The sequence below is a fragment of the Scatophagus argus genome, chromosome 20 (assembly GCF_020382885.2).
Source record: "Scatophagus argus isolate fScaArg1 chromosome 20, fScaArg1.pri, whole genome shotgun sequence".
Classification (NCBI taxonomy): domain Eukaryota; kingdom Metazoa; phylum Chordata; class Actinopteri; family Scatophagidae; genus Scatophagus; species Scatophagus argus.
Window position 1 is genome coordinate 8,323,167 of NC_058512.1, and position 143,180 is coordinate 8,466,346.

Consider the following 143,180-nt stretch of genomic DNA (forward strand, 5'->3'; position numbering starts at 1 on the left):
GCTAAAAGTGTTTATGATACCCAGTGCTGTTTATACAACTGTTGCTAGTTGTCAGTAGTGATAACGAATTAAGCAAACACTATCAGAAATGCGAACAGGAATAGGAACACTTATTTTAAACTTGTTTACATCAACTAAATAATACAATAATACAAATGTGTTACTCTGGAAGGTAAATACAGGAAATAACACTGAACATCAAGAGTAAAGCGTCTAATAAAAGAACTGTGTTGTTTGTTTATTCTTGTTCTTACAGGTATGCCTTAAAAAAAAAAGCCTCTCATGTTTGTGTTAAACAGGCTTTTCTGCCCACATTCAGACACCAAGCCAGTGAACCAATAGAAAGCAGCACAGCTAAATCCAGAGGGGCTAATGACTTGTGTGCACCATCTGGTTTTACCACATGGTTGGTGTCAGTTGTAGGAACAAAACTGAGCCACTCCCCTTATCTGACCTAGTATGTGTTTGCATACATGCCTTCAGGCCGGTAGGCGTGGGTCGAGGCCTCTCAGGTGTCTCTGAGCTCTTGAATCATCTGCCAATCATAGTGTTCCATTCCTTCCTCTTTGTTGTCACTCAGCAGCTTTCTCCTTCTATTCGTCCTCTAAAATCTTCCCTTTCTTTCCCCAGCCATATCTGCTGGAAGTCGAACAGAAACGGAGGGATATGGAAGGCTGATCCCAGTCGAATCCAAAATGGACAAGAAGCGAGAGGAAGAAGGAGGAGGACTTGGTCCAGACTTGGACTTTTGAGTTACATGCATCTTTATGCAACACCACAGACTAAAACTGTGCTTGCTTTAAAGAGAGCGGATGTGAGGCTTGTTTGTTGTGCGCAGCAGATTCAGATCTAATGAACTGAGGGTTATTTGTATGCTTGTGTGCCTGTGTGTGTGTGTGTGCGTGTGTGTGTGTGTGTGCGTGCGTGTGTCTGAAGGCGCAGCTCTTTGACAGCAGTATAAACCCAGCATAACACAGTGGTGTGTCTTTCCTTCCCACAAGACTTGACTACAAACCTCACAAGCCTGCTGGTCTTATGATGCTGCTTTAAAGAGTCTGGAGGGGGTAAGTCATGTTTCACAGTTGAAAAGATTCCTCCTATTGAGACACTTTTTTTTAGTTTTTGGAGGTTCGAAGATGTTATGTCTCTGTCATGTACACTGGTGATTATGTATGACTTAGTAGGTGGTATTTATTCTATTATATATAGAAATGTTGATTAGTCATTTCACAACTCTCATTTTACCATGTTCCTCTTTTTATTTCATCCTCTCCGGTATGATTTTTTCTGGTATTTGTACTTCTCCTTTGGTAATGTGGTAACTATTCTCTCCATGTCATGTGCTGTATAAAATTTCCATGGACTGAATGCAACTTTTGCCTCCGTCTTCCACTTAGATTGCAGTTTATTTGAGGAGTATTGTGTCTGGGTGAAAGTATCCTGATTTATTCTTGATTTCTCTTTCTGTCATTCTGTCATTTCCTCTACTGTTTCTATCAACAACAGTGCTGCCAGAGATAGCAACACACACACAGAACTAACTGTGTTATTGTATGGTGAACTCAGTATTTTATTAAAGAGCAGCCAGACATTGTGCTCAGTACTTGATAATATTAGAATGGGCCAAATAATTTTAAAATCCAGTTTATCAAACTGTCAGATTCTCACTTATGAACCTCAAGGGAGACATTGCTGCTTTTAAAACGTTTAAGTTTTGGGATCTCCACATTTTCTGTCCTATGCTGATTTTGATTCACTTACACTTTTTTGACAAATGTTCTTAACATTTTCAAATGCACCCTAGCACTTGCACACTGACAGGAACTGAGAAGTGAGCACCCACACAGGAAATGTGGTCAAGGTCGATGCCGGATGTTAAGTTGCATGACGTGAACAGAATAATGATAGATAGACAGAGAAGTACCGACAAATTAGACAGAGGAAGGAAGAAAAAATGAAGATGAGGAAAAAGTTGGCAGAAAATAAGCTGGAATTTGTGATATCTGGACTGTGCACATCATTGATGTTTTGTTGTTGATGTTCAGTTGTCTGTTGGCCTTGTTTCTGCTGCTGTGAGAGATGCCCTCGGATTTTACTGACAACATGTGGTTCAGATTTTGATTCTTTCACAGTTTTATCATTTGTCTGTTGTCACAGGACAGCATTGTGATAAAATGATAAAGCCAGGACGCAGACTGTTAAACTGCTCTCCAGAAACAACCCCACCCACTGCCTCTCTCTTGATCCACGCCGTACACCTCTAGCTCTTTTTCTCTTTTGCTCACTTGCTTGGCTGATTTTCTGTCTGTGGTCAGGAAGTAGAAGCACGCTTTTGTGACAATAAAAGTCGATTGCACTGCATTGCATGTCTGCAATGCAACACAACAAAACTAAAAAAAATTGACACAAATCTCCTTCATACTGGATTATGTATGTAAGTATGTTTATGCTTTCGGGGCTGTGAATAATGTGGAGTTTCATTCTTGTTTGGAGTGCTTTATTTAATCTGAAAAATATGAAGTCACTGTAAAGACATCAATATTAGACTACAGCCAAATATAGTCGAGTCAAATGAATGACCTCTTTGTCTATCAGCTACTCAGACGCTCCTGGAGGTTTTTTAGAATGTTTTTTTTTTCAGTGTGGCATTCATAGTTCTATTTTGAAGATCTATTTCGCCTGTTTACATGATATCAGCCATGTTCAGATGGACTTAAATGCATTTTTTTCCTTTGGTCACAGATCGGTGAATGGCGCCATCGAAGGTTGTAACATCCTTCAGGATTTCACACGTATGGGATTTTACAAAATGACCATTGTTCACACAGCAGACGAGGACATTTTGTAGCAAGACATCATTTACTGCCACAACATCTTTCACCTGTTTCAAACACAACAGCAACTGAACTGACTGAGATACATGCTCATGGAGGAGGAAAACGTTTTCTCCTCTTTGCCAGATGTCCCAGATTCAGTCCTTCAGCAGCCTCAACAAGACCCATTGATCTCTCTAGACCACCAGTACGTCAATGGAGAACAGCAGACCAACGTGTGGGGCGAGTCAGAGGTACAGATAAACCAAGTACATGGGACAGATGAGCTCAGTCTGTCCTCGAAGGCAGGACAAGACACTACTGAAGAGGCAGAACAGTGGGAACAAGTAATATGGTCGGTGCGGCCCTTGAGCTGTGCCAGTCCCCCGCTTTCATTTGCCACAGTGCAGTGGGACATGCCTGACCCCGCCACCGAGACGCCTTCACTCATAACTGACAGCAGCGTGGCCAATGAGCTGGACTCTGATGGTGTGATGACTGTAGACACCATTTCCTCATCACCACTTCACCAGTCTCAAGACATTAATGCAGAGCTTTTCACACAGGAGGTCTGGGAGGAAGAAGATAGGTTTCATTCTCAGCCTCTGAACTCAAATCTAGAGGGGACAGGAAATGACTCCGAGGTATGTACTGTATGCGTGGACATAGAGTGCTCGATGTGATGTTGTTAGGCTGCCATTATTTCAGTTTTAGTTTGTTTTGTGTTTTCTGTTTACAGATAGAGTTTCCCTGTGTCCTTAACCCTTTGATTTTCCGCACCACTTCGATCTTTACTTCTTTAGAGACACGTGTTTGGTTTAGTGCAGTGGGTTGAGCAGAGGTGGGAGGAACAGAGTGGATGTAATGTTGGTCAGATGAGAATTAGTGCCTATACATGAACCCACTGGCAATCACAAGCTTTCTTGCTTAACTCACGTTCATGATCGTTGGCCTGTGTTGCAATTTCCAGCCATGTGATGCTGCAGATGTGCAAGAGCCTACAGCACAGGAAGAGGAAGATTCAACACATGAGCTGTTAGACAACAATAACGGTATGTGTCACTTGGAGCAGCACTTTTAATTATGTGTTAAATAGATAGAATAGACTGAAAATGATGAAAAGTGAATATGTTTGAACTGGTGTGTGTAACGGTTCTTTGTTTGTTTAATGATTGTGGTCTGTTCATATCTTTGAGAAATAAGTGTGACTTTAACTGTAAAACTATAATGTTCACCGTGTTTTTACTGTTTTTTCCCAGAAATCCCACTGACAACAGAGTCAGAGGAAGAAGAGGAACAATCTGCAACTGCAGGTCTTGTCGAAACTGTAGACTTAATTGATATTCTTGAAGACACTGAAGGTTCAGAAGATGAGGCAAAGAGTTTAGTAGATTTAAACCAAGAAGAGGAACAAGATGAGCCCGGCGCTCTGCTGACTTTACGAGGAAACTCAGAGGAAGAGCAGACGTCACTGAATGGTGTTGAGATTGAAGAGGAGAACGAGAAGGAAGGCGAGGCAGAAGAAGAGCAGACTGTGACAGACTTGTGCTGTACAGAAGAAAGTGAAGATGCAAAAAGTGTCAGCAGTGTGACTGATGTGTGAGTATAATGGACTTAATTTAAGAAAGGGGAAGGGGACGTGCGTGTTAACACCAAATTCTTTCATTATGTGACTCATGTATCAGCGTTATATGCCGTCTTAACAATATGTTGCACATTTTATTCACCCTTTGCAGAGAGGTTCCTGTAGAGCAACTACTACCTGACAATAGTGAACCAGCTGTAAACCCAGACAAGCTAACTGAGCTGCCACAGTCAGAGCTTGTAGGGGAAAAGACAAACTCGGGGAGTGAGGAGGACATAGAGATACTGGAAGGCTTACATGAAGATCCCACAGGACAGAGTGAAGAGCCAGAAATGTGCAAAAATATAGACCAGAACTTGGACCCTCAAGACTCAGAGGCCATGTGTGACAACGAAGACCCATCGATACAGATGGCAGATAATGTAGAAAGGATAGAAAATTCACAGGAGACACTGGAACTGACTGGAAAACTGGAGGAGACGAATTGTCCGCAGCATCAGGATTGTGACCAACCTACTTCACAGGAATTGTTGCCAGAGTTGGAACACCCAGAGTCCGAGCAACTTGAGATGACCAGCATTCAAGAGCAGATCCAAGCAGAAGTGCAAGCACAGGAGCAACAGTCTGAAGACCAGTTAGGAAAAGCGCAGCATGCGGAGCAGTCACTGCAGATGGAACTGACAGAAGAGTCAGCTCAATCTGAAAATGCAGGGGAGTGTACTCTGTCAGAGCAGGCAGTTTGTCCCGAAGATGAAGACCCTGGAGTGGCAGAGCAGCAACAACAGACGGAGCCATCAGAGCAGAATGAGCAAACGGCCGTATCGTCTCAGTCGACGCTCTCTGAGCAGCTCGTGCGACCAGAGGAAGCAGACGTTTCTGAAATAACGGAGCAGCTGTCCGCTGAGACTGAGCTTACACAGCAGACAGCAGAGGCCGAGTTCAGTCAGGTGGACGAACAGCCTGAGACGTCACATCAGAATGCAGGTAGCGAGGATGGATCTGTGCAGACAGTTGTAGCCAACGGAGAGCAACCCAAACTCCCCGAGACAGCAGTAACCCTTATGAACGGAGGTGCTGTGGACAGAGAGATGGCCCGTCGCCTTGCTGAACAGCTGTATAAGTTGGATGGGATCCAGCGTGTGGACGTGGTGAAGCACTTAGATAAAGAGTAAGCACATATTATGCATATGTGTATTTTACTTTCTGTTCTTTTCTCAAATGTGGAGTGATCGTGTCATGAGCACACACTAGTGGTCAGTGAAGCTGCAGGAGGTTTGGATATGGATACAGTGTTTTCATACAACTTACAAGACACCATAAATTTGAAGTGCTTCTTATACATTTTTAAATGATTAATCTTCAGACCCTCATTGTCTACAGCAAAATTCATATTTACTATATTGTATATTATAGTATAGCAAACTTAAGTATATCAAAATTAAACAACCCTTATAATCTTTGATCGTCTGTACACCAGAATATTTCACACCGCTCAGACAATTCAGTTTTCCTCTTGAAAATCTTTGGCTTCTGTACAAACGAGATGTAACATATAATTCAGGGAGAGGGTTTTATTTAGATGAACTGTATGTTTTGACAAAACATTTGGACTTTTAGTAGAGACAGCATTCAAATCAGTCCTGTAGATATACAGCAAATCCACCTCTTCAAACAGTGAGTGTAGCCCAGAGAGTCATGTGTGATTTATTCCACACAAACAGCTCCTTGTATTTTCTATCCCTTGACATGTAACATTAAAGGGGCAGTCAGCAGATTTTCCACATTAGGATTAGTTAACTTGCCATAGGAAGGGCTGCTGAGCTGGTGAAAACAGATGTGTAAATGTCTTCTGTGGTTTAAATAAATCCAGTGATGTCATTAAGGGTTTCCTGGCAACCAGTTAATAACAGTCTTTGCAGTCTTTGCAACAAACTGGAGGCGTTGTGGTTAAAAGCATTTACCAGACATGGAGTGCATGATGAGCAGTGTAGGATCAAGTGCTTATTGTCATCATAATATCAAGACTTAGCTAAAGTATAGTCCTGTAGTTCTACATTTGATTAATACTCTTTAGACAGTCTGAGCTCAGTCAGTTCCTCTGTCTGCTTTCTCATCATGTTTAGGAGTCACATGATTTTTTTTTTACATGCCACATCATCCTCATTTGCCTCCTGTTTGTGTTGAATGGCGAACCAGCGATCAGCCCGTTATTCATATCAAGATACTGAGTTAAAGATTCTTTTTGACAAAGTGACGCTGACACCGAATGTGTTTTGTTTCTGTTCAGTAATGACTTCAGTCGTGCTGTTGGGGAGGAATACCTGAAATTCTTTGACTTCACCGGGCAGACTGTCGATCATGCCCTGAGGTGAGATTTGGCGAAGGCAGAGCTTGGCTTGCATGCGCTGACGTCTCTCATTAAACGTGCTCGTAAAACGTGGTTGTAAAAGTTTTTTAAAAAAATCTTCCTCTCTCTCGCTCAGATCTTTCCTAAAGGTGGTGGTGTTGATAGGAGAGACCCAGGAGAGGGAGCGAGTCCTGCAGCATTTCGCCTGCCACTTCCATCAGTGCAACCCGGACTCCTTCTCCTCTTCAGGTGAGCCTCGGTCGTAGTTCATATGACCCGCTCAGAAATACGGCAGTGAACACTCATGTGTGACAGATGTGTCTGTTTTTATATCCTCAGGGTCTGTGCTGGCTCTTACATGTGCTGTGATGCTTCTCAACACTGACTTGCATGGACAGGTTGGACACCTTTTTGACTGTGAAAGACATAATAACATCTTAAATTTTGTTTTGACACAATCACTGCCAATCTTATGCTTTGTGTGTGTGTTGACAGAATGTGGGAAAATCCATGTCCTCTTCTAAGTTTGTGTCCAACCTGGATGGGATGAATGAGGGAGGAAACTTCAGCAAGGACCTCTTGAAAGTAATACTTTTGCTGATTTATTTTTAAAAATCTTTGTTCAGACAGCAAAGTCGTACCTTTGTTGGTGAAAATTATTTAACCTTTTCCTCTCCGTCTTCATTTCAGAGCCTTTACAATTCCATAAAGAGTGAACCGCTGGAGTGGGCCGTGTAAGTGGACTGAGGAAAACACTGTCCTCAAACATCATCATATTCTTTACGTATACAGTTATATAATCTGTCTTTGCACGTTACAGTGATGAGGAGGAACTGAAGACCTCCGTGCTGGTGGACGAACACGCGGCAGATGATGTGCCGCTGCGGTCAAAAGCCAACCCCTTCCTGAACGTTCCTCATGACAAAAGGGCGACCGTGGTCAAAGAGGGATTCCTCCGGAGAAAACTCCACGCCGACATCGACGGCAAACGCAGTAAGTGAGACTCAAACGTAAATGGAGTGTCGTGTACGTCTTTTTAGTTTATTCTGTCTGTGAGGATAGTCAGGATTTAAAGGCACAATCTGTGATTTTGTCTGTTTGACTTGAAATAATCTACAGTTTTAGATCTTATGTCAGAAGGGATTTGCTGTCGGGTGTTGAACACACTGAACGTGTTTGGCTTTGCTGTGGTGTCTGAAATGGCAGATTTGTGTTGTCGTCACACTGTAAAAATAAGGGCGGCTGGCAACAGGAAATGACAAGAATGTGTCATTCTAAAACAGTTTTCATTTTGATGGCAAACACTTAGTTTGGAAAGTATGTGAAATTATTTGGAATATTAAAGATATTTCATAGACTTTTGGCTTTACTGCAAGACAAAATCAGTGGTAGTGAGATATAATCTTTAATTACATTTTGATATCGATTTATTATTAATTTCAAAAAATATTTGTATTCATATTTTGTATTATTTTACTTATTGGTGGATTTTATATTTGTTCTGTTTGCGTTTTTTAGTTATTCGCTGATGTTTTAAATACAACCTCACAAAAATTGGGATGCTGTGTAAGACACACGTAAAGAAGGTGTGATGAATTGCTCTTTGACATAAACTCAACTTAAAATAGTACAAAGACAATGTTCTTAATGTTTAATAAGCTTCCTTTGTAAATATAAGCTTATTCTGAACTTGATGCCAGCAACCCTTTTCAAACAAGTTGGCACAGGAGAGACAAAGGATTAGGAAAATTGTGCAGTGCTCAAAAGAAGCAGGGATGGGGGACGTTCAGCACTTTGTGAAACACATGATTGTATAAGGCATATTAGTACATGGGCTCAGGAACACTTTGCATAACCATTGGCCGTAATTACAGTTTGCTGCAAACGATTGCATCGTGTTTTAATTTGCCTCATACGCAGCGTCCCAACTGCATTGCATTTATAATATTTTAGATACGTTGAATTTGAGCATAACACATGTTAAGTGTTTGGGTTTTTTTTTTTTTTTTTAGTGGTGGTGGTGTCTGAAATGGAAGCGGTACTCAGTCTTAAAAAGATATGCAGTGGATTAGTGCTCTTGTGTAAAATTTCAACTGTTAATATATATTTGAGGAACGTCTTGGACATGTTGATAACGCAATAGACAGCTTCAGTTTCTCACAATTATGGAAGAAGCCTGCTTTTTGCTTTGATATCCCTGCTGGGTAATCTCATAATTACTTTTTATGTGGCAGCTCCATGGGGGAAGAGAGGCTGGAAGACTTTCTACGGAGTGTTCAGGGGAATGGTCCTTTACCTACAAAAGGTTAGCAGTTCATTGTTATTAAACCTTTGTTTCCTGACAGTATGAATACATAGAATCTAGTGTCTTGAATGATTAGAAGTGCTGTATTTCCCATCACTCTGTTTGTGTGTCAGAATGATTATAGGAGGGATCAGCCGACTAACGAGGAGGTGGTGAGCGTGCATCACTCACTGGCCGAGCAGGCAGCTGATTACACCAAGAAGCCACACGTCTTCCGTTTGCAGACAGCTGACTGGAGGGTCTTCCTCTTTCAGGCCTCGTAAGTCCACAGCTGGAGAGCACGTGTCTTTATTGTGTGTGTGTGTGAAAGAGTCCAGGACTTGGTGTTAGAGCGCCATTTGTTCTCCTCTCAGATCCAAGGTGGAGATGAATTCATGGATCAGCCGCATCAACCTCGTTTCGGCCCTTCACTCCTCGCCTCCATTTCCTGCGGCCGTCAGCTCTCAGAGGAGGTTCTTCAGGCCGATCCTGCCTGCCTCGCAGTCCGCACACACTCTGGTACATACCCCAGTAATTTATATGTAGTAATTTATTTTGAGTGTTTTTAAAATGCTTTGGCTCAGTGGTTGACCGGCAGCAGATGATGGACAAAAGTACTTCAATCCGATATTGTAGACCTCAGCGAAATTCAATCATTGTCATTGTACTGCAGCCATCAATTTATAAATAGCTTACCTTTAAAAGAGATGCAGTCATTGTCTTGATTCAAAGCTGCAAAAGCATTTGCCATTGAGACTAGAAAAACCTGAAAAGCATAGTGGGTGAGATGGGAAGAAGAGATGAAAATTCTTGACTGATTTGATCCTTTCTTTATTGCCTTGAAAGCATTTCATGCAAGTGTGCAGTTATATCTGCAGACAGGCGGGCCGGGTCATTAAACTGACATTTTGATTAATAGCCGATGAGTTTAAATAACACATTATTGAAGAGGAAAGTAACATATAAATTACATTACCGGCAGCAAAAAAACAGCAGCATAAACGCATTAATCTCCCCGTTAAGAGATACACTGAGTAACCTAACTGATAATTTAAATCTCCTTTAAATCACCTTTAAATTCATGACACATCCAAAAGGTCACACACACGCACACACACACACACACACACTGACTGATCCGAGTCCAGGTTGGAAACTGGAGTAAACCAGGTGTCAGCCTCATAAATCCTTCATCAGAGCTGTCTAAAAATATTCCTTACAGAAGCTAAAATTTCTGTTTTCTGTTTCCTCTGACCTGTCAGTTTTAGAACTGCAATTTTTACCACAACAAAAAATTTAGCTGTAGCTGTTTAGCTTGTGTTGCTCATCATCATTTTAAAGTCAGTATAGCCCATAGGGACCAGCAGAGGTGCAGTGAAATGCCCAGGTGGGTGCGGGTCTTAAATCAGAGAATAATAATTCACTCTTGTAACTCAGCAGTTGATCTCTCTCTCTCTCTCTCTCTCTCTCTCTCTCTCTCTCTCTCTCTCTCTCTCTCTCGCATGCCATGAAATCATCTTAAACAAATAATAAACCAGCCAGATCATCCAAACAAGATGGTGTTTTCCTAAACAGAATTAAAATGTCAGTCTTATAAATAAACATGGATTAACTGGTCTACAGAATGTTTTTCATTTTGCCACAATTTGACCCCACGTGTGCCTAATAAACATGAACTGTTGCTGTTAAAAAATCACATTATTTACCCGCAACGGTTTGAAAGTTCTTGAGAATCACATTATGAAAATGTTTTATAAAAATATTCAGAAAGAGTCATAATGAACCAGACACGCAGGTTGTTTTCCACAGCGTGATGTGTCAGTCACTTCTGTTTCAGTGAGACTAATTGGAAAGCTTCAAAGGAGGGAGAACACTATTAACTCCTGTAATTAAAACGCCCAGCCAAAATTACTTTGGTCCATCCAGAACTGAAATTCTGGCGCTGTGCCTGGAGCCAAGGTGCATTTAATTGCTCATACATTCAGACTTGCATTTGCAAAAGAAATCCTGTCATTTAAAAGTTGCACTTTAAGATCAAACTGTCTTTATGTGTTTGGATGAAACCATTCTGAAATGTTTCTGTTTCCGTAACGTATAACATATGTTCAAATGAAGTTGCTGCTTCAAAAGCTCAGCAAGTGACAAACTGATGCAATGATTTTCCTAAGCGGTGCCCAAACTTTTGCATACCACTGTAAATAAAGGAAGGAAAATGATCTTATCTTTCAAAATGTTTTTGGTTTTGCTCTCCAGCAGGATTTGCATGAAGTAGCTTTGCAATAAATCTTTTGTTCTTTGCTCCTCCCTGTGCAGGAACATCAGCTGCAGGCGCATTCAGGAATGCTGACGTCCTTCAAAGCGGATCTGTCGTACCTGCAGCAAAACCCACCAGAGGGGAAAAAAGCCAAAGCCAAGGAGCTGGAGGAGCATCGCGTCAGAGCGGAGTACCTGCATTACGAGGTGATCAAAGCGTTGTGAACGACAGTGTATGAATACAGCCGTGAAAAGACTCATAAGTGACGCCATGTCTTTTGCTCAAACCCTGCAGATGTGCCGCTATGAGATCTACATCCAGGTGCTGGAAGCCTGGAAGAGAGCGAAGAAAACAGATGACGACATATTCGGCGTCACAGGCCTGAACCTGTTTGATAAAGCCATGTGTGCAGACTCTGTGGTGGATGAAGAGGAGGAAGAGGGGCTGAAGAAGTCCCACTCCAGCCCCTCTCTGGAGCTGGAGATGCCTCGTCCGACTGTGATCAAAGTCAGGCGTAACATCTCTGAAAGACGGACTTACCGCAGGACCGTCGTTCCCCGATGGAACAAAGAGGCCTGAAAGGAGTTTTACTGTGAGAAAATACAAGCAGTTAACGGCCTTTAGAAAATGCAGATTTACACATTTCTGCTGTGAGCTGACAGGACTTTAGTCTTTTAGTTTGTTGAAGTGCACATCAGAAATCTGCCTAAGCAAGTTGTTTTAGGGTTTTTCTGCGTTTTTATTTTGTGCACTTTACAAAAATAAATCTCAGGGAATCCCTAACCCTGTTTTCCCTCATTCATTTGTCGAGGGGCTCAACATCTCTGGACCTAATTTATATGGTTTTGTTGTGTGAACTTTGATCTGTAGAAGTACCTGAAGTAGTACCTGAAGTTCAGTGAAATCTGATTTTCATTTATTTTTCTTTGGGCAGAAATCTGTCTTAAAATTATAACCACTAGAGGGTGCTGTTGTACAGTACATCTCTGTGTGAATGGAGGGGGACAGGATGTGCTGTCAGGTTGACTTAAACATATTTTTAAAAAAAAAAAAAATTCCTAACTGCACTTTTGTTGTTTTAAATATTATGTATGAAATGTTTCTTTTCTGTGAATATTCATGAAGTTTGTGTTAATGTTACATGTGTTTTTTTCCAAATGAAGGGTTTATTTCCAAAATGTTCTGTATTGTTTTTCTCTTTGGGGAAAAATAAACTTTTGTTTATCATTCGTTATTAGTGAGACTTTTTATGGGTGCTAACACTTTTAGTTTGTTTCAATTGTTGTCTTAAAATTTCGATGTCAGTAATGCAAACGTGTTGAAGGCAACAGAGCTTTTATGTCGCATAGAAACCTGTTTCCTGTTACAGAAAGGAAGATGAAACAACAATGATAATAATGAAGGATGCAGAAGTTCAGTTTTGGTTCATCTGTTTTTGTCACATTGGTGAACCAACTCAGTTCAAAAAAGGGCAGCATGTGTATGTTGCAAATATCTTTTTTTTTTGCTTGTTGAAAAAATTCACCGTTTAATCACAAAATATATCCTTTTTTGGTATAAAATTCTCAGGGTTTGCCACGCAGATCTGAGTTCAATGAAGAAGAAAGCTTTTAAAATATTAACACCAGCGAGTGTGATTCACAGCGAGTGTCGCAGACTGATCAAATTGATCGAATAACTCAGAGTCAAATGATCTGAAGATCCAGTGGTCTGTGAAATTGTTCATTCAAATGATGGGGTTACTTTTTTCTTTTAATGCTGCACTTCTAAATGTGGAGTGATTCTCCCTGCACATCACCTCAACTACTGTAGTGTGTGTGTGTGTGTGTGTGTGTGTGTGTGTGTGTGTGTGATCGCCCTCAGTGGCACGGGTCCCATTTTGTTCTCTTTCAGCCTGACATGTTGAGCAGCAGTCGACCTGAGGCGGACGACAATAAGAGCAGGATGTCTGGAATCAACCCCCCACCCGACTCATCACCGCCACCTCCAAACACACACACAAAACCAAGACACACATTCCTCACACAGGAATGCAATGTGACAATAGGAAACGCAATGAAGAGCACAGACAAAACAGACAGGCAAATTCTGTCCTGTTTGGGTGTCTGAATCGGATCACGGCGCTGGACAAAGTGGACATTTTGGTCCTGTGGATTCATTGGAGAATTTTCCCTCCTGGATTAACGTCAGGTGAAACCCAGGAGCCTCTGACTGATCGTCTTTGGGGCTTAATTAATATGATAAAACTCATCTTCTTCTCCTGTGAATGGAAGCAGTCTCCATTCATTCACAGGAACAACAACAGCTCATTAAGATAAAGTCAGATTTTGCAGATGAAGGTGATTGATGGGCCACATGAGTGACAGGGGGCCCCCGAGGCCATCATAGCACCTTCGGAGGGCGGCTCATCTCAGGTCCGTTCCAGCTAACCTACATGCTCTCAGGCCTGTGACGAAATGTTACAGCGAGCGACAGCCATTAGTGCCCCTTGTTTTTCGGATCAAATTGAAATGTTTAATCTGTGCTAAAGATGCCGGTTGTGTGCTGGCGTCGCAGAGGAGCTCTCCACCAAAAGCTCTCCTCACATGGCCTGTGGACCATGACTTCAGCGGTGGTGGTGGCCTTGTTTTGGAGTGCCATCTCTCTCCTCCTCTCCAACAACAACAATGGCCCTGCTGGAGCAGCAGGGGTTGCAGTGGCTGCTGGGTTCAGAGGGCATCCTTCCCAAGGAGTTGGCCTGTTTTTGTTCCATCTGCGCCACTCCATTCTCGTGCTTTGTGTGACTCAGTCAGGCCTGGGTGGGTAATTAAAAAGGCAAGAGCTCAAGTTGTGATCATTAGGGGCTTGACCAGCACAGGCTGCAAAAAAAGAGACAAGTTAAGGTCACCTCTACCCTCTTTTTTCCCCACTTTTTTCCTCCCACCGTCACTCCCACAGTGTTGCTTTGAACATTGCCCAACATCCACGACGCTTCTGAAATACTCAGTAAATATAAGCCACAAACACCTGCACAGGCTGCCAACCAACATAAACTGTACTGTAAACACTCACAGCCAAGCCTGCCCTCAATGCTCCTCCTGATGCGCATTCTCCATCTGCTGCCGACGCCTCGCACGCTCTACTTGTTACTTGTTATCTTTTATCCACACTAGCACTTGATTTGTCTCACTCGGGCTTTAGGAAAAACATTTTTTTGGTCTCCCCTTTTGATGTCCTCTCCCTCCTCTGATTCTCTGTCCCCGTCCTTCGCTCCTCAATGCTGTGATTCTCCGTCCAGGGCCCTCGAAGTCTCTCTGTGGTCGTTTAAGGGGTTTTGTTTTGTTCTGCTCCATTCTCCTCTTAAGACATTAAACAAGAACCGTCTCTTGTTCAGTGTCCACTCGTACCAGACATGATTTCCTGCTCTTTCCGACTGCACAGAGCCAAACACAGTGGATCTATTCGGCGTCCACATGAGTGTAATTTTCAGAGGGAAGTGATATTCTTTTATCGCAGTGCCCTGATTTGAAAGAAATGGGAGTCACTGAAGAAAAACAACTTCTCTGCCCTCTTCCCTCCGAGACTGCACTCATTAGTGTCGCTTTTTCTCATGGCCAGACATTTTCATTTTATTTGCCAATCAGACCCAGCGCAAACATGAATCTGTCTTTAGATTTCATCAGAGCAGAGCCTTCAAAAGGCCGGCTTACTGTGGCAAAAGAGGCACTTATTGAGGGACTTAAAGCAAGTGCCTTGCTTAAGGGCATTTCAACGCATGACCTCTTTTTGCCCTCTGCTCTTAAAAACACACACGCTCCTGCCTCCGAACACACTCCTCGGGCGCAGACTCTGTGGCTTTTCAGACGCAGGACAAACATGATCTTAAAGTCGGGCACTTAACATATAGAGTGGCGCAAGAATGTTTGTGAACTAATCTTCTCCATCTTATCTCATTTCATCTTTCAACTGATACAAGAGTTTTAACTGTATTCAATCCAAATCCAAATCAATTTGCCTCTGTGCCTGTCTCTTGTTGATAATCTTTAATCCAAAGTGCAATTCGAGGATCAAACAGCATTATTGAGAAATGTATGTGACTTTGAATGAGCTATTTGTCAGCTGAGAGTTTGACTCCCCCGGCCTCCACAGGTCAGGCCTCTCCCTCAGGGCAGTACCTGATACCTGGCAGATTTTATCCATCTCGGTATGTGTGTGTGTGTGTGTGTGTGTAGTGTTGAATGTGAGTGTGCTTTGAAAGGCGTGTTTTTCTTGATGTCTTCAAGTCAATAGCAGCTTCCTGCCTTCAGGGCCTGTTCGTTGTTTGATAGGGACACAGGGCACCTGTGTTTCCTCCCTCCGCCTGCTCCGACACAGGAACACCCTCTGTTTGACCACTTTGCTCTGTTTGACTGGCACATTTGTTCCAGGTGCATTATGGTTAAAGGTGGAGGAGATTAGATAGCTTCTTGAAATTTGAGGAAGGTGTTGCAATTTGAAGTCTGCTCAGGTGTTCTCAGGTCATTTCTCTGGCAAAAATGTCCTTGGTACCAACATTTGGATGAGCCATCATTTTGTCAGTTGGTTCAGACTGAAATGTTGGATGGGTTGCCATGACGTTTGAACAGACATTTATGTTTCCCAGAGGATGAATCCTACTGACTTTGGTGATCCCCTGACCTTACCTCTCGTGCAACCATGAGTTTGACACTTCACGGCTATTGAATGTTTAGCTTGAAGGTTACTTTTTGACCTTGGAGCCAGGATGCTAACGATGCTTTCAACAACATCCGGTGGCTTCTCAAGATTTTCTGCTGGCTTGAATGTTACGAGATGTAGTTGATAACAGGAATGTTGGAACTGGTGTTTAGAATATGTTTTCGGATTTGGATGAAACTTGGTTCAGATGTTCATGTCCGCCCTGCAGATGGATTTTAATAGCTTTGGTGATCATTGAACTTTTCATCAAATGCAATCATCAGGACAAAATCATATCAAAGAAGAACAGCATGTGTTTTGTTGCATGATATATGACCAAAAACCTGCACAACTGACCCTTCCTTCAGCTTCAATTAAGGTTTGTGTTAATAGCTTTTAGCATGAATGCGCACATGGATAATCACTGTGTAAAGTGGATGTGATTATCAGATTAACGGTTTCAGAAAGTTCCAAAAATTGTTGAACGCAGCTTGGAGTCAAAAACGAGTGTGGGCAGGGGTTTTTCAGCAACTCCTGAAGTACACTGACCCTTCAGTCTTGCTTTAAGTATGTGAAAAACGAGAAGTTGCTCTGACACAACACAATAAGAATCTCACACTATCAAAGGACCACAAAGAACGGACAAAACGAATGAAAGGTTCATCAGCATGGCATGGTCCAAAAACAATTAATAAACAAAGTGATGAGTTCACTCACACAATCTGGGTTTTCCCGAGGGCCACATAAAGCCTGAGCCGGGCGGGGCCCACAAAGCAGCACTGCCATTCACAGTTTAAAACAACAGCGTGTTCTGCAACTCATTTGGACGGACAAATTCTGTCAGCCCACATAATACCTATTTGCTGGGCTGAATTGGTTGGCCAGTGTCTCGGGCCCAGAGATAAGTGGAGGACTTTCCAGATGACTGGCCTGGGACAACCCCGACCCGTCATCCCACTGATTGCCACACACTCCTCTGCTGCCTTTTTGGCAGCAATTTCTCCAGGGGCCCACATTCTGTCTTTGAGTTTGTCCCCATAATGGTAATAGGACACATGCCTTCTCGTTCACACACACACAGTGTTATATATCACACACAGAGATACACATTCCTGCTCTGACTCTCCATAACACACGCCCACACGCACACATAGACAGTGTTAGTATGGCTCTGTGTTAAATGTAGTAAGTCCCAGTCGCCCCGTCCTGCCAGCTTTGTCTGCCCTCAGCTGTTCCGGCCCGGTGCCTGTATTGTGCTGCCGGGCTCATTACCAGACCAGAAGCACTGTGGCCCAAAACCTCCTCGCTAATAGGCCCGGAGAGAGAGAGAGAGGGCGAGAGAGGAGTTATTTCTGCAGTGGACTGTGTGTAGCACTATAATGCTTTGTTTATTGGCACCGAGACTGTTAATGTTTAACGTTTGCTGCCGTTATTTCTCTGGCCGGCCGTCAGCTGGCTGAGGAATTTGCAATTGGGTTTCAGCGAAAAGGTTTGCCTCGTCCCCGTGAGGCACATTGACTTGAAAGCTCCTCTGTATGTATGAGTGTATGTGGATGTGTGTGTTTCTGCATGCCTGAGCAGGGAACTGGAAAGAATGAGTGTCCACTCAGTTGATGGGCTGTCTGGAGTGGGCCAGGCCACTTGGACAACAATGGGATGAAGTGCAGCTATTGTTTAAAGTTTACAGGGCGGTACGCGGCGTGTACAGTAGAGCGGCTGCAGGAGAGGGATACAAACAGAGGGGGTGTAAAGAGGTGAGTCAGGAAAATGGCGAAATGCGGAGTGAGTGAAAGAGGAGTGCATAGTGTAAACAGAAAGACATCAGGGCTGATCTTCGTCAGCGGACAGATACGGCTCTGACTGAACTGATATCGAGGACTTTAAGTGATTGTCTCAGAAGTCTGACAAAAGCCTTCATACAGTCTCATTCCAGAGTTATGTAATTAGGCTTGAGGGTTTCTTTAACGGTGAATTAGGCCGCGAACCTCTTAGAAGTTCATGAACTGAACATCACTGCAGAGGTTGTAATGGTCTAATGAGACTAAACAGCAGCCTCCACAAAACAGGAAAAGGTTGGGGGAAACGGAAGCACGTTCAAGTTCACAATCCGTTTTCCCCCACTGATAAAACCTAATTTTTTTTTTTTAAACGTACATGGAAATAAAACCTATAAAGCAAACATTGGAGATTATGTTATCTGTAAATAAATAGTAAATAAGTAAGAAAACAAAATAAACAGATAATAAAATAAGAAAGGAATTGACCAAATACACAAATAATTGCAAAATATCCATATATTTACCCATATAGATAGTATTTATATAATTTACAGTTTACCACATTACAACTGGGCAACTTCCCTTGCTGATTATGATGGAAAGCTCCAGAACAGCTACAAAATGAACTTATAATATTATTCATATCACTGATATATTACAGTAAAAATCTGTGGATGTGTACACGCAGTATGAAGTACGAAGGTCTCTTTAATCTTATTTAGGTAGAGTTGACGAACAGTTTTGGGCTTATTTTCCCTCCCTGCACATCACCTGAGATCACATAATGTCGCTGCCTCGTGCCCGCTTTACTCACAGCTATCACTACTAACACGTGCAGCGCGTGTGAAGCCCCAGCGTCTGAGCGCGAGCCCAAACGGCTCAGCTTCAACATGGAGCGAGCGGCCTTCCTCCTCCCCCTCCTCCTCCTCCTCCTCCTCCGTCATCCTCGCGCCGTCCCACGCGGCGGCGGCGGCACCAGGTGGGCCGCGGCACAGCCGAACCGTGGCGTCGTTAACGCGCTGCAATTATGAGGCCGCAACGAGGGACGAAATAATTGCAAATAAAACTACATGATGCAGAAAATAAAAAAAGGAATTAAACAGATGCGCGTGTTTGCAGGATCATTGCTTTCGTCCTTTCAAAACGCTGAGAGCTGCAGCATTTCGGGCTGTGCAGGTGAACTTTAGCGTTATTACAAATAATAATAATAATAATAATAATAATAATAATAATAATAATAATAATAATAATAATAATAATAATCTATATTTAAAATCAAATGGCTATCCTTACAAACGAAGCTGCCTGAGACACGCAACATATCAAAACGCATTACTGTCAGCTCTACACTTATAATAATAATTTACATGATTCGTTATTATTATTGGCTTGTAGCTTGTAAAATCAGAACCACCTTTATTTATTTATGTTTTTTTTTTTTTTTTTAAAAAAGACACCAGTATAAACAAAAGTAAATTTGTCATGCTTTAATTAAAATAATTCTTTAGAAATTCATTATTTACATCTGCAATAATATTAATAACTGTATAAGAAAAAATAGTCACAGTTCTTACCAAACATCAGAACATCAGCATGACAGCAAACTAAACTCGATGCAAAACAAAATGTATTTCAAGCCTTGTTGGTATTTAGTAGCCAAATCACCGCCATCCCCCTCCCTCATTAGCCGTTCTCTGAGTAAAACTGCATCACTTCCCCATAAGCAATTCATCATTTACAATATGTACATATTGCTAGACAAATACATTAATTGTCTTTGAGGGGCATACGAATGTGGCCATTTTGTTGCCACTGTGTTTCAATGTGTCAAATATTAGTCTGTGTTTCACTACAGGAAAGCTCTTATGAATTTACAGTGAAAACAAGTCACAAAATAAACTGGCAAGCAGACACAGATCAGGAAAAGGAACAGATTTATGATGACAGGACAAAAAAAAACAAAACAAAAAAAAGCTTTGTAAACAAGAGCAGGCATAGTTCAGTAGAAAGGAGTTGCATATCCGTATTCACTGGATCAGTGGTGTCGAGTTGTAGATGTGCGAGAAAGAAAGTCTTTGGCCAAAAACTAAGCTCTGGATACTGAAAATATGCACCTTGACGTGAGATGTCGGGCTGAGTCTCTGAAATCAGGCCCTGGGAGGAGTCCAGTCTTAGCAATGTGTAAACGTGCGTGAGTCAGTTACCCTGGGCGATGGCGACAAATAAATAGCATATGAGTTGGGTGTTGTAGGCCGGAGTCTCAAGTTCACATCCAGGTTTGACTTTCACACCTTGGCCCGTGATCAGATGCATCAGCTGATGTGAAGGTCTCCGGCCTGCAGTTTGGGGTCAAGTCAGGTCCATCGGCGTCGAGTTCGCCTCGTGTAGCATGGACTAGAGGTGGTCGTAGGCGGCTGCAGAAGGTGGAGCGGTACGGGAGGCCGAGCTGTAGTAATAGGGCGAACCTGCGGGGGGGAACACAGATGGAGGGCCTTCAGAAGTGGAATGTGGTGGATCAGTCCGAGCGGCTTGGACTGTTTGTCTTAATCCCTGACATGACTCTTAAAGAATAAAGAAAATGCTAAGAAAAATGCAGGAGTCTCCATTTCTAATCAGGTTGATTGGTGATGCAGCAGGGCAGGGACTTCTGAGAAGGTCTGACCTGACTGAACTAAAGGTTTCTGCTTGATCTGCTGTGGCTTGGATTGTACCACATTAGTATGATGCCAAATGAATAAATGTAAGACATAATGATGCATGAACAGAGATGGGAAAGAACAGCCTCCTATTTCCTGGAATAGTCTGTAAAACTATTTTAAACTGATGTATGTAACTGTAAATTTGTTATGTGACTCCTATCGACTCCCTTCTTCGTTTAGTCCAGGCTTTTTTTAATCATAACCTTTTTGCCCGTTGAGTGATTCTATATTGTTTTGTCAGAGGTTTCTCACCCAGTATGCTGGAGTTGGTGAACCTCCAGGCTTCACTGTAGGAGGTGTAGGGCGAGTGGCTGTAGGTCTGACCCGAGTAGTCTGCACCTGCTGCACGGAAGAAAAAAAAGAAAAAAAAAAATCTTCATCAAACGCTCACATCCAGATAAAACACTTTGACACAACAAAGAAAACATTCTTTATTAAGCTGCAATGCTAAGACGTCGCCAGGAGCTCTACAGGGCGCCGTTGTTTGTGTGTGTGCCAGCGACTGCTCGGCCTTAGCTCATCATTCACCAACAGTTAGCGCAGCCTGTAAACCATTAATCTGTGGTGCAGGTGGACGGCTGAGGGTAAAATCCCTCAGCCCAGTGGTGCGTGCATGCAGCTAGCCTCTACGCCCTCTCTTCTCAGCTCTCGGCCCCTCGCATCGTTCAGCCTCTGCCCTCTGAAATGCCCTCCTCCTCCTCCTCCTCCTCCTCCTCCTCCTGTGCTCTCCATCCTACACTTCCTGCTTTAGCTTCTTTGGCACTCCTCTTTCTTTCTTCCCTCTCTTTTTTTTAACATTCCAATATCTAATTGGTAATTACGGTGGCTGGAATGAATCCCTGAGCTCCCCATCACCTCCTCCTCCTCCTCCTCCTCCTCCTCCTCCTGCCCTAACCCCCCTCCTCCTTTCACTCAGTAATTGTGTAGCAACGCTTCCTCACAGCGAGCCCACCAGAAAAATAATAAATCAGACCCTCTCATTTCGCGCTTCGGAGGGCAGACTTCAAATAAAAAAAGGCACATCACACACACACACACACACACTCACTCTCTCTCTCTCTGGTTGTATGCAGGCATCCTGACATAGACACACACACACACCAAGACACACACGGACGTACATGCACGCACCACAAAGGCCTCCTCTTCGCTCATACCCAGACTTTACACCCCCTCTGCCCACCCTGCGTCTCCCTCCTGGGCCCCCTGGTTCCCATGGCGATGTGTGGTCAGAGGTGTCTGGGTGGGGGGGGTGTGGGCAACAGGGCGGAACCCCCCAGCCTGCTTCCTGTACCCCCTGGGCCCATGTGCACCCCGCACACACAAACACACATGCATGCACACCAGACTCACACACACACACAAACACAACACAGTTCACCACCCTGGCAAGTCTACTCATTGACTCAGCCTGTTAATCTACAAGCCTCCATTCCTGCCCCTCTTTCTTTTCTTTTTTCTTCTTTTTCTTCCTGTCACCGTCACCCTCCCTCCTCTTTCTTTCTACCTGTCGGACTCATTTGGCGCTTTTTACTCTCGACCTGATTCTCCATTCCACTTCTGTATATGACTTACCTGTGACCATGCCTGTGATGGCAGAGGGGGAGTATCCTGTCTGAGCAGAGGAGGGGATGTGAGGTGGGTAGCCTGGTAAGGTGGAGCTCACCATGTCACGCCCTAAAAACATATCAGAACACACACTTCAACATCAGGATGGAAGTTTCTATACTTTTCTGTCAGAAAATTAACTGCTTCAATTTTAATTAAAAGTTAATAGTAATAGTATTTTTTTTAAGGATAGTTAAAAATACTAAAATACTAAAAATGTACTGCTCAGGTGCGAGTATTCACTGGTTTTCTTTGTCTTGAATGATTGTAAATTGAGTGCTCTAGACTAACAAGACATTTGAGAAGGATTTAATGAGCTGTTTATCATTTTTCCACTTTTATCGGACAATTCATAGACCAAACTTTTAATATAAAACTAGATCGGCAGATTAATCGACATGGAAAATAACATTTACTTGCAACCTGATACAAAAAGCCTGTTGTGAGAAGTTGCACAGCACATATGAGCATGAATGAGATGGATGCCTGCGTTACCTGACATGATAGACTGACTGCTGAACTGCCCGTACACTGGTGCATGATGGGAGAATGAGTTGAAGGTGTTGGGAAAATGGTTGGAATTGCCACAGCTGCTGCTGACAGAAAGAGGCTTCTGCAGCGCCTGCAGCTCCACGAACGCCAGATTGCACGCTGCCATGTTTGGGGAGGGGCTTGTGCTGGTTACTTCTGGGGACATTTCCTGTTTCAGACAGAGCGGCAGGGACTGCGGGGACTCTGAGGTGGTGACAGCCAGAGGGCAGGTGGGTGAGAAAATGAAAACAAACGGTGGAACATGAGTGGAACTGCAAACTTAGAATGAGTGAGATGTCAGAAACAAACAAAAGAGTGAGTGGCTTCAGGACACGGGCCAAAGGGCATCATCTAACATTATGAGACTCACCAGTCACCATGGTGTAACTCTGGTGCGCTGACAGATTCCGTCCAATGGCAGAGCTGGATGTTGAGAGGTTGGTCTTGGCCTCGTCGAGGCTGCCATTGATGAGGGACAGCGGGTACAAAGTCTGGGGATGATGAACAGGGATTAGCTATTGGTGTTAAGTCAGCGAATTTATGAAAAGGAACAAATAAAAGTCAAAAAACATTATCTTTTAATTTATGGCTCTAAAACGTCCAGAGGAAAATCCAAAATGGAAAGAAACTACATCTAGAAATGACTGTGTTCACTTTGGAGCCACACTGAGACTCCTTCTAACACCCCGAGTGCATACTGAACACAAAACTTGTTTTTACCTGCTCGGTCTTGCTGCTGGAGACGGAGCCGAACGAGTCCGGGGGGTAGTGGTGACGATCAAACCCACAATCCAGCTGTTGTGCGGCCACGGCAAAGTGATCCAGCCTCATCTGTTTCCTCGGGACGCCTCCGCTGCCCTGAGAGTCCACGCTGTGCCGACAACTTTCCTGATCACCTGAGGAGAACGAGAGTGAGGAAGATGAAAAAAACATAAGAAATTACTACAAAATTATTACATTACTTAAATGGGATACTTAAATGATTCTGGACCATTTAACTTACAGTCATACTATGATGTGCCCCAACATAATGCGCCTCACTTCTGTTAGGGGCTAACGTTTATTTTTTTAGTGTGAATGCATTCTTTATATGTTTTATAAAGCTTGCAACACCAGCATGCATTGAGAGACGAATTAAGTATTCTGAAATCAATTAAAGAGGATTTTTCTGAAACACTTCAGTGCTCTTTGTTTGCCGCCTCTTGGCCTGTTCTCCCTTGTGACAGAAAAACTTGGTCTTAATGAATTTCAGATTGAGTTAAGTTATTAAACAAAAGCTTCGGTTTTTTCATCACGTGATACTTTCGAGTGAACCGCTTCAGGCAGGAAGCCGACACCGTATGCAACAGATCTCGTCAGAAACTAAACATTAACTTGAGAAAGTTGCTGAATGTGTGTTCTTGTATCTGTGTTTATGGGCTGTTTTCCATGCCCCACCACAATAAAACAAAATCATGCCCATGTGTGGTGTCTCGGTTGTGTGATCTAACTCTTACTGTCATCATGGCTCCTCTTGCCCTCTGTAGCAGGTTGGGGGATACCCAACAAGCCACTGATGGAGTAGGTGGATCCCAGAGAGTCTGATTGTGGAGACTCGGGAGGGGTGACTGCTGAACTGGGGACTGAGAGAGCAAGAGACAGAGACAGACAAAGGCAGACAGATTTGAGACACAGAGAGGAAGTGATACTGTACATCTCAATGGTCCTGTTACCCCAAGGTTGCACGCTTAATCCTACACAACAATGAGCACGTTCTCTAATCTTTAACCTTAATCCTTCGCCATCACACGATAATGCTTGCTGATATGGACGGTGACACACTCTCTGTTGTGCATGTGTGTAAGACTTACTTAAAGTTTGTCCTGGACTCAGGCCTTTTCCATCCAGAGGCAGATTGAACGGCTGCTGGACCTTGGTTCGAATAATTCTGAAACAAAAACAACGATGTTACATTCAGCACTCTTTTAAGTGTGTTTACAGCATATTAGTGTTGAAAGAAGAGGCAAATATCAGGAATATGCGCTCAGTCTTCTAACTGAGAAGCCGCATATCCGCCTGCTGCTGAGCTGCAGTGGCACATTAGCACCTCTAACACGATTTCATTCATAATTCAGTTTGTCACCTGTTAATGGAGCTCACGCTGGGCACGGTGTCACTGTCACACACTCCCTCTGCCAGCAGTCTGTCCCTGATCTCCCAGGCGAACATGGTGGGATTCTGCCGCTTGTATTCTGCGATTTTGTCCACAACCTTTGGGGTGGCCACTTTGGGCTTGGAGCCGCCAATCACACCAGGCTTGATGCTCCCTGTCTCGTAGTAACTGAAAGACAGATGGAAGAGCAGGAAGAGGAGGGGGGTGTTAAGGATGATTGTGTATTAAGTAGCAAAGCAAGTAAAGATTCCGGCTTGGCTGTCACCAAACGTCCCGGATAAGTGAACAGACTTTCAGAGGTCAAAGAACAGGCCGATTAACAGCAACAGGAAGTTGAGCAAGGCGCTTGTTGGCAAGTTGGCTCACCGTCCCAGGATCTTGCTGACACAGCCGTGGCTGACTCGGAGCTGCCGGGAGATGTCACAGGGCCGGACCCCCTGGTGGGCCATGTCCACAATGCGTTGCCGGATCACCTCCGGAAGTGGGCGTCCATTAACAAACATTCCACCTAGTTGGTTAAGACCCCCATGACCTGGGGGAGGAGGGGGGATGAACACTTATAAATGTCAAGGAACCTGAGACATGCCAACGTCACCTCACTATAATCATAAAACTCAAACATACCTGAACACACACACACACACGCACACTTTGAAAACGGAAACATTTTTTGCAGTGAAACTAATCCATTTCACACAAACTCAGGTTAGTTTCTGTCTGTATGAAAAGTCATTAACTCATTTAATGTGGCAAGTGATAATTAAAAACTAGCTGTCAAAAAAAAACAAACAACACAAAACACAAAACAAAGAAAGAAAACTTTAGGAGATGCTACTGTGCTGTTACACACTGTAGCCTCAGGTGTGAGAAAGCTAAAGTATACAAAAGTAAATTATCTCATTTCCCCAAACAGAATATTATGTTGTCCCTGAAAACTGACAATTCATATTAATAAACTGTAATGACTGTGAGGAGTGTAATGAAATTTTACTATGAAAAATTTGATGACATGCAAGACAATGAAACAAGCAAGAAGGCTGTGAGTAACGGAGGAGATGGATTTATTTACTCGCATCTAAAAAAGGAGAGCTGTAAGGAGAATTGGCCAATGAAAGTTGGTTTTAGTTTAAGTCTGTCTTCCCTCTCGCTGTTCAGTGGATTCCAGTTTTCTGAAAATTACATGTACTCAATATGGTCTGAAGCTGACTGAAAACAATATAATATTAAACTATCAGACGGTTGGATCGAGTCCCTGTTTAATTTAACAAGACAGCAAAAGCTCGTACTTTTAAACTGATGATTATTTGATTATTCACAGGCTAATCGCCTCATTATGAACAATACCTGCAGGCTGACTCTCACAAGTCTCATTTAGATGCCACTGATTTTTAACAGGAGTCTCAGTGGGCTTCAGTGAAGGTGAATGGTGTTTTTTTTGGGCTTGGAAAATGATAGGAAACACGTTGCAAGGAAGCCTGTCTGTCTGTGTGGCGATTCTCCTCATTTGAACACACTATCATATTGTTGTTGTTATTAAGAGTTCACTTTTGTAATTTATTTAAGTACAGGTGCAGTAAATATGATTTTCATCTTTTTTATATAGAAGGATGCCAAAGTAGCTTCTTTTTATACATATTTAAACATATTCGTACTGCAAATGACATTTTAATGTGTATGAAGCGGATCATTTATTGCTGCTAATGTCATCTGTTTGATATCTTTGGTGTATTCGCACACATACTGAAAATATTCTGCATGATAAAAACCGACACTACCGACAACGGCTGCACACGTAAAACAACCCACAAAACCACGAAAACCCAGCGTGTTTTCCCGGGTAAACAGACGGAGCGCAGCGGCCTGCATCATCTTCTCTATGGACTGTGACGCTGTGAGAACACCACTGCTTTTAATTTAACCCATTGAGACGCGTCTTTTTCTCAGCCTTTCCTCAGCTTTCATTTCCACATCAAACAGACGGACGAGGCCGAAGGGGGGAGGGAGGGAGGGCAGGAGGCAGGAGGAGAGGGAAGGAGGGAGGGCAGCTTCTATTAACGCTGCCAGCGGAGTGTGGAAAAAAATCTCCCCGCCAAGCTTCATCAACCTGCAGGATATTAAAGCGGAGAGGACCCGGGAGTGTATGGAAGGAGGGGGGGGAGGATGCATGCGTGCATGCGCATTGTGGGGGGGCACAGACACCGCGTGCACGTCAAAAAACAAAGCATAGATAGATAGATAGATAGATGGAAGCCGTTAGCCTCCTGCTGCTCCATCACTGACCCATCTGTAGTGGCTCTGACCAGGAGAGGAGGATTGTTCTAAATTTATATTTGACAGCTTTAAGCGCCATCCAATTAACGCCCTTAATATCCCGCACAACAACCAGAGGGAAACAACAATTCAGCCCTTCAGACAACTCGGTGCATCCCACTGTGCCCCCCCCACCCCCACCCCCGACAGTGTTTCATAGCTAATATTTGGCTGAATGTGACAGATCTTTGCAGTCTCCTGCTGCTCAGCCAAACGTCGTTCAGTCCCACAGCATTTTATTTTGGTCCAAAGTTTAAAAAGACGTTGGTCCAGTGTGTATAAGAAGATGGAAGTTCAGCCATGAAAAACATGGAGGCATTTTTAAAGAAAAAAAAATCTGGCCTGCATTAAAAATCATGTTACAAAACAGTTAACTTCAAGTACCCATATTTAGCATTTATTTAGTATTTGAACATATAATAAAAGGCATCAGGACATTTTCATGTTAATGCACAGCAATTGTCAACAATTATAACTTATCCTATAATGACATATTCTATATCATTACAACAGTGTTTTATGTCATTATAGACCTGCCTTAACTTATGGGAGTTATAGTTGTTGACAAATACATTAATAAACACTTATTACATTATGTGTGTCTGTCAGAAACCATTTATTAAATGTACTTCTCAAATATACTATCATTATTTTTTCCAAACAATGTATGTATGTTGCACAGTGTTGACTTGTAAATTGTTAATTTATTATCTCTATATTTTTTGTAACTGTTTTTGCACACTTTTTGCTTTTCTGTTCTTGTGAGCTGCCACGACAAGTGTATTTCCCCACTGTGGGGGCAATAAAGTTCATCTTATCTTAAGTAGGGGAGGCCGTGTTAAGAGTTGTCTTCAGGACTTTTATTTTTGCATCCTGTTAACGACAGGAAAGGCCAAATGTTCCCAGCTGAAGTGTTCAGTCAGCAGCGGGAGAAGAAGAGCCTGAGAGATGCAGGCCAGCTGCTGTTGTGTATTTACCTCTTCCAGTGTTGCTGGACATTTCCCTGAGTTTTTGGTCTTTGCTCGTCCAGCTGAACGTGATGCTGTCCTCGTCCACGCTGTCCCAGTTAAAGTGTGTCGACTCCCCGTGCTGCCTCGTCTGGCATGAGTGTGTCTCTGAGCTCGCTGTTGACGGCGCGCTGCAGGAGGACAGTGCTTTATGAAATGTGCTGTTGGACATATGGGATGACTCTGAGCTCATACAGAACAAATACTCAGCTGGTATTTTGAACATTGTCTTCAAATCACCTGCACATGTCTGTCTTTCTTTCCAGCTGTGGACAACAGAGAACTTTATTTAACTTTAAGACTACAGATCAACCCTGAAGTTCAGTGTTTGTGTAAATAAAAACAAAAAAAGAAAAAAACATGCTATGACATCAGTATTTGTAAAACATAAAATACCTTGTTCCACTTCAGCCAACACAAATGGCTGCTCTTATTTGCTTTGTATTTAGTTTTGTTAAACTTTATCATCATAATTATTACAACTTTAGAACCAGAGAGTGGATTTTGTTTGGGATCTTGAATAGAGGAAAAGCGATGTTTGCAATGTGTGAAGTAGATTTGGTTTTAAGCGAGAAAAAGTTTGAGGAGGGAGAAACACTCCACAGGTCTGTGTTTAAAATGCTGATGTTGTTAACTTTCAAAGAAAAAAAACAGTAAATGACATGAGATCAAATATCATGAGCTCGAGTAAATATTACAAGAAGGAAATGAAATTGAAAGGACGTAAAAGCTAAGATGAATTATTAGGATGTCTTCATTAAAAGCTGCTAAATATGATAGCTGTCGGTTGTTACTGTCCACAAGTAAGCTTTGTTTACGGGCTTCATCTGCTTCTCAGCTGCGCTGGGCAAACTTCACAGCAATAAGAGTGAAACATTATGAGACATTACAAAACAAGACAGCAGAGGCTCCTTCATACCCAGAGATTGGCCTGCTGTTCATTTACATCAGCCACAGTCTTTGGAATAATGTGATGTTTCTTTGTTTGTTTGTTTGTTTTAAAAAATATAATAATTCAGGACACACTTGGAAAAACACAGAACGATTCATTTTGCTGAGTGGAGCTGCTTCAGGCTGAAGTGGGAGCTGCCACTGAAGCTGCCAGGTGTTGTCATGTCCTGCAGGGTGGACATTTTAAAAATGAACTGAATAATTAGCAGACTGTCACATTGTGGCAGATTGAGTTAAGATGAAATTATTATGTCGGTTTCCTAACAGTTACATTGTGGCTGCTAGACATTAAGTTCACTGTGCATTGGCAGGTTTGATTAACTCTTGCCTTTTGCTGTTTTTTTTTTTTTTTTACTTTTTATTTTTTAACTTGAATCATTTTATTTATTTGAAAGTATGGTGTAACTTTTTGTAAAATAAATTTCTGTAGTTTTTTTTTTTCTGTTTGCAAGTTGCCTTCCAAAAGCTTAAATGTTTTCCTTTCAAACTTCACTGATGTAATTCTAGCAGCACTTTGGAAACATACTGTGCGAAGCAAAATTATTTTACATTTTGATTTGCTGAAATTAAAAAAAATGTTCAAAAATTCTAGATCCTAATTATTCTAACAACAATTGAATCAATTTCTGAATAATAATTGCGATCTGATTTTATAGAAATTAAAACCAAGTCAGGGTTGGAAACAAATTTTGACATTTTTAAATGTAAGTGTGGCACTTAGTCCTACGGAGCTCTTAGCCTCCTTACTGTTATTAAGTGTTCCTTTTAATGGTGACGATCAATATGCTTCTTATTTATCCTGATTTTTGTACTTCGGTTTGCATTTTTCATTTACCAACAATTAACATCTCGCGTTCACTCATTCAGCCATTTTATATTTTTGAAGTGACGTTATGCATTTTAAGATCCGACTTCATGTCTTGTATTTTCTATTTTGACGGCTAATTTTACTTTGTGCTAATCATGTTGATAACAGTGGACACTTCTTATAAAGAAAGACACTACTGATTCGGTTACTAGCTTTAATAAATTTTCGCATTAAAGGCACAGTTTTTTTTTCTTCTTGTTATTTTACAGAAGATAAGATCCGTGGTATATATATTTGTATATATATGAAAATACAACTCATATTAGATTTATTTTATATGAAGCTGCAGCGGTGGAAATGAAAGCATTCGCGCTTGAATTAATTTGTCACAGCTGTTCATCTCTTTTCTAACCATGACTTTGGATGATTATAATGTTCTTCAAATAACTTTCTGCTTAAATGGACCCGGGTCACATCTTCCTTCACTCTCATTACGATAAACTGCTCTCATTATTAAGCCTGCGGTTCTGCATCGAGTCTTTTCCTTATGATTCAAGCCTCTTGTGTTCCGCTGTGCTGTCGGGACCGCGGATCTCTAATTGCGCCTTAATAAACGCACACATCACATCACACAGAGATGCTGAAATGAGACCTTACCTTCCAACGACGCAGCTCAAAATACAAAACGTCCCCCCCCCGAGCAGATGTTCTGATATTATCCAAATGACGGGACTCTGGTGGTGTAACACTGTGAGTGTGCGGGGCGGCTCTCCTGTGTTGTGTTGTGTTGTGTTGTGCGCTGCCAACACTCAGCCAGGTTTTATCCAACCGGGTCTGCGCAGAGGACGGAGCCCTGCAGCCATTGGAGGAGGAGGAAGAGAGAGAGAGGGAGGAAGGTGGGTAGAGGGGCGGGGGATTCATGGAAAAGAGAGGAGCAAAAGCACCCCCCTCGTAGTGAAAAAGAAAAAAAAAAGAAAAACTGACCCTGTGTTTTGATGTCATTACACCCACTGAGCGACTGTACGGAAACACTTGTCAGGGAGACGGCTTGTTTCCATTCACCTCCAGCGACAGCGCCGCTTTAATTAGACGCCGTGCAGGCTTGTGGCTGCGATTCAGACGGTCCGAGCGCCGCGTTCGCACACAATTTAGTGCCTGATTTGCTGCAATCCGTCACAGTTTCTCCCCGACAGGTGGACTGCACACCTGACTGGGGAACAGACCGAAAATTTAGCACGCAAAGGTGAATTGCTGACCCTGAAGTATGTTTTCAAACTTTTTACTGAACACTGTTGACCTTCATTTCTATTACTGGGATTCTTACGCCAAATGACTGTTGTTTCCAAGCTCAGACGGTGGATTAAAAACCTCCACATTTAATTCCTTAACCTTATTTGTCCTGTAATAACGCGCGTTTTGTTGAAATAAAACAAGGTCTGGGATCATGAAACAAATCTCAAGTCAGGTGACCTTTCTCTTAAGGCCCAGGTGCACCTCTGAGTGCTCCAGGACTGCGTTTTTTCCCTTCTTGTAAAGCCTGGGTTTGATTTTACTGGATCTGATGACACCGTAACTGTGCAGCCTTTAAGATAACAACACAAAAGTGTACAGATTTAATTTTACCGGGGCTGCTCCATAGCTAATCCAACTCTTTCCCCTGAAATTCCTCTGAGAAATCAAAACGAGATTGCGCTCAACTTCCAGGCGAAAAGTAAACAAACGAACAAAAAAATAAATAAACAAAACGAGTTATTTATTAGAGGATATACATGCGACAATGAGATAAGTACAAAAGGTTTTGGAGATGACTTCTTTGTGAGGCTTGGAAGATGTGAACGTGTCACCATGTTAGAGGGGATTTCTGTGCTGTTTGCGGCGTTCTTGCACGCAAGCAAACGACTCGAAGCTTCTTGGTTTTACTTCGTGCGCGCTGCGTGAAACCGCACTCGTATACGCGTGATGTCACACCGGGGTGTCAGGATCCCCCTGAGTTAAAACGTTGTTAATGTTGTTCTCACGAGCCTGTAAAACAAACACAACACCTCTAATGACGCACACTCATGGCACCGCGTCGTCTGTCTGATTTAAAACCAAACCACGTTTAGTTTGCAGCCATATGGACTTTTTTTCTTTTATTGTGGGAGCTGATCCACTTCTCGTGAGAGAAAATGAGAATTTTAGACCATGATTAATTAATTCTCTCGGATTAGCACACTAATTTTAAACAAATTTATTGAGTTTTCCAGCAAGAATAAAGGAACCAAAATGCTGGTACAGGTAACCAGTCCTTATCTGGTCAGCCCTTCATTCTTCTGCCAATGCAGCTGCAGGACAAAGGGGCGACTGTTTTTAAATAAATAAAACTGCCCAAGAGACTAAAGGGAATCATAACATTAGCTGGAAACAGACAGTCCTCTGTAAAGTGACCAGAGCGCAGAGAAAAGGACAAGTGCCCGAAGGGAGAAGTGACAGAAGAAGGAGAGAGAGGTTACAGAGAGTTTAACAAGGGATTAAAACTCGCAGATTGCTATCTATCACGATGATACAGTGAATTAAAATAGCGCTTAATTATATGGGTCCACACTGCCAAGGGGCAGGACTCATACACGCCCTAAATCCTGACTCTCATAACGCATAAAGGCCGAAATTTAGAAAATATCCCACTAGAAGCATCTTTGTGTTTCCCTCAAGCTTAATAACAAGTCGTTTTCATACACTGACATGAGGCTGTCAAATATCACGAAGGCTTATTTGTTCTACAAACAAAATCTTCTTAAAGTCAATCCAGTTCTTTACTGACGTATAAGGAGGAAACAGTTGTAGTGTTTATTATCTGCATTATCAAAGATTATCACTGCCAGCAAAATTCAAGACGATTTACACACACACAAAAGTGTTTTCGTTAAACTTACTGCCACCTTTGGCTTCTTAGCTGGAAAAATATTTTTCAAACGAAACAAAGGCCTGGCAGCCTACCCTGTAGCCTGCTTGTTTAAAAATGATATAGTAGAAAGACAACGCACAGTTTCGTAAAACAAACAAATAAACACGCAATTCTATTGTTAATACGAACTTTCCAGTGAGGCCTTTTTCTTCACTAACAGGTAATTTTTTTATGTTTTTGTGCGTAGGCCTGCAGGCCAGCTGCTGGCAGGTGAGGGACGGGAACAACTGCTGACAAGGTAAAAAATACTCAAAAAGGCGAAGTGGGAAAATTCTTTCTTAATATGTATATATTTGCAAAAAGACAGGTCGTCACATTTTATTTATCAACCACCCCCTTATTATGTCTTTAACGCACTCCTTGACTTGTTAATGTGCACTTCATTTCCACGTTCTCAGCTCTGCAGCACTTGGCTTCCAGTTTTCCTCTTGAGCATCTTGCTGAATTTGCATCGAGCTGTTCGCACTTTATAAACTGTGCAGGCCTACAAAATGGTGAAAACTGTCGAGAATGCAGTTAGAGTTTGCTTCCTCATTTGGATGTTTAATAAGCTGCCGTATTAAAGAACTAAACGTGAAGGCCGTATTTGCTCATAATTAAATACACAAGGTTTATTCCCCTTCTTTCCTGTCTCCGGGTGGGTCGTGTGTATCTCCGGATTTACTTCCCCCAGCAAAGTTTGTGTCCCCTCTGAAAAAAGGCACCTCTTGTTGCCACCTGTCGCCGCAGGTGAGGGCAAAAGGTCAGAGCAGTCACTTCCGACTGCAGAGATAAGGAAACTATTTTACCGTCTCTTGGCGAGATTTTCAAACTCGACTCTAAAAGCAATTGGCTGGAAGTTAAAAAAAGAAATAACAAGCACAAATAAGAAGCACAAATTAAACTGAAAACTTCTCGATTTTCTCAATATTTTCAAGTAGTTTCATCTCACATGTCAAGATTAAATTTGACGAGTTAAAAGTTATCCCATCCGTAGAATTCTGCACTTTTAACAGGAATGTGAGATTGTTACTAAATTTCATACGAAATAAAACACCACGGAGAATCCAACAATTGTGCTAACGGGATATAAAAAGAATATAAGCCTTGAACAGGGATACTGTAATCATCCTTCCATCCCTCACTCCAAATCAGCGGAGGTGTGCCTGCCTGACTCGCAGTGCGCGCTCCCGCGGACAGAAACACACCTCGGCGCGCTCCCCGCTAAGACAAATGCTCCCCGGGGGGAAAAAAAAACACTCACTTAATGACAACTTCTATAAATCTAGCCGAGCGAGCGCATGTCTCTCTGTGGTCAGCGAGTCGAGATGAGCCACATAATTAGGCCATAATAGCTGGAGAAACAACCCACTATTGATGACCCCATTAGGACGATGATTTCCACAGCTCACAAGTGCTGAAACTTGGATTTTGCGCCCTGTTCATGGCTAAGAGAGTTTCTCACATTGACATTCATATGGAAAAATGTTTTACTATATATAAACAGAATGCCTGTCATAATATCTGGAAATTTACTTTTCATCTCCTGTCTCTAGACTTTATTTGTGGGTTAAAGTAATTCTGTTTCAGGCTTCTTTGAGGACCACTGAAGTATCCCCGTGGGTCACCATGAAGCACAACATAACATCCTTAAGATGGAGTGAAATCCACAGCAGTGCGCCTTTACAGTTGATATGAAGAGTTTTGCCTGTGCAGAAATCTGCGAGCATCTGCATGTAAGTTATTTGTTGCCGTGTTCAGTCATGTTTAGGTGTTAGGTGTCCTCCTCTCTGCTACTGTCACGATGCAAGCGTTGCCAGTATCTTTTCAGCCTCCCCTTCATCCTTTCAGTGCCACCCCTTTTCTCACCGGCCAGCCTTTACCATCTGTTTTGGCTCCCCTCCATTCTATCCCCTCATCTTTTTCTCCTCATCTTCCTGTGTTTTGTGCACTGTCCACCCTCCCTCCAGCTTTGTCTGTCTTAGTCCATCCCCGTCCATTGTTCCCCCTGTGCCTCCCATTTCCGCTTTGGTGTTGCCCTCTGACCCCACACCCAGTCCCCCTCCCCGTCCCTCCTGCTGACGGGGACCCCAAATCTTCTTGTTCTTCTCTTGACTGCTCCCCCTTTAAGTTTTTTTTGGGGGGCTAATAACTGTTGCCAGCAAGCTTCACACAAAATCCCAGCATGATTGCTATTGTGAGGCCTACAATGGCATACAGGCAGTAATGGCCATTAGCAACAGAGGGCCTTGGTCTGTGAGCAGTGTTTAGTTGTGTTTAGCCCACATGCAACTTGGACTGGTGGCCAGATTATCTTCAGTGGCCAGCCACACATTTTTTGTTCTTGTTGGCCTGTTACTGACCTGCTCCCTCACTTTAATATATCTTAAAATAGTGTACAAGTGTACAAATTCATCTGAATGTGCACTCATTACCTTAATGGTTTATGGTGATGCGTTCACTGTGGCCGATACAGGTCAGTAACACACACACACATATGCACCCCCATCGACACACACTAGTAACTGCAGTCGTCTTTGAAGATCAGAGAGGTCCATGAGATTGGACCTCGTCCTCATGCCTGCCAGTCAGACCGCATCTCCACAGAGACGGGCGTCACAAAGTTGGCAGTTGGCTGTGATGTTTTGAGGGGTGTGTGTCCACAAAGGAACTCAGGTGCTCGCAGGCCACACAGTTAACCAAAAGAGCCTCATTATCCATGGAGGAGTATGTGGCTGTAAGGCGGAAAATATCAAAGCTGCTAGCAGGCTGAATGGAAGTCAGCGAGCAAACCAAAACACGTTGTGTCATCTTCTGGATTAGTGTCTTGTTACTCTCAGCTTCCAATTAACTCGCTAAAGAGACTCAGAAGGGGACAAGTTAGGGCCACTTTACACACGAGAGAAATTTTGTTATGCATACCAAGTGTCGCCGAAGAAAAACTGATAGGCTTTAAAGGGTCAGTAACAAATGTTGATCAGACTGCCATGAAATGAAATGTGGTACAGACCATTCATAACATACCTCACGATAACCTGACATCACGTGATTTTTCATCTAGCGCCATCATCAGGCCAAAATTATAATTCGTTCCACACTTGTGTATATGACCAAATTCCCACAGGACTAATGACCTTCCCACCAGCGCAGACTAGAGTCTCGTTCTTGGTGTAACTTGGGCGAATTGGCTGTTTGACGAAAAAGTCTATTCGAAATTCGAAAAAGTTTCAGTTTCCAGTTTATTGTTGGCTTGTGACACCTGATGTTGGAATCTCTTCACTCAGATATCATCACAAACTAAAACTCCGCATTTACATTTCTAACGCAGTGCTAACTCAGACAGGGAGAGGGATACTTAATGGACATGCAAGGAAGAACAGTGACCATTCAGCATATAATTAAAAAAAAGACGTTTATCACTGTATTACAATGTGCTAATGCAGTAGTTGAATTTTCTGCCATGTTTCAATGGACACTTTTTACTGTCCAACTGCACATAGGGAGGTGCGTACGAATATTAGATTAGATTAAATTAGGTGTGCTGCTTCCTCTGCAAGCCATACATTTTCATACAGTCAGTATCATATATATTTATTAGCCCAGTATAACATAAGTGTGACTGACTTCAGTATTTGACTGTCTCAGCTGCCAACAGACGATAAAGTGGCAAGAAATGTTAACACTGTAATGGTAACAGGCATTAAGAGAGACAGAGAGAGCGATTTACTGCCGCGATGTCCCACTGATGCGTCGTGTTTGACGATTATGGACAGCTCAGGGTAATAGCAATGTAATTAGGCCTTTACTGTCGTGTAATTCTCAGTCGAGCACATTGTCAATAGCTTGGCTGATGAGGTTGAAAGCGAGATTGGGATCCAGTGACCCGGGCCAGCCACCATTATTACGGCACACCCACATTCGCACATACACAGGCAGAGTGCTTGTAATGCAGTGTTGATGCTGTGATATTTGCTTTTGTCCCAGTGTTGATCTAAGCTGACATTATGCTGTATGGCCCTGATCGCTGTTTGTCTGACTGTTACATTTGTCATCCGTGGGAGGGCAAACGAGGGATCAGGAGGACTGGAGAGCAAAGTGAGAGAGGGAAGATGGGAGGGATAGCTTGGCAGGTGAAGGAGGGAGGAACAGAGAGTGTGTGTGTGAATGTGTGTGTTGGTGGGGGGTATGTGCTCATCTCTTGTGTGTCAGTTGCAGATCTGCTGGTGCGGAAGCAGATCTTTTCCCTCAGTGACTCTATTAATTTACCTCATTTATCTTAACCACCTCCCCCTCCCCCCAATAAATACTGGAGACCTCAATCTGTGTGTGTGTGTGCACGTCTTAGTGTGTGTGCATGCACGTCAACAACCATATATCTGTGTGTGTGTGTGTGTGTGTGTGCACGTGATGGAATAAAAACACAGCAGCTCCCCTTTCTATTCCCAGAGGACAAATCCGTGGCGGAAAAACTCATTTTCCTGCAAATAGTTTGTCAGCCAAGCTAGGAGGAGTGATAAATTATCACAGACGTTAGGTGAAGGAGGGTGACTGGAGGAAGAGGGAAGCCCTCTCTCTCTCTCTCTCTCTCTCTCTCTCTCAGACACACACACACTGACACACACACTCACACTCCTTTCTCTCATCATCACCACTTTCCCAAACTACTTCTCCCTCTGCTTCCCCCTATCATTTCGATTTACCTCTGATTTCTCTCATCCTGCATTTCACATTTACAAGAAACTCTGATCCAAGCAGCGCACATGGATTTCACGTGCACAGATAAACGCTCACACAGAGTTAGGCACGTACACACACACACACACACACACACACACCAAGTGCAAGTTGGGAAAATGTGGTTGCCTCTACAACTCAAGTGTGACTCCCCATTCGGAATGATAAATTGATGGCCAGAAAAATGGATTTGTTTTCAACTAGTAACACATCAAAGAAATAATAATTCTGTGCGGGGGAGAGTGGCGAGATGATGAATGGGGTGGACAGCTGGATCACAACGGAGCGATGGAGTGAGTGAGTGAGTGAGTGAGTGAGAGAGAGTAGAGGGAGAAAGAGGGAGAAGGAGAGAGGGAGGGAGAGGGAGAGAGATATGAAGAGGTAGGATGTGAGTGGAAAAACTGTAATATCAACATGCAAACAAATCACTGTCACGCAGCTGAAATGGTTTTGTATGTTTTGAAATGGGGTAACCGTGAGCGGACAAGTGTGATCTCTGTCTCCATTGGCCGAATCAAAATTTGGTCACCTGAACGCTTACATCCGTATGTGATATATTGGATATGTCCTACCAAAACCATGGGCATTAATGTCCTGATGTACTATCATTTTCTGTACCGGGAAGGCTGGCAAGATTTTCCCACAAGAGCAGTAGTGCAGTCTGCAGGGGGCTGAGTTCAGGACTCAGTACACACCAGTCGAGCTCTTCTACACGAACTGTAAGAAAAAAAAAAAAAAAAAATTGTTGTAGCATGCAGCATGTTGTGTTGAAGAATGAAAGGGAAAGTTCAGAGCACACTGTTCTCTAAAATATCACAGAATATTTGTGTAATATTATATAAATTCATTATATTAACAAAAGTATTCAGATACATCTTTTTATTGTACTGTTTTTCAGGGGTGGGCTCAGCCCCTTACTTCCAGTGAAGGGAAATCTTAATGCCTCAGCATACCAAAATATTTTGAACAATGCTATGCTTCCAACTTTGTGGCAACAGTTTGGTGAAGGACCTTTTCTATTCCAACATGACTGTGCCCCAGTGCACAAAGCAACGTCCATAAAGACAAGGTTGGATGAGTTTGGTTTGGAAGAACTTGACTGGCCCACATAAATCTCTGACCTCAGCCTCATCCAGCACCTTTGGGATGAACTGGAACAGATATTGTGGATCAGGCCTTTTGGTCCAACATCAGTGTTTGACCTCACAAATGCTCTCCTGCATGAATGGGCAAAAATTCCCACAGAAAGACTCCAAAATTGTGTGGAAAGTCTTCCCAGAAGAGTGGAAGCTGTTTTAGCTGCTGCAAAGCTGTCTGTGCGTTTAGAATGTGATGTCCTTAAGGTCCCTGTTGGTGTAATGTCAGGTGAACCGATACTTTGGTCTATATTGTATTAAACATTAATGTTAAACTATTGCAATACCCTCAGCACAGTAATTTAGCACTTAGTATGTTGAACAGGCTCTCTGTATTACTGTGCATTTAGTTGCAGAAAGTTTGTCAGTTGAGCTTGTGAGCCTGCTCATTGAGAGTTTGAGGGGACCTCACTTCCTCTGTGTCTCAGTTTTTACTGTCCTCCCTGTCCACCCCCCACTTCTACTTCAGCACCAGAACATAAAGGCAAATAAAAGAATCCAGATTTTAAAACACACTGGCAAAACAACCTCATCATGAAACTAAGCATTGGACTGCACTGTTTAAGCCTTAGCATTATGTAGATTGAACTGGAGCTTTTGATCAAGCTACAGACCTCCCACTCAACTCTCATCCCACTCAGGTGGTCATCTCGCTCAGATAATAACCGTTAACATAAGCACTAAAATCACATCACACATCACCATAATCATCATGATTATCACCATCGTCTCAGGTCCCATCACATTTGAAATCATAGCCGGGGCCATGTATATCCACATGGTGTTCAGGGAGTCATTTTGGACTGCCACCGTGCACAGAGGATCATTAAATGTAAGAGGTGTTCTTCCCTCCAGGTTTCTAAAACCGACACTGTACGATGTCTATACCCGGTGTGTGTTTTCATCCTGCTCATTTTATCCCAGCCATATATTATTTCTGTTCTTTTTTAACTCCCCACCCACCCACACTCACACCCACACACACACACAGACACACACACACTCCTTTTTTTCCCTTCGCGGTGATTGATGGAGTAAGGCAACAGAGCACAGAGCAACGTGTGGCCAACAGTCCAAGACAGCCTGCATCTGAGGAAGAAAGAGAGAGCTTGGTTTGGTGGTGGTGGTGAAGAAGAAGAAGAGGAGGAGGAGGAGGAGGAGGAGGAGGAGGAGAGCGGGGATTAAACGAAGAGAGAGGTAAAAGAGAGGGAAGGAAAGAGGACGGGAAAAGGGAATCAGAGTGAGAGTGTGTGTGAAAGAGAGGAGGGGAGGGAGGAAGAGGGAGAGTATGAGAGTGAGAGTGAGAGAGAGGGGAGCTCAGCTGAAAGCCACAGACTTAATTCTATGCATCATTAAGCAGTCTCACTCAATGCAACATCCCCTATACATCATCCACGCTCAGTAAACACAACGGTGACATTACATTAGCAACTGCAAATGAATTTTCTTTTTAGAAGGAAATTGAGAATACTCTCTTTCTCTCCCTCTCTTTTACCCTCTCTGGCGCTGGCAAAGCTTGAGCACAGGCCATAAAAGGCAGGAAGACATAAACAAAATAAAAACACAAACAATATTTCCCTTTGCCTCCCTGGCACACACTCTCTCTGTTTGTCAGGCAGAGCGGGGCAGAGATGTGTGCACAAATGCACACCGCTATTACGCACTCTGCTGTAATTTATTTATAATATGAAAGCAACATGATAAACACGAACATTTTATTCATACTGCTGTGGGAAATATTGATTTTTATTTAAAGACGAGTACCTTTGCTTATGTTGTTTACTGTGCTATCTCTCAATTTGTTCTCAGTTTGTTAAACTTCGGCCAGTCCAGGAGCAGGTTGACCCAAGTGCTTATACGTTAACCTACACATCACTATTTAAAAAAAATGTTGCACCAAACAAACTAGTTCTCACATATTGATTAGTTGCTACTAAATATTTACACGATCACACTGGTAGGTGTAACTGCTGCCTGGCTAAGTGAAACAACACCACTAAAGTTAGCTTGCCAATATGTTACCCGTTTAGACTTAGATGTTAAACTCTCTGACCTTATGAGGCAACTCTACCACACATGGGGAAAATATTTAGTCTGTTACACATAATTTAATCTAATGACATTTCAAATGTGAGATAAAAGGCCATTATTTTACTGCTACTGCTCATGTCATATCATATCAAAATATTTGAATTCTTAGCGAAGTGTGTAAGAACTATTAGTAAAAATGTTGTGAACTTACAAATACCTCAATAATAATATTTATTTATTAGTTTTCTAATATTAGCTTAAACAACATTAACCAAAAAGTCAGTCAAACCTAGCTTAATTGATTATTTCATGCTAAACTACATGAATATTACTAACTCCCACACATATTTCTCATTGGATATAAATAAAACAGATGCATAACTACGCTTACCAAGGCATTGTCTGGTATGTTTAAGAATAATACGTCATGTTTAAGTAAATCCACTCATGATGGACGATGCAGATCTGAGGTTTATTAAAAAAAATCACACAAACAACAACAAGTAGACCTAATTAAATACCACAAAAGTCACACATTTTAGCTGGAAAGCCTACAAAACCTGAATAACATAAATTCTCAGACAAGTTAAATGAGTAATTATATTTTTATTCCACAAATTATGCCCTTTCCCCTAAACTAGTCAGGCTTTTAGGCCTGGGAAATCTATTAAGGCTGTGCTATAGATCATCCCATCCACTGTGGTGTATATATAGATCGGTTGGCTCATTTGAGGAATATTGAATCGGTTACAGTAAAGTAAGCCCCTGGATTGGGCCAAATGTAAAAATCCATGCATGTGTGAGGAGCTGTCAGCGTGTGCTGTAATGACGGATGGCGCTGGGTCTCCTTTTCAGTGAGAGGTGATAAAAAGTCAAATTATGAGTGTCAGGGAGGGACAAGAGAGTATGGGGGAGCAAAGACAGAGAAAAGAGAATTGGACCAGATCCGTCAAATGATAAGGGCAATCAGTCAATCTGGGAACATTTCAGACCACGGAAAGTGTTATTTCCTCCCAGTGCAGTTTGGAGTCAAGGGTCGGGGAGGGGTCAAGAGTATGACCCTCTGACCTCAATCTAGCGAATAGTTATTGATTCATGGTCTCCACAGTTTACCCATGTTATTATCTGCTGGACATGATTGGTTTTCAATTGCAATGATTTGCAGTCAAAGTACACAAAGGAGTGATAAGGACTTGATTAGCAAGTAACAATCTTCATCTTCATCCACTGTACACTCATGCACCCAACATTTATTTCTTTCTTGTTGAGAAAACCGACACGACTTTCTCTTTTTATTTTCAGAAAAGGTTTATGAATGGGAAAGAAAACTTTTATTCTTTCTTCGAACGGTAGAAAACTTGCAATGGAGCAGCAGCACCAACAGCTCTGACTCCACACACTTAATAGCACTTTGAAAATATTCAGTGAGTTATGTTGTTTGTAGTTATGTTTGTTGGTTTTAGTGTTATTAAAACACTAAAATCTTGAGTCTTTGGTTATTATGGTCGTTATGAATATTACATTCTAACTGTAGTGAATAATGACAAAAAATTCACTATAACGCCAAATGCAGGAATGTGCACGCAAAATTCAAGTTTGTTCCAAAGTCAGAACATTTGGAAGTTCTCATCACCACAATGGCCAAAACTGGTGTAAAATTATGGAGCCCAAGAACTCATCCAATAGTTTTGTAATAAACTACAGTGAAGTTAACATGGTCACAAACCCCACAAAAGGCCAGAGACAAAATACAGGATATGCATGCAGATCTTGTCTCTCATTCTTAGTGTGAATTTGCTCAGACGGTGTTGCTCTACCTGCTGAATTAACCGAACCACTAAAACTCTCCTGAAAAGTCACTCAAAGTTTCTAGTAGCCTCTTGGTGCATCCTGACCTGACGCCATCGCAGCCTTTCTGTTTTCCGTCTCAGGAGCATCAAACAGGGCCATGGACCCCCTACCAGGTCGACCCCCATGCTGACCCCCCTCTACACTCTGAGACTGACCCGCTCCGAGGTGTGAACTTCTGTCCCCCCAGCTGATAGAGCCTCCTCATTTTTATAGTCCTCATCCCTTGCTTTTTATGACTCTGCAGTTTGATTATAGCATAGGGGGCTTTGGGCAGCAAGAGCCCCGGAGAGGCACGCGCACACACACACACACACACACACACCATCATCAAAGGAGCTATGAGAGGAATGTGGACATTTGCTGTTTGTTTTATCATGCAGTACCAGCACTTATCTGCTTAATCATAAAGATTGGCCAGGGAATGAGGCAACAGGGACAGTGTGCTGCTATTCCCCAGTTGGATTGTTAAATGTTGTTCCTGGGATGAGCCAGGTTCATTTTGGTTGTAGCAGGTACATGGGATTCTTATTTGAAGAGAGGGCATAAAAGGAGTTCACTTTAACATTACAAACTGTTGTGATAAAGACGCATCTCAGTGATTCAGCCACAGCTTGTCCATTATTTATGGACAGTTTAGACATTTTATTTTGTGTTCTCTTGCAAGACATTATTGATACACTCTTAAAAATATGCTTATCCATCATGAACTACTGATTATTTTCATTATTGATTAGTCTGCCTGATTAACCATGTGGTCTGTGAAAATATGCCTCCTGCAATTTCTTAGAGCCTCAGGTGAGCCTAATGATAAACACAAATATATTTAAATTACAGTGAGAAAAAATGCAAGAAATCCTTAAACCTGCTTAGATGGATCGAGATAGTTTTCATTGTATTACGGACATGTTATTTGTGAAATTGTTTTGTTTTCTGGCACGTCAGTCGTTTCTGTTATTCGATTGTGTTTTTACATTCTCGACTTAAAGCTGTGTTAATACATGGTGGATTGATTCCTGTTTAGGGTGTGTTACACAGTTACACGGATATTTCAGTGTATTGTAGATGTCAGCCTTGCAATACATTGGATTTCAGAATCACCTGTGTGGCAATGCTGTGGTAATCATGATCTACCGGTGCCGCTCTGACAGTGGGCTCAACTATATGACAGGCAACATAACACGCATGTGAATGCTCATGGCTATATTCAAAAAAGAGTCTCAGAATATGTAATTCCTTGTCATAGCAGGGAGATCATCTCCTCACTCGGTTCTGTTTCACATGCATATGTTTCTTGGGAATAGGAATACTTTCTTCCACCATCTGAGCCTCAGCACTGCGACTGAGCTGTAGTTACAGTGTGTGAGATACACAACACTTTAATTAAGTCACAGGATCTCACCCCCCCTTGTTTGTTTTTTTCTTCCTTCAGTCCTGTGAGTCAATCAGACTCTCTGCCCTTCGTTTCCCCTGTGTGGGAGGCCAGTGTTCTGGCCTGAGTAGCTGGGAAAGTCCCATGATTTATGGCCCTTTGCAGGCCTGACTGCCTCTCACCTCGCTGATGATAGAGCCAGAGGTAACGAGGACTGGTTGCTCAAATCCACTCCTCTGTTTGCTAAATCCAATTTTATTCATACGGGATTTAAAGGCTCTTCACAGCCGCTGCCTTCTGATGCCACTGGGAGATTCAATTGGAAAGATTTATCAGAGTACTTCTATGTGTAATTGGGTATATTTTTTACAGGTTGGGTGATAATCACATGGATTGGATGTTAATGATTAAGCCCTCCAAAGGTTGAGAGGGTGCATTTTATTTTCAGTCGCACATGGTAGACTTTCATTTCCTTATTCTTAAATTTTTTTTTTTCATTTGATGCATGCCCCATGGATTCTTGTAAAAATGTGTGGTGCTTGTACAAGAGCAAATTGAAAGCAGCTTTAACGGAATAAGAGCCGGTCATCCTTTTTCAGTTTGACCGAGAAAATCTGTTGTGGCTTAATATTTACCGTATAACTCTTTGCCCCAGTCAAATGTTGAACACTGCTGTATCAACAATATTCAAATGTACTGTATAGCAAAAGAACACAATACCACATAAGAGCAAAGCCCATACTGAGGGCTGAATCATTATGAGGTCCATTTTGAGGCTTCCTGCACTTGTTCTGATCCGAGGATCAAGCAGCTCTGACATATTAAAATCAACCAACCTTACATATATAGAGGGACACACACGAACACACACACTGCCAGCAGCAGCAGCAGCAGGGCAGTAACTCAAGGCCAAAGGAGGAGGTTTATTTTTATCATGGGCAAAGGCGCCAAATCATGGTATGAAGGGGGCTATATAAATGCAAATTGTATTGGAGAGCTATTAGTCCTGGAAAAGGTTTGTATGTAAATGCCCTATAGGACCACAGTGGAGCACTCGGCCAGTTCAGATTAGTGCAGTTTGTGGCAAATGTGCTGCAAAAAGACAAAATAGAAAAATAGACAGAAAATGCAATTGCCTTGTGGTAAATCATGGTGAACAAGGTGAGCAGTTGAGTAATTGAATGGCCAAGGTGTTTCTATATGGTTTATTGTGCATGCAAGAGAGATTTACTGAGGTCGGTTCACTGTGTCCATGTGCAACTGCTCATGTTTTATGATCACGATACAGATTTTTTCAATGTGGCCATAAGCAGCTCTGTGAAAGAACAAAATGTTGAAGCATCAATAAATGAATTTCTCTGATTAATGCTTGCCTCGTTTACGGCACTTGAATCTACTGACAATGAACTTTGTTGCTGGCAATACAGCATACTAAACCGGCTGAAGAGAAAAAAAAGAATTGGTGATTATGAAATGAGCAAATCAAATATGGCGCAGGATGCCACATCATTCACGGAAAGTAGCAGATTTAATAACTGGGCATCGGGCTGTGAGTGACAACACAAGCGCAAGGCCGCCCTCTAGCGTCAGGTAGAGAGGCTCACAGTCACATCAGTCACGAATCCACCACACAAAACATTTCATTTTTATTCAGACAGTCAGTGCCTACATAACCTTGCATTCAAAATACCACATGACAAAAAATTGTTTGAATAAAACTGCATAATATATACAGTATATACATTTCAAGATGTGTATTGACAGGGTTAAGAAGTTAAAACATGTGGAATCACTGTATTAACAACATTTAGATATAAAATGTTTTCATACTGTCAAATAAGAACAGAATGACAAATTGATAGTTTTATATATAAAAAAAACTAAAACACATTCTGTCACCTCCTCATCGTGGACATTAAGTGACTCGGTGGGTGAAGTTTAAAGTGCACCTGCAATTCTTCGCTGATCTTTTGTTTCCTTGAATTATTTCTTCCGGAAAGTTATATTTCTGCAAACCCACGTCATGCCATCCTGCGAAGAAACAGACAACGTTGTTCTATGAAAATACACAGTGATGTGAAATCGATGTGTATGTTTAGGATGTCATAGGTTACGGCTGATTTCCAACACCAGCCTTCTGAGGAGGAGATAAAGAACAACACGACTGCATCATAACCTGCAAGCACTCAGGCCAGTGTCATTGGTCCAGTTTTAAAACAATGAAATTAGTCAGGAAATAAAGACAAAAAAAATCCTATAGTGAATGGACTTTTGTTCTTTTTTTAAGAGTGTTATCAATTTATTTATGTATAACATGTTGTTGTAAAAACATTGCCTTACTGTGTTACTGGTTATGACACACTTAAAACCACACTGTGGTTACACAACAGCAAAGCCTCTTTAGTCTTCAAAAAGATGATAACATGCTTAACTTTGGACCTTTAATCTGGACAATCTTATAAATACCATGTATAGTTTGAGAAGGTAGAACTGAAATGATACAGGAACCATGTGCACTTGGTCTATCTGATATAAATTATTTTTCCTTACTGCTGACAAAGCGTGCCCCTTTGTCAGTTTCAGGTGATATGACACTACTCAATGCCAATATTCTGCAAGTTCTCAAACTGCCTGCAAACTGGCTGGAGCCCTCACTATGCATGCATGCTGTGTGTTTGCAGAGTGCGTGTACTGTAATCACCTGCACTCCCTCAGCAGTGACCGCTGAGCAGGCCTGGACCTGCCACATGCGATCCCGGATAGTGTGCAGATTGAGACTTTCTGCCAGCTCAGATGCTGGAATGGCTGTCATCAGATCCTGCTTGTTGGCAAAGATTAGCAGCGGCACACCGGCAAGCTTGTCCTCCTCCAGTAACTCAGCCAGCTCCTGGAGGAGCAGACACATGAGGGTAGTCAGTGACGTATGTGTTCTGGATGAGTCAGAAAACTAAATAATATTTACCTTTGGCTTGAATTACACAATATTTAATTCCTAATGTTTGTGATGAGTGGACAGTCCTACGATGGGAATATTTTAACCCTCAAAATGTTCTCTAGCAGTTAGTTATATCACTAAAACTATTTTATCATTGCAATTTTGAAAGAAAATACAAAATGCATCTCACCAGACTCGTCTCTTCAAATCTTTTCCTGTCTGAGCTGTCAATCACATAAATCTGCAAATAACATGGTCATAGATATTATTAAAATGATTCTTAACATGCATAAAATATCTTAAGGACTACTGTCTGTTTAATGCAGGCTATTGTAACAAGCACATCAAAGTGAGTCTACCAGAACATCTGTGTTCTCAAAATAATTCCTCCAGTATGGGCGGATCTTGCGCTGACCTCCAATGTCCCAAACGTTCAACTTGAAGCCAGATGACTGAACACTCTTAATATTGAATCCCTGTAGTGACAGATAATATAGATCCTTAATTCTTTATTTGATGCTTGCAACATGGTTTGGGAATCTGTTTTGACAGGAATATATTTGTACTTGTGTTGGAGTGATGTGGCTGATATCTTCAGCTGCCAGCTGTTTCAGCAGAGTGGTCTTGCCAGCATTGTCCAAACCAAGCAACAGTAAGCGCACCTCCTGCTCTGGAGACTGCTTCAGCCTCCGAAGAATGGACAAGAGGCCCTGCAGGTGGATCAGTTACAGGTGATGAACTTCAATGAGACAGAAGATTCAAACGTGACATTTCATAGGGGAACCTGCAAACACTCATCATTATATTGTTACAGAGTCATGGCCCAAGCTGCATCTGGGAAAGCAATAACCAACAGCATGGTGTGAGGGGTTGGCAGAGGAACTCGGCACAGCTTGCACAGGAGGTTTAACACTCATGCCGCCCAAAGCAGGAATCATCTGGAGCATGAGGATTTAGCTGTGAGCCGCTTGCGGTGACCTACTCATGTAGCAGGCCAAGAGTTCTCATTGACCAAGATTAGGCATGTGGACGGTGATGGCTTGTGTCCAGAAAGGGTAAGCTATTTACCTTACAGTGTGCTCTGTTAAGATGAAAATGGTGTCACCACACTCAGCATGTTTACTGTGTCAAATATAGATAACATAGCTGATTTTCAGCTGATGCTCTAACACATATAGACATCATTTCAGCACATTTCATTGCGCATCTTTCGTTTTCTTTGGCATTTTTCTGGTTTTGTAGTGTTAAAAGTTGCAGCTTGCCTATTCTTTGTCCAATCAGACATCTGAGTATTGATGAAATACACAAATATTATTTTCAGTGACCATATTTAAACCAAAGTTAGCCTCAGTATTAACATATTGTTGACATTTTTTCAACAGTGACCAATTTCTAAAGTTATCTATCCTACTTGGGTGCGCCATTCACTTGCATGTAACATTCAGCAAGCTGTCTCTAACAATTTTCAGTGCCACACACACCTTGAGACATCAACTATCATTCAGTGAAAATATAAATTAATTGGTTGTGAATGATGATAACTCACCATGTTTTCTTCAGGTGTGTGTTGTGGCCCCTGCTCAGACTGAGGGGATTAGCATCTTCCTAACCACAGAGTTGCGTCCCAATGGGAGGACAGCTGCTCTGCCTGGGAACCTGTGACGTGAGAGGACGGGAGGACCAAAAACGCACCATTCAAAATGTAATACTGAAAATATTTATGACTTCTTCAGAAAAAGATTTTTTCATCAAAATTTTTACTGATTAATCACTCCTTTCTTTCTCTTTCCTTTAAAAGCACTTTAAATGCAGATTTATAAGCGCTGTAAGTAAACTTCAAGCCCAGATATATAATTGCTGAAGGCAAATGACAAATATTATTTTTAAATACCTGTTACAATAAATTTGGCAGTTACCGTAATTTGGAGGCAAATAGTTCCAAACTGAATTAATAACTAACCATTAACTAATACGATGGTTACTTTGTTTTAACTAATTAATTAAATACCGTAATGACTGAACTCGAACTCGCATTCATCCTGTGCTTGCGCTGTAAATCCTGTTTGCACACACGCTTACACAGCGCCCTCTAGAGTTAAATAGTCGACTCCGTTTCATATTACGGCTTCTGCTGTTTCTGTTTCAAGGAACAACAAAAACATGTCCGAATCCGACTGGCTGAGCTCATAACTCGCAACAGCCACCTTCAGTCACTTTAACAAGTGGTCGATTCGACCGACTGCTATATGATTCCCGTCGTGTTAACGGCCGACAACCCAGGAAGATGCCACAGAAAGCACTGGGATCCATTGTAGGTCTTCTTTACACCGGGACCTATCTGGTGCAGGTAAGCTAACGCCAGCGCACCCGGGGTCGGCTGACGCTTCTAGCTGAGGCCGCGGCTCCTGTTGTTGGTGAAGGCCTTCTGCTGATCCTTTTTGTCTCCTCCACAAAGGAAACTGGGCACGGTTCGCTGCTATTACTGTGGATGACGTCAGTTATTCAAAGTTTTCATTTTAATTTCGACATTCAACTTGGTTGAAAATTTACGATGTGTTTCAAACAAGCTACACGGATGTATTATATCTGCGTTTCCTCAAATTTACAGTGTGAATCAAGGTTATCAAGATTAACGTTAGCCGTTGCTAACTGGCACCCGGTGAATTGACGTGTTTATTCACAGTTGTTGATATTGGCTGGAGAAGGCAAACGGCCCCAGTTTGTCGAGTTTACCGTTTTCACTTTGGCCAGAAAAAGTTGATAACGACATGAAGCAACACACTTAAGCAGTTTAGCATTTTTCGACATATTTATTGACTCGCTGACATCGTCCGGCAGAATAACGGAACCATGACATTACCGTCATTCTTTTATTGCTACTGGTCACTCTCATTAAAATTCACGTATTTTGTCATTGCAGTATAGATAAATGTACTGTACTGTTGGCAGCGTTTAGCAGTGGTGTCACATTAAGTTACGGGAAATTAGCGTAGAAATGTGAAACGAAACGAAACGAAACACAATGAGAGAAACTTGAAGTTGCAAATTACATAGCCAGATCCTGGCTATAGTTCGGTCTCTGAAGAGCTCGCTGTGTCACTTGTGTGACTGAGTGTTGACTCACACATTCACTCTGTTTACCTCTTGTGTTTATTCAAGGGAAAGGAGTTCTGTTTTGGGGTAAACAATGAACAGTACCGCTGTGAGATGGGGTACTGCTGTGGAGAGACGGAGTGCTGCACCTACTACTACGAGCTCTGGTGTAAGTTTCAGTTATTATTATTCTTTTAGTTTCTTTTCCGTGTTGTAGATTTTTAAGGTTTGTGTTGATTTGTTTAACGTGTGTTATTTCATCCTCAACTTAGTTTATCACGATGTATATTGAAAATTAAACAACATTAGCCTGAAATTTGAAGTTATTTATTTTGATATTTGGTGCTCAGATGACCGTGGATTTACCACCTTTGCCTTGTTAAATGTCAGGAAAAACGTTGATCAGTTAGTTTCATCAGTTACCTGAAGATGATGATAAGATTACATTCAGTCTGTCTCCCCTCATAGGGTTCTGGTTGGTATGGACCCTGGTCATTATGTTAAGCTGCTGCTGTGCCTACCGACACCGGAGGGTTAAGATGCGTCTTCAGCAGGAGCAGCGTCAGCGTGAGATCAGCCTCATGGCCTACCAGGGAGCTTCCAGTTCCTTCATTTCCCCTCCACCGCTCAATCTAAGTGAGTAATGTTTGAGTTTGTGAATGGGACATTATAGTTAAATTTAATAGCTTTGATGTTTAATTTGGAGCTGAATATATTCTTAATTCCCTATTTTCTTGCAATGACATATTCTGTGTCATCTTGCAGCTCTATGTATTGGCAGCTTCTCAAAATGTTTGACATTTGTTCAGTGCCTACTCCATCAGATGGTGAGGGAACTCGAGGATGGAAATCTGTATTTTTAAAACAAACTAGGACTTGGTAACAGGGTTGTGGTGAGGCCAGCCATTCTACAGGCTTCATGTCTTGTGGTCATTGGCATCATTCTGTTGGACATTACTGAGTTCTGTTGTTCATATGTAAATGTCAGGCAGCAAAGTTGTGGCAACTAAATTTTGGAGCTTTGTACCAAATACAGCCTCCACATGACAACAGCAAACCTTGCTTGCATGTTTGTTACTTGGATCCACAATATACCTGAACTGTCCTTACAGCAGCTGTCTCCTCTGCTTCATAACCTTAGAATTGGAAGGGCTGAACCTCATCCCAGACTTGTCACATTCCGCTGCAGATTGCCCGAGTGTATATTAGAGATCATGGTCTGTCGTTGCCAAAAGGACAGCAGACAAGAGAGATGCCACCCTGATGTCAGTGATCACTCTGAACCTTGGCTTAAACTTGATATCTTGTTCACTAATATCACACACAGGACACGGTGCACACATGTCTGTCTGAGGCCTGCAGTGAACATTCTTGACTTAATTTCAAGAATGTGAGCAAAGCTCCAACTGTGAGTGTACACACATGGTGACACACACAGAAATCTGGCTAACATGTACGCACTAAGGTGTAGCCACAGGATATCATGGAGTATGAAATAAACCATTTCCAAATAGGATACGTTTTAGCTTTCTTAAGCATGCCTCCCAAACCTGTTACCTTGATAGATACAATGACATATTAAACTGTATTAAATTTATTTTCATTTTAATTATATATTATACACAAACAATATTCATATCACACTGAGTTTTGGGAAAATGTATTCTAGTTTTCTGTTTCAGTTTTTTGTTGTGGTTGTCTGTTTTTTTACTGTGGTTGACGTGTGAGTGTGGCGTGGTATTTTGAGCAACGAGTGCTATTAAGGATGGTTAGTTAGGAGGTTAGTTTAGGTTTTGACTTGTAGCAGTTGCTTCTTACTAGGTGCACAGAAATGTAGCCCATGGTGTTATTGATTAGCTGTTCCTGAAGCAGTAGCACCACCAAGAGCACTTGGCTGCAAAACAAAATGATAAGTTGTTGCATGTGGACTACAGAAGGGTCTGACGCACATCGTCTTCTCATAAACTGCAAGGAATTTGTTGTTTGAAAACAGATGCTGTAACAATTGAATTTTTGGCTTTTCAGCTTTGACAATGAAGTGATTGTCAAAGTTGTTCAATTTATTATTTTGACTGACCTAGCACTGTAAAGACGAAGTGTTGCTGGTCTACATGGATGTGCAACTGCCTTCATGGGATGATGCTTTGAAAGGTAAAGCTTTTCTGTTTGCTGACTCTCAGGGTTTTGGAATGACTGCAAGCTTCCTGACTATGAAGAGGTGGTAGGTCACCCCCCAACTCCACCACCTCCTTACTCTGAAAACCCTCCCGAGACTACTTCAGCAGTTTCCCCGCAAGTGAGCCAACCAGAAGCTGCCTCGGTACCACAACAACCGGCTGAGACCGACTCGAGGGTGGACAGTCAGGCCTCAGGCTCTTCATCAGAGCAAGAAGCAGTGTTGATGCCGATCCAAGCGCAGTGTCTGGCGGAGGAGAACGTGCAGGCTCCATTAATGGCGGAGGCAGAGGAGGATGAAGAGCTCATCACTCGTAGACGCCATGTAACCGGAGACTCGGGGATTGAGGTGTGTGTTTGCCAGTTGGATGTAGATGAGGGCTCTGGGCTTGAGGAGGAAAGCGACGAGGAGCACCGGATATGCAAGGTCACTGGTCGGGACTGCTGCTCCGGGCACCAGCAGCAGATCTTCACACAGAAAGAGCACTCCTCTGAGCTGCCCAGCCAGACCGCCAGCACCAGCACTGGGGACCACATGGTGTGATCCACAATTTAACTATCCAGCCAGCCAGTGTGGCTTTCCGCTTCACACAGGGTGACATGAGATTGCTGTTGCCATCATCATCAGCAAAGGAACTGTCTGTGTTTTAATTATTTGAACTAACACTCAGGCATCATGTTAAGATGATGATGATAACTAAAGCTTAATGGTTCCTGATTAGAAAAGACGACAGTGTGTGGACAAAACTCCTTTGCTTTTTCTTTTTTTCCCCGCTTTGCTTCTCCTTTGCAGGGAAACCAGCAAACACATATTGCGCTCCTATTTGATATGTTGATCTTACCATGAAGTGCGAGAACGTGACTGGGTAGTGAGAAGGCGGCAATTGATCCTTAATGAAACCGGACTGTTTCCCTTGCTCCTGCCCTCTCCTTGAGCCCTGCTATCATGTTTCTATTTCTGTCTCGCCACTCTCCTTTGGTCAGAACATTTCCGGCCATCCTTCCATCTGACATTTTACCTCTGGTGGGATGGTCAGCTCGGAGCATACCAGCACGGTCAACAACAGTTTCTCCCCTGTCCCCGTTAAGAAGAGGAGTCAAAAACAAACCCCTGGAACACTTAGGATGATAGTGAATGAATCGACAACAGTTGAAGACGAGTTTTTTTTTCCCCCAAAGCTGTGTGTGTGTGTGTGAGAGAGAGACAGAGAGTTTGCGTGTGTGCTTTTGAAATGTAGGGCACAGCTGCATGGTGATGTCAGCTCTTAGGTCATGGCAGCCAGTTCTGGTGTTGTCAGGTGTGAGTCTATGAGACTGTTCACATCTAGAGTAGGGGAGACTATACACCCACAAATAGAAGTGGAGAGAGTTACAGGAAGGAGTTTGTTGTTTCGTCTCTGACTTTTAAATGTCATACACCCACCCACTCCACTAGCCCTTTTTTCCCCCCTTCCTTTTTTGATATCAATATTATCATCTCCCCAGCTCTGTGGTTACCAATCAGCATGACTGTATGCGTGACCAGCTTTTAATGATTAATTGACTGTGTGCATGTTATCTCCACACTTCAGTTTCTGATTGCATTAAAGGTCATAGTAATAGCCAAAAGAGCTAAGCCACCAATAACCAATAAAAAGTCTTGTGGTGGCTCTGTGTTACTGTGTTTAACGTACTGTGTAATGTCAGAGTGAGTAGTGACAGCATTTGGCTTGTTCTGCACAGGAATATATAGTTTGGATGTTTGTAATGAAGGATGCACTTGCTTTTTTATTTCATAACCAGCTACGGCTCAATAAATACCACAGGTGTAACTATTAATTGCAACAAAGCTCCTGATGGGGGCTGCTAGAGTGTGTACTAGTGAGTGGTTGTTGTAGTGCAGTAGGGAAGGGTTGACTTTTGTGTGTATATATCTTTGCAGTGCTGTAGCATCTGCTTAAAATACTTACTCAGCACTGAGGTGGATTAAGAATTAAAAGCACTGTTATTTTGCATGAGGCATGAATTTCTGTGATTACATTTGACTTCATTAGCATTTTCTAGTCAACATGCTACTTGCTTTTCTCATCTGTTTGTCAAAGTGATGGTGGGCCACAGTGGCTCTACGACTGTATGTCCAGATATTGTGATAAGTAATTGGACTGAGGTTTAAGTTTAGATGCCCTGGATGTGGTTTCATTGTTTTGTTATGACTGTGTGAGCTATGCTATGCTGTTACGCAGTGTTGGTAGCTAGTTAGCTTGTGCTGTCTCGCCGCTCTGTGGCATCCGTAGCTCTTGGCAGCATGAGGGATTTGCAGTGGTATTTTCCATTGGCAGCAGAAGATGGGTGTACTAGGAACTTGAGGTGGATGCAGGCTCTGCAGCCTAGTCAGTGTTGGCACAGCTGCAGAATCTGTTGTGATTAACTGTATGCTTCTTTGCATGTCATGTTGCTTGCCTAATATACTGTAAAATGTGTATGTAACACATAGCAGTCAAACTGGGTGTGTTCAGATAGGTAAAAACAAAATTATTATTTGTTGCAACATTGATTGCGCAACCAGTAACAGATAAGTTAAAAGAGAATAAATTCCCAGGTGGCAAAGTGGTGAGTAAGTGCTAACACTTCATTCTTGTCAGATACATTTATTCATGCATTAACATTAATGGCCAGTCTCTCCTTTTCAACACGGATTGAACTCTGACAAGGACACATTGTGGTAGTTTTCGGCTTCTTTATAAGACATTACATTGGGTTCTGCAGCTCGGCGGTACATCAAAGAGTTTCCTCTTTCCTCCCAACTAGCAGAATCACAAAACTCTGTACTGGCCGTGGTTGCGTTTCTTGTTTTTGTGATCTACCATTTGAGCTGTGCTACATACTAGCGTGACTAAATGGTAGGAAGACTGTACAAGGGGGCCAGTAGAATAGTTCTCTAAGGTTTGAATTTAAAGAATAGTTTATTTCATGTCCATTAAACATGACTAATCAAACATGATGTTAGCCAGTTTTGCAATCCTTGTGTTGCGTAGTCAAGCAGGAACTTAAATATGAAGCCAAACTGATGACAATGACCTTTTCCCAGGAGCTGTTACTCTGTGAGCATGACTGCACACCCATTACCACAAGTAATTTAAGACTTTTTTTGACCAACACACCTCAAGCTGCCTTGCTGCATCTCTAGAGGGCGAATGTCGTGATTATGGAGCTGCACAATAAACTGTTGCCTCTGTGTACCAAAACAGATGTGCTACTGCCTTATTAGAGTAGATGTGCTTAAGTGGTTCTGTTCTGGATTTCTTTTGAATGGTGTTTATCTGTGTTGGTTCATGCATGATAGCATCAGATTGGAGGAGCGCTTTTGTATCAATAGAAAATGGCACCTGAGCTTGTTTCACTTGCTTTTTGAGAAGAGGATGTGGTTTAAAAACATTTAAAAGCCACAAGATTTAACCTGCCACATGTTCCATTGAGCTTTACTTATATTGGTTTTGTGTCTGAGGAGAGGTGTTGATTTTAAAATACTGTGTGTCTAATTCGATGTGGCACTGACAGAATTTGTCCAGACCAGATTTTGAGTTTGTGCTCATTCTGTTTTTGCTCTGTGGATTTGGTTGCAATTAGTTTTTTGAAAAGAACTGACTCATGAGGAAAATTAATATAAAAAAGAAAAAAATTTCTATAGTTTTGTTGTGATTCATTCTTTTTGTGTTTGGAGGACAAAACATAACTCCAACAAGAGATTGCTTTGTAATCTTTTTTCCTAAGGTGCATTTCGTGCTTATTTGTATGCATATGTAGACCAACTAATAGGGGATGTGCAGGGGGTGGGGTGGGGTGGGGTTAGGGAAGGACAGAAGTACTTGTGTGCATGATTAAATCGGAGGTCACTGGTTTTCCCATTGCCAAACAACTCTATGCCTCCCTGGTTTCCACATGTTTACTGAGATTAAGGGCTATATCGGTCATCAGTTTTGGACAAACATCCATCCATCCGTTTTATTGAGTGATTTGTCCGCTCTGCGCTGTTCATTTAAAAGCCGCAGTTGCCGAGGTTCATTATCTGAACATGGTCAGACATCTGTACTGTGACCATGGTTAGTGTTTGGATTTGGCTGTCCTTTTTTTTAATGTTGTGGTGGAACTCATATTTAATAATAACTGATTGTATATGACCATATATGTTTGTTTAATGGGCTTTAACTTTGCCTTTTTGTCCTGTCAGTCTCAACGGAGGTGCGTGATGCGACATCTCCCTACCCCCCCCCCCACACACACAAACACACACTGCCCAATGAGAACCATTCTGTCTTATTTAACCAGCTGCATGTGTGGTCATGACAGCAGTTTATACTTTGCTCTCTTGGCTCTTTTGTCAAGCGAGACTCCACCCTCCACAAGTCTGTTGAACAGAAACCATAGCCAGCATTGTAGCTGCTTTTTTTTCTTCAGCTGCACCATCCTGCATGTTGGCCCTTGAAAACAGGAGGGCACATCTACCCATGCAGAAGTGTCGACAGAATAATCAGCCAAAGTCACTGCCATCTCCATGATATACAGATTGTCACCGGTGTATGCGTGTGTATGTGTGTGTGCGCGTGTGGTTATCATGCTCTGTTTGGTTTCCCACTCTCAGGTTTATCTTTAACAAGCAGTGCTAGAATTTAACACGTTTGACCCACCAGTCTCATAAGGCCAAAGCAGTTGTTTCATGATAATTGTCTCCTCATTGTTGTCTGATGTTATTTCAGCATCACGCATCTCTGTAGTGTATTGTACTTTACTCAACTAGGCTATGCAAAAACATACTGTTATATGCTGCGAGCCCTTTCTCACATTCTCTGTCATTTGTCTGTGGGTAACCGTACAAGCAATATAACTCTCAGTACGTGTGGCACTGCAATGTACTGTAGTCTACTTTGGTTGGTCTGTGTACATGTATTTGTTTAAGAAAACGCATTTTTAAAAAAAAAGTACTTGTAATGCTACTACAACGATGTATGTGTGTTTCAGTGTCAGCTGAGGGGCTTGAGTTAAAAAGCCATTCTAGTTTATATATATTCTTTTTCTTCTTTTTTTTTTTTGATGTTTTCTTGTCTGCCCGTTAACCACTAACACTTTCTATTCCTGGCTTATAAACCATGTTACTGAATTGTGTAAGTTGAAGGAAAAAAGTTGAACTTATTGTTTCTGTTGGATTAATTCATGTTTGGTCTGTTTGCCACTTTTCCCATCCCTTATTTTTGTTGCACTAAGGTGATGCATTGGTTTTCTCAGTTTAAGCAACAGCTCTCTTCTTTTTCCAACCAGATGAATTTTCACTGACTATTAAACTATTGCCTTTTAATCCTCAGTTACTACGCCATCATTTTCAAAATTTTTATATATTATACATATGAAAGACCTCAACATGGAACACAGTCAGCTTACATGAGACCACATTAGTAGAATTTGTAATGCGTAGTGAAAGGAAATTGTCAGTTTGATAGTTTCTGGGGAAACAACTTGTAAACTGTATTATTTCTCAACCATAATCAATAGCAAACAGATGGAGGTGTCATGGTTGAGCTATGTGGATGTTTTTTTTTTTTTTTGCCAAAATCAGAAATATTCGTTTGACGAGGAAGCGGGCACCTACAGAAACAGACGTGAGTCTCGTTACATTTTTCTTTTCTAATAACTTTAAATAAGCCAAAATGAGTGAAGTGGAAAAAGGAAAAAAAAAAAGCATAAAAGCACTGAATGCTAGTTAAAACGCTTCGGTTTTAGAAAGAAGCTTGCTGTGTACTCGTTGGGTCATCATTTGTATTTTATTTTTTTAATAAAACAAACATTGGCACTCAGTTCACTCTGACTCTTGCTGTTTCTTGGCCTTAAATACTTTAGATTTCATCCTTTCAATTTCACGTTTGTATTTTGCAGGATCCTGTTATGCTGTTTTACACGATTCTAAAGCTGGGGAAAAAAGCTTTCTTGAGTGCTTCACCTTGATTAGGATAAAACACAACCTGTCATTGCTCACAAACTGAAAGCTTAAAAAGTTGATGGCTTTCCCATAGTGTGCTGTTTATCAGACCTCAGCTTTCTATCTGTGCCTCAGAAACATTAGGATATCACTTTTTAATGTAGAACTATGGTCAAAAATAGTATTATCTGCATGTTGTTGCCATACACATGAGCCAACACCACACCCAGAGGTCATAATATCAGCGTACGTCTTTTTTGGCCTTGAATGACGCAGTGCAAATAGATCAAGACAGGGAAGCGACATAACAACACCAAATGTAATTTCAGGGTCACTGAATGGATACAGGAGGCACACGATTTTCATACAAAAGGCAACAAGGGAATACAAGTAAGGTAGGGCGGTTATCAAAGTGGCAACAAGAAATGAGAAGGACCTGACACGTTGCGTGATTGAAAACAAAGGACCGCATAAAAGACAAATGATGTAGACGTGAATGCCTGGAAGCATTTCTGGAATATAAACAATAAGTTGGGGTTGAGTCACAGCTGGCCATGAAACAGATGCTGGGGGCGGGGGCCGAGGCCGAGGCCGAATCAGCTCCATGTTTGTTCAGTTCATGCACTTTATAACACAGTCAACATAAATACAGAGACTTTGTTTTTACATAACACAAAAGATAAGTTTAGTATTTGGTATTCAAAGAAAAAGTGTCAGCAAAAGGAAAATTAAATTCCAATAAGTTAGTGGTCATTAAAATTATCTTAAGTCCCTTTGGTGCAAAGTCTGTTTATGACATTAAACTGTATATAAATAAATAAATAAACTGTATATAAATAAAATGTAAAGAATTTGCTCTAAACTGATTAAAAAAAAAAAAAGAAAAAAAACAACTTTCCATTTTCTCAAATATATGTAAAAAATCTGGGGAATAGAACAGTGCCAAATATTAATTAACATTTTGTGAGATTGTTAAAAAAAATAAAATAAATTGAAACATTAAAATCTTTTCATGACATGTTTTACGTAAATGCAGAAAAAAGGTTTGCGATTTGGTGGACAGTTCCCTAAAAAATTCAACTCAATGAATGTCATGCTTACTACAACTACATGATGAGATTATACAGTAGAGCAGTACACCCACAGTCCAAACGATGGCGTACAAAGCACTCAGAAGTCTATTTCTAATGCAAAGAAGAGCACAGATGCATCTTTACTTAGCAAGGGGCTACAGGTGAGATGGCATCACCGGCTTTTCCCGCTGTTTGCTTAGTGTTTCAGGTGTGCAGGTGGATCATGAGTAAGAACAAACGGTATACTTACATATTTATATTTACCACCGCCATGAAAATCAACACCAATTGGACTGAAAATAACGAGAAATATGTTAAAGAATCTCATACAAATGCAGCAAAGAACAAGAAAAAACAAAATGTAGCTGCTCATAAGAAGTGTGACATGTGACACTGCACGTCTGCTGAGGTGGGGATGTTAAGGCCGAGTTCATGTGTGTCAGGCAGGGGGCTGAGGGCAAAGAGTTAAATAAAGTCCTCCTACTGCTTCATGACTACCAAATGGCAAAGGTAGAAAATGGCTTTTCATAGCAGGTGATGCATCTCCTGCCAAACTGGTGTTGTCCACAGGATGAAACAATCTACTGCACCCTGCTGGCTGACAGCAGCGTCTCACTGTCATCTCAGTGCAGATGGGTCCACGGACCTCAGTAGTTACCACAGTCTCCGTCTTTCCATCCCCCGTTCTTTCTCAGTAGAAACGCTTGCGTCGGCTCTCGTTCCAGTGGCTGTAAACCACCAAGTCAATGACGATGAGGAAGACGCAACCCAGCATGGAGAAGAGCACGGTGAAGAAAATAGCTATTCCACTCATCCCTTCTTCAGTTTGGCCCGCTAGAGGACAGAGAGGATGACAGTCAGAGAGTTAAAGAGCAGGCTGGAGGTAGGCAGCAAGATGGAGGGATGACAAGCAGCACAAAGACAGAGAAGGACAGAGTGGTACAGAGCGACAGTGTAAGTGCGTCTTACATCGGAGCAGTTCAATGTTATCCACACTTGGTATGGTTATCTCCTCTTCATCATCTTCCTCCTCCTTTGGACTCCGCAACACCGTCAGTTGGTAAAGTTTCAGGGAAATTATGTCATGGTTATCTGTTAATTTAGAAAAAAAAACACACACACAATGTTGCACTTAAATGCACTATATAGACAAAAGTATTGGGACATCTGACCACAGATGGGGACTTCAATGACATTGCATTCTACATACATAGACAGCTTCCCATAGTTTGTGGAAATTTTTGCTCATTCAAGCAGTAGAGGAATATTAAGGTCAGACACTGATGTTGGACAAAAAGACATGTCTCACAATCTCTGCTCTAATTTATCCCAAAAGTGTTCAATGGATTTTGATGTCAGGACTCTGTGCAGGCCAGTCAAGTTCCTCCACAGTGGGGCACAGTCATGCTGGAATAGAAGAGGGCCTTCCCTCATAGCATTGTCCAAAATGTCTTGGTATGCTGAAGCATTAAGCTTTCCCTTCACTGGAAATAAGGGGCCGAGCCCAAACCCTGAAAAGTGGCCCCATAAAGAGGTGGGTGGATACTTTTGTCTATTTGCAATCACAAATTGGTACATTTTTTTCTTAATTGTGATCATTTATGTATGCCTGAATTATCGGTGGATCTCTCTTTGTTTAAACTGTTAAATTTTAACTCAAGCCAAGTCTATTGAAATGGCATTTGAGATCTGCCAAAGGCTAGAATAGTAGTATGATGTTGATTATTTTACACACACACCTGTTTGAGAAGGTGAAAGCTGTTTACCTGAGAGGTCACCTGTGATGGCTGAAGCTCCAAAATAATATCCTTGGGGAAGCCGCACCCCGGGTATGTCCAGGCAGTCCCTCCACTCATGTTGGCCATCAATGTCTATCATCACCTGGATAATGGAGGTGATCATGAAGCTTCAGTGACTTTTATGGGGTCGCAGAGTATTAAAAAAATGACATTTGATTCTAAATTCTCTTTCCTGAGGCAGGATGATGAATTTGTGAGTAAAACCTGCAATCTCTTTCTGGAATCTCCAAAGTATAAACAAGAAGAAAATTATGCAGGGAATGCACCTCTTGGAACAGACACCACAGACACAAAAGGGGGATATCATTTACAGATATGCTGCTTATACTCTTAGGCCTTTTGTTTTCATTTATTCCAATCTTCGTTCTACTGATAGAAATTATTACACAAGTCAGCCATTCTTTTTCCCCATGCACATATAGAAAAAGAGCCACTTTGTTCAGTGTTCACTTTGTACCAACATTTACCAAAGCCTTCAACTGTTTGCTGTCTACTTCTGTCTGTGTCTGTACTGTACTCAAATTATTTTACTTTGTTAGTACAGCTGTAAACAGGACGCATACTCAGCCAACCTACACTTTAAATAATCATTAGCGACTCAAACCCAGGTAATAACAGGTTGGACAGTCGAGGACATGAGGAAGTGTCTGCGTGTTCAAAGCAGTGTTATTGCTGTGGATAACTGAAGACCGAGAGCGCGTCTCTCACCGTGAGCCTGCGGCGGATGTATCGGATGAAAAGGAAGGTGTCGTGCTTCAGGTTGCGCACCATGGCGTTGCAGCCGCCCAGTTCTGTGGGCCGACCGTCCCGCTCGTGGTCATAGCTGATGCTGCCATTCCCAACCATGGCAAGAACAAAGGGGAAGATCCTCTTGTGGATGCAGGAGAAAACGAGAGGAAGGAGGAAACTGACTTGATTTAAATTAATCCCACATCATACACAGTTCCTGTTCCTGTTTTTTTACTGGTCAGTAAGTAGATTTCTACTGGGCTGCTTGCACTTTGCTGCCAAGCCGTTTTGGGGTTTGTTTTTTTTTAAACATATCTGAAATAAACAAATATCAATCACATCCTGGAATCATGCAGAAACATTTGAACAAGAATCTGTTTCCACAGTCAACAGTGCAGGATCTCTATCTGAAACATAATGTACCTTTCGTCATTTATGACCACCATCATTGCTGCTTATGTCAAAACACATAAAACCGGACTGTAGAAATGCCAACATCATACTAAAACCTGATAAGAAGAATCTTCACTTTTGCTGTTCATTATTTATAAATTTTAATATTGATATTTAAATATTTACAATGACTGTTTCACTTGGGTGTCACATTTATTTATAGGCTTTATGTCTTGAATGGTCGATATTAAAATACTTTGAATGCTACTCTGATTAAGACCACACGGTGATCATGCAGGGACAAGATAAAACAAACAGGCTGTTTCAAAGATGAGGGCGCTTGCAATCAGAGAAGCATGCTTGATGACCAGTGGAGACTGGATGATGAGGTCAGACACAGGGTTTAGCATCAAACATTCCAAAAGCAGGTTACCTGTGTGCGGGGAGTATATCTTTTCTTCTGTGCCTGTCTCCAAACGGTTGCACAAAAGAACACAAAGACAGCTCTTTTACACAAATTTGAAAGGGGACTTCTCATCTCTACGAGATTAAAGCAGTGCATACCTCCAGATGTTTCTCCTCATTGGGATACGTGTCCACAAACACACCCAAGCCAGTGAAGTTGTCCATATTTCCAAATACAGGACCTGTAATGGAATAAAAGGATACAGTGTTATATATAAAAAATGTATTCTCTTATGCAATAGGTTAATAATATGTCCTACAACGTTTACCTTTCTGCATACGCTCCTTAGTGTACCAAATGGCCAAACCATCACCGTTCAGGTTCTTCTTTCCTTGCCCATGAACCTTAAAGTGCACCTGCATCTCCCAGTCCTTCAGATGGCAAGGCTACAAACACACACAGGTGAAATGAAGCCATTCCTTCCCCTTAATCCAACAAATAGGCAATAAATGCATGAGAGAAAAAATAAGAGCAAATCCAACAATTCTGTTATAACTCAAGGTTATAGCAAAATTGTAAGTAGTCTTACACTTAAGTCTGGTTTTGTTTTCACATTGTTTGTTTTTCTTTTGTGAAAATACAACTGCAATACAGTTCAGCAGCATCAGAAACAACAACTTCCAAAGTGACAAAACAGTTTTAACAAAAGCTAGAGTTTATAGGCATTATTTGTTGCAGGGCTTGTTGTGTTATGGCTGCATTAGTGTTACCTTGATGTCTGAAATCCAGCACTGGCATATCACAAGACAGTAAAGCAACAGTCCACCTGTGCATATATGTATACTCACAATGCGGCTCCATACTGCCCCCTGTCTGCTCTGCATGTCAGGTGTGAGGCGCACCTGCTCGGTGGTTACCATAGCATCCCCCATCAGCTCCCAGTGGGAGGAGCCTAAGGAGCCCACGCCTGAGTACACAAATGGTACCATCATCATGAACCAAGCTGACACAGCAGTTAGAGCTCATTGAGCATGTCTGATGACAGAAACTGCACCGATCTGTTACTGAGCAAAACACAAGTGTGACTAAAAAAAGGTGAACAAAGCAGTCGAGCAAAGATCTTTAATCAAGCACAATGTATATGGTATTAAATATGTTATATATGGCTTAAACTTTGGAGCAGCATTTGCAACATCTGAAGAAAGCTAAAAGCCAAATCAAGCCATTTTTTAGGAATAACAAAGCTCAAACAAAGCTATAATGTGGCCAATACATGCTTTTTTTCTGGAAACATCTTTCGCCTGTCCATGGGAATCAATACTACCGTCAGACCCAAAGGGCTGTCCAACGGGGAGCGTTACCTTGGTAAGGCTTGGAAAGGGAATACTCCCGCTTCAGAAACTCTTCCATCTCGTGATCATCGTCCGCAAAACACCGGCTTGTAGATAAAATAAGAAAAGCGAATATACAGTGTGTTTTAAAACCCATTATTTTCCGTTTAACTGGTATTTTGGACTCCCTGTGATGATGATTCCTGCCGACGGCAGCCATCGTAGGTCAAAACTCATCCCACGAAAATCGTCAGCTTCCTTCCCATTGGTTCACTGCAGTGCATGGTCATCACCATTGGTCCGTTTGATTGTCACTCAGCTTGCACGCTTTTTATTGGTTGCGCTTTCCGATCGCGTTTGACATGTCTAAGGCAAGAAAATGAATCAATTAACTTGTAAATTTGGACGTGTGAAACTGTATCAGAGCAATAATGTGCCATATTATGACAATTTTATAATTCCAATCCTGATAGTTAGTAGGTATCCATTCTGTAGATTCATCGAACATTCATATTACACCTACTTTCAAGTATTTTCACGTTATACGAACAACAGATGTGATGTGTATTTCCCTGTGGTGGTCAGGATTTTTGACGTGGAAAAGGATTATACACTGGTACCCCGAGAGAAAGAAAGAGAATGGACGAAATCGCCCTAACAAAAATAACAAAATTAAATTACACTATGTTTGCCAAGGGGGAAATGCGAAAAGAGAAAGGTTACGTGACAACAGAGGGAGAGCGTGTAAAGGGTTGAGGAAAGCAGTCTTTACTTTTTAAGAGCCACACGGTCTCTTCTAGAGTTAAAAGAAATATCGTAAGATGACATACTGTTACACAATGTTGTACGGCAGGTGGCGATATACACCTTTAACTTGTTTGCGATCCGCCAGTAAATCGAGAGAAAAAGTAGAAAGACGCAGAACCAACGTCCTATTGGTCCAATCACGGCCATAGACCACGCCCCCTTCGCTGCCCCTGCATCTGTTGGCTTTCGTACTCTCGGCACTCTGTCCATATACACTTCAGTACAGTACGAGGGGGATGGAGTAAACCAACCAAGTAATGGATTCCATTGAAGAAAAAACAAGCAAAACGGTCGACATTTATCGCGACACCTGGGTCCGTTTCCTAGGTATGTATTGTCATATATTCCAATTGTGCTGGCTCAGTCCTGGTCAGACCGTAACAAATGAACGATAATGTTAACTATAGCATCAGAGACAACGCGGCATGGAAGCTCCTATGACCCTGGAGCTGTATACTTGCTAGCTGAAGGTTAGCGTAGCTGGCCGACAACTCTGTTAAATGCTATTTATAACAAACTTGGGTGTTGAAGGACATTTTGTCACCACGGGACGTTTTCGTTGTTCGTCATTCGTTTCCATAACGTATTTATCCTCCACCTATTGCCTCAACTCAAAGTTCTCTCTGTGACTTATCTCAGCCCTGGTTGTAAAAAGGCAGTTGTTCAGCAAGTTGAGGCAGTGACTCAAAGCCACTGAGAAACGCCCGAGGGCATGTACAGGTTTCATCGGTGTTCTTCTTTGAATGAAACGTCAGGTCCGTTTTTAACACTGGGTGTAACAGTGAGCCTTTAACTGAGAAGGACATGTAGAGGAAGGAAAGATGAAGGGCACGCTTACTGCAGCAGTTCCCACGCTGCGGGCTGTATCCCCCGGGGAATATACTTTAATCTCCTCGTCCACAGCTTACATTGGCCATCAGTGACAGTTTATCACTACTTTAAAATCCTAAGCGTTTTGCTCACAGTAATTTACGATAAAACAACACACTTTACTGTAAATTCATGGTTGCCATGCCCAAGGAATTGCCGTGATATAGCAGTAATTAGCTGTGGACTTACTGTAAACTGTGAAATAAGTAGTAGTAGTAGCAGTAAACTGCTGTGAAAATATTTACATTTGCAATTATTAACCAATAATTTACTGTAAATTTACAATTTAATTAACAACGTAATATATTGTAAAATCCATTTTTAATTGAAATTTTACTGCACCCTCTCGCTTTATGCTCAAAAAAGAAAAACAGAACAAAATGATGATTTGTTTTCACTTTTTAATCAAACTTACGATAAGTGCAAAGTGCAAACATAGGCGGTTTCCTGGGTAAACATGCCCCCAGCATAAACAACATATAAAAGTAGAAAATATCCAACAGCAAAATGGTGCAACTGTCAAAATGTGCAACAGTAAAACCACTCACAGGAAATAGAATTTTTTTTTGGCTCTTACCGTATTTTCACGACTATAAGGCGCATATAAACGTCTTAGATTTTTTTCAAAATGTGCAGCGCGCCCTATCGTCCAGAGCGCCCTATCTGTGTGCGGACGTAGGTGAGAACCATGATTCTGCGGACGTGATAGAGAACATGGGTGCGTGATTTGTGTATAAAAGAACAGGTATGTGCTTTATGCAGAACATTGCTGTCTTAACAACCCTGAAAATGGCAAAGAGACACGCTTACGAAGCTCAGTTTAAGCTGAAGGCTATCAGCTACGCCGAGGAACACGGGAATCGAGCCGCTGCCAGAGAATATAAAATTAACGAATCAATGGTTCGCAAGTGGAGGAAGCTGGAGAACGAGCTGCGACAGGTGAAAAAAACGCAGCTGAGTTTCCGCGGACACAAGGCAAGGTGGCCAGAGCTGGAGGAAAGACTGGAGCAATGGATCGTCGAGCAAAGAGCGGGTGGGAGGAGCGTTTCGACGGTCACCATTCGGCTTAGAGCAGTAAAGTTAGCGGAGGAAATGAAAATTCAACATTTCCACGGAGGTCCGTCTTGGTGCTTCCGGTTCATGAAGCGGTGCCTTTTCTCCATCCGGAGCAGGACGACGGTAGCGCAGCAGCGTCCGGCGGATTATTGTGAGAAGCTGGCGAACTTCCGCTCTTTCTGCAGCAGACACATCGCCGACAAAAACATCCAGCCGAGCCACATCACCAACATGGACGAGGTGCCGCTGACGTTCGACATCCCGGTGAGTCACACGGTGGAAAGGAAGGGAACCAGCACGGTAGCGATACGCACAACGGGGTACGAAAAGGCTTCGTTTACCGTTGTGCTCGGCTGCCATGCCAACGGACAGAAACTGCCGCCGATGGTGATTTTTAAGAGAAAGACTTTGCCTAAAGAGACGTTTCCAGCAGGCGTCATTATTAAGGCAAACGAAAAGGGCTGGATGGACGAGGAAATGATGAAGGATTGGCTGAGGCAGGTGTACGTACGGAGACCGGGTGGTTTTTTCCACACATCACAATCGCTGCTGGTTTGTGATTCCATGCGTGCCCATCTCACCGCCGACGTCAAAAAGCAAGTGAAGCAGATGAACGCTACGCTTGCTGTGATTCCGGGAGGTCTGACGAAGGAACTCCAACCGCTGGACATCGGCGTGAACCGGCCGTTCAAAGTGAGGCTGCGAGCGGCGTGGGAGCGGTGGATGACCGAAGGAGACCACAGTTTCACAAAGACTGGAAGGCAGCGCCGGGCGAGTTACGCCACAGTTTGTGACTGGATTGTAGCTGCTTGGGCTAACGTGTCTGCTGGCACTGTTGTTCGAGCTTTTGCTAAAGCCGGCATCATTTCTGGGGAGCCGCACGGCACGGACTCTGACTCTGAGGAACGTGAACCTGCCATGTGTGATTTAGCGCAGCTGTTCAATTCCGACACAGAGGATGAGGACTTCAATGGGTTTGAGTGACTGTTACCGGTAATGTGCTTGTTTTAGTGTTGTAATTAATACTTAAATAAAGCACAACCAAACTCAGTTTTGCTCCCGATCTATTTTTAAATATGCACGTGTGTGTTGTCAGGCGGGCGTACGTAGTATATGAATACACACAGGGGCGGACGTGTACGGTATATAAAACGTGTATATAAAACCCGCGCCCTATCTTCAGGTGCGCCTTATCTGTGTGTTAAATACAATAATTGCACACATAACTGAGACTGCGCCTTTTCGTACGGTGCGCCTTTTCGTCGTGAAAATACGGTACATGAAATCAAAATGGCTGCAAATGGAATCGAGGGGTCATGACAAATGGGACATCCTTTACAAACTGCTTTAAAAATGTACGATTTAAAATGTGCAAAAATGTACAACAGTACAACCACTACAACTCAGGCATGTATGAATAGTTCAACATTTTGGGATACTCTCAAGTTGTTAAAAAAAAAAATTCCTTCTACATTGCCTGCCACTCAAAATCTACCAGTTTGCGAATTAGAGTGCTTACGGTACATGTGCGTTGATGCCTCCACGCTTCCTCTTTGTCTTGGATCCAGTTTCTGGATTGATACCCAGGAAGCATCTGTAAATCAACAAAAATAGTATTAATATCAGGTGATCTTTTATGTTACTTCAACCCTCTGGACATTTTTGTCCATTGAGGGAAATTTTCACTTGTTTTTTGGCTATATTTTTTACTGAATCACCTTTGGCTGGGAAGTTTAATTTTATGTTACTTGTCAAAATATGGTTTTACAATTCTTCCAAGGTCAAAAATATACTGTGTGCAAAAAATGCATACACTTATACCCTTAAAGGATCTATCACCTGTTGTTTATATCTGTTTTAATAACTGAAAATAGCTGATTTTCAATATAATATGTACTCTGGGGGTAGAGATTTTTTTATCTGGTATCAAAGTCTTGGATAAGTTAAAGATAACAAACAATGTGAACCTTGATGAGGATGAGGACAGTGAGAGGTCAGAGTCTGAGTCACAGACACAGAACCAGAGGAAGAACCAGAGGAAGCAGGTGAAGGTGTTTGATAGTCAGAGAGAGAGAGAGAGAGAGAGAGAGAGAGAGAGAGAGAGAGACTTGGAAAGGGTGTGTGTGTTAGATTTATATTTTTGAGTGAAAAGGGGTGTCAACTGAGGATCCAATAAAATGCTAATTTTGAAATTACTATACTGTACCTCTGAATAAACTCCAAAGTGCAGGAACTGTCTTCAGGGTACTGAAGATTCAGATTGTAGAAACTGGCAAAAAGCGCAGCCAATCCGTTCAAGATGTTGCTGTGTGGTCCCATCACCACTTGTTCCTCAATCGACAACATCCACGCCCTTGGCTTCATCAGGTCACCTGAAATGAGCAGATGTGTGCTGTCATAAAGACGTGGAATGCTGAATGCGTCAGTGAGATTAAGCTTCATTCAGAAAAGTTTAGAATCAGAAGAGATGGAGATTGAAGATTGACACTAAACTGAGCAAAACAATGTTCAAAACACCAGTCAGCCAGTTAAAGTAAGTAAACATATGGAAGGAATTTATAATCATTTAGAAAACATTAACAGTTTTCACATTTTTCATACAAAAACAGTACCTTGTACAATCAAGCAGGGGGTGCTTGGCAGCTCCTGTGTCCTTTGTATATCAGCAGAAGTGGCACATGGCTGTAAAATAAGGTATGTGTATCATACATCTGTTGCAGCATAATTTGTGCTTACTTATGTGATCACAAAATGCTTATTTATCTTTTTAACAACTTACATCAGTCTCAAGCATGATGGAGGTTTGAAGGTCTGCTCTACTCTCAACACCAAGCTCTTCCAACAACTCCAGCAGGGATGTAAGGGATATGTAAGTAAGGGTGTAAGTTTGAGCAGACAGGTCAGGTAGATATGTCAAGATTGCTTCCTTTATGTCTTCGCAATTCATGTTCTTTAAGACAGGAGAGAGTGACAGACAAATTGATTACAGCAATGTACAGGATGGAGCTTGATTTATTATAATAGTGGGGACCCTTAGAGTGCCACCACCAAGACAAACAATTCACATCTTAGTTTGTTTCTAGTTGCAATACTTCTGTTCATTAATCAAGGATAGGAGTCATCTCAATAACTTAAAAATAAATATGCCATTTAACGAGTTTCAACTGTACTATGAAAATAGTGATTTAGCCATACATTTGTTCCACTCCCATGACATTTAGACTCTATACACACTGTGTGTCACACTGGCTTTGGCTCCAATTGTAAGACAGACACTTTGAACTACAGCTCAACAAAGTATGCTTTATATTTCTATTAGGATGGCTGCAAACCAAAGTTTGACCGAGTTTTCAACAGGAGATATCGGTTATTACACTACGTTTATTGCAACGGATTTGGGCTTTGAAAACAGCGCTATGCAAAGAGTAAATTACACCTGTTAACGATTCCTGCTTCGGTCTCCTAACCGTGGTCGGGGGACGTAGGGCCGAAGGTGGCTTTTCCTTCAGGGTTAACCCCCTAAACTTAACTCCACTCTCGTTAAGGTGGTGGCACACAATCAACAGACCGTTTCTGCCGAAGAGTTGGGCTTTATTTTCAGACTGCACGATTACATGTAGCACGTTTCGCTCACTATCTGCCCCGGTCGCCGTCTCTTCCCTCCACCGCAACACACACCTTACTCTTTTTCTCTGCGGGTCGTTTTCAGCAGCGCGCCTCGGCCACGCACACTAGCTCACTCACGTTCACACACTGAGCTGCCTGGACTACACTTTAGAGCTAGACACATCCCACAACAAAAGCCTCAACCCATTTTTTTCCAAAATGGCATTTATCCGTTTTTGTAAATTACACCGCGACACCGTGGTTACAAGCCGTTTATAAAGAAATGCCTACGTGCTACTGAGAATTTTACACATGAAAGGGAAACGTTTTGTACCGTGTTAAACCAACTATCTAACTTGCTAACGTTACCGCAGCCACAGCCTCAAATCAAAATGTGGAGCAAAGATTCACTCTACCGTTACACAAAACGTCCCTTTAGCTCACACAAACAGTTAATGAAACCAACTGACCGTGTTAATCCTCCGTGTGGTTGCCACTTCGGTGAGGTGGTGGGTGTCACTTGGTGTGACTGTGTAGAAACAAAGGGCCAGAGAATAAACAATAATGAATATGACGATCATCACACTTGTTTAAAATGTCAATACGGAGTGAATGCAAAGGTTGAAAACGAGGGGAAATTACCTTCACAATAATTTCTGTCTTGTTCTCCTCCAGGCGGGTAGCTTCAAGTCCGTGTACTGCCAACAGTTAATATTTGAAATAAACGGCGGCAGGTCCCACAATTCAGTGCGGTTCAGGTAATTTGCTGTGTTTTTGCCTGGGACACCACGCAAAGACATCAGGGTCTTGGATCTTTGTAATAATCAAAGTCATTATCTTAGTCTGTCATATAATCTTCAATATTCGTTGCCAAGAATCATGGTCACAACAAAGTCGCCCTAAATCATTTAATTATTCATTGTTTCCCTGATGATGGCCCACTTCCGCATACTTTAAATGGATTGGAGACATAGCTAGTTAGCTAACTAATAGCAGGCAGCTAGCTAAAAAACCGAATGCTTAGATGGCAATCTACGATGGTCTATTAGCCTCGATTACATTCACATCACGTTGAAACAACAATCTGTGTTGATGAACACATTTTTGGTCAACAAGAAACCTTTTAATCGTGTAAATGTTTTCATGCTACTGACTCCACTTATGACCGCCATGATGGTCAGACTTCTGCCTCGCTGTAAAGGAAACGGCCTGTGATACAGTATTTTGCGGTGAATTAACACAATAAAATACTGTGAAATCCTGGTAATAATTAAAACAACAAATAATACAATAGTTTACTGTGATGGCACTGTTTTTATAGTAAACTTTGAAAGTACAGTCTCATACTGTGAACATTAAAGTTAAATCCTGTAAAGTGACAATACGGCAATTTAGTGTGAAATTTTACCGCTGAATATTGTGAAATCATGGTAATTATTTACAGTGTATGTTTAATGTTTTCTATTAATGTAATACTCTGCATGTTGTATTTTCTCACTTCTTACCTTGTGTGAAATTCCCAGTACTGGATTCCCCAGAGCAGGACAATCCAGAAAATGGCCTTTTGTAGAAAAAAATGTATGTTATTGCAGCAATTAGATGTCAGTCATGAGGGCTTCGTCCCTCTCATTTAAGCACTGATCACTTATTTATAGACGCAAACATTTTGACCACCTGAATATGATGTATTAATTGGCCCACCACCCTAAAGTGTCCTGTTTGGACCAGTTATTTGGTAGAGAAGTACAGCAGGCTAGTTGCACATGGACAAGATATAATGGGCTGATGTCCTTGCAGATAGCTGCTTTTTTGAGGTGATGCACTAACCCATCAAGCAGCCATGACAAGCTGAGCCTGGATATGATTGTTATCTTTATTTTTCTCCTTTCCTGTCTGACAGCCATTGTTACTGGACACTTTTGAATTCCTCTTTTATTGCTACTCATCCAAGCCTTCACACCTTGCCCTCACCATGTTCTCTCTTTCATTCCTCATCCCTTCTGTTTCCCTGGCTCTACACATCCTTCATGCCTTGCTGGTTTCCGGGTAAATAATGAATCACGAATGATAAACTGGACCTTCTGCTCACAGGTCAGAAGTCAACACCAGCCTGTCATGCCAGGACATGGCATTTTTTTATTATTAACCAAGTGCTTTGCTCGAAGATAATCTTATCAGGGCGTTCCTTGTTATTATGTTTTATTATACCAGCATCGCTCCTTGTCACATTCTGCTCACAGTGCTTGTGGAGCTTCAGATTCAGCACTACTGTTACTTTGCTGGCATTTTCATTGCTACAGTATTAAACAAAGCAGCCTTGAGCTAAGAACGATTTTCATAAAATGGTCTTGTTCTCTTTGCCAGCCATTTTTCCCAGCAGACATTTTGATTTGTCATAGCAGGAAGGTTTTCATTTTTTAATGAAAACATAAAGAATGCATTGATTTTTTTGGGGTTTTTTTTTTTTTTACTGTACCACTTCACTTTCACTGTTTTATTTATGATGGGTGCAGAATGAGAGACAGGAATCTCAGCAATCGTGACATTTTGTGTTGAGTTTTTTTTAATGTTACTTTAGAAAATTAACTGCTGATAAAGAAAGTTTCAGAGCATTCACATACGTAAAGAGGTTGGGTGTGGTAAGCAGGTGTAGTTTTAATAAAACTACTATGGGAGAATTGAGTCCGAGTCGGGAGTTTATAATCATTGTTGGGGTATTGCTCAGTCCTCCAAGGTGGCTGACGGTTAGTGTTTTAGTTTGAAGGTTTTGATATGCTCTTTGTCTGCTGCTTGGAGACAGCTGGATTTAAAAAAAAAAGCAGACTGTCATATGATTTGCTCTCTTAAGGAAGTTGTTGGAGCATGATTCACTTCTGCATTTTTTACTAAAGGCAGTATTTCAGTGAAACTCATAAAGCAAAATAAGGAAAAACTGCTGCGTCCTGTTTCCAGTAAGCTCCTCCATGAGAGTCCGTTGCACCAAATACTGCATTAAACATTATTTTAATCATTGTAGAGATATAAATACTGTGTCTTTTTCTCTCTCATTACTGATACCTCTCAACTCAGTGCAAACCGGTGCTCTTCTCCCCCCATACATTTCAAAATCTGTGCACCATTAAACGAACATCAGTCCAAGGATTGTGGTGACCTCCTGTGACAGAGGAAACGTAACTTGAAACACAGAACTGAAAAAAACACGGCAAAGTGGGGACTCTGGCTGTTAACCAGTCGAGGGTGAATCATTCAGGCCTTGTGGAACGGGTATTGCACAGTTCTCCAAATATCACTCACCATGTCGAGTTTTATCACCCTCTTGTATGTTTCAGGATACATATGTTGTAATCTGGAGACACTACAGTTTCACATTAAAAACTGCTGCAAAACTGGACTGTGTCAAAACTGAGCTGTTGAATACTTATTGTATTGCTCCATTGCTCAGAATGGCACCAAGTTTCATTTATTTATTTATTTATTTTTTAAATAAATATATTCCTGTTAGTTGGATGGTTAACTAAGAGGTGACTGAGAAGGTTAAAGTCTTATCTGCATGTATGCCCACAGGTTATGCCAATGAGGTTGGGGAGGCTTTTCGCGCTCTGGTGCCAGTGAGTTTGGTGTGGGGCAGCTATGCTGTGGCCACTGCGTACGTTACTGCTGATGCTGTGGACAAAGGGAAGAAAGCAGCTGTGGTGAGATATTACCATTTGGATGTGTTCTGTTATGTTGGTCCATTATTATTATTATTAGGTCAACTTCATCACAGATCTCTGGTTCCTAATGTGGAGATGTGGGGAAACAAGAAATTCAAGTCCAGACTATCAATGAGTGATTCTGTTAATTTGTGAAAACCTGCTGTGACTACCCTAAATTCCTGATCCTCCGTCTGTCCCTCAAGGCCCACGGGGACAACCCAGGGAAGACAACACGGGTAGCGGTTGCAGTGGTAGACACATTTGTGTGGCAGGCCCTGGCGTCTGTGATCATCCCGGGCTTCACCATTAACCGTGTGTGTGCTGCGTCGCTATACCTGCTGGGCAGAACCACCAAATGGCCCCTGCCTGTCCGCAAGTGGACCACCACAGCTATAGGCCTCTCTACAATCCCCTTCATCATTACTCCTATAGACAGGTTGGCATAAGAGTATTTGTTTCTTTTTATACAGGTAGATTATGTGTACGTAAATCATAGATCACTTGTGCTTTTATGAAATGGACTCAGAAATGCTGTATTATGCTCCCAACACCAGTGTTTCCACTTTCTGCACCCCGTAGGTCAGTGGATTTCCTTCTGGACTCGAGCCTTCGGAAGGTCTACAGCAGTGAGGGGGAGAAGCACAAATAAGAAGGGATCATGCAGGATAAATTGTCCCCTCCTGGGTAGAGACCAGTCCAGGCTATGCAGACCTGTGCTGATTATCCACCACTGTGAAGCACAAAAGATGTGTGAAGAAGGGTTTCATGGAGCAAGATTGTAGAGTTAGTAAAAAAAAAGTACATATAATACAAAATTTATATAAGTAAGGTAAGTTATTCAAAGTGAAATCTTTCTTTGAAATATTCCCTTGTGAATCCTTAACTTTATCCTCTCAGGGCAATCTTGGTAGTGACACCAAAAACTTTTCAACAGGAATCTAACAGTATGAAAAATGTTTAAATGTTCAACTTGCCACAGTCAGAGTATTCTGTGGCAGGGATACGGCATGCTGTTGTATTCCTGTGACCTTGCTTACTGAGAAAGCCTCCAAGGTTGCCCTCATGGCTTAGAGTTGTGGGCTGTGGGCCACCTCATGTCCAGATGTCAAGGAGATTCAAATACAAATTCACACTCACTGTGTTTATAAGCCATATTCAGTGGTGCTGTAAAGACAGGCCAAAAGAAGCCAGTTTGTCATGATGACCCTCTTATTCATTACTTATTTAAAATTAGTTTTTGACAGTTTTTTTGTTTGTTTGTTTCTGAAAAACAAATGTGTCTGTTACCTAGAACAAATGTTTTGTTTCACTTTACCTTATTGGTGGCCATGGGAGCCAAGTTTGCACTGGGATAATTTTTTACACCATGGTTACAGTCTCTATTATTCCATATAGTGTAATATATGGTCCTTTTAAACTTAGAATACAACAAGTTGTACCTCACAAGGATTTCAATTATTTCTTGCCAATATCTTAACTGTTTTCAATTAGTGTCAGTATGCAGTACTGTAACGTTAGTCTGGAAATATCAGCTGTACAAACTTCAGACATCTGTAATTAATTTTAAATGGTCTTTCCAGCATCTGGAGTCAAGCTGCTTTGACTCCACCTGGTTCCAGATTAATCCTTGACATCATGGCATGATCAGACTCTGAAATATCATACTCCTAAAAGCAAGCTTTAAACTTTGGGTGTACAGTTTCCCTCCTTGTTGCAGAGGAGTAGAGATTTCTATCTAATCATTAAGTTAAATTTAGTGTTGAACTTATGGGATGCTTGTGGAGGTCAGTGCCATACCTATGCATACAAGAGTTTAAGGGATTATTTCACAACAGATACTGTATATCCATTTATTACACCCAATGTTTTTCTTTGAGGAGCCAACTCCTGTCTCATGCTGAACTATGCAAGGGAAGCTGGCTGTGGGATTGTTCTGCTATTGAACATATGCAGTTACATAATGATAAAATGTTGTAAAATAAGAAGGGAAATCTAATACAAAATGTAGCTTGAAATTTTGGATGAGCTGTCACTAAGACAAAGAGGAACACACTGTATGGGGAATGGCTATTGTTGCCATTTGTTGTGTCCGCATACACCAGTGTACCATTTTAGCAATAATGTTTGTTTAATGTGTCACACCATATTCTCTTTTGCTATGAAGGATGTGGTTAACCATGCTGAATGAAAAGATTGTGTAAACATGGGGTGCACCAATTATCTTGTTACTTCTCGCTGGTACTGGGTAGCGATGTAACACCTTTCAGCAGTACTTAATAATCTGATTAGGTCACAAGGCCATTTTAATTGTTTGACAAAACACGTCTGCTCCAGACTGCCATGTGTGCAGGGTTGGATGTGTTTGCTCACTGAAGCACAGGAGTTTACTTTTACCTTACAGTAAAGTAGGCTCATAGTGCACCTTAAAGTGTGAAGGTTGTTGGCCTTTTCACACAGACCGTCTGACTCATCACAGCAGGAAAAGCACAGCCGTAAGAAGAAAAGGTGTCAGAGTCGACGTGCCAGTGATTAATGGTGCATCATAACATGACAGTTGATGCACACATAATTAATGTTATTAATTATACCTTTGCTTTACCCGCTGTGACACGTGAAATCGTCTACACTGGATTAAAAGCATATTGGTGCATCCAGAGTGAACATTTTTTTCATTTCAATGTTCAATTTTAACTTTTCAGATTGCACACAGAACTTCACTGTATTTTTATTGTTGCATGCTGCAAATGGAAACGGTTTACTTTTTTCTGATGTGTTCTGAAGAGGGTTTAATGAGTCACATTTTCAGCCTTAACTGATAGAAAGAAAAGGTCAAACCTAAAACTTTGTTCTGTCTGCTGTAGTTCATAAGGGGGAGATTATTTTTCAACTCTGAAAACAAGTACTGAAACCAGAAAACAACTTTTGGAACAAAGTGAAATAAATTATGTAATGACAAGCTTGTGTCTTTTTTTTTTTTTTTCTTACAGTCATCACCAATCACACTAGAAAATACTGTTGGACTGTTTCATTGATGAATGGTAGCACAGTTACATGTCAAGTCTTTCTTACATTCTTACATTCCTGCAGTTATCATCCTTTACAATACAAATATTGACTGCAAGTCATGCAGAACCATTTTGCTTTGGAAATTAATGATTAACAGCTCAGTTTTCTGCTAAATATTGCAGCATTTTCTGGATGCGGTCTGCATGAGAAACTAAGAACACATTTCCACAGTGGAATTTCAAGTGGCAGCATAATAGTTTGCTGTTTGTGCAGGCGCAGTCTCTACTTCCTGAGTAACTTACCTTCACTTTCAGGTGAAAGAGATGTAATTCAATGCTTTAACCAATGAAATGGAAGCACTCAAAAGAACATCAGAGCAGGTGATTTAGGAGCTCAGTTGCCATAATTTGTCTTGATTGAGTCATGAGACCACAGCTGATGCCAATACTACAGATGAAGTTCCTACATAAAAGGCTACAGAAACCCAAACACTGCTAGGCAGAGTCATGTTTGTCATTAATCTTTTAGTGGTGCTTTTGGTGGCATCAACTGTTCAGTCAGGTAGGAAGAAAATTGTAATGTTGGCTGATGGTTTGGTTGAATTCTATTTGTGATGGATCTTGCTGAGATTGCTGCACTTGTTCCACTGCCATCCTCTGTGCTCCTGACATATGGGCATTTACAGACATCCCTCGATACATCCAGGGCCAGTGGATTATAGATGATGACAACCCACAGTATGAAGACACCGATGGACTAATGGTGGAGGAGAGCATATGGCCTAGTCCATCAGAAGTTGTTGAAGTGGTTACAGAGCACCAGAACTCTCCGACCACTACAGAGCCATTGGTGATGAAAGAACAAGGTGGGCTGGTAACAGTAGCACAGAAAACTGTCTCAATCATCGTCTATGCCTACTTCAGACTACATCCACCGAGAGCTTTGTGTTTTTGCTCCTGTTAGATCCAGAAGAAGAGGAATCGGCAGTGTGGAAAATCGTGCTGGTAGTGGCCATCCTGCTGGTATCAATAGTGGGATCACTGAGCATGGCCTATTACATGTGTGTCTGGAGGGGAGGCAGGATTCACTATAAGCCTCAGAAAGAGGATTATGCTTAAAATAAAATGAGTGTATCGAGACCATTCTTTAAGTCTCAATTTGAGTTTGTACTTTTTTTTTTTTTTTTTTTTTTTTTTTTTTTTTTTTGAAGTTTATTATGTCAGTGGGCTTGTCTAATATTAGTAATTCAGCTGTCAGCAGCTTCTCTTTGTCTTTGAAATGGTACAGCAAATCCAACCCCTGAAGTGATTACCCTCTACATTAGTAAAATGTGTGGATGCCTTTACAAGTTTACCAGTCAAACTGCTTTATCCAGATGTGGCAGTTATTATTTGGTTTGGACTGTGTGCCACCTGGTGACTACAGATATTGGTTGGTCTGTACCCAGTGGTGGTGCCAGTCAGACACACTCATTTCCTTACTTTCCATACTCTTGGTTCTTCAGCCAAAGCTTATGAAACAATGAATGCTGAAAGCTCAAGTCAAGGGAAAGTTTAAATAGTGTATTTTATGAAAGTGGGGAATAAGATTTTGATTTTCTATAAACCACTGCTCTTTACTTCAGGCAAATCTTTTATTCATTCATCATAATGACCACTAGAGGTCACCACTAACATTGTGTTTGGGCCGTGCGCCTTGGCAGGACTCCATGTATGCTCACTTGAAAACCTGTATTCCACTATACACTAAGGTTATACTTTTTAGTTAGTACCAATAAATTAGCACCCTGGGCTGGCTCACACATCTGTGATTATCACCATAAATTTCATGACACCAACCTCAGTTAAACTTCCTTTATGTATTTATTCATTTTAGACCACAACTTTGAAAAAGATTAGATGTTGAAATATAATAAGCGGTGGATCTCGGGCCAGTTGCCACATTTATTTTTCTATGTTCGTGTAGCTTTTTAGCAATGCACACATTGTTTTAATTAGCTAAACTTACTGTGCGAATTTATATAGATCACTCATTGTGTTAATAGCAATTCACAGTTTCATGCTAATAGGCCTAACGTTGCCTGTATATTCTGAGAAAATATGAACAAAAGTTGAATCCATGCACTATTGATTGAGCTTTTTCATTAAAAGCTTTTATATGAAACATTTACAGGACCTTCATTTTCCTCTGTAACCACCAGCCACCTCGCATAAAAGCTCTCCTCGCTTCGTAAACTCCAGTTTATGTTAGTGTTCGCTGCCTTTGGCAAGCTTTTTACTCTTCATGATAATTAATCTTGATCAGAATTATGGCAGAATTGGCAGGAAGGCTGTTGGCAAAACAAGTGTACTGCTAAGAGTAAAGAGTAATGTTTTAATTCAGTGTCAAACAAGCGGGCCCAGATCAAGTCCACAAACATTTTATAAGCCCCCCTTGAGCAATATCAGGTGGCATTAGGGGGCCCAAGGAGACAAAAAGCTGATGAATTGAATTAATCTCCTCTCCCATGATGGATGGGCCTGTTCACAGGGGGTTGGAAAATGGGAGCATTGTTCATCTGTCACTCAGATTGCCATGTCCCTCTATGATTTGTGCCTGGGTTGTGAAGGCCACAAGTGGCCAAAAGACCTCCCTCTCTCCTTCTCACTCATCTCTCAGCTTTTTTTTCAAGGAATTCCCAGGCTTTCTATTGCCTCCACCCCCACAACCTACACTGATATCCATACAGCCAAATGCAGAAAAGACAAAACAAGCCTTTGCTGAGGACAACCAAACAAATATCTGTCACCCTTGGTTACACTGCAGTTATCAATGTGTACATTTCAGACAAGATTCAGATACAAAATCCATAAACTGTGCACAAGTCATAATTTGCAAAATGTGTGAAATTACATTACGGTGCTTAATATAATTAGAACAATTAAGAATGAGTGATATATTTGCCGCAATATAATAAAATGTAATCAGGTTTTCTTCCTGTAAGCTAACACAAAACTGGATTATGTCTATTACTGAAAATAATGATGGCTCCAATAAAAGGAAAAAAGTCTGTCTAATACATCAAATCAAATATAGACACTGTTTTGTAACAAGGTTATATTGAGATTAATTGTTCAGATACAATCTGTATGCATTATGAGTCTGTTAGATTAAATAACACAAAGAAAGTCATGTCATGCCTTAAAGTCGGTTGTAATCATTTTTTCTTGCTTGAACTTTAAGGTCCATATAAGTACAAAGCGGAGGAGTTTGGCTTTTAACTTTTAAACGGAGGGCAGTTGAATACCTTCCATTCATCTGCAGCTGTTGAATATAAGGTACAGCAATAGCTGTCATTAATACTGCAGGTTAATGGTGGCGTTGGGTGCAGAGGTCCTTGGCCAAGAGAAAAACTGGCAATGGCAGATGTACCAGTAAGTTACCGGGGAATGGAGGGACCTCTTTCCTAGTGCATGCTGGGACAAGTTCTGGCCTCCAGGACCTATCCCACCATGGTCGCAGGGAGCTGAACTGAACCAGCCCTGCACCTGACAGGATAACCAGGTATGAAAAATACATGTGTGGTTGGAGAGAAGATGATAGATTACTCCCCGTCAGAGTTTACACCTGTGCTAGCTGCTGTTTGAGGTGCTTAGGCAAAGGGATACTTTGAGCTAAATCCTAATGTCACAATGCTAACATGCTCACAATGACACTACAATCGTTAGCAGGTAAAACGTTTACCAGCTCAGTTTAACATGTTAACATGCTGCTATTCGACCTGACCTGTTTACCTGATGGTGGCACAAGATGAAAAATGAAGGTTGCACAAAAGTTATTAAGATTCATCCCGAGGGGAGCATGAATGTGTGTGACGAATTTCATAGGATTCCTTCCAGTATTTGCTCAGATACCTCACTCACATCATGGTGCTAGAGATAAATTGAAGGGCCCACTAAAAGATTGCCAGATTCATCCTCTGGGAACAGCAAATGCCAAAATTTAGTGTCATTCCACCCTGTGTTTGTTGAGCTATTTCACAGGGTAAGTGGAAACTTTGACTTCCTGGTGGCAAGAAGATAATAGTCATTATCCTCTGGGCTCTGTGGATATCAGATCTATGCAATAGTTATTGAAATATTTCAGTCTATCCACTGAAATAGCTAAAAATCATTACTCATAGCTCATAAATAGAAGACTCAGTGATTAGATATTATTTTATTTGATGTTTTTCATTAGACAAATAGATGAAGGGCAGAATGAACAGGACCCCTCCTCTTAAAATAACATAACCTAAAATTATAAGACACAATCATTAGTAATATGTAATAGCCATAATTTGATTATGCTACTTTGGTGGTTGCTAAAGGGCTCTTGCTCTCTCTCTCTCTCTCTCTCTCTCTCTCTCTCACACACACACACACACACACACACACAGAGCTGTCAGTGCCCCACTTTAGTGAAGGACTATGTTTGTGGAAAGGCCACTTTAAGGGCACTAACTGAAATGTTTGACGCTCACTGGTCGATTTATTGAGGTCAGCAGAAGGCTACGTTTTGAGAAACAGAGGAGCGGTCTGTGTTTGGATTGATTTTCATGAATGATTTTATGCTGTGAGCAAAAGAAACAAAAGACAATCATGGCACATCAAATCACACCACAAAAGAAATAAGGGAAAGCAACATAAAAAATGAAGGGCAAGGCCAGAGTCGTGTCACTGAACATTAAGCTAATAAATATCAGTTTCAGTCGCTGTAATGTGGAAAACAAAGAGCGTGGAGAATTATACTGTTATGTTGATTTGATCAAGTTCTAAACTCTGGAAGAGGGCGAAATTAGCATGTTATTGGCATTGTAGTTTGTGATTTATTTTCAAATAGTACCTTTTAGAAAATAAAGGCAAGCAAACCACCCATAAAATCAAATAAAACATGTCAAAAGACGATAAATACAATATTTAAGATAAAAGTGCAGCTTCATACGATATATTAAAATACAATCAGTTAAGTTAAATAAAACGACCGCGACTCTGTGTCTTCAAGAGCATTCAGGCAACCGCAAAATGCAGTATACATCAGTAAGTCGAGACCTTTACATTGACAGAATGATACCAGGAATAATTCAGATGCACGTGGATCGATATATATTGGCTTAATAAAAATTCAAGCCAAACAAAAAGCAACATGGCAGCTTTTGTTTCGACAAGAAAACTGTCCGTGGTGAAGAGGTGATTCCTGATTTGTTGGTCTATAGTGTGATACAGGCTGTGTGTTCTGTATGCTGGCAGAGCTCTCTCTCTTTGTGAAATGAATTAGGAGAACATGAAAACTGAGCAGACCTTCAGCAATACATTATGTATGAGGAGTTTGAAGGCTCCTACTGAATTCTGTTCAGGTGGCATCAGAGGGTGCAGCCAAGTGGAAATGCTGGCTGGTCACTTAAAGCACACTATCTGTGGTAATATTTCTACATGAAAGCGCAGCACACAGCTTGGGCTATATTTTTCTTCTTGCAGGTTGAAATATGCAATACAACCAGGTTTCTACAGTGGTCACAGAGGAGCTTTACTGGGGCAACAGGGGATTAAAGGCCTTGCTCTAACCTTCGGGCTATCTCCAGTCCTGCCCAACTCCAAGCGACTATTTCCAATTTTAATTAAAATCTATACTTTGTTTCCTGTCTTGCAGTTGATTTGCCACATCTGCAGCAGTTATTCTTGTCTGTGAAAGGAGCGTTGCAGCACATGTCATCTTTGTATCTGTGTTTATCTGATGGCTTGACACAGTTTCAAAATCAGATAACATACCATATGATTCCTCATCTTCTGTCGTTATGAGATAACATCTAATTTCCCATCTCTCGAGTAATCTCACAAAGACATCGTCTGCTCATTGTGAAATCAATATGCTGCGGAAACACCATTACAGCAGTCTTCACAGCGCTTGAGTGAATCACTCGAGATCACAGATGAACTTGCACACACAGACAGAGATGCATGAACGGAGACACACACACAACACACACACAGGAGCAGGTAAACAAACACACCATCACCTCCACTGTGTCCTTTAATATAAAAAGCTTAGACTAATTAAAAAGCCCAAAAAGCACACGAGTGCTCAGTGTAATTTAATTCTGTGTCAGTGCCTGGAAACTAATTTTTGGCACGTTGAGAAATGTGCATAAAATCACGGAATAGCAAACCAGTATCAGGATGAATTATACTGGGTTTATTGAGCTCACAGGGGAGACGGGATCATGGTCAGTGAAATGCATCCTCTGCCAGGAGACAGACAGTACACCACAGTCATTAGTAGCAAAGTACAAAGAGAGGGAAACAGCATCAAAGGCAGCACAGGCAAAATAAAACAAATTATTAAAATAAAGTCTGCAGCTATGCTAGCCTCTCTGTGAGGCTCCAGACATTGCAATGCCGTAAGCTACTCGCTAACACAAGCATGCTGACATGCTCGCAATGATAATGTTAACATGTTGATCACTGCAAAGCAGTTGTGATATTAATCATGTTCATTATTTTAATTTTGTATGTAGCATGTTAACATGTGCTAATTAGCTGAGGCTGATGGCAATGCCATTAGTTCGGCACGTATCTGATCATAAACCAAGCTACCACACATAATGAAACATCGACTTGATGACATGATGACACTACATGAATAGATTACATGAAAAGACACTACATGAAAAGATTAGAGGAAGTTTTCACAACTCAGTCCATCCAATGGTGGGCAAGACATTCAAATCAAAGCCAAAAATTTCTACCCCATGAGGATGACACTAGATGGGGATGCTAGAGGAAAAAGTCAGGGGAACTCCAAAGTCATTAAGATTCATGCTTTTGGGGAAAATGAAAATCTGTACTGAATCTCAGTCTTCAGCCAAGTGCACTTTGTATCACGGTGGACCAACATTTCCATCCATAGAGCTTTGCCAAAAACAAAATGATTCCAGCTTCTTAGTCAGGATTTGCCCTACTGTTCTGTTTTCTATAATTGTAAACCGAATACCTTTTAGTTTTTGACTGTGATACAAAAGAAGATGTCACCTTAGGCTTTGAGAGCTTGGGAAGGGCATCATATAGACTGACTGATTAACAGCAAACATAATCAACAGACTAGTCAATGACAAAAATAATCTGTGACTGGCACCTCAGAAAATGCAGTCAGAATGTAAAAAGCTAGTAGAGAGACACAAAGCAGGCATATGAAACATATTCAAGGTAACAAGCATGGGGAGAGTTACGGTCGGTGTACAGTAAACTGACAGGGGGACAAACAGCTTTCTTCTGAGAGCAGAATCAAAAGTGGACTGGACAGTTAGAAAACAACAGCAATGAGCTGATGACAGTCTGAGAGGAGTTAGACCTATAGAAAGTCTGTGATTTAAAGTCTTTCTCTCTCTCCGTCTCTCTCTCTCTCTCCCTCTCTGGCACTGCTATAATTTTCCTGGGTGGAATGATGGATGAGGCGGTGTCAGCCAGTGTTCATTATAATGCACACCATCTATTCTTCTCAGCCAGACTCTCCGCGCTCCAGGAAATGCCAGAGAGGTATTGGAAGCCGCGAAGAGAGGAGAAACTCTCATCTGATTTTATGGAGAGAATTTGCTGCTAGGCGTGTGTTAACTTAGTGCACGGTGATCCATCAATCACTAATGAAGATACTGCGAGGCTACTGCTTGTTCTTAAAAGAAACACATTCGTCTCTGGGTATGAATGACAAACAGCCTTTGATGCCCATGCAAGCAAAAACCATTGCAATATGCTCATCCTAAATTAATAATGAGTGTTCTAACAGTCTGCTGCATGCACAACATTTAGAAAAACGTGTAGACGAGCAGCGTTTGTCATCATGATCTATTTGTAATATCTTAAAGGCCCTGAAAACCTATTTTTATCGGCCCCTCGCTTTGAGTGATGGGACCCTTCAAGAACATGTAATTTTCTGCCAAACTGGAACAGTTTTGGTTATTTTAAAGATTTTTGTTTCAGTGAGAAAAAGCTATTTGTGAAACCAAGCTTATGCCTAAATTCTTAGACACAAGCTCCAATTAAGTCCTGTATCATTCCAGCTTGTTTTAGCATTGTTGCAGTTGCACCATTAAAAGTAAAGGAATGTTTTTACCAGTAAACACTTTTGTAATGTATAAATTGAAAATAAAAGGTCCAATCAAAAGCAACCAAGAACACAGGAAGTCATTGTAACATACATGGAATAAATGGGGGAGACAACAGTTCTGCACTGCAGGTTTTACTGCCAATCAGTTGTAAGTCTTGCTTTGTTTTATGCATTTGTGACTACATGGAGAAATACATCTGTCAGAGTTAGTAGCACTCATGTATTTCGGAGTGAATGAAACATATCAAATTATGCTAGCCCAACAGATGTGATTTAGCCTGATGTTGTTGGTCACTTCGTGAACACTTGGCTAAGTTTGAAGTGACGATCAACTTGTGCAACTAACTCCCAATAAAGGAGATTTGCTATGTTTTTAGAGTTAAACTGTTAATGAATAAAATGGAAGGATGTTATTTTGTTGCTTTAATCATATATGTACAATAATTCAGAGAAATGAATACTATTTGTTAACGTTTTCAGTGGCTTTAATGAACTAGCAAGATTGCCAAAAAATTTTCTTTCTTTTGACATTTTTAACAAGGTGAAAAATGTACAGGAGAACTACCTATAGCAATAAATATTATGTTTTACGTACTGTAAAAAACCCCTGAATAAATGACTGCATACGTTCATGTGAACTTATTTTTGGTTTGTAGTTTGCTGCATCTTGTCAGTTTACATGACAGGAGACTTAATGAAACACCCACATATACTTTCACAGAGCCACACATTACACACTGACACACAGAAATCTCTCTCTTCTCCCCCCCAAACAAAGCACGTTGTTTAGACAAACACATTATCTTTAATCAGAGCAGTGTTGTATCTTTTCTTCTCACACACTGATCAAGTCTGTGGGGGCCTGATGAGGGGAAATGCGTGACATATTGAAATAGATTTATTCAAACTGATAGCATCTTATCCCACCAGCTCCACACCAAGCATGCCAAACTGTGCGCGAGAGTCTTTTGAAAGCCTTTAAGGATGTATTGAACAAAAGGAAGGAAAAAAAGTCTCCAAATGAGTCCTGGATCATTCCTGGAGCAAAGGGATCAATAACTGCCAGGCTAAGCTCTCGCTCATCCATCTGATTCATATCTTTCCCCCTCTGCTTTTCAGAGAGAAGAGGAATCACTGGACTAAAGGCTCCCTCTCTGTGGCACTATGTACCAGCGGCAAGCTGTTTTCTCAAATACATAAAGATGTATGATGTGATTAATGTCAGGACTGTACTTACATCACAACGGATTGGATGTGTCGGCGTATGATGATCTTTTCTAGAGATGTATGGCAGCAAAAGGAATATACAGATGCCTATGAATAGTTCTGTTAGATTTTCACAGAGGTAACATCTCTTACATGTACAAATTCAGCCTGGAACAGCCTATAAATTATAAAGCAGAAATCAAACCGCTGCCACTGTGTATTCATTTATACACATCACATGATGTTGGGCTGATTTTCAGTCGTCTCTCTGAGAAAACTCCCAAAGCTGGAAGATAAAAATAACAACCTTGTGTCATGTATTTACCTGACTATAATGCTGTTGGGCTTCAAAAGAGTTTTTCATTCATTTGTGGTTAGCTAAACAGTAACCAGAACTGTTTTACCTTATTTATTTCCTTCCCTGAATAACCTATAGGCTGCATCCTTAGATCAGACGGGAGCCCTGACACGCTGATGACATTTCTTACCTCCACTGCTCCAAAGACCACATCTCACTTCAAGAGAGCGCTGTTAGCATCTGTACAGGGTTGTTGGAAAACCTGACAGGCATGACAAACTTCTCTTGTCACAAGTAATTCAGTCATAAACATAGACTCAGCTGAATCGTCACACCGACATGCAAAATAAATCCCTGGAAAGAGAGCCTGATAATAGGATAAAAGGTTAAGTAATTTTTAGCATGGGCACATAAAAATCATTGCACATTTATGACCGCAAATGAAAAAGCCATTCAATTCAATGTGGTACGTTTGTATTTTTCAATGAGGGACAATGTGATTGAGGGATAAAAGGCTTATTGACTGAATAAACTGATGACTGAATCTTTCTAAAGACCTTGAGGGGGATCCATCTGCAAAGGTCTGTCACTATTGACTATTCATTTTCCTGTTTACTCATGACTAAAATTATACTCGAGATAAACAGTCTGCGCTGTAATATCACAGCCGCTGTAGCATTTCCTTTTTTGATCATCAGAGAATCATGTTAACAAATGTAAGGAAATGAAGGTTTGAAGCTAAAACCAATTACCTTCACAATCCAAACATCAAGAAAATCCAAGTGTGCGCAGTGCATATATATATTATTAATACTAACACAAATATTTGATGCACTGAGTCCTGGATGGCCTCTTCTAGCTACCTCAGGAAACTGTGGCGATATTAATAATCTTTTGTTTTACAGCCTCAAAGGGCACCACCTGCAGTCTTGGAGAACAGAAGAAAAAAACAACCGAAGCACTCTTTTATAGACAATGTAAACAGAACCTCCAACAATAATGTCTACGTAAATATAACAATGCACCACACAAGAGTGGATAGCAGGCAGCATAAAATGATATGTTTGTACTGCATAATTCAAATCAGTATAAAGACAGGATATATATAGCGCCAGAGCTGCAACTGAGGCCACTATGGCCACGTCTTATATTTTCTCTGAGAATTTCAGAGGGTTTAGCAACCTTGTGGTGGAGTTTAAATTCTACAGTTAAGACCTCACACATAATATTTTTTTAAGGCTGATTCCAGTGTTTTTAGACTTGGTACATTTAAAATTCCTTACTTTTGGGCCAACATAATAAATAAATAAATAAACAAAGGATTCAGTATTTATCCACTAGACTTGGGAAAGTGGGGAAATAACTTGGTTTATTTTATAACCTGTAATTTCCTAGTGATTCTGTGGAAACAAATCTGTAATCTGGTGATATAGTTGCAAGTAAAACAGAAGGAAATTCTAGGATGAGTTAGATGTAGGTTGGTTGAGCAATTGCAGTTGACAGAACTGCTCCATTTAAACCTGTGGAAGATTGTTTTTGGTCATCTGGGGGCAGCACACAAAGCTGTATACACATCAATGAAATATTTTACCGTCTAAAGTTGTTAAATGTGTTAAACAGTTGCCCATTTCCACACCAAGCAGATACAGAGCAACATTAGCATTTCATTTACTCTTATTTTTCTGAAAGTAGGCCCAATATTCTCTCTCCTTTTATAGCTCTGTTTTTGGTCTCCACCAACTTGTAACAAAAATATCTGGTTAAAGCAGTCAAATGATCCACATTTTTGCCAGCTAGTCACTAGCTTTGTTTGTTTGTAGGTAGCACACAGTCAGTTTTTAGAGCTTTACTGTAGTAAAACTGCAGGCTGTAAAAAAACAAACTGAAACACTGAAGTGTGCTCCATAGAGCTGAGAAGAACAAGATGTTCTGTGGGTTCATCACCATAATATGGGTGATGCCTTTCACATTACAACTATCAATTTTGTCCACATAAAAATATTAATCTTAAACTGAACATCCACTGAAATACATAAAATCTTCGCTAAAGATCTTCTATTTGGTGTATTGTGGAGAGAATTCACCACATCAAGACCTCAGTATCTCTAAAATCTCAGGAACGGCCCTGGATATAACCAATTTTGATAACTGCAAAGGCCAAATGATTTAAATGATTGGTGTTTTAAAGTAACAAAGACCACAAAGTGCACCGGTTTGATGCATTTGTTGATTGTAAGACTAACCTACATAGACGCCTCTTATGAAACGCAGTATGAGCTCAGTAAGTCACTCTGACCTCTATTCTGTCACATCCTCTGTTGTGAGAACACAGCTACATTATGTAACAGATGCATCAGAGAGGGAGAGCACAGAAACAATAATAATAAAAATAAATAAAACATCATGTAAAATAGTCTTCAAATGCTTCTGACAGACACATGACCAGGAACAGTAAAGATACAATTTCACAACCAAAAAGTCTTAACAACAAAGGAATCCCTGACTGCCAGCGTGCACGACGGCACGGCGTCTCCAGCGTCGCATCCAGCCTTTTATCAAAGATACTAAACACTACTGTAATCCCAGACTTTGATCACGTGAGCACAAACTTGGCCAAATAGGAAGGCGAGTCTCGGTAGTTCGCTTCCGACCGCCATTACATTACAATGCGTAGTGGGCTGGACGATCGTGTGCGAAAAAAAAAAGGAAAACGCCACAGCGGCGTTTCGCGTAAAGCAAAACAGACACAGAGGGTGAGAATGACACAGTCAGGCTACACGCACACTTATTTACCAATATAATAACACACTCCGAGAGGTAGCTGAGAGGAAGGAGGACGCTGCCGAGGAAACCCGTGCACATATTTTGAGGATTTAATTCAATAATCAAATCATCATTTCTCGAGAAGGAGGAGGAGGAGGAGGAGGAGGAGGATCGTTGTGGTTTATAAAGAAAAATTCTGCAGCATGCAACATTTTCTTCACGGCAGTGATCGGCGCCACACCAGCTCTGGTACTTTTGTTTGAACTGAGTATTTAAAAACAAAAACAAAACACACACACACGCACCTATCAGATGTGTTTTTTTTTGTGCACGACTGAGGCTGTTGTGGCCGTGAGAGGACGTTTCGTAATGATATAAAACTGAAAGGAAGGAAGGATTTTTTCAAACCTCCTACACAAGCCTGCTTGTCGTTTTCCTGGTGGCGGAGTGTGAGAATAGTTTTTCTTGTCTCAACGGTTTGACTCATGATTCGAGGTTACTGGGAGCCCGCTCGACTTTTTGTCCGCCCTGCCACGGAGGAGCACCGGGGGCTTTTCTTTTTCAGCGACCCCCTCGTCCGCGGTCCGTTTAATTCAAGAGCAACAGAGGGATTAAACATTCCTGCTCGCAGCGCCTGTTTGTACGCGGCAGGCTGGCTTACATTGTGAGAGGAACGGTTGTGGTAAGAAAGAAGGCTATAAATAGCTCATGCAATTCTCGAAAACTATCACAAGTGGTGCATCAGCTTGTGGAGCAGACGGAATCAGATTTCCTGCATGTAATGTCTCGGCTCTGAGTTAATTGTTTTGCAGAGCGGTGGATATTTTATTAAAGAAGTTATTTTGACTCTTTTAAATTCGCTATATATTTTTTTTTTGAGGGGCTGTACCTCGGCGCGGAAGAAAGGAGTCGTTTCCCCATGGATTATGCCCATTTAATGATGAAACTATCAGCGGAAAACCTGATATGGAAACGAGCTGATCTTCCTCTGTGTGTGGATTGAAATGGATACATTTGCCTTTGACAGTGATCACATTTGGAATCGCCTGACCTGGATGGTAACAATGTTTTGATTCCCCCCCACCGCACACGTTTTTTGGATTTACATTACAACATTATATCCGCTGGGGCTTTATGGATGCATTCTGCACTTATTTTTGAATACGCCCATTCCTCTGCCCGACCATCCCGAGTCTATTATCTGGACCTCTTGCGAGGTTATAAGCCTGCTCGCGAAAAGGAAACGATTTGTCAGCCCCTGCTTGGTGTTTTGATACCGATGTAGGATTTCGACATGCCCAGCGCTGACGACCCCAACGGCGGACCATTATGACTACAACAGCGAATTGGGGGGCTAACGGGGCAAGCCTTGAGGACTGCCACTCCAACATCTTTTCTCTGGTACAGTATCAATAAATCAGGCTTGAGACACACACACACACACACACACGCGAGCCAGTTGTGATAGGCAAGTCATAAGACAAGTGGGAGGCACGCTTAACTGTGTGTCTGCTGTACAAAGGTGAACCAATTGCTGATGTTGTTATTAGGTAATCATTACCACGGCTTAGTGGTGCGGGAAAAAAGCACCATATTTCACCACTAAGCCTGTTATAACAAAACACCTCAGCGCAGAGGCTTAAATCGACGTGGTTTATGAAGAATAACTCCACTATATTGTTCATTGCACCCAGAAATACATCTAATGCTCCTTCCAAAACGAACTGACCTCTTATTTTGGTATTTATTTGCAGTTCTGGGATGGGTTTAACAGATAAACAATGCATAAACACTCCTTTTTTTTCGCCATCTGGCCGTTATCCCCCCCCTTAAATAGTCATTTCACTGGAAATGTAGCTGGAACTGTTGCATTGCCAAGCAACTAACTTGGAAAGAAGACACTGCAACCTCTGTTAATATGTTTAAATCCAGACATCTTAAGCAAATGATAGTTTAATGTGTTGATCTTCAGAAATGGCTCACGATGTTACAAACTGGAAGATGAGGGGGAATTTTGTGTAAATCTGAGGAAAGTTAATAGGATTTTGACTGGCAGCATGAATCAAGTGCGCAGCGGAAACAACACTTTCACACTCAGTTTATCTGAAAAAAGGGGTTTTTGACTCCGCAGGCAGTGTCATTTCTGTAGAAGTCACTAGTTTTGAGGGTAGAGGAGATTGAGCGTGTGTTTTCACAGTTTTCATCCTGCAATCAGCGAGTTAACTGTCCTACTACAACAGGCAGCCAAGTGGAAAGGCATGCAGTAGCCTGAGCTCAGGCATAGGCTGCTGGGAACCACAACAGCATAGGGGTCCTGAGGGTGTTTGAGGTGATCGTGCAGGTTGTCCACCGGTGACAGCTTCCAGCCTCTGTTGCACTGCACATGTCACGCCAAGGCTTAAGGAAACACATGTCACATGCTATGACTTTTGTTTATTTTCTTTGATGACTAGAGAGAAGAAACAAACTTTGTAGTTGCCACACAGCTTGCAGAAAACACTCACATTTCAAACAAAGCTCTGGCAGTTTTTCCTTCTCATGTCTTTCAGCAGTTTCTGTGACTGTGAAGGGAGAGAGCAGAGAGAAAGAGATTCAGAATAATATCTTAAAAGCATCTGGTTTGAATTTGTGTGCACTGACGCTTAAATAAATGCACCAGCGCTCCAGTATCAGATGTCTTAAATTCACTCAGTCTGACACATAACAGTCGAAAACAGCGATTATGTCCCTGTCAGCTTCTCAGTCGAGGTTATTCCCTCGTGGAAAAAAAGCCTTCATTCACTCGCCGTTGTCATTGTCGGCCATCCTGTGGGCCCTGTGAACATCCCTTTCAAACTGAGGGGGAGAGAGACCATCCATCAGCTGGCTTGTTGAGAATATTTATGACTGGCTAGTGCCACAGCGGTTGTTCACTGGCTGGCCTCCTACAGGGAAGTCCAAGACGGGAAAAAACACTTATGACACTCCGGGCATCCTGGTTAGACGGTAGAGACAGGGATGAAGAGACAGACAGAGGGATGCAGATTGCATCCTGATGTTGACGCTGACACATGTGCACAATAAGCTCTAGAAGTGGAGGCTGACGTGCTGTTATTACCACAGGAGTGACTGAGTGAATCTCATCAGGCGTGAGTGTTGATCCGGCAAAAGGAGAATCAGAAAAATATTAAATATGTGTTTTGTATTTTGCATGAAGAATTGCTCAGTTATGATTTCCTGCATGCATTTTGTCTCTTAGGATTTTGTTTTTCTTCCTGGAGCTATTAGTAGATCGATTGATTAGTAAGCTGACAGAGAATTTTGATGATCGATGTATTAGTGACGATTTCCATCTTGTCTGTTTTGAGGATTTCCTGTTTTTAATCTACATTGTTATTGTAAAAACGAAACACTTTTCTGGGGTTTTGATTGTTGTTCCCGCACTTGAACAATGTCAGCTTTGTTTCTAGGAAACTGAGATGGGCATCTTTACTGGTTTTTAAATGTGTCAGTTAATCAAGCAAATATGCTAACGATAATATGCAAGCAAAGTAGCTTATTTACAATTCCGAAAGTGTCCTGAGTACACACTCTATGCTGGGATCTTTTTTAACCTTTTCCTAGAAGTCATATTACTTACATAAAGGTCTTGCGGCTAACCCGTGAGCACTCTGGTTTGACAGCCTGTTAAACAGCATTCCAACATGCGCTAACCTCGTCCCTCACACTGATTTACTGGCTGTTATTGCAACCTGCATCAATAAAAAGTACTTTAAAAAGCTTGAGTGCCCTATACTGTGGGACTTTATGGGGGCGCAGCGGATCACTGTCATACTGTGTCACGTACTTGAGATCGCCGCGATCACACACAACCCACAAAACAACTGTCCCGTCTGCTGGTGTTCATCAGCCTGTGGCAGAAAGCAAACGAGACCCTTGTAAGTGGGAGAAAAGGATCCGAGGTGGTGAGCTAAGTTGAAGTGGCAACAGAGGAGGGAAGGGTGGAGGACGAGAGGAGAAACAGAGGAATGTTTTCAGCTGAGGGAGAGAGAGAGAGAGAGAGAGAGAGAGAGAGACTGAAGGACTGCAGCAGAATCTGTTTTCATTTTAGGAAAGTATTATGACTGATGTGCATTTCCTGACTGCTAGCCTCAGCCTATTTGAGAGAGAAGCTGAGAGTGAGAGGGTGAGACAGAGCAAGGGAGAAAATTAAAGAGGGAGGAATGTAATGAGAGAGAGAGAGAGAGAGAGAGAAAACAGTCATCTTTCTGTGGACTGGGCAGGTTTCTTCTGACACTGACTCAAGCCAGAGTCCCTGAGCCTGAATATGAAATGTAAGGAGAGAGACAGCGAAGAGCCTCACTACACAGGAAGCCTCAGTGTGTGCGGGTTTGCGTTTGTGTGTGTATTGTAAACAGTATAAACCATCTCAGACTCAGGAGACAAACTTCAAACACCCATCATATTATACTCACTCACACACACACACGCACGCACGCACGCACACACACACGCACACACAGATGCCTTCACAAACACAAGCACCAACATGGAGGGAGGGGAAAAAAATAAACACCCACATGCTCACACACAAACATATGTATCACAAATGCAACACACATGCGCACACTAAATCCTTCACCCACGTTCACATGTGCACACACACACACCACTTGTTTTATCGTCTTTATTTGGGCTGCGAATGCATCCTATATCCCAAGGACGCTCACTTGTACAAACATAGAATGCAGAAACCTTAATTAAAGCACTTCCTCTGTCCCCTCGACAGAGAGTGCAACACTGGTAATTAAGTGTCCTCGAGTGCAGGTCTAATGTGATCAACCAAGAGGTGCTCATTAGCCAAACTGTATTCCAATAGAGATCTTGCATGTATAATAATGATGCTGTTGTCTGGCATGGAAATAAAGTGCTAAGAGATGAGGCTGAGGGAATACCATTAACAGCAGTGTCTTGATTTATGGCAGGTGAGTGGCCGTGCCTTGTAGGAAGAAGCAGGTAATCAGGGATGGTGCCTTTTTAATACAGACTGTTTGCATTTCCTCGTTATTAATGGCCGCCGATATGGCAAGGATGCTTAGGGACGGAAAAGAGGCAGTGGTTGGGATGAAGTGCTTGTCGTGATCTGCTGAGCCAAAGAATCGGTCAAGTTGGAGATTATGTAGGGTTGTATGCAAAGGCTGCAGGATGACGCCTGAGTGCAGGTACCGAAGCGATAATTATTTTTTGATATCTTACTTTGAGAAATAAAAACATCTTTCATTTACAAACCCTGTTTTCATTTAACAAAGAAACCAAAGCCAAACCAAAATGAAAATTAGAACACTTACGCATTGTCTAAACAAGAGCCTGACCAATAAATGAATGTTAGGCTAATTTTGGCTGATATATTGGTAATATTTAGTCCATATGTTGCAAAACAGTAAGATACTGCTGTATAGAGATGCCAGTAATTTAGAAGTATCAGCTTATTTTCTATTCTGGTATTTGTTGACCGCGAATATATATTATCACCAGATGAAATAGTCTGATAAATAAACTTCATGAACTTGTTCACCTATTCACTGCCAGCTGCAGCTAATTAATATTAACAGTATAAAAGAATCATCTTGAAATGTCTCAGGATGACATTGAAGCCATGGAAGCGTCCTCTTACACAAGGAGAGGCTCAGTCCAGGTTTCCAAGGCAGCACCCCCAGTCTGCATGCCCTATGGAGCAGCTCCATCTGGTTGCTTCTCACTAAACGCTCCACCCCCCCCATGCCCAACCTGTGCTTTTGGCTGTGCTTCGCTTGCAATTTTGACAGCTCGCACCGGCTTCACCTCGGGTCTGTATGTGGCGCCTCCCACTAATCTGCCCCTGTCGCTGCTGTGGGAATCCCTTGTCACCGCGATAGGACTCAGCACAGTGGTGGCCCACCTGTGTGAACATGGAATTCTGTATGTCAGACTTGGACATACACAGCGTCCTCAAATAGTTGGCTGCCACAACAAAACGGTTTGTGAACAAGCCTGGTTATGAGTAAGCCACTGAGGGCAGGGTGTGAGTTGGGAATAAGGAAGAGGGTTTCTCCTCACGTGTGCTTCTGTTTTTACTACACATCCCCTTTCTATTAAATTCTCGGAGTGTAGTCATGGATCTTATCTGAGCAGTAGGCTTGTCAGGGCCTTGACTCAGAGGTGAAGAACAGTTCAAAGACAGGGAAGGGAGGTGGGAGGGAGGGAACCACCGCTGGTCCCGGAGCTGGAAATGGGACAGGATGGGCAGGGGTATTTTGGAGCACGGTGGCTTGAGTGTGAAATATGTAAGCCCTGCAGCGCCAGCTGTGTTCTATTCTCGGCGCCCACTGGTTGTTCCCGCATGTGTCCAGGGTGACAGAAGACTTAGTGGGAACAGAGGATTGGTAGGAATGGGCCGTTGTTGGTTCCATAAAGTGCTCGTGATAGCTGCAAAGTTAGCTGGCATGTGTCCCAATCGACTGCCAGATGATATTAACCACATGATTGCCACAGTGTTGCTGCTGTCTTAGAAGAAATATTCAGATCCTTAAGCCAAGTAAAATAACAATCCGACACTGAACGAATACTGCATTATAAATAGAAGTATTTTATTTAAAATGCTACTCAAGGAAAAGTTACTGAGTATCCTGTCAACAAAATTTTGCTTGTCTTTGTTACTCATTTCAGTGTATTGAATATTACCTGTGCGCTAAGCAGCATTTTAATGAAGTAACTGGTTGTGGTGGAGCTAACTGTATACTTTACATATGCTGTGCAGTGATAGTCATTAAAAATATAGCAATATATTTATCAGTTATTGAGTCTTCAGTCATTTCAAAATGTTCAGAAGTCAACTATGAATCAGTCAAAAAAAACTGCAGAAATCAGAGAGAGATCACTGCTCTGGAATTCATAAAAATTTAATTAGACTATACAGAAGATAATCACCTGGTAAGGTTTGAGACTTTTACACTGTTGCAATATGTAAAGACTTGGTAAAGGTAAGATAAGATAAGCCCTTATTGATGCCCAGAAGGGAAGTTCAGGTGTTGCAGCAGCACAAGTACTGAAAAGAAAAGAAGTATGTAAAATAAAAATAAGAACAGAATAATTCTAAATTAGCATATTCTAAATTACATTTAGGGCTGACCTGTATAGCAGAAAAATGTATCACTAATTATCCATATGTTTGCATAGTTGGACCTGTTAAGTTAAACTATCAAATTTTTATTTAACAATTTTCTTACTGCTATTGATGAAGTGTCTCCTTTGTACATATCGTTATTATTTCATCATCTAGGACCAGTTACAGTGCAGTCGGTGTACGTATCGTCCACACAGCCACAGTTCACAGCAAAACTGCTAGTGAAGTGCTGTCTCAAGCAAAGTGACGTGCAGCACGGAAGTAACTGTAGCTGTTAAATAAATGTAATGCAATGTTTTCCTTAGAAATGTAGTGGAGTAAAAGTATTCATCAGCATAACAAGGCAACACTAATGCACAGAAAATGCATGAAAATAGACAGACAGATGTAGATGTAGAATGACACATGTAGCGACATTTTTATCCACTGCATCTGGCCCAGACCCATCTCCCCCAAACGCTGCTGTTTTCCCTTACAGCAGAACACCACTTTAGTCCAGTCTATTAAATTTTGGATGTATTTTGCCTCTGATCTAAACCCAAATTCTGAGGCTTGTTGCCTGATGGGTGGATGCGACTTGTCTTCCATGTCACCGCTGGTCTTTGTGTGCCATCACAAGAGAAGTGAGTCTTTGGGAAATCTGTTTGCAGTCTCTTCACCTGACTGCAGATACCTCGACAAAGAGAATTTCTTTAAAGGGAGATACTGCCCTCCTTGTAACTGGGCGAATATTTTCTGCAAGCCAGACAGCTTTGCCAATATCATGGTTGGCTGGGATTCAGGTGCAGTTAGAGCACACTTAGGTTAAAGGCTGTGCAAAACAAGAGGAGAGAGAAAACATTAATGTCTGCTGTGCTGTTGCAAATTCTAATTATCGTGTGTTCATGTTCCATTGAGAGATTATCTGCAACCAATCAGACGGGCACTTGATGAGAACAAACACATTATGTGCAGACTGTTGATTCACAGCCATTTGTGGCGCATTGATTCTCCCCACGCTGCCAACCGGCGCTCTCTCTCATCTTGAATTAGGCAGACACCCATGATTTTTCAGATGCTAATGAAAATTTGTACAGCTCAATTTCAGTCCTGGCTTGCCTCATAGAATAAATGGACTTTGCAGTATAAAAGTGAGACACGAAAAGGTTTGATAGAGTATTTACAAGGCATGACTGAGTGAGCATGGAGCCACAGGACTAAGTGTTTAGGCAGGGTGGTGTTAGCAAAGATATGAACATGCCATGGTACCATTGTGCCTGTTGTAAAGAGTGAATGGACAGGAGAGGAGGCCTTTAGTGGGATTACATAAGGCTGTGTGCGTCTCTCTGTCTGTGTGTTGAATGTGTTAGCAGAATTGCAGAGGACTTCTAGTGTTAAAGCTCTGATTGGCTGCCACTCCCACTTTATAAGCAAACTGCAGATTACAGTGAGCAGCCAGGTGAGTTGCGGGTTGAAACCTGTTCAGGTTTGTGAAGTTAATGGCCCTTCCCTGCCTGACTGCCTGCACACACACATACACACACATATACACGCACAGAGGCATTGCTGCCTTTTCTAAATTATATTTTGTTTATCTGGTGTGTAATGAAACAAAGAAAAGTCATGCCGACTTATGCAGGGCTTTCATCCTATCTGAAATAACATCCCTGTGGAAAGAATCAATGCAGGAAATTACAAGCAAATTGAGATATTTTTCATACCGCTTATGCTCCATTTGCCCAATTTCAGGAACAATCAGACTATTAACTACTTGTAGGCGTTTCAGAAGCCTCCATGCAGTGTTAATTGTACAATTACTGCGCTGAATCCTCTCACTAAAGAAACTCCGTGAGTAATCCTATACTGCAACGTTAATGTGTTGCTTCTGGTAATCCCAGGACTTTCCTGATGCATGTATGACATGCTTGATAATATCTCCAGCCAAATTTGAGTGTATGAATTCCAGCTGTAAGGGAACGTGTAGTTTGGCTCAGGAGGAAGGAGACACAGAGACATACTGTACAGTCCTAGTGGATTTTAGAGTAAAGTAAGGGACCACAGAAGTGCTTGTTGTGTTTCCACTGTAGCCCTGGAGACAGAAATCTCAAAAATTGAACACCTTACTGAATTCCTATATATCTTGTATGTTTCCTAGCAACTGTTTTTACTTTTCTCTCTGTCTTCTGTTTTTCCTTCTTTGTGATTCTCCATTTTTTTTCTGTCTTTGTCTGTGCCTCTTGCTCATTTCTCCCTCCCCGAGGCTTGTCACGGTTAATTAAGTTACACCAGAGACACTAGTAAAGCAGAGACTGGTTTATTTATTTGCACGTTAATAATTTAGGGCTAAGCAGGGCCCCTGCTTTAACCTGTCCCATAACGCTGTAAAAGCAGCCTGACGCTGCAGCTTTGTGTTGTTTTATTTGCCAAATGGCTGGGGATCTTGTCAGCCCTTTCAGATGCGGCGGTGCCTCTGTACACAATGTCTCGCCATCCTCATTGGTCTTGTGCTGCTGTCGCCTCCCGCCTCTCTTTGTGTCAGGTGAGAAGTCACGGCTTGATGGAAGCTTTCTGCCGCGTGATTGGCAGGTCTATCCGTCACTCAGCCCTGGGGACTCTCGCTGCTCTAATTAGGTCGCTTGGCTTGCTCACCTCCCAGGGCTGGATGCTACAGCACAACACAGATCAAATGACGGTCCCTTGTTTTGTAGGGACTTGTAAAGGTGGCGGCAGAAGGCAGAGGAAAAGCATCTGTTTAGTGTCTGCAGCCCCAGAGGCCTTTTTCCTACACCTGTTTGGTGCTTTTGTGTTGCTCTCACTCGCTCACAAGTGCAGTAATGTGCGTCGCTCTTCATTTGTGGTGTAAAATGCCAGAGGGGAGCGCGACTCCTTGTGGGTTAATTTGATTTCAGTGGGTTAATTGATGAAGGGGGAGTCATTGCCTGTTCTGATTTCTGCCACTCGCTCTTCTAACTGGTGGCTTCTCGCCACTGACTTAGCAGCACAGGCAGCCAACCTTCATTGCCTTTGTCTGTTTCAGTTTTTTTTTTTTTTTTTTTTTTGCACCTTAAACTGCTTCAGCCTGCTAGCTCTGATGTCTTCAAGAAAAAAATGGGTCATTAAAGTTGTAATGTTGAAGAGTTCGGTCCTGGCTGATATGGTGACACTGGTTACTACTGGTGACAGCCAGTGTGGTTTAATGCTACAGCAAACACTGAACAGCAGCCAGGACTACATCTGAAGGGCAATAGATGTATCTGTTTACAGTGCCAAACAAAGTCACCTTGTTCTAATAAAGCAGCCAGGCAATGTTGTCAGGCAATATTTTGCCTTTCTCATTATGCCATTAGCAACAACCACCTGATTTCATGCTGCAAATGATACTGGTAGTTTTCCACACAACGAGAGGCTGGTTGGTTATTTACGACTGAGCTGTTTTTTTTTGTTTTGTTTTTAAAAATCACCCATATTACTTTTGTTTTGTTGATGCACTTTTTCAGCACTAAACCTCTGTGACAAATGCATTTCATTTTCTGTGTGTGTGCTTCACAGCGAAAAGCTGCCGTCTGTCTTGCCAGCTGAATGCATTTAATGTGAGCTAGCAGCAGTGGTAAATGTTTGGTTAGCATTAGCAGTAACTTAATGATAGCTGAGGGAAAGTGAACAGTGAACACTGAGGTTCACATCAGTGAGCTAAAATTGCATACATTGAATTACATACATGTATTGTTTTCTGTGCATATGTAGGCAGTTTGGAACCAGCGTGGAAATGATGGACTCCACCACAAAATATACAGTCATGAAATTCCGACAGGAGGGACTTGATGTTATCAGCAATTAGATGGAAAAATATGTGCATGTATCTGCCCTGGCAATCAGCCAAAAAGAATATTGGCATATTGGAAATGTGATATCATGGATGCATAATATAGCTATGTAAATACAGATTGTAAATACAATGGATTGCTACTGGTAAAAAATGCATACCATAAATAGTATCAGAAATGGGGTTTGAGTTCATTTAAATCTTAAGGATTAAGAGCGTTTCTGCTAAAACTTCAAATAAGCTGTAGTGGATCAATTCCCTCACCGCGTCTGTTAGAAATAATTAAATTTGCTCTGTTCTTTGACATTGAATGAAAGAGAGATAGTGTTGCATGTGTCTGATAGAGACATGGAGTCTTATCTGAAGACTCACAGGCATCATAAGCGATCTGAACACACCCCAAATATTGGCAGCTTGTCAAGTGTCTAAACAGATTTGACATTGATGAGAAAGCCATGCCACTCTGACAGAATAAGTGTTTCACTTGTGCCAGAGTAGAAAAAAAACTGCTGATACAAGCTGACTCTCAATTGCCTAAAGTGCCTCCTTTGTCAGACTATCAGACTGAGGCTCTTACTCTGTTGTGAGATTTCCTAAAGATGTTGCATCTCCCTTAGACGACATTCTCATACGCTTTATGTCAGCTTTGATGGAGAACTAAACGCTTCTCCACTTGGATGCAAATGTTCACATCAGCTGCACTTTTCATAGAGAAGTGTCCTTAATAAAGTTCAAGCATCTGCATATAACCAGACTGAACATAAATTTTTTTCTTAATCGCTCTTCTAAACGCGTCTTTCTTTAGGATTGCTCTTTTAGTTAGCTTCACGGATACGCTGAATTATTATTAAACAGCATTTTTAATGAAAGTGAACTCTGGATTGCAATCCCATCTCGGTCCCTGGCATCTGTAAAGCCTTGAGTGTGTGGAAAAAAAGTACATTAAAGTGTGTGCATGTCTGTGTGTTCCTCAAGTTTTTGAGAAAGAACAGGGGGAGCAAAAATATTTTCAGTCTGCAGAAGCCTCTTTGCAAAGTGCATGTCAAGTGTGTTTACGTCTCAGCTCTGCTATCTAAGTAACAGGTTTCCTCTGTATTGTGAAGCTCCAGAGCTTTAAACAATATGCAGTATGTATAGATATGGACTAGACTAGACTAGATTGAATTGGGATCCTCTTTTCTGTTTAAGTCACGTTTTCTATCCAGAACTTTCTGTTTGAGCAATGTATGCTAAAGATTGCATTTCTGATTTCCATATTTTCCTTTGCCTACAAGCACATGTGTGGTGCACTGAGTTTGACCTCTGCTTGTGATAGAGATTATGTTTTCCAAGCCTGTGCTCAGTTCACCTTGTATTCAGGAAATCATTTGAACTCTCTGGTTTTATGTTTAGGTCTCCATTTTGAAATCAGTTTTCAAAAAATACAAAAGCATGTAAAATAATAAAGAATCCATCTCACTGCGCGAAACTGATAAGGGGGATTTTAATAGAATAATAAACAGGGCACAATCTTCCACCTCTTCTGTGCTTACAACAAAAAATATTGTGGAAACATTAAGTCCACTGTTATCTTTTCTCTTGTTTACCAGACAAAAAGACGTAAAGAGAGGAATAATGAAAAAGATGAGAGGGGGAGTGAGAGACACTCCTGGGTATATTCAATAGGCATCCGTGACAGTGAGAGAGTGTTGAGAGATGAGAGGGAGAGCGGCGACAAGAAAGATAATAGAGGTGAAAGTAAGGTCGAAGCTTTGGTCTGTCTGAGCAATGGAAGGAAAAAAACTCTTGTTTTTGGTCCTGCACTCAATCAGAAATTGAACCAGCTAACCTACAGAACAAGGGCCTTGGAGGAGTGCCGGCTCTATTGACAGTGAAACTAAATCCACTGACTTTTTCCCTGACCTCTTTGCTTTTTTACCCCCTGTGGTAGTTTTTAAAAGAGATGGAGACGGCTGCCCAGAATAATCGTCCATTCACTCTTTCATACTCTGTAAGATGGCGAAGCATTCGCTGCTTTTGACACATATTTGTTCTGCTCTTTGCCTGCTATCTTGGTGAACATAGTGACCCGCCAGACATCATCATCATCACCAGATTAATGAGAATAAAATCCCATCTGGCTAACCTTTGTTTGTGCAGTTTTGCTAAATTTATCACCTAAAATAATAAAGAATGGTATAATCTTTCTTCTGATTGGCTTCACATTTACACACAAAAGCTTTTCTGTCTGTCTAATCTGAGTTTAAAGCCTGCGCTTAAGCAACTTTTACCCTGATTCTCTTATGATACAACCACAGATAAAATGATTAAAGGTTGTTTTTATTTGCGTGACAAGATTTGACTCACAACACTGATTTGTCACCAAAGTTGCAGATATAGTAACTCGACATTCTTGACAGGTTTTCTCTGCTTTCTTCGATGTGTTACACATGATAATTTATTCATACGAATATTAGAATTTGCCTTTTGTTCGCACTGGTATTACTGTGACTGCAGAGGGCTGATTTAGTGAAGAGAAACGCCGAGAAACTGAAGCCTCACTCCCACACTGACATGCATGTAGATGCATGTGCACATACAGGACAGAAAACAAAACCACTGATAGGCAGATCTTAGCTGTCATCCCTGAAAAATAACTGGACATCAGCTGGGAAAATATGCCTCCAGATGCATGTCAGTGTTTTTGAGCACTTCTGGTCTACAAATCATCACAGCTGCTGTGTGTGATGTGTGTGTGTGTGTGTGTGCAGGCATGTGTTGGGATCTGCCTGGGAGCATGTGACTGCAGCTCTGTTCCTCTTCCTGCTACTGTGCCACAGCTAATCCTCAACAGGAGTTCAGCAGGCCGTTGGGTTATTGCTATGCACATGGCCAACAAATACACAGCACCAGTGTTTTGAGCTCAGGGAAGACACAGTGCACTTTCTAGCCATTTAGCACAATATTTCACCTGAAAATACAAAATTTTAGACAAATTTTAGAGCCATATTTCTGCACTAAAAGCTAGCGTTTTGTTTATCGTTACTGCACTTGGATGTCTGACCTTTGCTGTGCAGAATGATGTTTCTATAGAGTCTGACACTAGAAGACACTCGCTGGTGGGGAGAAGTTTGTCTGTGCTCACCTTGATGTGGCATTTTTTTACAGAATTTCATGGTCCCCAGAGGATGAGTCCTACTGACTGTTGATTCCCTGACTTTTTACATGTATGGCTTTGACTAAAATGACTCGACAGTGATGAGATGTATCACCACGCAGTTTATTACAGACTGTCATGTCACCTGCAGAATGATATTTAATAACTCCTGTGATCCTTTAACTTTTAAACTAGCACCTTTATCAGTTCAAATTTTGAGTTTGTCCAAAACTGTGGTTTATGATCAAATAAGTGCAAAATAAATGCTCTTCCCAGCCTCATGTGTAGATGCTAACACTAAGGTGGTGATGATGGGAAACACTAAACCTCCTATACAGCCACGCTATACTATGCTGGTATTGTTATTGTTGGCATACTCATGTTAGCATTTAGCTCAAATTATCACTGAGTGCAACCTCACAGAGCTGTTATCAGGGCCTTTGGGGAAAAGTCACCTCAGTCTCAAATTTTTATTCTAAGCAGAATATTTTTATGTCTTAAAACATGTCTTGAGGGAACCTTTGACAGTCTATTCACCCAGAGAGCATGTGTTGCCTTGTAAAAACAAACAACTGGTCCATCTTTATTGTGAATACATTTTCTGACATTTTACTTCTCCTCCTCTCCACTCCTTATTCAGTAGCAGCAGACAGCTGTGTCAAACAGAGAAGGAACTTTTGACATTGACTGGGAGTGACGAGGCAGTACAAGCAGATGTCTTCTTCTTTGCTTTGGGAGAAACAGCATCCTTGACCTTGTCATGGCTAATTTTAGGGCTAGGCTTATCACAGCACCAATGTTTATATCTCCCATTACACACACTGTCATTACAGGAGGGACATGCTTGTAATTACTGGTGCATTCTGCAGTCAGGATGTTCCTGGGGGTCATGTGCATACCTCAATGTGCACTCACTCATAAGATGCTGCAGTGTGTGTAATGAACACAAGTCGTTTGTCATAACCCATACTTTTAGTAGATGCACAGACTTCCTTAAAAGCACGGCTAGATTTTAGCTTTGATTTGGATTTGTCCCTGCTCCCCTCCTCACAAACACGCACTGAAAACGCACACGAGCTTCCTTGGTCCCTCTCTCTACAGTCATCAAAGCTGTGGCGCCTCCTTTTCTTCATCCGCTCAAACACACCGTAGGCTTTAATTTTCTTTGAGCTGCTCCTTTCTACCTGTCTCCATGTTAAAATGGGTCAGTATTATATATTTTTTTCCCCTCTCTCAGCTGGCCTTGGCTGTCTTGGTGCTGGAGCTAGTGTGCCAAACCCTCACAGCTGGGTGAACACAGGAGATACACTGCTACCCACCCACCCACCCACCCATGCTGCCAAGTCTCTGTCCTGTTCAACAATGCCTTTTGTGCACTCTACTCATTCATGCAAAAACACAAACATAAAACAAGTTTCCAAAGCACACATTAGCACCACAGGGTCATGGAAGGTTTGGCTTATTTGCTTATGTATGATAACTCACAACATTTAATATAACTTACATGTCTCTCTGGCTCTTGTGGAAGTAGAAGCTTGGCTTCCCCCCGGCTCATCAGTAAACCTATCAGGTCCGAGAGCCTCCAAGTCTGCAATAGGCAACATAAACACCTATCAACCCATTAGATTAAATGGAGAAGATGTCAGTTGCTGGGCCAGGCTCCAGCCATTGACCTCAACACCATTTCCTCTTCTCATGTCTCTCTCTCACTCTTTGTAGCTTGCTGCATATTTTAGTGCTGTCTCTCCTGTAGTAGTTCATTCTCTGTACTCCCCTCAAGGCCATTCTTTATGAATCTCTCTCACACTCCACTTCCTCTCGCTTTACACTTTTATTGTATCTTTACAGCATCACCACCGTCAAGTGAGGGTATCGGTTAAATAAGATTATAATAAGATCACAGGGAGACATTAAATGTGCTTAAATATTTACACAGGCATCATGGCTGTGTAAACAGAAAGTTAGTGAATATATAACGTAACTGGACAGGATCTGAGCAGTTACTGATTGAATCTGTCTGATGCACTCTGTCATGTGAAAGAAATCCGTGAACGCTGAAGTGCATTCCTTCAGGGTTAACACGACACTGAGAAGACTGCTGTCACATTGTGGTTTTATGCATAATGGTTGTTTTTTTTTTCATCTACTGCATATGAGATGAATGTTAATATCCAAGACCATGCAGAGCGTTTCTTAAATAACAATAATTAATTAATATACGATATACAACTAATGACTGTTTTCAGTAATAGATGATGTCTTTGTTATTTTCAGAATTAATCAGTTAATTGATTGGTCTACAAAATGTCACAAAAAAGACAAAAATTCACATCACTGTTTCTCATAGCCTTAAGATTACAACTTAAGATGTCAGACCAACAGTCCAAAACCTCAAAAAGTTAAATTTACATTTACATAAAACAAAAAAAAAGCAGTAAATGCTCACATTTGAGTAGCTGAGAGAGAGAAGGAGAATATTTGGTGTTTTTTGCTTGGAGAACGAATGATAACTGATCAGATTTGATTGTGAGTTGATTTTCTGATGCTTGATGTGTCAATGAATCGACTAATTGTTCAAACATACACATTTAATCCTATTTGGAGAAAAGACTAAAGAATGAAATTATCTCATTAGTTACTGCATATAAGAACAATGTTGTATTAGTAATTTAAAATTTGCTTAATGGACTGTTGCTTTAATCATTATTCTCCCTCTTCCTCCCCCAGGCTGAGCTTACGGGCATTAAATGGCGCTGCTACTGCTTCCGCAGCGGCGGGGAGTACGGGCCGGTGATCTCGGCCCCGGCCCAGGACGACCCGGTTCTGCGCAGCTTCATGCGCTGTGTGCAAGCCAACCTGCTGTGTGTATGGCGACGCAAGATCAAACCAGACGCCAAGGAGCTGTGGATCTTCTGGTGGGGTGAAGAGCCCAACCTCTCCGAAGTCATTCATCATGAGCTGGAAGGTGAGAAAGAAAAAGAAAGAGATGAAGGATGAGGCTTCACTGTTCGATTCAGCTCAGTTATTTTTTCCACCCCATCGGTCTTCGCTTCAGCATCTTCTTCACTTCACATTCTGAAAGTTTAGGTTGGAGGCTTGCACAGACTGGATCATTTTATGGTTGCTTTTTATCATGTTGCATCAGTCTGAGTTGTCTGAGGGGCAAATAAACTTGAGTTTTATAGTGTAGCACAATGCCTGTATGTTATACATGAGCTGTATGGGCTTAGCATATAACAAGGTGCAGTATTATGTAGATTCAAGCTGTTTAGTCTGCTGCAGAGTCAAGCTGTGTGCTGTCTGTTGAAGACGCGTGGGGCACATTGATCCGTTTCATATGTAGTCGTCCTGTATTTGAGCATCATATAGCATATATGTGAACTGTGTTGTGTTTGCTTTGCAACTCAAGTGTGTATATGCCGCTTCAGAACTATCACTATGATGAAGTACACATCAGTGAGAAGAGATTTTTCTTGCCAGTATTTACCGAGTGTGTGTGTGTGTGTCAATATGTGCGTGTGTATGTGAGTGGTAGTGAAAATTACACTCAGATATCTCACTTGGGAGATTGCTACTGTCAGCACTATTGTCCCTATTTATAGAAACATTTTCATTATCTCACCACGCACGTGTGGAGAAGTCCAACATATTGACTAAGCCTCGGGAAGGCAGGGAGAGGAGGAAACAGGAGGGGGATTAATATCACGTTTGGTTTAGCAGAACAACAGTCAGGAGGTAAAATCCCAGGAATATTGGTTGGAGAGGTTGAAGAAGAGAAGAGAATTTCAGTCTTCAGTTACCTATTAAAGCTCACCTGATGTGGAAAGGCCTTTCAGGCACTGCAGCAGATATTTGACAGATGTTCTTTCCACCGTTGGGGAGAGACGATTACTCAGCCTGCACAAACACGTGTAATAGAGAAAGATAGACCGTACATTTCAATCGAGTTTTGTCTGCATCAACAGGGGCGAAGAAAGCTTATTTCATTGCTCCCACAACCCATCCAAACTATGTCTCCAATCATTTAATAGCAGATTTTCTAAATTCCACTTGATGGTAATTTACCTGTTGTCAGTGTGGTGAGATTGTAGTCGCAGGAATTTGGCAGCGTGAGCAAATATGTATTTCCTCAAGCGCCACCTCACCAGTTTGCAAGCTGATAATGGCAGCCTAAACCCACAATGATGACTCTAATAAAGTTAATCATAATCTTGTCATATTTAATTACGTTTTACCACAGTTTATTATTTCGTGTTGAATTAGTGTTGCTGTTGTTGCTGTTTGTTACATCTATATCATGTAGATGTGCTCTGCTAATGAGTGTTAAGCACTACTTGTCTCAAAGTCTTAATTTAATACATTTAAACAGAAATGTAATCAGTTAATCAAAGGGAAATCAGCATTTGTTGGAGCTGGAGTTGGAAAGACAAAAAATAGAAACAATTAGATGTGACTGCTCTGATTATAGGCCCAATTACATTTAACATTTTGTCATTTCTGCTGTTGGCATTTTTTACGTGATCCATTTAGGACTGCAACTGATGTTTTTTTTTCCTAATTGTGTATTTTGCAGATTATTCAGTGAAACAGTTCATAAAATAAATATCAGAAAATGTGAAAAATGACATCACAATCTCTTTGAGTTTACCAACAGTTTAAATATTCTATTTTTGGGTGTTGAGACTGAATATCAAGAAGCTGCAACTAACAAACCCTTCTCTTTAGAAAATGGCTTTAATGATGAAAAACTAAGACTAAGGAGCAGCCCAGTCTTATATATAATCACTGAATAATCAGGCAGTACTCATTGTATGCCTTTTGGCATCAGTTCTACCATCATACTTACCGGTTATGTGTAGTACATCTGAGGAGGATGGCAAGACAACAGATGCACTCACACGTGCTGCATACAATTATGATAATAAGATTTCTGTACCTCTCCTGTAAAATCTCACAGGTCTCCCTGTACTCTTCCTATTAAGCATTGAAAATAGCACTTGGGGTGAGGGAAGGAGTTGATAATTATTAATTAAAGCGAGGCTGGATCTCCTCCAAATTAGAGTTGGTTGTAACACAGGGAAAGTGGGTGATTTGCCAAGTCCTGAGAGAGCTCCTCACCTGAATTCCTACCCACTGTGGGAATGTATTATGCGTTAGATTTCTCTCTCCTGCCGTTCTCTCGCTCTGTCTCCCCTGTGTCGCCTTGACTTCTTCCTCATCGATGTCAGTCTGTTCCTCATGTGATTTCTCCCTTTGTGTCTGCTCTCCTTGTTCTCTGGCTGACCCAGCCGTTACATAAAAGAAAATTCTATTGAAGTGATGCATTATGTGCTGAATTGTTTTCTGGAAGTGTCACAAGACCTCAAGCTAACCTTGGATGCTGTATATACAAGCAGAGATGCAATATCAGAGCTAAAACCTCCAGTTTGAAATGCAAGGTTTGTATAATGTGGAGAACTGTTGATACAAAAAAAAATATCCAATCCAGGTGGTGTTACAGTGTTCAGGCTTATTGAGGAATTTGACTCTGATATTTTTATCTCACAGCAGTGAGAAACATGTTTGTAAGTATTGTACTGTAAAGTGAAATCCCCTGCCACTATTGTTTTAGAGCACTAGACAAAAACCAAAGCATGTTGTCTTCACTCAATAAATTTGGATCAAACTTGAATATCAGGTAGTGCAGATCAAATATGAATCGAAATTCTGTCGCTGCACAGCCTATTTCTTGCTTTTAATGTTTTCAGAGACATATTATAATGTAATATTTAGCTGTAATATGAGAAAGATTCTTACCAGGCTACCATGTTGATGGGGACGCACGGAGGACAGGGACTCACATGCTAATGTGTGGCCAGTCCGGTTAACAAAACAAAGAACAGAAAAGTCGAGATTACAACACACTCAGAGGCAGGATGGTTTGGCTCCACTGCATCTGTACAAAGCTGCTATATGTTAATGTTCTAAATATCATTTAACCTCTAGGTACACTTGTCAAATATTTTCAGCTACTTTACTCTAGTACTTATATTTTATGACACTTTATTCTTCTATTTCCCTACATTCCAGGGGGAAATTTTTAAACTTTTTACTGCCTTAGATTTATTTAATAGGTTCAGTATTAACAATGCCATCATGTATCACTGTAGTAATAGCTTTTGTGTACTTTTAAGTAGCATTTTAAATGTAAGACCTTTAGATTATTTTTACACTGTAGCCTTGGTACTTTTAATTAAGTACAGGATCTGAGTACTTCTTACAGCACTGGTTGTTTTCTGGTTTTGGCTAAAAATGTTTCAGATCAAAAAGTCAGTTAAGTACAGCTGTACACTCACCACAATGTAAAGTATTAAGTTTCACTTTGACCTCCTTCTCTTTGAAACAAAAAGTACCCACAGTCACACTCGCTGTCCCAGTTTTCTGAAATATACAGACTTTAATAATCTGCATCAGTTTTTTGTCAATGCTTTCTGTTGATCAGACAAAAGAAGCTGATCTGTTTTTATTCTCATGCATTCAGAATTGCTGATATGCACACATGTTTGACTGAGCAGCCAAAGCCTTTAGTGTGAATAGTCATCAGGGTACAATAATTATGTTTCCAGTCATATAGCAAATGTGAAAGCAGTGTGGCACGTTTTTTAAATTAGCTGGCTAGACGGCTCACAGCGTCATCTGCCAGCGGAGCAGTGAATGGGTGAATTTTTAGGTCTGTGTGCCATGGTTAAGAAAAGGGTTGCAGTCTAACACACCAATTAGAAAAACACATACTATGCAATGTACTATACGTACAAGGGAAAATACACAGTGAGGTTAGACAGCAATCGGAAAGGGGGAGTAAACAAATACACCATCTCAGAAAAGTAACCTCATTAAATTGTTGTTTGTGTATTTAAATAAAGGAATATAGAAAAATACAACAACATTATATTTACACTACATTCATTATTTTTAATTATACCTGCCAGCAGCTTATAAACAATATCAGCAGTGATACACTGGGACACATGTACACACTGAACCTGCTACAGTCCAACAGGTGGGATTAGGGGTCAGTTCAGTTTAGCTGGCCAATGAGGGTGCTCAGAGATGTGCACGGTTGTCAAGAATGCAAGATGTCAGGAGTCTGTATTGCTCTGTAACTGATAAATATTTAGTTGCCCTTGTGTTGTTTTTGTCAAGAATGGGTAGAAGCTGGCAGGTATTTTCCTCTGGGTACACACTGTGACCTTATAAGGCTTTTAATTGAGACACTCAGCCAAAGTGTTGAGCAACCACCTTAAACAAGTTTCCCAGAGTGCTGTGAAGTGTCACTCTGATTTCTAGATATTATTTAAATTGGCTTCAAATAGCTTACACATTAAGGCTACATGGTTCAGCAGTTTGGTAGATGCTGCATTAGCTATCAGTGCTTCTGGCTAAATAAAAACATGAGATGCATGGGATGCTTGGTTATTATTATTCATGCAAACAGAGTAATATGTTTGCACAGTTAGACAGGAAGTGAAAATAAGTGTTTCGGCTATTTATATTTGTTACCACTGGGCTCCTGCTGGCTACTACTACTGGTTGTGCAAATGACCACCAACGTTTCAGGGACATCAAGTGGCCCATCTGATCTAATTTGACAGGGCAGATTTGGCCAGCTCACTTGGTTAACTTGTTTTGTTGTTGCTTGTTTTTGAAGACTCAAATTCTGCTGTGAGTGAGGAAATAAAACAAAATGTAATACAAAAACCTTGTGGCTATCCTGTTGATGAAGCCATGAATCTTATAGAGTGACTGTAGTGTTCAGCAGCAAAGCAAACGGTGAATGACTTGATATTGTATGACGGTGGTGGATCTTTTCACTTGTTAAGTCTAAATAAATCATGCCTTTGAGATGGCAGCAGTATGAGCAGCTATGATCTGGTGTTCTTATGATCTCATCTTTGGTTTGATGTTTAAACATCGCGTTCACCACATGGTGGCTGGGTTTCTCAAAATCAAATGCCGTTGTCCCGTGTGTGTGGGTTGAATACAGTTTGAACTGAAACTGGATTAATGTGTTGAAACGACTGAGTCGTCAATATGTCGCCAGCTCAGCCAGACAAAGTGACACATTTTCTACATGTCATAAATACAAATGCACGGATGCAGGCTGTCATTGCACGCACACACACACACACACACACACAGTGGTTAACATGTGACGGAACATACGATCCGGACCTTATGGTTATGTAACAGAAGCGTCACTTACCGTCCAGCAGATTTGCACATGCAAAGAAACACAAAGGGCATGTATTGCACCGTCATCACAGCTTGTATTCACACACAGACACACACACACTGCTTACTCTGTGCTGGTGGGACTGGATGATGATGGAGTGATTCATTACGAGGATGAATAAGTCGTCACACCTGTAAAAGTTTTGAATTGCTGAATAACTTCCAAGATGTAAGATGAGTTATTTGTGGATATCATATAAGAACTTACTATGGAAAGTGTCAGATCCGCAGCATTCTCAAATACTAAATGTTACTAACATTTACTTGTTATGTGTGTTTGAGTTTTGTATACTTTTTTGTACCGTTTAACAAAGAAGTTAGCAGTAATAGCATGTGTGTTTGGATCGATCTGTGCTTGAGTGGTGATCCTCTGTGGTTTTGGATCTGCCAACATGACACCTGTTCTGTAGAGTCATGCTTTTACGTGGCTAATTACTGACATTATCAGCTATACTTTAAACATAATATTTTACTAGTCTTTAGTTAGCACCTCTGCTTTTCCTGTTATGACATATCACAGTATCTGCCATGGAAAAAAGAAGACAAATTGAAATGAAAGGTCAGTCAGTGGGTCTTAAATGACACATTTATACATGAATTCTGTAGTGTAAACAGATGCTTTAGGTAACGATGATATGTGTGTGAGAGCAATGGGGCATAAACCTGTAAATTAAGGTGTTTCTGATCTGAGGGACGAATGACTAAAAATGTGTCTGGCTCGAGTCCGGTTTAAAGAAGCTTTAGTCACAGCTGGCTGCATTCAGACACACAGTCAGCCGCCACATCACACTGACCGAAAAAGACACAATAAGAACAAATGATAGTCCACTTAGACTTCAAAGTACACATATAATTTATGCTTTTAGAACAAAATAGTTGCGTGTACACATAGAGCTGACATTTTGGTTTGATATAATGTTAAATGTTAAAATGTTACCAAAAAAGCTTAGTAGGATGTGCAATTTCAGTTCATATCAACTCATGGACATTGGATGAATATAGAAACATAGGACTTGGTATGAAAATTCTTTTTCTTTGTTTTTCAGTGTAAACACCCTTTAGTTTTATTCACAGTTATTTGAGGGAGTCGAATGTCTTGTCACTTGTTATCAGAAAATAGATGAAACTACTCTATTGCTCAGAACTGAGTGGAAAAGATTAGCCGTAGGTATTAAAACATCAGCCTACCTTGTAAAAGGAGCGTCCACGAATGATATCAATGACTTACACGTATTTTGAGATCAGGGAGTTCTTGGATTTCAATTTGTAAAACTGCTTTGATTTTTCATGGCTTACTTTGTGCTACGTCCAGTGAATATTAAAGGAAGTGTGCCAGGCTTATCTATTTAACTGAACAACCAGTTCAATCAGTGTCAGTTTCTTAAAAATAAGCAGGATATGCAAAAGTTGTTACTCTAAAGGATCAGTATGACTCAAGAAATAAATGTGAATGAAAAACATCTTTGAATGAACCTGTAGGAAAAAATGTTTATTACCTCCTATATTTATTAATACTTTTTCTGTTTATTTATACAAATGATTAATGGGAACTTGGAAGAGAGGAGCTGTTTTTAGTGCTCAGTAGCTCCTCTGGAGTTCCCCAGGGTTCATCCCTGGGCCTCCCCCCTTTTTCTCTTTCCTAGACTCCAGTCTTTGACACTTGCTTCACATCTCTGTGTTTTTCCTGCTGCTCTGAGACCAGCAACACTCTACCTTTACTGTCTATCCTCTGACAGTTGGGAATATGACATGTGGGGACTGATAAAGTTTCATCTCAACCGAGCACAGTTCATTTGTTCTTGCCTCCCTGACGTCTCCAGTTGGATGCCTGTCCACCACCTTCAGCTCAACCTTGACAAGAAGTGCTGCTGTTTTTTTTTTTTTTTTTCAAAACCTCTGCGAGACCTCCCTGTCAATACTGACAACACTGCAGCGCCTTAGATAACAAACTGCCGTGTGAGCCCCACATCACAGCCATGATCTGAACCTACCACATCTCCCAAATCAGACTGTCCACAAGCCACATCACTGAAATTTTTCTTGTTCTTGTGTCTCATCCGTGAAGCTGCAGTCTGAAGCCTCCTCAGCAACCCTTAATTTCCCCTGTCACATTGCTCCTAGACTGTGCGCATGGCTTTCCATACCAAAAACAAAAGGTCATGTTTTCAGGTCATGACCGAGACTCATGTCCATGCTCTCTGCTGTCATACAATTGTCCAATTATGTATCACTCTCCCCACAGTGGCCTTACTGTCTCCTTCCTCCCCTGTGGAGGAATGACTTTCCCACCTGAGTTAGATGAGCATGAGTCCATTACCTCTTCTTCAAAACTAATACCTCAGTCATATCTCGGTCATTCTATATCTACTTGCTTACAAAATGGTTCAGTTTTAATAATTCTTTCATATTCCTTTGTCCACAATTTCAGGATTTCTTAAGATTCATAAATTATCTAAAATTGAAGGCCTATTTCAAAGGAAGTGATATATGCTTTTGTAATTTTTTCAGTGAGTTATATTTCGTCATAAAAATGATTTTTTCCCTTTTTTTCCCATTCCAGTAGCACAAAAATGTGTTACAAATCTCAAGCAAAGCTTTCATTAAATTGGCTTTATCATAAATAAGAACTCAGGGATAAGTGTTACAGCCTCTTTAGTGGCTTGGTGACTTATGAATTTCAAATTATTCCTCTGCTGCACTCATCACAAATTACCCTGAATAAAAGCATCAGCTAGATCACAAAAATGGAAATGTCAGTTTGGTTTGTCAGCCCACAAATATGCTCGATTCACAATGAGACAAGAGAATTGTAATAGGATTGATTATGGGCCTGCTGAGGAGTGTGTGGGTGTAGCGCTATCTAGTCAGGAGTTTCTGCAGCGGAAAACTAAGGGCTGATGACTTTGATAACGCCATAGGCGGTGCTCCTGTGTGCCACCAAATCAGCATGTGGTCAAGGTGAATGCAGGAGCAGGAGGAAGAAGACGAGGGCCGTTCGGTTAACACTGCGTCGCAGGTGTTGGCATATTTATCTATGCTGTATAATCAGAATAATTTCATCCCGTGCATCCCAATCAGATTCATGTCACATTAAAGGCATGTTATTTTTAAAAGTAATGTCATATCCCAATAAATTCAATATATGTGTGGTTTATACCTCACCCACATACAAAATATCCACTGTATGTTTTTTTTCACCAAGAGCCTTCCACCACTCTGAGTTTTCCTTTTCTTTCTTGAAACTGTAGTAAAGCTGAGAGGAATACAAAGTAGGGAAAATCCAGCAGAAAAAGATTCTGACTGGAATCAATCCTAGCTGGGGGTGAATGTTGTTCCAGAGACAGGAGTCTTAACCACGCTGTCTCGGAGAAATTATGTGCATACTTAATTCAAAAATGATCTTACAAAACAGCTAACTAAATAGCACAGAGACACGAGGCAGTAGAGAGATAATTAAACATCATGTCTTTGAATGTATTATTGTACATTTGCAGAGTTGACAGATCACTCACCTGCAAAGCCTTCTTTGTCATTATTTTACTTGGAAACGACATTCAGCGTCGTTGGGTGTCTTTATGCTGCCCTCAGACTTACCAGTCAAAATGAGAGCAAGTGCGATAGGACCGCATTAAAAACCTGGGTCATGCACATCCATTATCCGCTCAATGGTTGGCTGCTGCAACAAAGATATGTGACCAACAAGTGGATTATAGAAGCAATGCTTATGAGAAAATAATCAGAGATAATGGAATTAACAGAACAGAGAGAGGGAGTGAATTGGACATGACTTCAGGCAAACAAAAAATGTTTGCCAAATATGTAGGAGAGAGTCTCAGCCGGTCTGTCTTGTGTGTTTGAAAAGCTGCAGTTCGATGCTGTGCCCTTCATCAACAGAGCTGGTTGCCATATTTTGTGGAGCTGGAGGGGCTGTGGAGAGTGTATGTACTCACCATGACAGGTTTCTATGTGTGTTACTGTCATAATTTCTTGTGTGTGTCCGTAATTGGCAAAGGGTATGTTTGTGTGTGTGTGTGTGTGTGTGTGTGAGTGAGGCCTGGCAGAGGTCGCAAGGTAATTGTCCTGTGAAAAACTGGTTGCCAAATGTGTGTGTGTGTGTGTCTGTGTGTCTGTGTGTATGTATAGCAAAGTGCAGGAGGGAGGGCTAACCTCTGCCTCCATCTGTCCACGTCTGGCTGTGAACTCATAATCTGGCCTGCAGAGACAAACCCTCTGCGCCACTTGCCACCTGCTTCAGAAATACAGGTTAGATTGAGGTTATTACTGTTATGAATCCATTGGCGAGGATGCTCAGTAAGTAACGCGCCGTACATAATTTCCTATTTATTTTGGAGATCAAAAGGAGTGGTGTCGTACATTTGCATTTTTCACTTGGAGTCTGTATCTTTAAGCTTCGTTGTGTGTTGTGTGTGTGTTAAGGAAACAGAGGAGCAGAATCATTTCCTAACAGGGGCAGCATTACTGAGGAAGTGTTGGCCAGACAGCTGTGTACACCTGACACTGCTCACCTGTTTTAAAGAGGCTGGACTGTGACAGTTACAGAGGAAGGCATAAGCCAAAGTGATTGTTCTTGTTTCTCTTCTGCATTACAAGAGAATAAAGATGCAGCAATTGAGAACTTCAAAAGTCTATTTTTTAATCAGAGCGTGAACCAGCTTACCTTCAGATGGATCGACACCAGATGAGATAAACAGTTTCGTTCAGGACAGGTATTTAAAGACTTAAATCCTCTTTAATTGAAGCATCAAAAAGTCTCTCTCATTAAAGGAATAGTTTGACATTTTTGGAAATGCACTTAATGAAGTGTAAACATGGCAGAGGGTTAAGTGGTGAACTGTTTTTTGTTTTTTTTTTTTTTATGTTTGTCTCCATTGGTTTCCTGGCAACCTCACGGTGAAGAACTGAAGGACTCCAGCACCCTGACTGGCACATAACCCACCTTTAAACTTTCTTTTTTTTCACTTAGATTTTATATGCAGACTAAATGAGGAGATATAATTAGAGCCAGAGAGAGATACGCTTATTCCAAACATATTGGTATTGCTATGTATGTCAATAGATAAGGAAAAAGATCGTTTTTCATTTAGAAACCACCACTACATAATTTGGCCGCCAGAGATTTCTGACTTCCTCTGTAGATGTACATGTTAACAGCGAGGTTTGTGATCTTTTGACAGAAGCAGGTTCGTAGTTTCCCCCTGTTAACCGGTTGAATTGATTTTCTCATCTAAAGCCCACCAAGAATGCAAACATACAGGTTTTCCAAATTGTCAAACTATTTTGTTTAATGTGCTTTTTTAATTTTTTGTTTGTTTTCATCTTCCTAGTGCAGATTTTTGGAGCAACTCTGCAGCTTATAGCAGCCACCTCATACAGTGACAGATATTTATACCTGTCCACCTTAATGGCACTATCATACCCTGTGCAGTACCGCCACAGTCTTCCCCTTATGGCTCTCCTTGAATCAGTAATGGATTAAGTGTTTTTCTCGAGTGCATCTCAACGGCGGTCATTAAGTGAATGGAGACTGGTGTCCATTTCACCCCACTGATTATCGCAACCCGAATTCAAACCTGTGATCCTAAAGTGCCTGCTCTTCATGTACTTGTCTGCTGTGAGCTGTAACCAACCGATGATAACCAGCTGAATATATACTGTATACTGTGAAATCTAACTTTTAAAGTTAGACTGGAGAGAACACATTTTCAGGTCTGTCATAATATTCAATTTTAACATCTGGGAAGTAGTTGGGTTTTATGGTGTGTTTTATAATCCCTCCTCCTCTTCGTTTTTTCTAACCCTCTTTGTTAATTTTTCCCCTCATTCTTCTTCTGTCTCCACCCCACCTACCCAGCCATTGTTACTGATATCATCATCATAATACCATACAATAGCAAATTAACAAGTGAAGAAGAGAATCAGCAGAGATTGTCAGTGTTACCGAGAGCTGCACGGCGTTGCTCTCCCAGCATTGTGATCCCTGCATGCGCAGTGGAAATGATGGGAGTTGTGCAAACACTTTGAACCAATCCTCCCAGGACGCATGGTGAATACTGTCTGAGAGAACAGGTGCCAGTGAGCAGGCAGGAAAGTGTGTTTCTGACCTGATAACGTGAGTGAAAGCGGTAGTTTCTTTCCACTCAGGTTTTGTTAGGAGGCCATTTGTAAGGTTATGACATGTAGTCATAAACCGGTGAATAGGAACTGGATGAAGGCGTTAAAAATTAACAAGACGAGGACCATACGAGTCAATTACAGTAAAATAAAGCGAGCAGGAAGTGAATAAAAGAAAGTCAGAGATAGTGAGAGACGCCTCTGTGAATGAGTAAAGGTATTTTTCATGGGATCATCTCAAAGAGAAATATTCATCTTTAAGAACAGCAACCTGCTACTAACACTTTCTATAGAGTGCAAAGCAGATATTCATCACAGCCGGCCTTTCCCATAGATTCAGTAATATCACTGCACTGAAATGTAACCATTTCTTGATGAAAATAAAATAAAAAGAAAAAAATCAGAGAACCTCAGCTAAGGTTTTAACCTTTAGTGAATCAGCCGAACCTTGATGATATTTTAATAGAAATATTGGAAGAGCTTCTTCTCATAACCTGATTTTAATAATAATAAAAAAAAATCCAGCCCTGATCTAAAATGACTCCCAAACCCCCTTTTCTGTGTCAACAAGTTTTACTTGGCATTCATTCCTTCCTCTGACGCTCGCCTCTTCCAGCCCGCTCTCCATCCTCCCCCCCTCCTCCCGGTACTCCTCCTCTTTTCAGGCTTTGTTGTGCTTTATTTTTTCTCTCCTCCCTTGTTTTTGGGGTTGCTCTCTGTGATGTTAGGGTGGCGCATGTCTGTGAGCACGCTCGGTTTCTTGGCAAATAAAAGGTGGGGGTGTACGGTTGCCAATCAAGGCCTACTCCTTCTCTTTATTCCTTCAGGGTTTGTCTTAGGAACAGCTCTCAGAAGCAAAACTCAAACAGAGGGAATGAATAATTAGCCTCCCCAAATTTTCCTTGAATTGGGAACTAGGTCGCCGGCTGACACATGTCTCAATAGAGACCTACTGAGGCTATGAGAGTCCCCCCTCCACCCGAAGGAATGCAGCTTCACCTACTGTGAGGGACAGACAGAGTCAGAGAGGCACAGAGAAGACACAAGCGTTTGACTTGACTTTTTTCTGTCTGGCTTTGGCCGGTGAAAAAGTGAGTCACATGTGGAAAGCGGCGATTCCATGATAGCCAAAAAAACAAACAAAAAAAAAAAACATGAGCAAGAAAAGAGAGGGGAGGAGGGGCGGGAAGAGTGGGAAGAAGAAGAAGAAAAAGAAGAGGGAGGGGTAGGACAAGGGAGAGATACATGTAGTGAGAGAGTGAGACAGGGAGGGGAGTGTGTGTGTGTGTGTGTGTGTGTGTGTGTATGACGGGAATTCATGCTTCAAAAAGAAGAAAAGAAGTGGTTTGTTTGGAGGAAGAGACGAACATCTGAAATTTCTCTTTGGGCTCTTAGATGCGTAGTTGGTTTGTCGTTCTGCGCATACTTTATTTGCTATCCTGCCAGCAAAAACAACATACACTTATTTTGAAAATTGGTCTCTTCACACCTCCTGTTCACATCTTTCTCATCTCAAATCTGCGAGTGAGGATCAGTCTGTTCTTTAGCTGTGACTGGCTCTGACAGTATGGACAGATGTACGAGTGTGCTGTCACACATTTACTTGCAAATTCAAGCTGCAGCGGAAAGAAAATGGAAACTTCTTCCTTTGACTTTTCCTAGACAGACAGGGATGCAGATAGACACGGAGAGAGGAGGGAAAGTCAGCTAGCGAACGACGAATGAAGGAAGGAGGCTGAAAACAGAGGGAAAAATTGCCTCAGTCATGTTTACTTGTCTGTAAATTTGTGGGGAAGGACGGAGAATATCTGATTTCCTTCCCGCCTCCTCCTCTTCTCTCCACCCCTAGTGGGTTTTCAGGGCGTGGCCTGTGACCTCCTGACCCTGCACCGTGTATGTGTGTGTTTGTGTGTGTGAGAAAGAGAGAGAGAGAGAGAGAGAGAGAGAGAAAGAGAGAGAGATGAGATGTTAGGGGTGAAGTTTCCCAGCTGCACGGAGAAGTGGTGGGGGTGTACTTTTTTCCCTCCCAAGCTTTCACTTTTGAAAGAAAAGCCACAAACTGAAAGAATGAGAGCTTTGTGTGTGTTTGTGTGTGTTTGTGTGTGTGTGTGTGTGTGTCTTAGAGGAGAAAGAGTTGGACCGAAAGAGACGGAGAGACTAGAAGAGGGACAGAACGAGAGAGAGAGAGAAAGAGGGAGCGGAGTGCAGAAGAAGTGAACGGAGAGAGAAGAGGGATTTAGGGAGTTGAGGGAATCGGTATAATTGTGAAAAAGTGAGAGACGGAGTTGATGGGTGGGGCGAACTGTGGGATGGAGGGTGGAGGAAAGTACAAGGGAGGGGATATTAGAGAGAGAGTATGACATTTCTGTTATGCATTCAACAAGGTTTATGGAAATCCTTAAAAACAAATACACTTGCTTTATGTATTTCTCTTGTAGTTTGCCTCTGCAGCACCAACGTCAGAAATTCTGTAGAGACTGTGTGCTGATATTAATGTTTTCTAAGTTACACGCTTTAATTTCAGATTTACATTCCAAGTGCTGGTACATTTTATTTACTTATCTGGCATGTGCTATGAAAAAAAAAAAAACATCTCTCAGTAAAGTCATCTAACGGTAAATAGTTAAGACTTGTGTGATAACAGTGAGATAACCTGTAGAACTTTATACTGTATGTATGGTATGATTTGGTGTGAAATATGCGGTTTTTTTTGTGATGTTGTCCCCCTCGGGTGTCATATGGTATGTTGTACAGATTGTAAATCTCTTTGAGGCACATTTGTTCTTCAGGGCTTCATAAATAAACTTGACATTATATCATTATGTGTTACTGTGCAGCACTGGTTCGCAGCAGGTTTTGAATAAAGCTTTGTGCAGTTAGAGTGCGTGGCAAACACATCTGACACAAAATAAGAAATAGCAAAAACATGTTTACATAAATACATAAGAATAGCACTCCTTCACATCTTATTTCAGTCAGACTTTAAGACTGGCTTTATTTTTGCTTCAGGACATCAGTATTGTGATGTGCAGACTAAATCCAAATTTATTTAACAACAGAAACCACTCAAAAATGAAACTGTGCACACATATATATATTTTTTTAAATAAATAATTTCAGGATTAAATGGAATGAATATTGCTGTTGTTTCCCCTCCATCCTCCTTTCTGAAGACGAGCCAGCTGCCGTCTTTGATATCTGCAGTTTGTGCGAGGCCTCCCTGCCTGCATCAAGTGACTACAACGGCCAAATTGATTTTTTCTCCTGCCGTTTTATCACCAGCATAGAAATGCTGATTTTGTTGCAGTACCCACACAATCAATGTCTCTCCTCTCTCACAGGGACTTCAGCTGTTTGTTTAAATAATGAGCAATCATGAAAATGTATTATTTTTTTTCTGAGAGGATACTTATGTCAGCACTACCATGTAGCTTTTGCAATTTTTGCTTTAGTCTCACTCTCCTTAATGGACTGTACTTAAAGACGAGACAGAATAGTGAATAAACCTTAATAGATTTTACTTATTGTTTGTTCTTTTGCATTTTTAGTGGTCTGCTGTCACCAGCTGGGGTCAAGATAACTGCTTGCTGATGCCACTGAAGTGAATGGTGGACTGTGCTTTCATCAGCAGCATTTTTAGTGTTCTGTAACCATGTCTCTCGCTCAAATAACTGAGGCCTGATGAATTCTGTCATAAAAACTTGAATAATGAGACCTTGTGAACCTTGAGCTTGAGGCAAGATTCCCACACAATCCTGTGAAAACTGTAACTTACTTTCATTTTGGATAAATTTTGGATGCACTTTGAGCTACGATGCTACAAACAAAATCATGTTGTGCACAAAATTATATATACAGACTCAAGTGTGGCTAAGTAAGTGAAAGAAAAAAAAATGGATAAAACTGAATCAGCAATCAGTTCTACCTTATCCTATGCGATCGTTTCATTTTGTTCTCACAGTCGTGTGCAGTTGTCTCCAGTGTCTGGATTGAATTATGGCCACAAAATGCAGCACTTTTGTAGTACAGTTTTATTGCTTTTAAATTTCTGCAGCTTCCTCATCAATTGAGCTTTTTTTTATGTGGCCACTATGACATATTAAATGCAACATATACTGATGTTCTGTTTGCATCTAACTAATACATAAGTGCTCCAAGGACCAGACTGGAGACACCGCAGCAACACCGCAGACCCTGCCATGAATGAACTGCAGCTTGGCTGAGATGGAAAGAGAGGAGAGCTTTCCATCTCCCATTCATTGTTAAGAGAGAGAGAGAGAGAGAGAGCTTTGCTGTCAACCTCTCTCTCTCCTCCTCCTCCTCCTCCTCCTCCTCCTCCTCCTCTCCCCTCTAGTGGCAGTTAGGAAGCCCTGTGGAGTCCCGCTAAGCCTCTCAATGGCTGCCTGGTCTCCCACCTCGAGGCCCATTCACTTCTAATGATGTGCTCAAGTGTCTCTGGCTTAACATGAGGGTCAACACCGCAGAAATGGGGCCTTTTACGCCGCTAGCTCCACCGCTCTGGCAAATCCCAAACTGATAAATGCTATCATGCTCTTACATTTCCATCTGTTAGTCTTTCATTTTAATGTGCATCGGTAAATGTTTGTTTTAATATTTAGCTTGTTTGCATGATGTTCTCTTTACATTATTCAGAATAGAAATGGTACCTATATTGAATACTCAGGTGGCACTTAAAACTTAAGAAGGTAAACCATTTTCTTTAAGCATTACGCACTTGGCTTGTCCCAGCGCTACGAGCTGCTTGACACTTGACACATTATTTTGACAGCAGCAGTTACACGCTGAATGAATGGGCGTCAAAGGAAGCATCGCTCCACTCTACCTGCCAACACTCAAAATATCAAGGTCCTGAACAGACCTTGTGCACTTGAGATGGTGTTGCAGGCAACAAACAAAAGCCACTTAAGTCACAGTCACTCTCCGGGCTCCCACTTGACAAACGCCCTCCTTTGAAACGATGTATTAGATGCATTGTTTTCGATCATTTGTCAGTAGTGAGTACAGGCCATGTGGTCACACTGCCACTGAACATAATGTGAGCCCAAAGTGCGTCCACCTTCCTTTAATTACACGGTTTGCCTCCCGGTTTGAGCACTGCAGAGTTCAGTGTCTAATTGATGTAACGGTTGGTTAGAAGAAGAAGCAACATTATAAGGGGTGAAGGGGAGGAGACAAGAGGAGGTTACAGGTCTGTGTCCTCTTGATGTTATGTAATGTCTTCTAGGAGGTTAGTTTTTTGAATTTGTGTGACTGGCTGCGGTATGTGTATTCATCCTTATATTTAACTCTACATCTGTCTTCGACACTTACATTTAGTCACCCTATAGAGAAAGAAGGATGTCGGCATCTGAGTGAGACTGCATGACTCCATCGTGTGATGAACTGGTTGTCTGGTTGTCTTATGAGTCAGATTCCCATTTACACTTACAGCAGATTTGAAAGTAATTTCCAGAAAACAAGCAATGTGAAATAGGAATTAATGCATTTTTATGTCGGCTAATGTTATATAAATATTAGGAGCTCAGTCCTTCCAGTTGGTGTTGCTGATTCTTTACTTGGGTTAAACCAACGATTCCCAAAAGGTGTGCCGCGGCACATAGGTGTGCCGTGTTGTCGGTTGTGCCATCTGGCTTCACCCAATCTGCGCTCTGGGTGGACACCGTGCGGTTGTGGGTGAATTGGCCAACTGATCTTAACATTTTTGCCCGACAGCACACCGCGCACTCTTTCAGAAGTTAGAGATGTGCCGTGGCTCAAAAAAGGTTGGGAAACGCTGCTTTAAACCACTGCAGAAGAAGAGTGTACAGTAGAAAATGTGATGGAAATAGTTATGGCCAATTTACACTATAGTCGACAATAACGCACGCTGAGGGTATGGTATGATTGTTATCCAAATAAAGCACGAAACTATAAAATCCAGGTGTAATCCACTGCAGTTGCTCACAAACATCTGCTGACTGTAAGTGCAAACTCTAAACACAAATCATCCTCATTGCATTTCAGTAGCTGCTGCTTCCTGTGAATCTGGATGAACAGGATTAATTCTGAGAGGAAGCTGGAGACAGTGTGTGGTGAAGTAAAACGCAGGAGAAGATGACAGTTTCATGATGTGGTTTGAAAACCATAAAACCCAAAACGTGGAGGGAATCCATGTTGTTAAAATAATACAGTTGACTAATGATTATGTTCTTGGATAAAACTCAGCAAATAGACCCGTCATAGTTGAAGCGAACTTGCTGTTTGTGCAGAGGAGATCTAAATTAAGGCGCATAATCTAAAAAAATACTAAACCAAACATACTATAGTAATACTCATATTAATGTTAACCACACAGGGTCTGTAAATGAATGCAAGGCCTCAAGGCTGAGGCTAATTTTAGAATATAAAGGAATGCTTCATAAACTTGAGAAATAAGATTTTTTTTTCTTGATTTCAATATTAATGCAATAAGAGTTTAGTTTCCTTGTCCTTCCCTTTGTTTTATTTATTTTTACTGTTAATTTTATGCTGAAATCTGAGAGGCCAGTTGCGATTATGTGAGACCACAGAGACAAAATGTGTTTTCATGGCAATGTGTGCAAAACAGTTCTCTCTCTCTCTCTCTCACACACACACACACACACACACACACACGTGCACACACACACACACACACCACTTCCCATTCATTTATTTATCTCCCGGTGACTTATGGGACAGCACTTGGCACTTAGCACTTAGCATCCCTCCATTCACAGCATTCCCAAACATCAAAGGATTTCTGTGCATGTGTGTGGTGTGTGTATGTGTGTATGTGTGTGTGTGTGTGTGTGTGTGCTGGGTTGAAAGAGCTAAGTGACTGTCAAATTATGTAAGGGTGTGGGATAATTCTTTTGGCTTTTCTCTGCACAGTTGTCTCTTTTTTGATTGTCAGTGTTGGCAAGAGGCCAGTGCACAACACACACATACACACACGCGCACACACAACAACCAATGAGAACGTTCCTTATTCTCAGCACCATGCAGAACCCTATTTTATTTCCACTTTTTGCAATGCTATTTTATTATTTCTTTGTCTCTTCCATATTTTTTGTCTCTACCTCTTCGACAGCAATTATCTGCTTGTCTCCCTCTCTTCTTCCCTCTACACCACTATCCACCCCAAACCTCTGAACATGCAACACACACGTGCACGCACGCCGTTTTATAGCAGGTTATATTAGAGTGTAATCTCATTTTGCTGGTGATGTTGGTATAATAGCTCCAGATCCTCTCCAGTCACTGTAATTACACCATTGACTCTGCATTAATACAGTAAATATCCTGTAAATTATAAATTGCTCTGTCAACATGCTGTTGCGGTAATGACAAGCCCTGGAATTACACGCAGTATCACTCCATATCAGCACAGGGCTGACTGGTGAGATACTAAATAAATAAAGCAGCTTGTGTGGCATTTTTTTGCTCACCAAATTTAAAATAATTGAAAAATTCCCATCGAGCTGTGGCGTGCCAAACGTAAAGGACAAAGTTTCTAATCTCTTAAAAAATGTAACACCACAAATTGAATTTGAACAGTGATATGTGCGGCATGTCTCGTTGGCTTGACGAGGAAATTTGAGCTGTAAGCAGCTGGTGTTTTTTTAGTGTTAACATGCTGGTGCAGCACTGTGCGTTTAGTGATTCTTCTTTGTTGTTTTCAATTATTTATTTTCCTCTGTATCTCTTGCACGCCCGTGATGATTGACCCCCTCCCACCACCTTTTTGGGTGTGTAAAACGTGCAGCTTTTTCACATAGAGGATGATTCCTTAGAGAATTACTCCCAGGTTACTGTACACCTCTGTCTTTTTGCTTCTTTGTGTGTACTCTCATTTCGATCTCTTGTTAATCTTGCTGTTTTACACAAGCAGACACTCTCACATGTAGTAAGGCTCCAATGACATATTTTTACCAGCTATTTGCTTCTCTCTGTCCTCTCCCTCTTCTCATCAGAATGGCTTAAGCATGTCAGCAGCAGAGGTGCTTTAGGCTCCCATAGTAGGTCATGCTGCGTAGCAATAATAGCATGTGAATAAACCACAGTATGTGTTGCTTAAAACTGTGACATCATGTACTCTGTGCATGTTGTTATGTCTGCAGATTCACATTTGTTGTGCAAACCTCAGCTGCGCACACACAGTTAAATGTAAGCCAGCTTTTCCACAACATGTGCTCACAAAGTTCCTGTTTGTGCTTTATTCTTTTTCCCCTCATCGTCATAGCCAGTGGTAGAAAACAAAGTGCTGTGAATTCGGGCTGCAGAGTAGTAACCAGGAGAAGTTGTGTAAGGCAGTATGGAGACCTGCTGTGTTGACACGGTCTGGGTCTGTGCCAGTCACCCATTCTTACCATCCACTTTGACCCTGGTTCGGGAGAGGTGCGGCTTTTTCTGGCTGCAACTTGACTCCTCTGCTTCAAGCGGTGCTATTTGAAAGAGAGAGGGGGGTGGGTGGTCACGAAACCATTCAGACTGACAGAATACGCACATGGACAATTAGATAGGTCACCAAACACTCAGTGAGCAGGCTCGCTGTATACCGTAGTTGCTTTGTGTTCTTGTGTTTATAAGGATACATACACTCATGGCACAACACTCACACCCTGGTCCCCTCTCTTGCCTCTCTGCCTGACTCACTCCCACAACTATGTAAGCAACGCCAGCTCAGTCGTTTAATTGACTCCAGACTTTCCCTCATCCCTTCACTCTCTCTCTCTCTCTCTCTTTCTCTCTGAGCCTCCTCCTCCTCCTCCTTGCTGTCCCTGCTGCCCCTCATTCTGTCCATCTTTCTGGGCTTGTTCTGGGTCTCAGTGCCTGCCATTTGTGCATTTAACTTATGTCTTACACGTACGCACCAACGCCTCTTATAAAATGTACATGTTTGATAATGTAGTTGAATAATCTTCATTGAAATAAGATCAGCATCATAAGTTAAAGATGACTTGATAAGAGAGTTAAAGTTCACATTTGGGTGCCTGCAGTTTTTTTTGCACCCAAAGGAGGACTTGCTGGATTTAATAAGCAGACTGCCAGCATTGCAGACTTGAAGCAGAAGTTGTAAATCTAACCTGTGTCCGGGCTGAAATAAAGGCAGTGTGAGTCAATGTTCTTTCCAGTGTAAAGGTTGTAAAAACTTGTATTCTGTGTAATGTAAAAGCCCACAGAGTTTCCTGTTGGTGTCACAGCAGGGACGCTGTTCTGTTCAGTTGACAGGTGTCACTGAAAGGTTTAGGAAATGAGGTCACTAGAGTGTGAGACTTGAGGGGTGGAGGATGCAGGCTGTTTGCTGTTTAATGATCTGAGGAACAGATAGAAATGAGGTGAGAAAGTCTGAAAGCCCTCAGTTTGGTGCAATCAAGCATATTACGTATCTTCTTTATTGAGAATATATATATTATATTTGAGCCTTTATGTGTAAAACATACAGCAGCAGTGCAGTGGAGACTGTGAATACATCCATAACAAACCAGTGAAACCTGTAGAGCTGATTTTACTGATTTCCATAGTTACAACCTGAAAGAGTGGGCTCAAGCAAAGAGCTTGTTACTGTTACCAAGCTCAAAACCCACTGTTACATAAGACAGTCAGTGCTGTTTCAAATTGATGCTAAAGAGAAATCGTCAGAGTTAAACGAATGGCGTAGCTGTATATAAAAGGCACTTTGATCAATTGATCTTTGAAGAATTAGAGTGGCTAATGGATGGAGACTTGACTGTGGAAATATTATGTCTGATGACAAACAAGCTTCTATTTCAGCACAGATGTTGAGACATTCATACTGAGTTATGGTAGCAATTATTGACTGATGTGGCCTTGGTTCACTCCAGAAGATAATGAACCGATTTGTTATAATTTAATCAGCAGTGGAAGTTAAACCATAGTATGATGTAACCGATCAGATATGCAGAGGTGCTCTCCCTGTCACTGTTTTGTCCACAAACTTGTGATTAGCTGTAGTTGTGCCAGCATAGGCTTCAGAAGGTGTCCTTAGGTGTTTGAGTCTGTTGGCTAGATGCTCCTTTTGTAGAGAGTAACAGCTTCTGAAAGTTATGTGTCCACAACAATGCTTAGCGGCATCATAAGGAGAGATATTAATAATACATATGGAGATAACAGAGGACAAAGGCTGGTGATTAGACTGCATTGTCATAAAGCAATTTCATTAAATACTGACCTCTAAAGATAGTAGATTTCCTCCCTCAGACTGTGCACCCTGTTGTTGACCATGCAGATTGAGGCAGTGGAAAAAAAAATGGACCCTTTTGGTTGAATCTCCTGGAACAAGCTGACGAAGTTCAGATCTGAGAATGGAGGTGGTGTGTTCTACAATAGTGGATCTGAAAGACAGAATGACAGGACAACGATGATATTAAAACAACAGCATCGCATAATTTGGATGGCTCAAGGATCATCGGCCAGAAAAGATGATTTAAAAAAAAAAACTTTCACTAAAACTTCATTAGGGCAAAATTAGCCTCCACTGATGAACTGCAAAGATTCAACATGCTAATTTTGTCAACCACGCCTCAAACTGAAACTACGGCCAAAGAACACAAATTAGAAGCAGATTTGTCAAGTGGAAATGGAGGTAAAGTTCTAGTAAGTTCCATCATAAAGACTCTTCTGATATCCTGTGAAAAATTGATCATACTATCAATGTGTGATCTTGTTTGGATTCTTAACATGAATGTTTTTATATCCATTTTTTGTTTTGTACTGAGAGCTGCATAGCACAGCTGGCAGCTGCATTAACTCATGGCTCAGTGCCAGGGTAATACAGCATATTATTGCCATATTAACAGCCAGTATGGAGACAGTGAACTGCTATTACACTATAGGTAAAGGCTGTAAGTAATCCCCTCTGGGTATCTTGTGTCTCCCTGCACACTATTCTTTTTGTTCTTCTGATGTCCATGTGAGTTTTAAATTGGAAACTGGCCCTGACAGAAGTTGGCTGTATTGCTCATATCACACAAATACATGTCCTTGGTGGGAAATCCCCCTTTATGTGGAGACTTAAAATGAATTGAGAAATGTGAAAAATCTTTGCCAAGTCATAACAGTGGAGGCCATGAACCCCTGCTTTCAAATGTCACCCAATACTCTTTGCATGTGCCAATCAATAAATCAATTTGAAATAAAATAAAAAAAAAACCTGTGGAGTTTGACGGCACTGTTAATCACTATTCACAACTTAACAATTACTTCTTTGTGCTGATCTGGAGCTCATTGCCCCACACCTGCTCTTAGCATTTAAGGCTTTTTTAAAAAAAAAATTCTTTGGTGATATTTTTAGAGTTCACCTAGGGTGCTTACTTACACTCATGTCAGGTTCACTGTCAGGAAGTGTTATAAAAAGGTATTGTGTAGTTTTATAAGACACTGACACGCGGAGGTGCGTGCTCTAGTGCATGTGTAGAAGACTTTAGATTTAGGACACCACACAGTCAGCTCAGAGCAACAAATATAAATTCAATTTTTTGCCTGGAGATTTAAAAACTTTTTGTTCATATTGCAAGATGATTTGATGTTGAAATGCTCTGATATGTGTCATAATATTAATTGTGCTCAACCACAAATGTGCACACGTACTATATAGACAAAAGTACCCAGACACAGGCAGACACAGTTTGGGGAAGGCCCTGTTCTGTTTCAGCGTGACTGTGCCCCAGTGCACAAAGCAAAGGCCATGAAGACATGGTTGGATGAGTTTGATGTGGAAGAACTTGACTGGCCTGCACAAAGTCCTGACCTCAACCTGAACACCTTTGGCATAAACTGGAACAGAGATTGTGAGCCAGGCCTTTTTGTCCAACATCAGTGCTTGTCGTCAAAAACGTTCTACTGCATGAATGGACAAAAATTCCAGCAGAAACACATCTTGTGGAAATCCTTCCAAGGAAAGTGTAAGCTGTTATAGCTGAAAAGCTGTCTGTGTATTTAGAATGCAATGTCCATAAAGTCCCTGTTGGTGTAATGGTCAGGTGGCCCAGTGCTTTTGTCTATGTACATATGCTCCATTAAGCCCATGTAATCTGTTATTAAGACTTAATCAAATCATTTTTGAGCGTATCCCTTTTCCCATTCTGTCCATCTGTTTGGCCTTTCTTTGTCTCTCTCTCTCTCTGTCTCTTATTAGTAAAAACACACAAGCATGCTAAGGCATGTTGCCATGCACGGCACCACAGGCACTGCATACCCACACACATGCACAGCAATCAGTGACTAACCTCTGCTCAGACATGCAGCGTGGCAGCTAATTAGTAAAGTAGCAGTGGATTTACACAAAATGTTACATTCACACACATGGCCCAGTAAGAGCACATAGCCTGTGCACTGCAGAGACACCGCTGGACGTCAGGACTGCTGGTGTTATTGATCCAAGACAAATGAGTGAATGAGGGAGAGAAAGGGGAGGAAGTAAGCGTGTGGAGAGGGGTCATCGTGTGCGAGACGAAGTGTTGTCACACCCCAACTCCCGACGTCTCTCTCCCTCAGATCAATACCATCGTTGTGGTGTGTTAGCACAGTGTTGTAGTGGTGAGAGGTCACTCCCTCTAGTGGCGTGAGAACACAGCTGAAGGAGAGGAGAGGAGAGAATAGCTGAGTGATGAATGTGAAGAGAGAGACAGTTGAACGCACTGGGGGAAAGAGAGAGGGACAAACAGAGAAATGGTGAGACAGGGTTGGATACAGAGGGTGAGATGGAGAGAAAGAGAGGTGGGACTACAGAGAGTGGTAGTGGCGACCCAGTTCAATCACTGCTTGTTTGTGTTTGGGGTGGCGTGCCGGTTAAGAGCATCGAGGCACGGGGATGGGGGAAGGAAGGTTGTGTGAAATAAACACGCATTTGTGAGGACATTACGCCGCTATATGCACATGCGGCACTCATGCACACATGCAAAGTCAGGCTCAGGGCTCTCATGTGCGGCGGGTCACTTTGAGAAGCGGTTCTCATAAATGCTACATATGTGCAAATGTGCACACACACACAGACACGTAATGCTTCTGTGTCCGATGTTCCTGATGTTTTTCACTAATATATATATATATATATATATATTTTATTTCTTTTTTTTGCCACATCAGCCCCTGACAATTTTTTTCCCAGCCATTTTATTTTTAGATTGTTCCACATTCAGTGTGCACAATAAAAATGTCACATTGTTGAATAATGGAAATTGTACAGTTTAATCAGCTCATAATTTTAAAAAGTCTATTTATATTTACTCGAATTTCTTTTAAAAATAATTAAGAATATAAATATTCCAATAGTTATTATTTACAACCAACAGTCTACAATGAAAATTATGTGTTTGAATTATTTAACAACAGTATGGCACAAGTTTTTCTTTCCCCTATAGTGGACTTTAAATGTGGGTGGACATCTTTATGAAATGGATCTGCCTCTTTTTTTTTTAAAAAAAAAGAAAAAAAAATCTGGCTAATTATCAGCGAAAGTGAGTGAAAACAAAATATGATGAGCTTTCAGTTTAATGGAGGTTGATTACATCCAGTTCCTTCAGGAACTTTCAGGCATGATGCTGTTCCCTGTAGCTTAGGCTGTGATGGATGATGGATCGTGATACTTGAAAGCCCTATTGCACTTAGCTGTGCATTTAGTGTGTACAACACGCTTCTCCCTTGGGCCATTTGTGTTCCTCCTCTGATTAACAGGCAGCGCAAACTCAAAACATGGTGCTTACTGACTGACTCTTGGTGAACAGTTTCATGGTGTTTTCTCCAAGTATACACACCACACACCCCTACGGGACGTCACTGTTTTAATGCATCTAGTCATCGTTTTATTTCACACTTCATTTTCTATATTTATAATGTTTGTGTGGGATTGTGTGTGTGTGCTTGTGTCTATGCCTGACCTTGTATGCTTGCAGGAGTGATTTGTCACACCATGTGTTGATATGGTGCAGTGAGTTGGCTCCTTGACAGCTACAATATAAACAGGAGCGTCAAATGTGGCTTGCATGTTTTCCAGGCATATAAGTATGTGCGGCTGCCACTGCTGGGAATTGTAAAACACACTGCACCTGCTTTTTTTAGGAGCTACTAAAGCATATGAAGGAATCGGGAAGCAAATGTGGAAAAGTTTCCTTCAAGTTCACTTCTCTGGGGTGTGTGCTGTCGACTTTTGGGTGGAAGTGTTGGCGGGATGGGAGGTTGAGGAGTCAGTGACACAGTTTGGGAGTAGTAGGGGTCAAGAGCCTACGGTGGAGCTGGTCATCATGCAAGTAAATGAAGATAGGGTTGTGCAGGATTGACAGAGTAGGGGAAGAGGTTTGTGGATTTTTAAAGGAGAGAGAGAGAGAGAGGGAGGGATATATGGAGACAGTGAGAGCTAATGAGCTGGGTTTTGTTGGAGACTTGGCATTCTGCTCGTGGTGCTTGCTCTATCTCTCTCCTCTGTAGAGGAGCTGGCTAGAGTGAGTTTCCTGTCTGAGCCCTGAAGCAGGAGTAAATGAGGGGTGTGGGGGAGGTGGTGGTGGTGGAGGGGTGTTGGAAGCAATAGAACAGAGGAAAGGAGGAGAAGGAGGAGGGTGAGGGGCGGGAGGGACCAGTGTTGAAACTGAATGCCAGGGCGCCATGTTCTCACCGCCAGCGTTTCCATGGTTACAGGGTAATTCTGGCGAGTAAGGAAATTTCATTCACTGTGGTATGAAGAAGAGCAAGACGAAAAAATCAGGAGGGAAATATCAACAAAGCAACAGAGAAGGAGAAAAGAGAAAAAAATCAGGGAAGAGAAAGAAGATAGGAAATAAGAGGAAAGAGAAAACCTCTACTGGGTTTTATGCCACCCATCCCCCAGACAATCTGCCTCTGCCTCTGTCTCTCATTCCCTTTTTCTTGTGTATTTCTGCGATGCTTGGTTTGTTTGCCACCACCCTATAAGCAAACACAACACCCACCCACAAGCCTCCAGTTCTTCCAGGAGCCCTGCAGGTATATGGCAAAGAACAAAGAGAAACAGTGTTAACTGGCCCCTGTGTGTGTGTGTGTGTGTGTGTGTCTGTCTGTCTGTCTTGTTTTTGGGAGGACGCAGTGGGGGTTGGCGCTGGGTTGCGAGGGTTAAAGAAATCACGTCTGACACATGTGAAGTGCTGACATGTCAGAGGCTCGAGCAAAGTGCAGCTGATTTGACCACGTCTGCCTTGGACTGCTTGAATTTCACAGGAGTAAAACAGCTTGAGTTTAAACTCTGTATGCATGTACAAACCTGAGCATGCAAGCATGTGTGTCTGCCTGCACAGATACAGCCACGCTCGCACTCTCCAGCTAACTGAAGCTGACAACTGCACGGGGTTTGACTGGGCTGTCGCTGCAGCCAACCTGACAGCTGTACAGCCAAGTACCCTCCGTACACGAACACACGCGCACACACAGCCTCGTCTCCAGTGTTATTTCTGATATAATGTGCAGGTTTTCTCATCAACACATGCAGCTTGTTTTGACATCAACACATGTAGTTAAATGTGTTGTTTATTATCCTCAAGCTGGTGTGCGCAGATGTTTTGCTGTCTCAGAAAATATCATAACTATTTTTTTTTATTGCTGAGAGATAATAAAATATTGAGATGTATAATTTAGTAATTATTTTCTTCTTTTCTTTCAGTGGCTGAGGAGGGGCTCTGGGAGTGTGGGCTGTCCTATGAGTGCAGGACTCTCCTGTTCAAGGCCATACACAACCTGCTTGAAAGGTAAAACCATCATTATTTCCCAGACGCTCTTTGTTCGCGACTTACCAAGAGCTGCTCAGTGATAAGCATACAATACGAAAACATGAAGACATACTTACATTACTTAGAATGAAAAGTATATTTTAGGAAGTGTGTAACTTTAATCGTTTTTGAGTTTTTGTACAATTTGCCCTACAATGAAGTAATCTTAAAATGAAATCATATTACCTAATTTAACTTTTCATTTTAAAGTTCACACACACTTTTCACTCTATGCTTCATTTCAGTCCAAATATTCGGAATCAGCTTATAAATGTAATGAATGATTTATAGCACACTATAATGTAGTTGTCAGCAAATTGGTCAAAAACAATAACTTATTTTGGAGGCTGCTGCCTTAACAGGTTATGAACAACAATATAGTAAAACTCAGTGTTAGTCTTAATAGTTTTCGTTTTAATAGCAGAATTTTATTGTTAACAAATTGTTATTGTACATCAAAGCTTATTGCCAAATGTCTTTATATGCGTGTACTGCTTCAGTGTAAACCATTTGTTAAATGTCTATGTAATGCTATAGTGTTTGTGATGCTCATAGACGCTAATGGGAATATTCATGAATATTCATATTCATTCATTTTTATTAATTCAGTAAAATAAGAATTGAAAATAGGGTGTCTTTTTAGTGCGTGTTTGATTTACAGAGCTTGAGGATCATGTGTGGAAAGTGACTTTTTCTGATAAATGACCAAAGCTGATCTTTTAATTTACTGCACACACCCGAGTTAAAATGCAAGCTCATGCGCTAAAGTTATTCATGGGACCAATTAATTAAATGTATTTAGCCCTTTTTCCACATTCTCAAAGAGGCTTTAGAAGCTAAAATGGTTATTTATAAGTTTGTTTGTTTTTTACTTCAGTATAATAAACATGCATCATTTAACACCATCAGTAATTCAAATTAGTGCTCTGAATGTAAATTCTCAAATTAAGTCTCTTAAATGAACAAGAGTGGCATTTTGTAAACAGAAAAATCACCAAACAAAAGAGCTTTGTGTCATATTGATAGACAGCTCCAGTTTTCTTCCAGCAGCCTCACCTTAATGAAATTATAATCTGAGTGCTGAATCACTTGCTCAAGTACCCAAAGCTCTCCTTTCTGAGTCAGAGCCATCTGTTAAATGAAGCAGCACATATTTGCTCTCTATTAAGTTAAGCATCAGTGATCATCATAGGGGGCAAGCCGAATTAACCTTCCTATTACCTTGAAGCTAACTCCTTTTATAGCTCACTATTTCAACACGAGGGGGATCATGGCCACTTTCTCATATCATACAGATGAATTTGACCTCTCTCACTGACAGTTATTATTATTATTGTTATTATTGTTGTTGTTATATTATTTACAATTAGATTTGAATTAATTGAATCAAACAATTACAAATAAAGTAGTGTTTATTTAGCAGTGTTTTCATCAGCTGACTCCAAATTATATGCATCCACCCAATCACGTTTCTCCTCAAAACTGCTCTAACTAACATTTATTACATTATGGGTCGGACTGTATGCAAAGAGAAAGGAGTTGTTCATATTGGAAAACTCATAGAGACTTATCACCCAACTATGCAGTTACCCTTTGATCTGCTGAGTGCATCGGTGTCGTAAAGGGCCGCCTTAAAAGTGAGCAGTTAAGCATTCAGCAGCTAAACAGTCAGATATTTCCCATAAGAGTCAGTGGAAACCAAAACAGAGTTACAAGGAAACGAAACTCCAATATCAGTCTGTTTGTCTGCTGGATGTGTAAACAGGAATAACTTTTTTCTTAACACGTTTGCCATATAAGGTGATCATGTGTAAATGTTGTGTTTGCAGATTTTTGTTGCTAAAAAAGCAAGAAATGCAGATTTAAGCCTTGATGTTTGCTGTATAGATGTGTATACACACATACAAGGAAGCAAAATTCTTAAAGTTTTGAGAGCTTAATTTCTGGAAAATTAATATTGGGTTCTTGTTTTATTGGCTTCAAAATCATCAAGAATATTTTTGAACCACCATTTGGTAGTTATGGAAGAAACCGCACTTGGAGGCTTTTCAGCATTAGCTTCTGCAGTTATCACAGTAATGAGCTCCAATGATACACTAATTCGGTACACAGAACTGGTATTGGGGCCAAATACTGACCTTATTAAGTGGTTTGGGTATTGGCCACCAGTCTAGATTAAATACATTTGGTTTGTTAATGTTATTGTAAAATGAATTGTTTGTAGAAGAGAGAGTCGTCCTTTGTGCGATGAGCAGCCATGGTCAGATAAGAAAACGTGATGATAAAAATGCACCAAAGATGGTAGAGCTGAAGGGTGAAGGCTTTGGATAGCTCAACATGGCTGAGTGAAGAGCGGTCCATAAAATAATTTTGTAATTCCTTGACCCGGGTCAGAAGATCCTACAGGGAATTCACTGGCACCTGCTCACAGAGACGAGTCACAGTTCTGAGAGTGCTGAGTTTTGTCTGTGAAAGGAGGCTGAAATGAGGCGAGGAAGTGCACAAACGGTTAGATAGCTCCAAATAGGGAGCACGACGACTGAACTGTTTGATGTGATCAAATTTTGATCTGATGAAAGAAACGGTTTTGGAAAGCTATGTGTAAACGTGCGTGCCACTTAAAGGAAAGCAGATTACCGCAAAGATTTCCTTTTTCCTGTGCACTTAACGTTAGACTCCACATGTCAGAGGTAGCAGAGGGGCAGTCCCTGCTGCAGTCTAGTAAAATAAAATCATCAAGCAAATGAGCAGGCAGTGTTAAAGTGGCTTATGTTTGCTCTAGTGATTTATCTTATGCAGGGTCAACTAAATTGAAAACTGCATCAGACAGTTAGGTAAAAAGTTCATAACAAGGCCATACACTGAGAAACAGTCTGCAGAATCCTTTACACAAGCAGAAGCTACGGCATCAAAATTCACAACTGAGTCGCATTAAAAATCCTGTAAACCTCAATTCTATTTGTTATCTGACTTGTACGTGGAAGTGCCTTATGTCTTGTCCAGGCCTTTTCTTTCAGTCAGTCCTTTCGCACGTGAGAGAAAAGTCGTATAATGTCTAACCTCTGTTGGCTTCTCTCCTCACTCCTGCAGATGTTTGATGGATAAAGGATTTCTGAGGATTGGGAAGTGGTTCTTCAAGCCACATGAACTGGAAGAAAAATCTTTGGGCAACAGGTAAGAAAAACTTTCAACACACACACACACACACACTCCATTTACATAATTGTTATTGGACTTCTTCAGTGGGTTTCATGTATGTTAGGTCGTGAGAAAGACACCCCACAGTGTGTGTATGTGTGTGATTATGCGCCTGCAAGTGTGACACAGCCAGGCAGTGTGAATGGCTTTCATGTGATCCAGTATTTGACGAGTCTCCTCTCCTTGATGTTCCAGCGGCTGGCTCGTGATGCGAGACTATTAAAAACCAGGAGAGTGAATGGTGGTGAGAGGTGAGAGCCGAGCTGAGTCGAGCTCTCGCCTCTCTCTCTCTCTCTCTCTCTCTCCCTCTCCCTCTCTGTCTCTCTCTCTTTCTTGTGTGTCAGTGTCACGCTGTGTAACTGTGTAGGCAATGTGGGAGACAGACTGAAACAGAGTAAAAAGAGGGGTGGGTGTGATGACAGTAGCTCAACTTGTTGCTTCAGCCATGATAGTTCCCAGCTCAGTTCACAGCTCAGTCTGCCCACTTCAGCTTCTCCTGCTGGTGAGGATGCGACATTCCTTACATCTTTAGCATAGGCGGGCTCAAATGCTAAGTATGCAAATAAATGGCTCCTAGCAAACCACTTAACTGTCAAAAGGCTCATTGTAGATATCTCGCCTCGAGGCAGAGAAATCATCCTTTTGTTTACATCTACTTTGTGCTTTTTCGACTTGGAAGCTGTAATTCACATTATCATTCAAAAATTGTGGTGCAAATTAAAAGATGCACCGGAAACTGTCGCTCTGGAAAGTTGCTGACACAAGTGCACTCTGCTGTGATGTGCTGTAGCAAACTCTGGTTTCGCTGTTCAGATCAGCAATTGAAAGTGAAGTGTGAGGCGTTCTTGCGTGACATCTCAGGAGAGTGTGTTGTGTTGTGCAGGTATGGTGTTTTGAGGGAGTCTAACGAGAATGTGAACTTTTTGTACATACTGTGCATATAGGTGATAAATTAAAGGAGACGCACTTCAGTAAATGAGTGGAAGCCTAATGAATGCAGATGCTTCTGTGCAGGACGCGAAGAGGTCACTAAATTGTTTGATGTGAATCATTTGTGTGATCTGGTCACAGTCACCAGATCTCAAGCCAGATGAACAGTTAAGGGTGATTTTGAGTGTTCAGGCTTTTCACTTCCTCCAGCAGACTACAAGAGACTTAACAAGCAGCACTGAAAGCTGCTCTGGTGATAAGATATTTTTGTTGTTGTGTATTTTTTCTTTTTGCAGCTTGCACAGTAGCGTAGGTAAATGTGAATGCACATGCGGTTTTTGACGTTTGTGTCTCCACTTTATACTCTACATGTACACCAAAACTTGTCACATTTTTACCAATGTATGTCTTTTTCTTTTTCAAGGTTGTGGCATTTCTTTCAGGTTCTCTTCGTATCTCAGTATGCATTCACTTACTTACATTAACCTGTATGACAAGTGGAAGTTACTCATTAATTATTCCATTGAAAAAGCCTAAGACTTTTTTCCTTGAAGAGAAAAGAGAAGAGAAAAAATATTATGAACAGCAATATAGTAAAACTCAATTAATATATAATATTAAAATATTACTGTAAGTTACTGAATGGTTACCAAACTATCAGTTAACAGCATTTGTGTGGGAATAGCCATCCTAAGCAACAGTTTTTATGTTCTAAAATTACCAATCTTTGTTTCTGAGTGAGCGCAGAGATTATCGTTTGCGTGTCTCTCTTTTGTACATCATGTAATTCCTCTTCATTTTGACAGCTCTGTGTGAATATGTTGTCAGCTGGTACGCCCCCTGCTGAGCCAATTCTGACTCGCTGCGTATCTGAATTATTGAACATCCTGGAAGGAGAGACAGAAGAAATATCCTTGAACGCGTAGACACAAGACAAACACAAATCTTATGTAGATGTCTGCGCTAGTAATATTTTTCATGCCCTCACTCTGCAGCCTTTGCATGAATCACATGGTGTAAATGAACCATGACGTTTTTTTCTCTTTCCACACATCTCCACTGCTTGCTCCCAGCACATATGCAAACAAACTGTCCTAAATTCCCACACACACTCCATCCCTTGTTCCCAGAATAGCAGTGTTGCCCCTCACTTGACAGCGTGAGCCGTAAGAACCCCTGCAGATTTCTTGCCATCACTGTTTTCGTGCCACGAGGGAACATTGCTCAGTTAGGCATACACTGACCTCCTGCCTCAGCTGTAACCAGCTCCTTTGTCTTTTCTTCACTCGCACACTGTGCCGTTTATAACCAACAGGGGGCGCAGTGCTAATATCTGTGCCGTGCCCCTTCACCCGTGCCAGCTCCTGTGCCGTGGCGCTGCTGCCTTTGTCAGGCTTATCTGGTGCTTATCTCCCATGTGTCTCCGGGGGGACACGGTGAGGATTGGCACATCCAGGACACCAAACCACCCTCCTCTTCTGCCACCCTCCCTCCTCCAGCTCCTCTCTCAGTACAGCACTCGTGCTCTCTTTGTGTCTGAATGGGAGGAAAGCACTCTGGGTTGGTAACGGATTGCATCAGACGCTGCGGGGGAGCGCAGGAGAGAGTCACAGGGATACAGAGAGAGTGTGAGAGAGTGAGAGGAAGAACAGGGAGGAGGCTCAGTGTGTGTGGTGGGGAGGTGGGGATCAGAGAAGGTGGGGGGTCGTAAATTAATCATTACTATAGACGGCTCAATGGATGTATTAGAGTCTGTCTCTCTCATTAGTTCAGTCAGTTCCATGCATGCCAAGTACAGTACACAGTATATTTGTTAATCTAGGTGCTTTCATTTGCATTAATGGCCATATACTCATGCATAAATAATGTCCATATTTTACAGCGGAGCAGAGCTGTCCTCTGGTACTTGACCATGAAACACAAACAAGTTTCACTGCCTGTTTAAACTGCATCCTCTCCTCTCCTCTCCTCCCCTCTCCCCCCCTCCCCTCTCCTCTCCTCTCCTCTCCTCTCCCCGCCTCCCCTCTCCTCTCCTCTCCTCTCCTTTCCTACCCTCCCGTCCCCTCTCCTCTCCTCCCCTCCCCTCCCCTCCCCTCCCCTCCCCTCTCCTCTCACATCACAAGGTCAAACAATCTCCAGGTATATATAAAAAACATTTTCTGTTTTCTCACCCCTCACCCTCTATCATCCACATTTTACTGTACTGGGAGTACATCACATTACCAGTGCCAAGATAGTATGTTTATTTTTTGTTTGAGCGATTAAAACAGCATAGTAAATGGATATCCGGTAGATTTAAAAATATTTTTAAAATTGCAAAAGTTAAAATCTTTAATGCTTAAATTGTTGTCAGAGAGCTGATGTCAGTTAGAACCAAGAGTGACTGATTGGTAGATGTAAAGTTGAGGAGTGACTGGCACATAGATGGATAAAGTTAAACAAGTTACTGAAAGAATGACTGACTGCCCAGAATTTCCATTTAGAGCTTTAAGAGTGTGTGTAATTAGTTTATGTGGTATTTTTGCTGTTTTTCAGTACTTCAGTCAGTAAATACTTGTTAGTGGAGGAAGAGAAATCCTCTTAATGATGAGAAACTCACTCTTTTTTTATTATCAATTATCAGCAATCCACTGCTTCTGCAAACCTAAAGCTAGAAAGTCCAGTCAGAGTTGAAGATGTGCTCAGTTGTTGATTCACGAAATGTTAAAGAAACTTTCAGAGTAAGATTTATGGTAGGAGGTGTGAATCTAGCCTGAAAGCCACGACTACACTGAATGGTATGTGTGAGCTGGAAAGAATAACAATAAGCTTCAGTCCATCTTTTACAGAGAAAGTGACTCTATCCTCTGTATTTAAATCATCTTGATATGTTATTATGTCATTATTTTGTGAACTTTTAATAGTTTTAATAGATCGTTCAGGAGCGCTTTCATTCATAAGTACTCTTGTTATATATTCGTATTACTAAAATATTTGCATCTTCTCCTTTGAAGCAAGTTTTTCTATGTGTGTCTTGAGAGACAAAAGCGTGATGTTTTATCCTCTCAATTTCTAATATTACCATGTAAAACCACTGAGAGAAAGAGAGAAAAGAGGGGAAAAGTGCAAAGATCAATAGAGAGGACAGTGATACATGACAGCAGCAGCAACAACCAGAATCCTTTTCCCCTTTTTTTAATTAGGAGCACAGATATAAAGGTAAAAGCCTGTTGTAGCTCACACTGATTTCTTACTGAAGATACTGACTTTCTGCTTTTACACTTGGCAGCATTTGTGTGGGAATTGCCCCCAGACAAAGTATTCACAGTCATTCTGCTCTGTCTTTCGGGTCTAACAAGAAATCGTATTTCAGTTGTAAATAGACTGGTATTTTTCCTAAGCTTCTTGTGCTCATAGAAAGTGCAGTCAGTGGTGTCCTTGGTGGTCACCTTTTCGTTGTGAATCCATATAAATAGTTGGAGCAGTGTTTGAGCACAAACTGGCTAAAGCCACCCACTTGGGGCCACTGAATAATACATCAAGCTGACTACACATCCCCCCCCCCCCTTCTGATCGTGTTAATACCGATATGTTGCGTGTGCACGCAGGAACATATGCACACACCTGCATGAGCCTGTGAGTGTTATGCATGTTTGGTGATCTGGCTCTATTTGTTTGTGTAGAATAAGCTTACTGTGTCAGTGCGGTGGAAGGACTCATAGAGCATGTGTATACATGCTGCTCACAAGAGCTTACAAGAGGGTAAACATCATCCTCTATGTCGGTCCACATACACCACGGCACTCTTGTGTTTCCAGGAGATTGTGTAGGAAGGGTTAGGCAGCCAGAAGGAGACGATAACTCATAATAGTTTAAGGTACAGATTAAGAAGATTAATCCCCCAGATCTGAGAGAATCTAAGAAAAGGTTATCATGCCTGCTTAGTGCATATGACTGTATTTAATGATATCTAAACACAGTTATCACATCACAAGCTTTAGATGCTTCTAACAGTGGAAATGAGAGGTTTGCGTGCACGACCCTCATGGTGCACATGGTAGTTTTATTGTTTATTGCTTTCTATCTCCTTTACTCTAATCTTGTTTTATGTCCCCCCCCACTGGGTTCGACATGAGCACATCCCAACAGTCAAGATAACCGTTGTTATTATGTGTGCATGTGATTGTACACACAGAAACGCGTGTGTCAAGTCCACGATGCATGTCGAACATTAACCAGCTCCCCTGCTGGCTGGCTGGCTGCCTGGTAGCATCATGATAAGGTGAAAAGACACAGTGACCTACACCTTTTTTTTTCTAGTGGCATTCAAACATGCATGTGATGTACATTATGTGTGTTTTGAATGTAGTCGCAAGCATCGGCGTGCATTCATATTGTGAACATGCATATTGTCCATACACATTTGTACACATCTAAATCCATGCTGTTAATGCTGCCATAAGCTTAGACACATACTGCACATATGAAGCCAAACTAACGAGACACTCATGCTCGCTCACGCATACAGACATGTACAGTGATGTGTCTGCATGTTCTCAAGCTCTACATTCCCTGATTGATTTCACCATAAAATTGTGCTCAGTAGCCACCCATTAAAACTCTGATCTCATCGATATGTGTGCAGCAATTGCAGTTCGTGGCACTGAATTATTCACCTCCTCCTCTTTCTCTCACACTCTCATCCTGCTCTCACTCCTCATTTTATACTGTATCCTTTCTTTCCTTGTCCTCCTAATTTCCTCTCTTCTGTTTTCCATTTTTGTCTCAGTCTTATTCATCCATTGTCTTATTTTTTTTTTTACCTCTAGCACTCTGTCTCTATTTTCTCTTTCTGTTTTTTCTACTCGGCTCTTCCTCCTTTCTTCCTCCTCTCACTCCCACCCCCCCTGCTCCCGCTTCCCTCTCTCTGTCTCCTCTCTCTATCTCTCTCCAGTACTGTCAGCCCTGAGGCGAGTCTCAGCCATCACTCCTCTTCATTTATTAATACCTGTACTCATACAGCCCAGCACGCACAGCTGCCTCACATCTCTGTCCGCTGCTCTCCTACACACACACACACACAACACTCACACATGCACTTGCCGGCTGCACAAATGTCCCCTAGGATGCAAGGAGCCTAGTGTATCCACACACTCACATGCGCTTACTGTGCAGAAAAATGCCCTTTGTAAAAGGACAGGGAGCATCAATCTCCCAGCTGCGTCAGCCAACAGTTTGATGCTCTTTTTGTAATTCAGCTTTTCCTTGACTCACATTTAATTGCAGTTATTATTGTTGCACGTTATTTACTGGTTATACTGATTGCTCATCATTTGTTAGTGTTTACCCAACTGGATTTTCCCACTCTAAACATTATTAAATGCCTTAAATAATTTTCATCAGTAGCTTTTCTGGGCTACTGCTTTCTAATAAATGTAAAGAATTAACTGAGAGCACCAAGTGTACAACTCTTTATCAGCAATTCCTGCTGAAATATCAAAAGTGTCCAGCCAGTAATTCTGTCAGATCATTGTCTGACTTTTAAGGCAGCGAGAGAGAGAGAGACAATACAAAGAGAGAAGAGATGATTTCCAACAGCGACTCCCTGCTATTTGGCCGAGCTGCAATTTTTACGAGGGGTCTTAAGGGAGTCGTGTTTTTTCTACA

General features: G+C 41.5%; 7 protein-coding genes across 17 annotated transcripts in view; 4 read left to right on the forward strand and 3 right to left on the reverse strand.

Annotated features, from left to right (window-relative positions):
* Positions 1–884: 884 nt before the first annotated feature.
* On the forward strand, positions 885–12,517 carry LOC124051479 (PH and SEC7 domain-containing protein 4). 2 transcript variants are annotated; one of them, XM_046374892.1, is made up of 16 exons: positions 2,049–2,434; positions 2,743–3,457; positions 3,784–3,865; positions 4,073–4,412; positions 4,550–5,566; positions 6,686–6,766; positions 6,882–6,994; positions 7,085–7,143; positions 7,241–7,330; positions 7,436–7,479; positions 7,566–7,738; positions 8,980–9,050; positions 9,164–9,309; positions 9,404–9,548; positions 11,343–11,489; positions 11,578–12,517. In XM_046374892.1, exons 2-16 carry the CDS (start codon positions 2,921–2,923, stop codon positions 11,860–11,862), a joined length of 3,330 nt encoding a protein of 1,109 aa, XP_046230848.1. In that variant the 5' UTR covers positions 2,049–2,434; positions 2,743–2,920; the 3' UTR covers positions 11,863–12,517. The 2 variants fall into 2 exon arrangements, with proteins under 2 accessions (XP_046230849.1, XP_046230848.1); XM_046374893.1 differs by lacking the exons at positions 2,049–2,434; positions 9,404–9,548; positions 11,578–12,517 and adding an exon at positions 885–1,064 and having other exon boundaries at positions 11,343–11,425.
* A 6,724-nt stretch (positions 12,518–19,241) lies between these two features.
* On the reverse strand, positions 19,242–30,605 carry pax8 (paired box 8). Of its 3 annotated transcripts, none has more exons than XM_046374896.1 (12): positions 30,459–30,605; positions 28,013–28,173; positions 25,092–25,233; positions 24,696–24,893; positions 24,424–24,500; positions 24,070–24,195; positions 23,294–23,469; positions 22,944–23,064; positions 22,538–22,777; positions 22,010–22,111; positions 20,687–20,776; positions 19,242–20,200 (listed from the first exon to the last, which is right to left on the reverse strand). In XM_046374896.1, exons 2-12 carry the CDS (start codon positions 28,032–28,034, stop codon positions 20,130–20,132), a joined length of 1,365 nt encoding a protein of 454 aa, XP_046230852.1. In that variant the 5' UTR covers positions 28,035–28,173; positions 30,459–30,605; the 3' UTR covers positions 19,242–20,129. The 3 variants fall into 3 exon arrangements, 2 of the variants coding, with proteins under 2 accessions (XP_046230852.1, XP_046230851.1); XM_046374895.1 differs by having other exon boundaries at positions 25,092–25,257; XR_006841835.1 differs by having other exon boundaries at positions 20,158–20,200; positions 21,566–22,111; positions 25,092–25,257.
* A 14,952-nt stretch (positions 30,606–45,557) lies between these two features.
* Positions 45,558–49,555, reverse strand: LOC124051486 (ADP-ribosylation factor-like protein 3). 3 transcript variants are annotated; one of them, XM_046374903.1, is made up of 7 exons: positions 49,148–49,555; positions 48,327–48,436; positions 47,347–47,490; positions 47,140–47,256; positions 46,971–47,021; positions 46,547–46,732; positions 45,558–45,876 (listed from the first exon to the last, which is right to left on the reverse strand). In XM_046374903.1, exons 2-7 carry the CDS (start codon positions 48,327–48,329, stop codon positions 45,829–45,831), a joined length of 549 nt encoding a protein of 182 aa, XP_046230859.1. In that variant the 5' UTR covers positions 48,330–48,436; positions 49,148–49,555; the 3' UTR covers positions 45,558–45,828. The 3 variants fall into 3 exon arrangements, with proteins under 3 accessions (XP_046230859.1, XP_046230858.1, XP_046230860.1); XM_046374902.1 differs by lacking the exon at positions 49,148–49,555 and adding an exon at positions 48,789–48,922; XM_046374904.1 differs by lacking the exon at positions 49,148–49,555 and adding an exon at positions 48,697–48,761.
* wbp1 (WW domain binding protein 1) lies at positions 48,996–57,874 on the forward strand. The gene is made up of 4 exons (XM_046374900.1): positions 48,996–49,127; positions 49,940–50,042; positions 50,342–50,509; positions 52,054–57,874. The coding sequence occupies exons 1-4, from the start codon at positions 49,065–49,067 to the stop codon at positions 52,590–52,592; spliced, it is 873 nt and encodes a 290-aa protein (XP_046230856.1). The 5' UTR covers positions 48,996–49,064; the 3' UTR covers positions 52,593–57,874.
* A 426-nt stretch (positions 57,875–58,300) lies between these two features.
* On the reverse strand, positions 58,301–63,966 carry lman2la (lectin, mannose-binding 2-like a). 2 transcript variants are annotated; one of them, XM_046374898.1, is made up of 9 exons: positions 63,757–63,965; positions 63,244–63,362; positions 62,724–62,841; positions 62,554–62,636; positions 62,423–62,455; positions 61,576–61,737; positions 60,835–60,949; positions 60,038–60,160; positions 58,301–59,902 (listed from the first exon to the last, which is right to left on the reverse strand). In XM_046374898.1, the coding sequence occupies exons 1-9, from the start codon at positions 63,944–63,946 to the stop codon at positions 59,760–59,762; spliced, it is 1,086 nt and encodes a 361-aa protein (XP_046230854.1). In that variant the 5' UTR covers positions 63,947–63,965; the 3' UTR covers positions 58,301–59,759. The 2 variants fall into 2 exon arrangements, with proteins under 2 accessions (XP_046230854.1, XP_046230855.1); XM_046374899.1 differs by lacking the exon at positions 62,423–62,455 and having other exon boundaries at positions 63,757–63,966.
* Positions 63,967–64,707: 741 nt separating this feature from the next.
* mtfp1 (mitochondrial fission process 1) lies at positions 64,708–76,716 on the forward strand. Its single transcript, XM_046374905.1, has 4 exons — positions 64,708–64,860; positions 73,630–73,757; positions 73,964–74,196; positions 74,340–76,716. Exons 1-4 carry the CDS (start codon positions 64,791–64,793, stop codon positions 74,407–74,409), a joined length of 501 nt encoding a protein of 166 aa, XP_046230861.1. The 5' UTR covers positions 64,708–64,790; the 3' UTR covers positions 74,410–76,716.
* A 12,239-nt stretch (positions 76,717–88,955) lies between these two features.
* Positions 88,956–143,180, forward strand: part of LOC124051240 (mediator of RNA polymerase II transcription subunit 13-like) — a 72,363-nt gene continuing 18,138 nt past the window's right edge. For 3 of the 5 annotated variants that reach the window (XM_046374379.1, XM_046374381.1, XM_046374383.1), the window contains exons 1-4: positions 88,957–90,552; positions 105,958–106,195; positions 133,301–133,385; positions 136,497–136,580. In XM_046374379.1, the coding sequence (XP_046230335.1) occupies positions 90,481–90,552; positions 105,958–106,195; positions 133,301–133,385; positions 136,497–136,580 (479 nt within the window). In that variant the 5' untranslated portion in view covers positions 88,957–90,480. Of the gene's footprint in view, positions 90,553–105,957; positions 106,196–133,300; positions 133,386–136,496; positions 136,581–143,180 lie in introns of all 5 variants that reach the window. The other 2 variants (XM_046374384.1, XM_046374380.1) reach the window with 1 other exon arrangement.

What these genes read in the sequence shown, in the direction of transcription:
- pax8 (XM_046374895.1), bottom strand. Translation starts at nt 28,034, where the DNA reads ATGTCCAGCAACACTGGAAGAG. An exon ending in AGCGTGAGCTCCATTAACAG is followed by an intron (nt 24,501 to 24,695) that starts GTGACAAACTGA and finishes TTTTTGTTTCAG; the next exon opens with AATTATTCGAACCAAGGTCC. An exon ending in CCAGCAGCAAGACCGAGCAG is followed by an intron (nt 23,065 to 23,293) that starts GTAAAAACAAGT and finishes CATCATCCCCAG; the next exon opens with ACTTTGTACCCGCTGTCCCT.
- LOC124051486 (XM_046374903.1), bottom strand. An exon ending in GATTTGAAGAGACGAGTCTG is followed by an intron (nt 46,733 to 46,970) that starts GTGAGATGCATT and finishes CTGCTCCTCCAG; the next exon opens with GAGCTGGCTGAGTTACTGGA. An exon ending in TCACTGCTGAGGGAGTGCAG is followed by an intron (nt 45,877 to 46,546) that starts GTGATTACAGTA and finishes GTTTCTTCGCAG; the next exon opens with GATGGCATGACGTGGGTTTG.
- wbp1 (XM_046374900.1), top strand. Translation starts at nt 49,065, where the DNA reads ATGCCACAGAAAGCACTGGGATCCATTGTAGGTCTTCTTTACACCGGG. An exon ending in CTACTACTACGAGCTCTGGT is followed by an intron (nt 50,043 to 50,341) that starts GTAAGTTTCAGT and finishes CTCCCCTCATAG; the next exon opens with GGTTCTGGTTGGTATGGACC. An exon ending in CCCTCCACCGCTCAATCTAA is followed by an intron (nt 50,510 to 52,053) that starts GTGAGTAATGTT and finishes GCTGACTCTCAG; the next exon opens with GGTTTTGGAATGACTGCAAG.
- lman2la (XM_046374898.1), bottom strand. Translation starts at nt 63,946, where the DNA reads ATGGCTGCCGTCGGCAGGAATCATCATCACAGGGAGTCCAAAATACCA. An exon ending in GATATACTCCCCGCACACAG is followed by an intron (nt 61,738 to 62,422) that starts GTAACCTGCTTT and finishes TGCATCCACAAG; the next exon opens with AGGATCTTCCCCTTTGTTCT. An exon ending in TAACATTGAACTGCTCCGAT is followed by an intron (nt 59,903 to 60,037) that starts GTAAGACGCACT and finishes TCTGTCCTCTAG; the next exon opens with CGGGCCAAACTGAAGAAGGG.
- LOC124051479 (XM_046374892.1), top strand. Translation starts at nt 2,921, where the DNA reads ATGCTCATGGAGGAGGAAAACGTTTTCTCCTCTTTGCCAGATGTCCCA. An exon ending in ACTGTCGATCATGCCCTGAG is followed by an intron (nt 6,767 to 6,881) that starts GTGAGATTTGGC and finishes TCTCTCGCTCAG; the next exon opens with ATCTTTCCTAAAGGTGGTGG. An exon ending in GAACCGCTGGAGTGGGCCGT is followed by an intron (nt 7,480 to 7,565) that starts GTAAGTGGACTG and finishes TGCACGTTACAG; the next exon opens with TGATGAGGAGGAACTGAAGA.
- mtfp1 (XM_046374905.1), top strand. Translation starts at nt 64,791, where the DNA reads ATGGATTCCATTGAAGAAAAAACAAGCAAAACGGTCGACATTTATCGC. An exon ending in CACCTGGGTCCGTTTCCTAG is followed by an intron (nt 64,861 to 73,629) that starts GTATGTATTGTC and finishes GTATGCCCACAG; the next exon opens with GTTATGCCAATGAGGTTGGG. An exon ending in ATCATTACTCCTATAGACAG is followed by an intron (nt 74,197 to 74,339) that starts GTTGGCATAAGA and finishes TGCACCCCGTAG; the next exon opens with GTCAGTGGATTTCCTTCTGG.